Here is a 144,179-nt window from a genome sequence, read left to right on the forward strand (position 1 = left end):
CGGTATTCAGCCAGTTCAGCAGAATCCAAAATAGTGAATTCGGTGCATCCTTATAATTAATCCTTATTGGAGGCAAAACCAGCCTATTTATTTAACGTGAAAAGTGATTTTTTTTCAGTGTAGTGTAGGAAAGACTGGGGTTTTTTTATTCAGAAAACTCCAGGTCCCAAACATTCTGGATAACTGGTCCCATACCTGTATAATCATTTTATGGCATCCTAGGAAATCCGTGTATTAAGCAGCTTGTGTTGAATGGATATTTCTAGTCTATGGAAGGCTTTTGGAGTGGAAGCTAAATAAGCAGGGTCATAAATAAAGCCAAATATATGGGTGAAATTACCCAAAAGGAAATGTATGGAAATGGTAGCAGCATGAGAAATCCCCTCTACTAAACACAATTCAATAGGTAAATATGAGTTAATAGTGACCCCTTTCCTATTACTGTCTCCTCTGTTACTTTACAGAACATACGTGAGCAAAATAAATGCCATTTATTACAGGCAGATTTAATTCTTTCAATAAATGAATTGACAAATGCAAGTATTAAGCACTTTAGTTAGCAAATGTGGCATTATATTAAACCTATCTAGTCTCCTACGTTGCTTTGGATAGTGTGCTAACCTGTTCCAGGGGTACAGTGGCTGACATCCCCTTAGACTCCATTTTGGATCATAAGCATGTTAGCCAGAAAGACTTTGTTGTATCTTACAAAAAACACATGCCAGTACTGTGCATCACGGCATAGACTGTCCCGTGTGCCTTCAGACATAATTTGGAAAAAATTCTCGGTGTGCTTTTGCCTCAGGCCTTTTGTGGCATTAGCCCAAATAATCTTAGCATGGCAGCAGATTCACACCAACTGGTTCATCTTGTCTGCAGTACTATTCAATACTTGTTGCTGCATCTTCCTGTAGAACATATCTATGAGAATGTGCCACTAGAAAGGCAAACTTTTGGTTGGAGTTATTGGGAACCTATTGGGACAAAATGGTTTCCTCCAGTTAAGGTGAAGGCTAATAGAGGTTCTTCCCTCTGCTTGGGAGAACAATGTTTAATTGTAAAAACCAAAAAAAAAAACTGGTGGCAATGGGTCCTATGCCACCCATGTTGGGACATTAAGCTGCAATTGCACATTAGGACACAAACATGTAAATAAGACCCGACTTGTGCATGTATGTGCTGATATGCAACCGTTGTTCTTTTTAGTTGCCCCTGAACAGTACTGTGCATACAGCTGGTCATATATGGACCAATAATATTGTACAAAACAAAGTTTCATATGATTTTTAATACTAGGGTGGTCAGTGCATCAGTCAGGACAGTCAGCTCCTCTTAACTCCCTGCTGGTCTGTCTCTGGGGGTCATATATCAACACTGGGCAAATTTGCCAATCAGATTGCTGCATTCGTTGTTCTACTTGCAGTTGGCTTTAAAAAGCTAATCACTGATTGGTTGCTATAGGTAACTGCCCATGGGCAAATTTGCCCAGTGTTGATAAATGAGTCCCACAGTCGGGCCAAATGAGCAGAACAATAGAAAGGTAGCTTTAACCCTGCGAATGGCCTCTCCTAATCTATTCATCTGTTCCTCCTGATTGGTTGGACGCTGTATGGGATCAGCATGTGTATGGCCATCTTCAATTTGTTATTGTACCCTTTCTTTCACTTTTATTACCCACTTATATTTGCAAACGTTATCAACTACAAGTATAAGGCTTCACTGCTCCTCTTCTGCGCTCCCTGCACCCACGATTATTATCGGGTGCCCTGAGCGAGGTAATAATTTTGGGTGCAGGCAGTGCAGCAGAAGAGGAGCAGCGCATTCTCAGCCTGAGTTTCTCCGTGGGACAACATCCATATGGTGTGGCCTTAGCCTTATAATGTTTGTAAGAGCCAATGGCTAATGTGATGTCCCGTAGATATGCCCATGCACAAATGCCACAGCAAGCCGCATATGTACAAAATAGAACTGAGTGTACCCAGAACACCAAAAGCAGATCATGTGTTCATGCGCCAGTTAACTCCGTGCTGCACCAAAGATGGCATGTGCCCATGTCTGACTTGTGCCGACCCCTGTGTATCAGCTGAACGTTATGTTTCTAGTTTTACAGAAAAGAAATGATTTCATCGCGTGCCAACAGACCCTTAAATAGCTTTTTAGAATTATTGTTTTTTCCTTTTTTTTGTGCCTTTCTGTGGGCGATAAATACCTGCTTGTTCTCTCCTCAGACAGCAATGACATGTAAAATACATTTATATTGTACCATAATGTCTGCAATTGTATTTGTATATATTCCAGCAGAATTGAGAAATGTTTTGCAGAAAGTTTTTTGTTTCTGCTCTAGAATATTGTTTCGTTCATATGTCATGTTTCACCCAAGTGCCTTCAGCTTTGCTAGCAGTGATTGTATTGGAAATTTACCAGTGACAATAAAAAGAATTCTCATGAATAATGCGGTTGTGTGCTTGTTTTTTTTTGCTATGTATCATTGTGGTGGAAATATTGTATACAAGGAAACTGGAATTTATGTTGGCCTTTTGTACAATGCTAGCAAGCAGTTCATATGTATGAACAGAGAGGCAACTTATATGCACCCCCATCTGCCTTCCACATTGTAATGACCCCTAATGTCTCTGACAACTGGAATGTTCCACTACTGCAGAAAAAGGAGTGAATAATAATTACTTCAATTTACATGGGACAGTTTTATGGCGATGGGGAGGATTCTGGTGGTTTTAGGGTCTAAGGCTACTCTAGGCATGTCCAGAGCAGAATTACATCACTTCTGACTAGGGATGCACCGAATCCAGGATTCGGTTCAGGATTCTGCCTTTTTCAGCAGGATTTGGATTCAGCCGAATCCTTCTGTCCGGCTGAACCAAATCCGACTCCTAATTTGTATATGCCAATTAGGGGTGGGGAGGGAAATCGTGTGACTTTTTGTCACACAATAAGGAAGTTAAAAATGTTTTCCCCTTCCCACCCCTAATTTGCATATACAAATTAGGGTTTGTATTCGGCTGAATCTTTCACGAAGGATTCGGGAGTTCGGCCGCATCCAAAATAGTGGATTTGGTGCATCCTTACTTCTGACTGTTGCGGGCCAGGCAGGTACTCCCCTCCACCACCAGATTTAGGCGGAAATTTACTAAACCGCCAGCAACGGCTTCACACCCATCGCTATAATTTACTAAAATGCAGGGCGCTGAACGCTGGCGAATTTTCGCTAGCGTTATTTCGGCAATCACAGCAAAGATGCGCTAGCATTCAATTATGCCTAGAGAAACTTCGTTAGAGGTCTTCACTCAGGCTAATTTGCATACGGCGGTAAATTATAAAGTTGAATGGACGTATATGTTGTAGGAAATACATTACATTACACAAGCCCAGGGAACCTTAATAAAATAAAAGAGTTGTTATATTGCCCTACACATGAGCCCAGTGTATGTTCCATATGTTAGGAAATGTATGGGAAACCCGGTTACCCAAAAAATAAATTAAGGACTTTTGCAGCCTATCACTCTGAAAAAAGGAAGACACCAGTGTTATTTGGGACTTAGAAACTTTTTCCACTAAAGAATATGATGTAAGTAACAGAAGAATGAGGAAGATCAGTGCACTTCACCCTGGTCTGAGGTGGCGAAGGTAAGTCTGGCGAAAGAGGTAACGTTCAGTAAAATCCACATCTTAGTGAATTTGCGGAGTGACGTCCATTCGCCTGGCGATAGAGTCTGTCTCTTTCGCTAGCGAAGTTACGAATCGTTGCCAGCATTAGTCACTTCGCCCTTTAATAAATCTGCCCCTAGGTTAGGAAGAGGGAGGGTTTTTGGGTTTTTTTACCATATAGACACCCGAGGCCTTTCGCTGATATGGCGTGTGTGGAGCAAGTACGTTGGAGGTGTGTGGAATTGGTACAACCGTGTGTCCAATTACATCAATCATCATGGAAATAAACACAAATTAGTAAATTGAAGTATTTTAAAACATTACAATGAAAAAGATTACATTTGCCCATTTCATACAGAGACATGCTGTGCCTCCACCTTTCCTGTATGACCACAAATCCAATACAAAATTGCAGCAGCGGAACACGCGCTTAGATCAGAGAGAGGAAACAAAGCGTTTGTGCAACACAAATACTGCAAAGTAAACAGATACATTAAAGTTTCAGGGCAAAACACGAGGCAGAAGGGCTAGTGAAACAGCAGAGTAAGGATTACAGATCAAGGTTCACTGGAAAAAGAAAAGCAACAGCATAATGAAGAAACAGTTTAGCTGTTAACACTGATATTGTTTTCTCTCCACAACAAGATGTATAGTAGCACCCATAAGATTATAAACTGGCTCGGTTTCTACATCTCATTGTAGTAGGAGTGGCACTATCCAGGAGCATAACATATACGTGTATATGCAGAAACGTCTCTTGTGTATGGGACACACCCAGTCACACAGGAAAGCAAAGGCCCGGTGAGCAGGTTTAATAGCTCCGCACAGTGCAGCACCAGCCTTTTTATTACACTGTTAGCACTTTGTTTAGAATCCTGCTCTTTCTAAATTGTACAGACATTGAGCAAACTGGGAAATATTGCATAATGTGATGTTTATAAACCCAGATATGTGCAAGATATAAAGCCTCGTTTACAACTGCAGTGCTGCATGGAAAGTGCTATTCCCTGATGCAAAGCTCCATGTTTTTTTTCCCATAAACCAGAATTCCAGCTTAATTATGGGCGCGCACCCAGTTGTGTCTACTGTAATTGCACATGATGCATCAATAGAAACCCAGTTGCAATGTGGGAAGAATCATTAGTGTCTGATTTACTGGTACAAGTCTGTGGCTCCTGTTGGTGCAGCCCACTGTAGGAACCCTGGAATTATCAATATTACCAGGGTGGGTGGTAATAAATCCAGAGTTCCCCAGCATCAATAGTTGCACTTGGGTGCTATTCAATAGAAAGGCAGGGTGTACAACTATGTGGAATCTGGGTCAGACACAGGGAAAAAACCCATTGGGCCCCTGTTGGCCCAGGTCTGTTCCCTGATTGGTGGTGGTGGGGGGGGGGGTAGCAAGGGGCCCTGGTGGCTGCCAGAAAGGCTCTATATGATGCAGCCCGTGGGTCACCAATGCTCCAGTCCGAAGCTGTGTGGAAGTGCAAGGAGAATATTTGGACAAAAGGATTTTTAGTGAATAGAATCTACCTGGACACAACCATGCCCTGGCAAGAGGCAAACTGCATCCCTGTTATCACCTGACATAAGACAAGCGGTAAGTACAGGGATTCTTTGGCCTTCCTTAATTTGTGCACCTGAATGACTTGTATGTTATGTGCCTGGAGGGCTCACACACACCTCACCCTGCCTGTCCCTCATGAATACAGTGTTCCTGAAGACATTCTAATGCACAAGCACCTGCATCTGTGAGCACCCAATAGCCAGGGTGCAAAGTAATATAAACATGGCGGCTTGCACCTGCCTTATGAGCGATAAATGATCCCTCTGATCTCTGTCTTTAATCCATACCCACCAACATTCTCTAATTAATAATTGTGACATATGTGACTGATATGCATAGAACTGCACTAGGATTTTGGTAAATCCCTTTCCTTTTGCAACCTAATATTCAGCCCTAAGGCAAGAACAGCGGGACAGCTGGCAGGTGTGCTTTAATCTAGCATTGTCTATCTACTTAATGGACATGCTATTGATATAGCCTGATAACCAGATTAACAAGGGGTGGGAACAGCTACAGCTCAAATGCCTTTTACTAAGGATGCACCAAATCCAGGAGTCAACCGAATCCAATTCACAAATTTGGTGCACCGTGCACAATGTCCGCCCGCACCAAGGGTTCAGATTCGGTTCAGTATTTGGACAGATACAGTGAGAAGGATTCAGGCGTATCCGAAATGAATGAAAGGGTTAGGTGCATCCCTACCTTTTACAATAACAGGAAAAGAACGCGAGACTTGATGGATAATCTGGATAAGTATTCATTTGCCTTTGTGCATATAAATTGAGATTTTGCTGTTGCCAGTTTGCGAGTGTTTATATGCAAGGTGTGTCTGTACTGAACAACTGCACCTTACTATTACCTGCACTGCCCACCCATCTGCCTACACACACTAACATTAGTAAGTAATTAAATATTGGGAGGGTTTCCCTTTCTTATCATAAATTAGCTTATACAGTACATACAGTATCTGAAAAAAATGTTCTATATGAGGTATAAACAATTACACACAGGGATAGCTTATAGTATCATACAAGCAGCCTGGCAGTCCTTCTCTGCCTCGAAGCGATTGTTGTTTCCTTCACAGCCACCGTACCAGAAGCGGGCGCAGGAGTCTGCCAGTTTGTCATAATACCACTTGACGACATAGGAGCGACATGGTCCTGGCATCATATCCTCTAGGCACCTTGCATCTAAGTGGTGACAAAGGCATTGGAAGTTAATAGTGACAGCCATTGCTGTGCTTAAAATGGAATCAGATCTAAAATGACAGTTATATGCCTAATATGGTACATGCTGATCATAATTTTTCCACCAGACTTAAGAAAACATGCTGGGCTTTGTTTTGTCTATAGGCGCCCATGGGCCCATGCCTAGGATAACTTTTAGTATGTTATAGAATGGCTAATTCTCAGCATCTTTTCAATTGGTCTTCATTTTTTATCCTTAAAGTTTAAGGATGCACTGAATCCAGGATTCGGTTCAGGATTCGGCCAGGATTCAGCCTTTTTCAGCAGGATTTCGGATTCGGCCGAATCCTTCTGTCCGGCCAAACGGAATCCAAATCCTAATTTGCATATGCAAATTAGGGGCAGAGATGGAAATCACGTTTTGTCCCAAAACAAGGAAGTAAAAAATGTTTCCCCCTTCCCACCCCTAATTTTCATATGCAAATTAGGATTCCGATTCGGTTCCGTATTCAGCCGAATCCTTTGTGAAGGATTCAGGGGTTCGGCCGAATCCAAAATAGTGGATTCGGTGCATCCCTATTATAGTTATTTGCCATCTTAGTAATAGTTTTCTTTTCATTAACTCTCCTTTTCATGTTCCAGTGTCTTTTTCAAACCACAGCATGATTTTGATGGTAATTTAGACCCTAACAACCAGACAGGAGAGCTGCTGAACATAAAGCTATATAAAAAAACACACAAAAATAAAGACCAATTGTAAATTGTCTCAAATATCGATGTCTACTTTTTGTGTCATAGCTCTGCTCCTCCTGGCCTCACCCCTCTCCCTATACATCATCCTCTAACCCCTTTATCCGCCTGCCGATATTGCCCTGAAGAAAAGGTAACAACCCTAACCTAAGCCTTAGGAAACACTTAACTAAGTATAAGGGCAGATTTATCAAGAGTCGAATAGTAAATTTGAATATGAATTGTAATGTGAATCTCCCTATTTGAATGTACATTAGAATGCGAGATTTATTACAATTTGAGCATTCCTAATTCGAATATTCGCCACCTAAAACCTGCAAAGTTAATTTACAAGTCAATGGTAGAGGTCCGTTGAGCCATTTGGAGATGTTAATAGCCCTCCTGATATTCGAGAAAAACTCGATTCGTACTAGAATTTTCGGGTCTGAACCATTCGATTGAATATTAGACATTCAATTTTTTTCTTAACCTCCCAGTTGAATTGTGAGTATATTCAAATTAAAAAAAATTCACATGACTTGGAAATTCAACCTTTGATAAATGGGCCTCTTAATTTGTTAGAGCAGAATATATGAAGAACACAGTTGATTTTACTGTAGCATAAAGTGCATTTACTCTGAGCCCTCAGTTTTAGCCCTTGAATGATAAAATGCTCATGATAATGGTAAGTGCATAGTCATTCATTCACTACTTTTTGGAACATACACATTTCAATGCCCTAAAAATGTATATTATTTCATCCTCCTTGTTTTTAAAAGCAGTCGTACACTGAAATATTTGTCGTCCCCGTTTTTTTATGCGCAACTGCGGGGACAAATTTTGCAATAATTGAAATCGCTGCCCAATATATTGATAAAATCGCCCAAAGCTGGACATACCGCCAGCGATTTCAATTATTGGCAACGGAGGGGCATTTTTGGGAGCTTTGTCGCCCGCAGCCGCATTAAAAAAAAATCATGGATGACAAATCCACTGCCCCAAGGAAAAATGTACCTTGCTCGTGTCTGATGTCCTGTGCTACTGTTTGGGTGCTAGGTGCGCCAGCAGGTTTCACAACTTCTAAAGCTTCTGGCTTTTGGGTAGGTCTGAACGCTGGAATATTCTGTATGGCTGGTGTTACTTTTCGATCTTTGGCAGGTGGCTGTGTACTCTGTGGGTAATAATTAACATCTTGCTCTCTGTCAATCTGTAGGAGAAGAAATATTTACCATGGTTCCTGGACACAGTACAAAGCATGGAGGTAGAAGTTAAGGTGACTTATTTATAAAGATTATGTTTTAATTGTTGCCAAGTGTTCATTAAGCAGGCAGGTAATATTAGGTGTTCCTCATCTAAAGGAGCCTTCTGTCTCCTCTGATCCCATGTCTGGTCATGTACATGTAAGCTGGTGGATCCAGTTTTTCAGGAACGTACAGAAGTAGCAGGCACAATACAGAATGTGGGATGGGATGATTTTACTTTTAATAAAACACCAATTCTGAAAGTCTGCAGGGATTGTATGGCTAAATCTAGCCTGGCATGGATCACAATAACAAGCAATGTTGACAACAACAATTAAAATGACCCACAACCAACTCTAAAAATAGATAATTAGTATCCTTTCTACCTCTCTAAAGTCCATACCAGTCCATAAGTAATACATAAAAATGGCAGCTGCCAGTTTCATACACCTCATCAGTTGCTCTGCCATTCCTTACGGTGGCTTCTACTGCGCTTCAGGGTAAAATGGAAACTACTGACCCAAGCAGCTGACAGTACAAGCCTTCTGGTAACTCAATCACATACATATTATGCATTAGAAAACAAGAATACTCACCTGATAAAGTTCCGTAACCACAGCAGGTGGAACAGTTGCACCAATATCTATTCTTCGAAAGGTTTCAAGCCATGGGTGACTACCTTTCGTGCAGATTTTTTGGAACAATTTGTTTTCAAGTTCTGAAAGATAAAGATATATATGTGTATATTTGTATACATTTATAGGGCATCTTGAAGGAGAATGAAAGCTTAAGGGGTGCCAAAAATGTTAGGCACCCCCATTGATTATAACGCTTGCCTGAGATGCCAGGCCAGTTCTCCTGCTTGCTCAAAAAATATATTTCTACTCTACTGAGCATGAATGTAGGGCACAAGGCCACAGGGAAGAACAATTACATGGAAGAAGTTGCAACATGGTGCTCCTACATAAGAACCCCCAGGCCTGTGCAGTTTTCAGAGAACAAGAACGCTGGTCCAGGTTAAGAGATTGTAATTACTAGGGGGTGCCTAACTTTTTACATCCCCCAGTGATTATATATGTTCTTCTCCTTAAGGTAAGCCATAAGACTTTGCTAATACAGCATTATTATCTATATTGTGCATTGGGCCAAGAGATTCAACCATGTGGCTCTGGACTAGTATAGTTTATATTTGATAACGGAACTTGGTAATAAGTGATGTCATTCAGCAGCAGAGACAGTTAGCAAGGTAGGATTTTATCATTAAAGTGGCAGCAATTACCCGGGCGAGAGAGTGGTAGTGTCCCTGGATACTGAGAAGGCCTTCGACACTGTTGAGTGGCCCTATTTGTGGCAAATTCTATCCCGTTTTGCCCTTGGGGAGAATTTTATTACATGGGTAAAGGCTCTTTATGATTCCCCTATGGCCAGATTACGGGTAAACTCGGGTCTGTCACAGGAACTGCAGCTGGCGAGGGGTACCCGACAGGGCTGCCCACTATCTCCCCTTCTTTTCGCCCTAGCGATTGAACCGCTAGCCATCAAAATTAGGGGCAACACTCAAATTAAAGGACTACAAATGCGGGGTTGGGAGGAAAAAATTTCCCTGTATGCTGATGACATGCTGGTATACCTGGCAGACCCGAGGGACTCCCTGTCTGAGCTCTTACGGGAGATAGGGCAACTTGGAGAGTTTTCAGGCCTCAGGGTGAATTGGGGGAAATCCCTTGTGTTCCCTATTGACCCGGAAACCCAAAAAGACCCCAGACATGGTCCACTCCTGCAGTGGGTGACTCGTTTCAGATATCTGGGCATAGAAATTCATAGGGATTTGTCACTATATCTTGAATTTAATCTGACTCCAATTGTCAGAACCCTTAAACTTAAGGTGCAGAACTGGGCGACTCTGCCACTCTCTCTCCCGGGGCGTGTTAATCTACTAAAAATGATTTTCTTACCCAAGTTTTTGTATGCGTTTCATAATGCACCTATTATACCCCCCAAAAGGTGGTTTGCAACGGTAGATGGTATAATGCGGGGCTTTATATGGGCAGGACAACGACCAAGGATCAAGTGGCAGACCCTTCAGGCCCCAGTTGCTAGAGGCGGTTTGGCGCTCCCAAACCTTCTACTCTATTTTTATGCCAGTCAGTCTATGCCTGGTGGTGGCTGAACCCTAACCCAAATAATCAGGTGGTGGTCCTCGAGGCAGGAGTAATTTCCTCATTTGAAGCGTTGGCCAATCAGCTGCATAGAGGTCTCTCCTCCATATATTCCCTTACGCCTTGTATGAAAACAGTGTGCACAGTATTCCAGAGGGCAGTGGTGTCCCCATATGGGAAACAGAACAAGTGGTCCAGGTGGTCCCCCTTATGGGGCAATAATGCTCTCCCTCAACTCAGATTGCTACCTGATGTGGCCGCCTGGGCAGCGGCTGGGATCAAAGTCCTTGGAGATATTGTTAGGCCTGGGGAGTTTAAGCAGTTTCCCTTACTGCAGGAGGATTTTGGCTTGCCGAACCGTATGCTCTTTAGTTTCCTCAGACTACGCCATGCACTCCTGACTCAGTTCCCCGACAGGGCTCCAGAGGTGACAGAGTCCTTGCTTGAAAGATATCTGAGACGCACTGGCCTCCAGAAACCGCTTAGTTGGTTTTATACCCTTCTTCTCCAAGATGCCTTTGACCCACTGCAGCACTTTTGCCAGAAATGGCAGCCTGACTTCCCCCAATTGGATGAAGGCTCATGGAAAGATATTCTCAGCCAAATACCCGAGGTAAATATTTCCATCAGAGATAGGTACATTCACACTAAGTTTCTCAACCTTATTTACCTGACACCTCACAGACTGGCCCGGATCTACCCTGGACTTCCAGATGTATGCCCCAAATGTAATATTGATCAGGGAAATTATATGCATATGTTTTGGGACTGTCCTCATATTCAGAGGTTTTGGGCAGAGGTTTTGGCCTATGGTGCACTTAAGCTTGGACTTCCTAATGTTCGCTCCCCTGAGCTCTGTTTGTTGGGTATTACTGAAGGACTATCGCTGACCTCTTATGAACGGATGAGTCTGCTGCAACTGCTACACTTTGCCAAGAAAGCCATTCTGATGACCTGGAAAGCAACTGCACCCCCGACAATAGGCTTCTGGAAAAAGCTTATAAATGATGTCCTCCCTAGCCAAAAACTGACTTACTTAATCAGAGGCTGCCCAGACAAGTTTGGGAAGATATGGGGTGGCTGGCTTGAAAGCGACGTGGATACCTAGTTGCTTATCCCCGTGGGGGGCTGGAGGGCAACGTGACATTATTCCACTATCCGTGCCTATGCCTAGGATGGTACTGACATGCACTTTGCTTGATGTTCTGTATAGGGGAGCCCATTCCCCCCCCTTCTCTTTTCTATCTTCTTCTTTCCTCTTCCTTCCCTATTTTCTATCTCTACCCCCCCCCTTTTCTTAACTCTCTTTCCTAATTGCTATGGTTGTAAAATTTCAATAAAGAAAATCTTGCAAAAAAAAAAAAAAAGTGGCAGCAATTGGCCAATGTCGGGTGTAAAGATAAAGGAATCTCTTGCAGCTTAGGAGTAAATTTACTTACCTCCGAAAATCTGCCAGCACTGGCTTCGCGCACATCTCGCACATCGCAAATTCACCTGTACAACGCTAATTCACAATGATCCAAAGTTGCGCACAGGGTACCGAACGCTTGCAAAGTTGCGCTAGTGATAATACGATCAGCAGTTTGAAGTTATGCTAGCGTTGGCTAATTTGCATACGGCGTGCATTTAAAGTACAATGGATGTAGATGTTGCAGCAAATACATTACACTACACAAGACCTTAATAAAATAAAATAAAGTTGTTATATTGCCCTACACATGAGTCCAGTGTATAGTTTATGTGCCATATGTAAGGAAATGAAGGGGGGAAGCCGGGTACCCTAAAAAAAATTTGCGCACTTTTGCAGGCTATCACCCTAAGAAAAGGAAAAGACGCCAGCGTTTTTTTGGGACAAAATTTCAAGTAAGTCCTATCTACTCTATTGCACTTCACCTGGTCTGAGGTGGCGAAGGCAAGTCTGGCGATAGAGGTAGCGGTCAGTAAAATAAAAAACGTAGTAAATTTGCCTGGCGTTACATTACGAAGTTGCGCCAGAGTCTATCTCCTTCGCTAGTGACCGTTAATAAGTCACCGAAATGATGTTATTTCGCCAGCGTTAGCCACTTCACGCTTTAGTAAATTTCCCCCCAAGAGTGGTATGACTTAAGTGCATAAAACACGTTCTGTGTCGTTGTTAAGCGTGAAAGTTTGCGTGCGTTTTTTGCGCTGAATGCTGTGTCTGCTAATAATATAGGCTTATGATAAATATATATACATCAGACCCATTGAGATGCCTTGATAATAAAATATATTTTGTTCTTAAAATTAGACACTAGTCAGTAAAATGTGCCAAAGTGGATTCAGGGAGCCCCTGCAGATTCTGGAAGTATAAGAAAGACGATATTACTGAGACTTGCATGCAGCCCCGCAACTTACCTGTTCTTCCCCTGAGATTTTTATAGCACCTCCAGTGAGTAGGGTATTGACACATACATCACCAGAGAGATTGGGTCAATCACACACCACCACTATTTCTCCCCATCTCCAAAGACTTTTAATGGGGCTGGTATAGGAGGAAAGAAATGCAAAGCAGGAAAGAAAAGCAGGTCTAGAGAAGAATGAGAATCAATGCAGAAGGAATGAGAGGCTTGAGAGGGACAAAGAGGATTGAGAAACAGAGAATACTTCTCCCAAGGCAGATGCTTTTTTTGTCCATGTCTAGTTCCAGCACTATACACATGGAATTCCCAAAAGGGGCTCATTTTCAGGTGGATAAGCCCTGGTTTGCCAATTGTGTGTGTGTGTGGCCTTTGGGGACCTTAAATTGTCAGGCGGGTGAAGTGTAGGGCCTTGTATAATGTAAAAGAAATTAAATGTTAATTTTCTGTTTCAGACAAGTTTTTTTTAACTCCCTAAAACATCACCTCCGGGTTGCACCATGAATGTATGGAAACCCCCAGTGGGTCAGTTCAGGTAGTAATCTGTGGTAGCAAAAATATGGGTCAGTGGGTCCAGGTCATGCATTAGCCTGCAGGTCTCTACCCTCTGCCAAACAATTAACTAATAGAGTTTCAAGTCCATTATTTTAGACAAAATATTGTTCCATTTAACAATCCTTTCTGCTTTTCAGACCAACAAACGATCTTACCTGAAAGGGTTGAAAAGTCATTGATCTGGAACACGTGATCGGCATCTGGGTCAGAAGCTATCAAGTCCATTTCATTCCGGAAAAGAACATAGTTGGGGTCATGTGTGTCAACCACCCCGATGACATACATTTCCACATTTATAGAATGGGCTTCCTTTACAACAAGGTCCAGTCGCATCGTATCACGGTTATCGGCTTGCCCATCTGTGATCACGATGGCAATTTTTTTCACATCTCTGCTAGATTGCAAAAACAATTCCGTAGATTTTTTGATTGCAGTCGCGGTGTATGTGCCTTCTCCTAAGTAATTCATGCGATTGACGGCTTCCCTGAGGTTCTCCTTTTTGGTCAATTGACCTATGTGAGCAACAACCTCTACTTTATGGCTGAAGTTTATTATTCCCACTTTAGAAGCCGTTTGATCACTTGATATTTTATCGATGAGCTTGTTCACAAATTGTTTAATAATATGAAAGTTTTCTGGTCCCACACTTTCAGAGCTGTCAATAATGAAAACAAGGTCGAGTGGGGTATCTTTGCAGTCTGTTCCACAACCTGTAAAACAAAATGAAATTTGTAGTTTTCTGGATAACGGGTTTCCGTATAACGGATCACATAACCGTTTTAAAACAGTTTACTATTCTATGAATTTTGTACACATTGTAAAACATTTCCTTCAACAGCAGCTCTACAGGTGGTGGTTAATAACATATAATACACAAAAGCCATGAATATCCTGTAAATTATATTCTTATAAACAGTGAGTTCTGATGTCATCAGTTATAAACGGTGAGTTCTGATGTCATTTCTGTCACATGACTTATTGAAACTTGTGTATTATAATAAATAAAGTACCCCCAATTGCAAAATATGAGGATATTAGAAGTTACCTCGGAGTTCCATGACCAATATAAAAACACTCGGCCGATGGTCATGTAACTCCTCGGTAACTTATAATATCCCTATATTTTACAAGAGGGGGTACTTTATTCACTATATATAATCATTACTGTTGCCATTGTTGGAAAGAAGATTGAGGCATTGCAGTCAGACTTCAAATAAATAAACCTTCATAACAAACTAGGGTTGAAAAAAAAAAGGAAAAAAAGGAAAAAAAACGAGACCTTTAGGGGATTATTTATCAACGGTTGAGTTTGTGAGTTTTTTTTATAACTCGAATAAACCCACAACTCAAATGTTTGCTTATTTATGAAAAAACTTGAATGTAAAAAAAATTTAATCAAGGTGAAAAACTCGAATACTCAAATTGATTGAGTTTTCAGTGAAAAAAAAAAACTAGAATTGCTCAAATTTATCAAGTTTTTAAACAAAAACCACTGGAAAAAAATTACAGACGGCTATGAACATCTTCAAATAGTTCAAGGGACCTCTTCCATTGATTTCTATATGACCTTGACAGGTTTTAGCTGGAGTATATTTGGGTTTAAGCATTTTCCAGCTTTAGGGCATAATAAATCTAAAAACAAATTCAAGTTTTTTTTATTTAAACCCGAAAAATTCAAGTTTTAACTGAAAACTACCCTAAAAAACTTGAATTATCCGGGGGTAAAAAACACTCGACCTTTGATAAATAACCCCCAATGGGCAGGTATCATAAGATGATGCACCACAGAATTCCATTGCTTTCCCACTTTCTTGAAGCCTCTGGTGGGACGTGATCTAATCTATAACAGTGTCCACAAAATGGCTCCTGCTTCCTTGCTATAATTATCAATTCCCAGATAGAAGGAAACAAGATTCAAATAATTTATATAGTGTAATTAAAGTTTGTTTTGCTTGACAAATTTGTCGAAAATAGGATTTGGAATAATTTTTTGGGGTGACAGGTCCCCTTTAACATTAGCATTGATATTACCAGCATTCACTGCAATAATCATCTCTCCTTCTCATAGGTGACACAACTGAGATTTAATCATCCCATCAGCTGGACATTCTGGGGCATATTTCAAGGGTCGAATTTCGAACTGAAAAAACTTCGAAATTCGAATTCAAAAAGATTAACCGAAAATAAGTTGAAGGTTTTTTTTGGTTGATTAGGTCAGTTTTCGATTGAAGAGGTAAATGTTCGGCCGAATTCGAATTGTACGAATCGAAGGAATAGCGATTTCGCTCAAATTCGATTCAAAGTTTTTCCCCAAAAAAAACTTTGATATTTTAAAGTCCACCAATTGACTCCAAATAGGTTCTAGGAGGTCCCCCATAGGCTAAAACAGCAATTCGACAGGTTTTAGATGGCGAATGGTCGAAGTCGAATTTTTAAAGAGACAGTACATGATAAATTTCGATATTCGATTTAATTTTTTTCAAATTCGAATCGAATTTGGACTATTCCCTAGTCGAAGTGCACAAAAATAGCTTGAAATTCAATTTCTTTTTTCATTCGAAAATTCACCTCGACCTTTGATAAATCTGCCCCTCTGTGTAACTTGCTTCAGTAGCAGCAATAAAGGCCAAAGCCGCTGCCAAATCAGCGACACTAATGTTACCACCAACATTAGTGTCACTAAGCACCATTTATAAGGATATAATTTACAGGTTATTCATGGCTCTTGTGTATTATATAGTGAATAAAGTACCCCCTCTTGTAAATTATAAGGATATTATAAGTTACCGAGGGGTTTCATGACCATGAAACCGAGTGTTTTTATACAGGTCATGGAACTCCGAGGTAACTTCTAATATCCTCATATTTTGCAACAGGGGGTACTTTATTTATTATAATACACACGTTTTAGTGAGTCATGTGACAGAAATGACATCACTACTCACTGTTTATAACTGATTACATCACTACTCACCGTTTATAACTGATGACATCAGAACTTACTGTTTATAAGGTTATAATTTACAAGATAGTCATAGCTTTTTTGTATTATAAGCGTCTTCTGCACTGGGTGGCAATTACAGAATAGATAAATCCAATTTCCAGTTGCAGTATCAGTTTTTTAGAGGAGCATCTCCTGCATTACAGCACATGTTGACAAGGATGCATTACAGACAATGTTCAAGGTCCTGGTGTGTATATTATATTAACACCAGCTCCTATAGCTCCTATAGCTTACTCTGGCAAAGGGATGGTGAATTAATGCTGTAAATGTGTATTGTCAAATGCCTGAGTGCAACAGTCAATGCTTTATAGACTCTATTAATATAAAACTACTTTAGAATGCTCCCGTGAGAGGGAACAAATGAATAGCAAATACTATGAACCTTTGAGAGACAGCTGCATAACTTGCATTGCCTAACTAATGCTCAGGAGATCAAATATTAGTCCATTACTATGCACAAACATGTTATCCTTTTCCTCCCAATTTCACAGGAGAGGAAATAAAAGGTTTCTTACCACAAATCTCAATTATAAGTCTTATTATGTCTTCTCTCTGGAAAAGAAAATATTGATATCTATATCATATACAATGCTCAAGAAGAGAAGGAATGTTGTACAGGAGTAATGGCCATAACAGCAACAACTCATAACCTGTTAAGACCAATGCCATACATTCTATGTCAACAAGAATAATTCCTAAGAAAATATGACAATATAATGCTATTTAAACCCATAATAAAAAAAGAAAGTCATTTAAAGGATTGCTTCACCTTAAACTATATAAGCATATAGAAATGAGTTTTACTTAAGCACAAAAAACAGGATTTAGGAATATATGGCAGATTCATTTTCAACATAAGTCCTAAGTATTAGTGGGACCTTAACCATATCCCCTATCTCCAATCGTTCCTGTAATCAAGGAAATTTGATAGATAGATGTAGATGAGTTCTGTATAGTGAACTTTTAGTGGCTGTTAGATAATGACAAGTTGACTTAAGAGAGGGGTTGAAGGGCAATTGATGAATTTAATCAGAGGGCTTTGCTGAAAGGAAAGCCTAATATTGGCAGTCTAAAACTGCAAATATCTTAGAAACCTCTAACAACTAATGTTTATTCCAGAAGTACTCAGTGAGTTTTAACCAGTTCATTGTTTGGGTTTAGATCTCCGTCAAGTTTTTCATAGCATGGCCAACCAGGCACAGCATTCGACTGATAGGTCTGCAGGCCACATTAATAGATGCCTTGGTGGCTCATTAGATGGTTAAAGAGATTCTGTCATGAGAAACGATATTTTTTTTCAAAATGCATCAGTTAATAATGCTCATCCAGCAGAATCCTGCATTAAAATCCATTTTTTAAAGAGCAAACAGATTTTTTTTTTTTAATTTAATTTTGAAATCTGACATAGGGCTAAACATTTTGTCAGTTTCCTAGGTGCCCCCAGCCATGTGACCAAAAAACAGTTCTTGACACAAGATAACAGCTCCCTGATACCCGCATAGCTAAAAATGCTCCCATGCCCCACCTAGCGGTAGATATGAGAATGGCACTCAAAAGTAAAAATCCAAGTCCAGCTACCCCAATTAGTAGGAGTAGGAGAAACACTTGCTTATCTGCAAGCAGTTCCATTGTGAAGTTCTGTCTCTTTCTGAAAGCACATGACCAGGCACAATAACCCGAGAAGGCTGCCTACACACCAATATTACTAAACTAACTAAACTGAAAAAAAAATACATTTATTGTTTCAAAAATAAAATTTTAAATGGTAGAATGAATTACTTGCAATATACATGGTGTTAGATAGTATTACAAACTATACCAAAAAAATCATGACAGAATCCCTTCAAGAACCACTTCATATAGCAAAGTGCAGGGCTAAGGCTATTAGGGAGGGGGACCACACACACCGCTCTGCAATGTAACATGATAAATACAGTTATAAGATCAAATTGTATAGGCAGTTATGTACTGATAATAAAATAATGTATTTTGAATCACAGGATTGCTTTATATTCATGAACAGTATATGGACCCACTTTTATTTATTTTTATTATTTTCTTTCTATTAAGGTTTCCAGTTCATATGTATAGCTCTCTCTCTGAATACCACGAGATAATGTAGATTGCAGATTATTACCGTACTCATAAGTTACACAAGTGTGTTCAGTTACAGTAATGTGTCTCATTGATGCTGATTAGTCTCAGACAGTTCCAAGTGATTTAGTCTTCTACATAAAGACAAATAGAGAATGGCCTGCTTTAGACTCACCCCACCACGATGTGTCCCTCCAATCAGCTCCATGAAGCTCCTTCTGCTCAGTCACCAGTGATATAAGTCGAATGAGCAATTAGTTCAGGTGACACTCTGGATAAAATTAGGAGAAGTTTATTGCAACAATGGGGTTAACAACAATGCCTTATGCGTTTCGGGAAACACTCGCTTAATCATAGGCATTATGATTAAGGGAGTGTTTCCCGAAACGCGTAAGGCGATGTTGTTATCCCTATTGTTGCAATAAACTTCTCCTAATTTTATCCAGAGTGCCACCTGATCTAATTGCTCATTGGACTTCTAAATAAAGAGCCACTTGCCTAGTACTCTAACTGGTGCCGTTATGCAGGCGTGTGTAACTCTCCATATTTAGATCTTTTGGAGATGTTATTACTCAACTGCCTTATTTTATATGAAAATGACATTAATGCATACTGACATTCTCATCTTAAAGGGGTGGTTCACCTTTAAGGCAACTTTTAGTTATAGAATGGCCAATGCTAACTTTTCAATTGGTTTTCATTTTTTATAGTTTTATAGTTATTTGCCTTTTTGTTCTGATTCTTTGCAGCTTTCAAATGGGGGTCGCTAACTCCTTTCTAAAAAACAAATGCTCTGTAAGGCTACAAATGTATTGCTATTGCTACTTGGTATTCCTCATCTTTCTATTCAGCTCCTCTCCTATTAATATTCCAGTCTCTTATTTAAATCAGTGCATGTTTCCTAGGGGAATCTGCACCCTAGCAACCAGATTGTTTAAAATGCATGAAGAGCTGCTGAATAGAAAGCAAAATAACTCAAAAACCACAAATAATAAGAAAACAATTGGAAATTGTCTCAGAATATAACTCTCTACATCATACTAAAAGTTATCTCAAATGTAAACCACCACTTTAAGTAGTATATCTAGTAGTGTATCTGTATTCCCTGTTCATACCAAACTCTGATTTAGAAACACAAGAAGTGCCAAATTGCAACCAATCAAGTATTTGATTTGATTTTCTTACTTGTAGTTTACGGTTCTGAATTTATTCCTGAATGGTTGTTGCTGTAATTTAGCACCTATTCCATATTTTTATTGGTTAAAGGGCATGTCAAGTCTAAAATAGAATAAGGCTAAAAATGCTGTATTTTGTATCCTAAATATAAACATGAACTTACTGCACCACAAACCTAATCAAACAAATAATTTATGCTTTCAAAGTTGGCCACAGGGGGTCACCATCTTGTAACTTTGTTAAACATCTTTGCAAGACTAAGACTGTGCACATGGTCAGTGTGGTCTGGGCTGCTTAGGGATCGTCATAAACAAAGCTGCTTGAGTTCTGCATGGCTGGGAAGTTAGGCGGGGGCTCCCCCTGTTGTTCATAAGTATGATTGTTTCCCCGCTCAGCAGTTAGGGACTGTCTGATAATTCCTATCCACAGCAGTAAATGAAGGGAGAATTTCACTGCATACAGTCAGGTTTCTTATAAAAACGGTACTCATTTTTTAATTAAAGTATATTGGAGATAGGTTTCTTTTTCATTAAAGAAAGTAAAAATGGGATTTTATGTTTTTGCCTTTACATGCCCTTTAATAGGTTTAGGAGATTTGTGATGCCAAATGACAACCAGTGGCTCATCCAACCCCTTGGATGTTGCTCACATTTGCCTCAAAGCAGGTGCTTATTTTTGAATTCTAGGCTTGGAAGCTATTTTTAATTGCATAAAAACAGGTGTACGGCCAAACAGAGCCTCCCGTAGGCTGCCAGTCTATTATACAGCCTTTATTTAACAACCCAGGAACGTTTTGGATGCTTGTGTTGCTCCCCAACTCTTTCTACATTTGACTGTGGCTCATGGGTAAAAAAAAGTTGGGGACCCATGGTTTAATACATGAGCTTTCAACATTCAATACATAAATAAATAGGTATTATGATGAACATGTGTTCTGTTTTTTATTTTAACTTAAAAATTAGAAGGATAATTTTGTTTAAAAATAAGTCTGAATAGTATCTTATAAACAAAAGTGGACACAAGTGAGTTACTTACCGTGAGGCCAAGTTCACCTTTTTCACCTTTAAGTCCCTAAGGAAAAAGAAAATATATTCATAAATAGAAAAATACTATTATATAGATCAGTGGTCCCCAACCAGTAGCTTGTGAGCAACATGTTGCTCTCCAACCCCTTGGATGTTGCTCCCAGTGACCTCAAAGCAGATGCTTAATTTTGAATTCCAGGCTTGGAGGCAAATTTTGGTTTAAAAAAAAAATCAGGTGCACTGCCAAACAGAGCCTCAATGTAGGTTGACAATCAACATAGGGGCTACCAAATGGCCAATCACAGCCCTTATTTGGCACTCCAAGAAAACTTTTTCATGATAGTGTTGCTCCCCAACTCCTTTTACTTCTCAATGTTGCTCACGGGTTCAAAAGGTTGGGGATCCCTGATATAGATGCTGAGATGACAATTATTAAACAGTGCCTTGCATAGATATTGATGGATCTGCATCTGAGAAACCATCCATGGGACAACTAGAATCAGAATGCTCTGCAAAGCTGGGTTTAGTGGAAGGATGGCGAGAAGATGGGCACTGTGAGTATCATGTTGTGGTAATGCTTTTCATTGGCAGGCAAAGAAAATTGGTTGGAATTAAGGGTGGAGACAAATTCAGGGCAATTGTAGAGGAGAAAATGTCTCATTCTGCAAGAGTCCTGAGGCTGGGGCAAATCCATGAACCTGCAATGGTCCGAGCCTGATTTACCCCAAAGGATTCTCAGCTTCACTGCAGAGTTTATCTAAAGTTCAATGCTCTCTCCAGGCTTTCTCTCTATATAATTCTCTGTAACCAAATGGTGCATTTGTTTACTAAATAACATGTGCTACTTTTCCCCTTACCTAGCTATTGCCTATTCCTTTTGGTATTCAGTATGCACTAGGTTGCTTTCATGTAATATTTACAGCACAAATGCATTACATGCAACTAAGCTGTGTTACCATAATATTCAAAAAGTCACATTCATATAACTATCAGAAGTAATATGATTATTTTTGTCTTTTACAATGTATATGTTGCTTACCGTTCTTCCAACGTTGCCAGGATTACCTATTTCACCTTTGGTACCTTTCATTCCAGAGTCCCCTTTGATACCTTCATTTCCCTTTAACAACAAGACAATAAAGGGTAAGCTAGTGTTTACAATGGTCTTTGGTTTACGTATATTCATTGTTATAATCAGATGTTCCCCCTTCTCTATCTTCTAATCAGATGGGCCCTTTTTTTATTTTGCTGAATCTTCTGTTTTACAGCCCTATGGTCTTTTCAGCAAATGTTTCTGTGGGTGATTGCCAAGCAATGAAACACGTAGGACGCAAAAAATGTATTTCAGTGACAGAAATAAGTATCATTGTGGGAGTAGGGTATCAGATTGTTTAGAATGTAATGGAGTGTGAAGGAGCGTAAAGGAGAGTTCTTGGTTTATGGACATACTGTATCTACCACATATCTATTTTGAGCTAAAATGTGTACATTTTGGATGAGTTGTTAGAACCCCCTTTAAGCATTTTAAGGTAACTGTCAGGACCTGCCTCACCTTGAAACAGCAACCTGGAGATGACCAGCAACTGCTCCTCATGGTGAAAAAGAAGGCATTGTAAGCTCAGCCTTATAAACAACTACTATAGGCTACTCCTTCCCTCCTGCTCTTTTTGTTGGATCATTACGCTGATTCCATGTTGCGGCCTAAAGTTAAAACACCCATTAATCAAAAATCCCCATCCCCTTCCCTCCATTGGACCCCTTCACTGCTTTCTCCCTCCAAAGTACCTCACTTGAAAAAGTGTCCCTGGCATTAACGTTGGCATATTCATGCAGAGTAGCGTAGCGGAGCTCTTGGGCTCCATCTTCAGTATTTTTGGATCCTTTAATTTGCCTTCAGCAGTCTTTGGAGCTTTCCATAAAATGTGCTGTTGGAACCAGTTTGGTATTCGTGCCTACTGTGCATATGACTGAAAACGATGTGTCGGCACTCACTTCTGTGATAAATCTGAAGATACTGAAGATGGCACCCAAAAGCTCTGCTGTGATACTCTGCATGAATATGTCAACGTTAATGCCAGGGACACTTTTTCAAGTAAGGTACCATGGAGGTAGATAGCCGGGGGGGCAATGGAGGGAAGGGGACGGGGACTTTAACGGGGGTTTAGTTCTCCTTAAATGCCTTCACTCTCTGTCCATTGATTCTTTACATCTTGTGGCCTGTTTCTAGACCGTGTTTTTTTAAATGCCCCTTATCCTAACATCTAGCCTGATATCTAGATTTGTCTTTCAGGCTCCTAGCTATACTTTTTCTTGGCCTTCACCGGGACATTTCTCCCTGACTTCTGACTAATCTGTGGCTGGTATTGTTTGTTACGGTTTGCATGTTGTTAGTCCTGAATCCTGGTTTCATTAATAGCAGTGATCCATGGGCCAGGACTCAAATTGAGTCCTCATGCTGTTAAAATTGATATTTATTTAAAATACAGTGTATATAGTTACTTGAAAACTCATTCCTAATAGTCTAACACCTTCTTTTCCTGACTATAACAACAAACAAGTGCTGTTTATTTACCCATAAGTCTCCCCCCATTTTGTTTATTAGACAGTAACTATTCTGTAAAGATGTTCCATAAATTTATTTTATAACATTCCGCCATTAGTGCCTTCAATTTTATACACATCTTTTTACCTTAGGGCCTGGAACGCCATGTCCTATTGATCCTTTAGCTCCTGGTGATCCCTTATATCCTGGTTCTCCCTGTATAGAAATCATACACAATGACTTTGATAAACAAGAACAATAATGTTTCATGAATTCCAGTTATTATGCACTTGTGTTTTGGCTTCTGATTTTATTTACAGTATACAGAACATTTAATTACAATCGGCAGTTTGATTACATTACCTGTATATCCAAGGACAAGAGGGTTCATGTATTACATACAGGACATATTTTTGAACTTTGGGCCCTGCCCAGCACAAATAAGAATTGCTGCAGGTCTCAGAACTCAAAAAAAGAGTGCAGAGACCTGTGTTCACCTTCGCCCTGTAAATACAGTACTGCTTTGGGCAGTGTTGAATTCATGAGGGGCAGACGGAGGGTTCTTCTCCCATCACCTACCTGTCCCCCAACTTGCGGGTTATTCAGATGCTCAAGTTAGGGAGTGCAGCCTGCAATTGAGGCCTATACTTACAGCCTGCCCTGTGGCCTTGCACCTGCTAACATTGTGCTCCATAAGTTTTTAGGCAGGTGCAGAGCACATTAACCAAAAATTATCAGTGCCCTAAGGCTGGCAAAGAAGTAGAACAAAAAAAAAGGGAAATAATATATAGTTTAGTATTTATGTTTAAACTTAATCACCACTTGTGCTACTTAAAGTGAAGTGTGTCACCAGACTTTTGGGTTTAGTTGCCCTTTAAACACACAGACTATGAACTTTGCTGTATAAGGATTAGTGAAAGTTTTTCACCAATTCATACAGCAGGAGTTTCTACTCACAGACTATTACTTTCTCCCAGTGCCTTTCAAAGATGAGACTTGTTTGCTGTTAACTTCCCTCTCATCCTATCATCTGATAACAAAGTTAAGAGGAGCATCACCCATAGTGTATTTGTATTAAACTAAGCTTGACCAAACTCCCATCCACAATTATATCTTATTTATCAGTAAAATAACTTGAAAAAGGGAAAAAACTCGTTAAAATCTGGTGAAAACCCGAATTGTGTGAATTTTTCCGATTTGATGCCTGAATTCCTCGATTTTTTTGGCTTATCGCCAATTATCAAAAAAACCCAAAGCATAGATCACTATATAATACACAAAAGCCATGAATATCTTGTAAATTATATCCTTATAAACGGCCTCGTGTTTTTATATGGTCATGAAACTCCTCGGTAACTTGTAATATCCTTATATTTTACAAGAGGGGGTACTTTCACTAAATTCACTATATCATCAAATTGTAAAGGGATATCTCTAGTGATGGGTGAATTATTTCCGTTTCACTTAGCCTCGAAATTAGCGAATTTCCCGCATAATTCGCGAAACGAGCGAATTGACAGGCATTAAAGTCAATGGGTGTCAGTTTACTTGTCGGCAAATTCGCAAATTTATTCGCCTGCAGCAAAATGTGAAAATTTGCCGCAAATTCACGGCTGCCGAATAAATTTGCCCATCACTAGACATCTCCCATTGATTTATACATGACCTCGACAGGTTTGAGATGGCGGATTTTTGGATTTGGACTTTTAGAAGCTTCTGATATAATAAATTTTGAAAATTTCAAGTTTTTGCCCGAAAAATCGAGTTTATTAAATAGCCCCTATATATTATTTTCTATTGTTTTTCTTTTTTTGTTTTACTCCTTCTCCAGCCTTTGAGAGAGAGACTGTATCTCTGAGATCGGCAGAAGGAAGAGGACTGAAAGTTTTGAGCAATTCCTACTGCAAACTGCTAATTGTTTATAAAGGTGTACAGCACAGCTAGAGCCTGGACAGAAGTGTTCTTTGCATAATGACCGTGACAGTAGCAAGATTGTAAGGAATGTAACCACATCAACTACTATGGAAAAACACACATTTGTTTAAACATAAGGTAAACTGCATCTGAGTGGCAAAATAAATATGTTTATTATTTATACCATTCATGGTTTTTAGGCTGGCATGCAATAAACAAATTTGTACAAGCTTAAGCATAAGGGCTTAAATAAACAGCTCTTAGGTATTATTTGAGTTAGTTAATTGTAGTGTCTTTAACTGTTACCTTTGCTCCTGGAACACCATACCCAGGGGGCCCAGAGGCTCCTTGTATTCCTTTCTGTCCCACCGTGCCCTATTAAACATTTTGAAGAAATTAAATCAGTTCATATATTTTAAGTCTTTGATTTTTTTTGGGCGTACATTGCCAACATTTACTCATCTTAAATGCACCTTCTTATATCTTCAGACATGAAATGAGATTCAAAGTAGGCCCTGCCATTTTAAGTACACAAACAGCCAACTAAATAGCAGACTCAAAATTGATACTTTTTCAAACTGTTCTAATGTTATTTATGCATTTTACAAAATCCTTAAAACTCATCAGCCTTTCCAAGGGCTTAAATGGTTTCTTTCAATCAAATCATCATTTTTATATATTGTGCCCTCCTTAACTCATGATATAAAGTTTAAAACTGCAACACTACACCAAAGAAGTTAAAGCTAATCAAATGCAATTTAACGATACAATAAATGCCAATTTGTTTGGGCTCCGTTTTATATTGCAATCATTCTATCCACAGATTACATTTTTTTAATGCCTATGTTAAGCTTGTATGGAAGAACTGTATGCAAATAAAATCAATATGAACGTGTACCTTACTTCCAGGTGATCCAACTCCTCTTGGTCCAGGAAATCCATGAGGACCTCTTATCCCTGGCTCACCCTAGAAAATGTTACACACATCTTTTATTATATAGTGCAAATTGTGAAATATTATATCCATACGCAGCCACCATTATCCAAAATTGCAGGTTATCTAAAAAATCTTAAATGCAACTTAGCAAATGACTGAGCCTCTTAACCCTTTTTAATATATATAGCCAATGAAAGTGCATGAGTAATTGATTCCGAGTGCCACACTATGTCCAAAACTTTGTTATATTTAGCTTATGCCTATCATTAGCAGATCATCCTCTTGGCTATTTATATATGGAATACAGGTATGGGATCTGTTATCCAGAATGCTCTGGTTTTTCATATAACAGATTTTCCATAATTTGGATCTCCATGTCTCAAGACTAATAAAAAATAATTTAACAGTTAATTAAATCCAATGAGGATTAATAATATCTTAGTGTGATCTGGTACTGTTTATTATTAAAGAGAAAAATGAAATCATTTTTAAAAGTTTATATTATATTACTAAAAAGGAGTCTATGGCAGATGGCCTTCCTATATTTCAGAGTTTCCATATAAGAAATCCCATACCTGTACAATGAATGCAGAATAAATACTAAACAGATGTTTATACGGATGGATCGGTCTAATTAAATACTTATTGGGTATACAGCAAAAAAGCTTTGCATATGGAGGTGCATTCTGTCCTTTTGATTGGACCTCCTGTTTTGTTTATATTGGCTGAACACCCTGAAACACCAAAGTGCACATAGCATTCCATAATACAATAATACAAGTAATTCATCTGGACTGAAATTTCACACACCGGTCTTATATCCACCAGAAATTAGTAGATGTGGAAAATGGAACCGTAATGAAGACAGACCTATGTTATAGGTTCTCATCTAGATATTTAGATAGAAATTTACCTTTAAAAATATCACTTTGAAGTAATGTACATAAATGGGACTTGTTATACAGAATGCTTGGGACTTGGGGTTTTCCGGAAAAAGGATCTTTCTGTAATTTGGATCTCAATACCTTAAGGTTACTATAAAATAAGTTAAACATTAATTACCCCCTACAGGATTGTTTTGCCTCCAATAAGGATTAATTAAATCTAAGTTGGGATCAAGTAAAGGTACTGTTTTATTATTACAGAGAAAAAGGAAATACTTTTTCAATATTTGAATAATTTTACTATAATGGAGTCTATGGGAGATGGCCTTCCTGTAATTTGGAGCTCTCTGGATAATGGGTTTCCGGATAACAGATCCCATACCGGTACCAAAAATAATGATTTTTCAATTGCTATTTTTTTTTCTGTTTCAACTTTTACCTGTTTCAGTGATCATGTATTTTTATTTTGTATGAGAAAAATCACATGTGGGCTGAGGTCTGTCGTCCAGGAACTTTCCATGTAGCCAGCTGCTGTAGATTTTATTAAAGCTATTGTATGGAAAACACTTGTTACACTGCTAAGATTTACTGCAGAAATACCCAGAGCACAGTCCAGCAACTGGATACGCTCCATATAAATATTGGCATAGTAAAGTTTGTTTCTTCAGCTTTCCCATGGTCAGCCTCTGGATTGGATCCCAGAATTTTCACAACTAGCGTATCAATAAATTATTTCCGAAAAAAAGTCCTCCATTGTTTTATTTCCATAAACAGAAGACAAAATGTGTTTTCCTAAAAATAATAACATCTGTTTCAGTACAGCACATTCCAGGAAGCAGGAGAAGAATGCAGTCCTGCTGAAAAACCATATTTAAAGCCATATAATTGTATTAACTCCCTTAGGATTCCATATAGTGGTGTAAAAACTGTTGTATAAATGAACAAACTTCTGAACACTGGGCATTACTGTGTAAAGTGCAGAGTATTTTGCAAAGCTATGTTTTTATATTTTAGAGTAAAATTCTAGCACACAAAACGTTGTTGAAAAATGCTGCATAAAAAACAATGGGGGTCCTTCTCATCATTCTAATTTTTTTCTATATGTTTATCATTGATTTGAAGAGATTACAACAGGCCTGAAGAGGAGTAATATAATGGCAACAAATTAAAGTGTCCAGTCATCAAAAAAGATGTATGCTTTTCTAAACTACTCAACCAACTCTTTTTAAAGGGGCAGGATTCCCCCTTGTTCAACATAGTGCAATTAATAGGGCTTAGGCTGAACATACTTTTTGCCTATTATTTTGAAAAAAACAGTTTTTTACTATTATTTGAGTTAAACAAGGAAATTAAAGGTACTCCATATTTGGTTGATGCAAGGTAGATGATTAGATTACTAGTGCGCAAATAAGCAGAAATCTGTTATGCAGGGGGATTATACAGTATGTGAAATGGTGAATTATCTACCGTCCAAGGACCAAATATGGAGTACCTACAGTTTCCTAGTTTGCCTTGTTTTGCTCAAAAAGCAACATAAGCCATATATTTTTCTGATTAAAACAAAACAGACAAAACAATGTTCATCAAAAGCCCTATTCATTGTACTCATTTTGAACAAGAAGGTATACAGCCCCTCTAAACAACAAGGAAAGACTGATCCACGGGGGGAGATGCCAATATTTAAGGTACGACCCTTGGCAGTAAGTTTTAAAGGAAAATATATCCACTGGCCTTACTTTGCTTGAGAATCCTGCCTTGTCTAGTAGCCTAGCCTGTCCTGCTCTTCCTTGCCATTGTATTCTTGTATCCTGCTCCAGTTTTACCTCTTCTACATCCGCACCACCATCTTATTTCATTTTCCCAGGTGTCCAAAGCAGCAGACTTGGGTGGGTGGATCACATACAGTACATCCATCAATTATATATCTTACACATGTTAGATTTGAAAGGAAAGCATGTTTTTTCAACATAGTGCTGATCCAGCAGACATATACAGTATGTTGTTAGTTTCCCAGGTGCCCTCAGGTCATGTGACTTGTACTCTGATAAACTTCAGTTACTCTTTACTGCTGTACTGCAAGTTGGAGTGATCTCAACCCAACCCCCCCCCCAACAGCCTATAAAAAGACCAATGGGAGGGTCACTGGATAACAGCTTCCTGACACAAGATAACAGTTCCCTGGTAGATATGAAAATAGCACTCAATAGTAAAAATCCAAGTCCCACTGTAACACCTCTGGTTACATTGAGTTGGAAAAAAAGCCTGTCTGAAAGCAGTTCCATCATGAAGTGCTGGCTTTTTCTGAAAGCACAGATCAGGCAAAATAACCTGAGATGGCTGCCAATATTACAACTAAAAAAATCAGTATAAAAATGTATGTGGTAAAGTGAATTGTTTACAGTGTAAACTGTGTCATTTAGAAATAAAAATGACACCATAAAAATGATGACAGAATCCCTTTAATAAAACATCCCAATATTAACCACAAAATTGCTGAAATGCAAAGTTACACAACCAATGTGGTTTTTCAGTAAGACCTCACCTATTTATTACAGTATATACCCAGGCCAAATGGATCTGTGCATCAATTGCCACGCACTGTTATCTGTTCTGCTGCAAATCAGCTGGGTGTATATTCTTTGCACACAACCAGGGATTCTTACACTGAAAAATGGAGGAAGGGGTTTCTGTGCCATTGTTTTTGTATGTGAATTTGAGTTTGTGTGTGTGAAGCTTATTCTATTAAAGCTTATGGATAATGATAATTCCAGAAATAAATTTCCACCTACAGAAAATCATTCCGTGGAAATGTTGGCGGCAGTATTTTGGATCAGCAAAAGGTACTTATTAAATGGTTTTACAGATACATTTTTCTGTGTATTCAAGATTATACGGATATTCACATCACAATGAAAAACAACAGTAACTTTTGTTTGACTAATGTGTCAAGAGAAAGAAAAATTCCTTAAAGGGGAAGCTGAAGGGCAAGAACTTTTGGTATATTATAAAGAACAAACTATCTTAAACCATATTTTCAGGTGAAATTCAAGTTTAATTGTTGGTTCTTTTTGAACCAGCCTGCAAGTGAAAAGACTAACAGATTGTCAGGGGGTCAGTGCCCCCCCCCATGGACAGTGAGGTTTCAGTTTTATTGTTATTCTTATTTTGTATTTCTGATCTTTCTATCCATGCCGTATCCATTTTTAGTGATGGGTGAATTTGCGACGTTTCGCCGAAAAATTCGTGGAAGGGCGAAAAATTCGCGAAATGGGCGCCAGCGTCAAAAACGAGACGGCGGTGCCGTTTCACGAATTTTTCGCCGTTTGCGAATTCCGCGCGGAATTCGCGAAACGGCAAAAAAATCGCAAAACGGCACCGGTGTCTCGTTTTTGACGCCGGTGCCCGTTTTTGACGCCGGCGTCCGTTTTTCGGAAAAAAACGCCAGCAACTTTTTGCCGCAAATTTTTTCGCGTTTCGCGAATTTATTCGCTGGCGGCGAATCGCACAAATTCGCCGCGAATTCGCGCCTGGCAAATAAATTCGCCCATCACTATCCATTTTCCATTCTGGCTTCCAAACTGCTGCTTGGTTGCAAGGGTAATTAAGTCTTAACAACCAGATAACAGTCTGAGAACTGCAGAATAAAAAATACATCAGGGATGCACCGACTCCAGGATAGGGTTCTGGATTCAGCCAAGATTGGGCTTTTTTCAGCAGGATTTGGCAAAATCCAAGTGCATGGCTGAACCAAATCCAAAAAATTGCATGAGTTTTCATCACACAAACAAGGATATCAAAATTTCAACTTTAATGGAACCCAATAGGGTTGTTTGCCTCCATTAAGGATTAAGTATATCTTAGTTAGGATCAAGTCAAAGGTACAGGTATGGAATCTGTTATCTGGAAACCTGTTATCCAGAAAGCTCGGGAAGGCCATCTCCCAAAGACTCCAAATAATCAAATTTTCTTGTTCCTCCATTGTAATAAAACAGTACCTTGTACTTGTTCCAGACTAAGATATCATTAAACCTTACTGGAGGAAAACCAGCCTATATTTATTGTTTGAATGATTTTTAGTAGACTTAAGATATGGAGATCCAAATTACAGAAATATCTGCTATCTGGAAAACCCCAAGTCCTGAGCATTCTGGATAACAGGTCCCATATCTGTACTGTTTTTTTTTTTGTTACAGAAAAAAGGAAATCACTTTTAAAAATTTTAATATTTTTTTTACAATTGAGTCTACGGGAGATGGCCTTCCTGTAATTCAGAGCTTTCTGAATTATGGGTTTCCAGGTAATGTATCCCATACATGTATATATTTATTTTAGCAAACATTGCAGCAAATAATAAATTAAAACTTAAGTATTAAATAAAAGTTTAAAAAAAAAATTGTAAATGTTTCCAAATTTTAGGAAATAGGACCCCAAGCGAATGAGTGCAGGAATAATCATGTCATTTGCATACTCATATATAAGACAGTACCATACAGAAGTTGCTTTGGGCATTTGGCAGTTCTCCATAATCTTCACTGTCCCTCCCAGGCAGATTTATTAATTTTCATGCTCAGTGTTGGGCTGAGCTACAGGATACCGTGATAAATCCTGGTGGGCCCCGGCACAGACCCGCTCCATACTAGAAACTGCTATCCCTCACTGATTGCTACAAGTACTAAAAGGTACACGCAGGGGCAGGCCCGGACTGGCAATCTGTGGGTTCTGGCAAATGCCAGAGGGGCTGCTGTATAGTTCAATTGAAAGGTACCATATAGTGGGCTGGTAGGGGGCTGTTTAGGCTGGTGGGGGGCTGTTTGGGCCTCTGTGTACTTGGAATGGCAGGGCCTATTTCGACTCCCAGTCCAGGCCTGCGCAGGGGTAAGGAGTACTTAGGATATTGTGCCTTAAGGAGCTGACGACTGGGGGGGGGTAGGGGCCCTTGAGGTGGCAGCCTTGGTGGGCCCAATAACCCTAGTCCGACAGTATTCATTCATGCTATATATAAAAAAACAGTACTTGAATAATCATGTCTAAAAAATTTTTACCACAATGGATTTTCATATTTAAGAAAAATCTCAAATGATTTCATATAAATTGCAGGAAAAAACATAGAGTTGGAGTGTGGATCACAGGCACAATAGGGGCTGCAGACCCTGTATACAGTATAAGTAGCGGTTGTACCTAGACCAAATATTTTTGTCTAGGGTGCCTGGGTAGCTTAGGTTATTGTTATGTTTTGGTAGCCGAGGATGAGTAGAGTATAACAGTGCTTTATTAGCAGGTTCATGCAGTCATTACACAATAGGAAGCAACTCTAACCCACAAGCTCTATAGTAAGTATGCACAGTATAAGTCTTGAGCACAGTGACATCTACAGGCCATTTGTATAAACACCACAGTTATCCTGATCATCATCATCATTTTAACGTTTGCACTTACCTTACATGAAATTTGTCCCCACAACAGCAACTAACAGACCCCCTAACACGCCTGATTTTTTTTTTTTTATTATAGTGATCTACTGTTATCAGTTTTTGTACTAAAGCTTTTTAGGGGCAGAAAATAAGAACTGTGCAAGGCACAACAAGTTATTAAACACACTCCGTCTTGGACATTCATTAAGAGAGTATGGATTAAAAGCTGGAAATTCTGTCTTAAAAGAATTTACTTGGCAACATTGTCTGGCCTGCTCCCATTAAACTGAGTCCCAGAACAGAATATCCTTGTCTACCATGTGAAATTCCTTATAAACAATAACTAAACAATGTCACATACCCATAACTACAGAACAGTTAAGCTCTGTATGTAGCCATTAAAGGGGAAATGTGCACCAGTGTTTAACATGGCCACATAAATAGGACTTGTATATTCTGCTTTTCCGTTTACTTGGAGAAAGCAACTGTTTCCTTATTTTTTCTTTTAAAAATCACTATTAATTGTAGTTTTAATTATTACTGACCCTCTTTCACCAGGGATACGTTCTAATAATTAGCTCTGTATAAATTATCCCATTATTTACTTTAATTACAACCTGTGTCTCAGGTGTACAGATAATTATGGAGAAAGAGATTTGATTAAATCTTTCATCCTACCACTCATTCCCTGAAGAAGCTAGCATGTGGGATCTAGTGCAAATTGCATAACTGCTGGATTATTTTCATTCAAACAATAGGCAGAGTGTATTTGCTGAACAAATACCAATTATTGGGCTCATGTGGATTACAGGTGTGTGTATTACCCTCTTTACTTCTCAAGATCTGTTGGGTGAATCCCTTTCCTTCTAAAATGTACAGACGGAAGCACAGTCCCTTATCATTTAGCACCTAAAAACTTAACAGATTCGACAAAATGTTACCTTTTGCCCAGGGTCTCCAGTACCTTTTCCACCAGGTAATCCCTGTGCACCAGGAATACCACGAGGGCCCTACAATAAAATGTATCAGGATTTATATACTTGACAAAGTTAAAAAAAGACAATTCAAGTTTAACAAATGACTTGTGTTACCTTGTATAACATTATTTATTTAACTTTCTGGCCTTAGCACTTAAAAACAACTATTTCAAGTTTGATGGGAATTTCTCTTTGCAAACACAAGGGACTTAGCTCCAATGAAACCATCATTATGTGCATGTATGTATGTATAACTTTATTTGTAAACTTTTTTTTGTGCTGCAGCTCCTTAAAAGAGAAGGAAAGGCTTTTTGCATTTGGGGGTGCCAAATGTTAGGCACCCCCAAGTGCAAACAAACTTTCCTTCTCCTTTAAGGATCTGCAGCATTATACAATGCATATGGTTAAGGTCACACTGGGAGATTCGGGGGGATTTAGTCGCACGGCGACTAATCACCTCTTCTTTGGGGTGACTAATCTCCGCAAACTGCTTCCCCCCGTCTGTGGCCTGCTAGAATGAAAAATCGCCTGCGACATGGCGCTTTGTTTTCCGAAGTCGCCCGAAGTACAATGTATATAAAAGTATACACTGGGAAGACAAATCATATAATAAATATATACAGAATCATATCAGAACAAATGTGCTATGTGGTAAGAGACACAGTGGGAAGGAGGTCCCTGCCCCATAGAGCTTATAGTCTCCAATATACTGTTGTTTACTATGGGGGACAATTAGGGGGTTATTTATTAAACCGTGGCTTTTTGGGGAAATTTGAATTTTTTGAGGGGAAAAACCTAAAATTTTTTGACATTTATTATACCCCGATGCTGCAAAAAGCCTGAATCCAAAAATACATCATTGCAGACCTGTAGAGGTTCTGTATTAGTAAATGGGAGAGGTACCTATTTCAATTTGAAGATGGTCTTCGTTGGTTTAGGCCAAAAACTTTTTCTGGGGTTTTGGGAAAAAATTCCAAAAAGATTTTTGGGAGGAAAGCCCGAAAAAATCAAATGATTCAGGTTTTTGCACGATTTTTTTAACCAATCTGATTAAATCGAGTTAGTTTATTAATAAATAAGGCAAAATCAGGCATGAGAGTTTGGTCAAGCTTTTTTTGGGACAATGAAATTAATTTGGATTTTAGTATATATACCCTTAGAGTCCCATTTATTAACATATTCATTTTAGTTGTTTCAGAGGTTTTTTAAACAACAAATGAACTAATTTTCTCTAAAACCACATGTAATTCATTAAAAGATCTAAATATAAAAAGTAATGAACAATGTGCTAAAAAATATATAAACCTTTAAAAGTTTTTCAAACAATGACTAGAGAATTTTTTTTTGAAAACCTCTAAAAGTCTGAATGGCTAAAAAAAGTACAATTGGATCAGCACAGCTCCCACTGACTTCTATAGGACCTCAACTGCTTTTTCTTGTCAACGTTTAGTATTAGAGCTTTTCGTGGTTTTTACACTTAATAAATCTCAATTTTTTCTAGAGTTTTAGAAAAAATTAAAAAAAAACACATTTTTAGAGAAAAAAAATATGATTTGTGAAAAAAAAATGTTAATGTTAGTAACTCGGCTCCTTAATGTCAGCATGGCTGAATTTTGGAATATGGATGCATGTACGCATCCAGACATATATGATATATTCACTCCATAATATACTGTACTTACTGGGATTCCTGGATTGCCTTCTCCTTTTGGGCCTGATATCCCTGGTGGTCCAATATAGCCAACATCACCCTGCAGCAATAAGATGTAACATTATACAATACTCAAATGAACCTTAAAGCTATTCTTCATGTGCTCTGTTGTGCTCTGTGACAAAAATACATACATTTGGTACAGGTGTAAAACCATACTGCTAAATATATAATAATAATAATCAGCAGAGATGAATGGTTATTAGCTAGAAATATTCTGCAGGCAGACATTAGAATTTGCTCTAAATGCACAGAAAAAGTGCCTCTTTAAAAATCTTGATTCTTACAAATCTGATATCGTATCAGCCCATTTATATGGAACAGAACTAACATTAAATGCTTTAAGTTTAATAACTTTCTGTTAAAGCAATACATAACTTGGATTCTCCCAGTGCTCTTATAAAATGTACATCTTCATATTCTGTATCATTATATAATCAGACCGTAGCTGCAGAATTTATCCTTTCGTGCTGCATTCTAAGCCCATAGTCCATCAGTCACATCCCAGATATAACTATGTACAGCTCTAGAGCATTGTGAATACTCATGTACAGTATAATGCTAAATTACAATAAACTACAAACAACCTTCAGCTGAACATTGGATATAAGTATCTCTATAAGGAAGCTTTAACTAAAATAAAGTTTTGTTAGAAAATGGTGTTGCTTCCTGGAATAACAACAAACTCTTTGCTAGGATCCCTATCATAACTGAGTGTTTTGACATTGAACCATATGACCATGGACGTGTCTTTCCTTTTCTCCTTTGACTGATAGGCCGGGATCTCCTACTGGTCCCTCCGGTCCAGATGGTCCTATGTCTCCCTTTATAAAATAAAAAGTTGGGTAGCATGAGACAAAGAAAAAAGACCAAAATGTTATACACACACACATCTAATTTGGCAACCTGTCAAACCGGTCAAACCTGTTGGTCATGTAGTCAAATATCTATTGGTCACGAGCAAGCTACAGGCAAGATGTGTTCATAAATGTGTACAGTGCTGGAAATTGGAGATTTTCTGCTCAGATATGCTAAAGCAATGTTACGTATGGTATCCCAAACCCAGAAAAAACCCAAAGGTCCCGCCTCAGCTCACGCTTCTGCCTATAATAGCCGCCTTTCACTTTTGGAGGAGCCCTCCCGTATTTGCATGCCGCCAGGTCTTAAAGTGAGAGGACCAGGGACAGAGTTTGGGCAGGCTAGGGAACCAAATGTTACCAGGAAGAGCGGGGAACAATACATTCATAAAACACCCCTTCCTTAACGTTATATACAGCACATAGTACATATAATCACACTGTGTTAAAAAACAATCCTTTGTCAATAAAATACAAAGGATTGATTGATTAAATATTGAAAAAAAAGTCTGACATATTTCTTAGAATATGTTATTTTACAGATATTTACAGACAATTTCTCCCTTATGTTAAGCTGCCGAGAGGTTAAAAAAGACCTTTTCTGAAATATTTTATTCTAAAAATACATGTCAAGGACCAATGAATTTACCTTTGGTCCACGAGGTCCAACCACAGAGGGTCCAGGCAGACCAATAAATCCATTCATTCCTGGTTCTCCCTTAAAAATAAAATGTAAGAGTTAGACAATTTAGGGATGCACTTACTGTATATAGAAATGAATGTTTGCTGAACTTAGTGTTTAAAGTCTGAACATTTCTTTACTAAAGTGGCTCATTGTGCAAATCATCAATCATCATCAATTTTGTCTCTGTCGCATCTGGTGAGTTGTGTGACAATATGTGCGCTAATTAGTGTGTTTGTGTAAGTGAATTGCCCGAGTGTGGATGATCTCACTTTTCGTGGGTAAATGTGGCTAGAATTAATAATAATGGCAATAGTGCGACGCTCGATTTCTCCTCCCTGCCTTCTATAGGAGATAGCCAGGGAGGAGAAATGGTGCGCCGCATGATGAATGGTCGCCCTGTCGCCTTTTCTGAAGAGGAGCGCAAGCGGATTATCGGTAAGTGATTTCTTAATAAAGACTTTGCGAATTTAAACTTAAATATGGCTTGGTGGGTTTTTTTTCATTATGTACAAACAAATTTTTAAAAAACATTTAATTTTTAAAAAATATGTTACTGGTCCTTTAAGTTTCTTTTTCAGCAGTTGTACAATCAACTTCAGTGTGTTAAAACTTCCTCCAAATTAATATTTTTTAAAGGATACATATTGTGTGAAAAACAAGGATGTGCCAATGATTTATACTATTTAAGCGGTGTTTTGGGTTGCTTTATCGAACATTTCTGCAAAAACCTTACTAATGCCACCCATATATTCCACTTCCTGCTGCCTCCTTTCCCAGGCTAGGCAGGGGAGCTGGCAGCACTCAGTGCACTACATTGTAGGATAGGAACTCAAGTCTATCTTTGCTTGTGTAACTGCAGGGCTGTGACTAGCTGTCCCCTCCTACTGTGCTTCTGGTAGGAACCGTTAGGACAAGCCCACCCCTTATTTAACTTGGACTGTGACTGTAGCAGGTCAATAGCTCCAATAATCGGGCAATTTTTAGAGATAATATTAATATTTAGACCGAAGTAAAACCAGAACCATATATTATTCATTATTCATATGTGTCTCCTTTAATAAGGAATGAGCCTGTCTGTCACCACAGTTCACAGACTGGATTGGACAGCACAATTTAAAAATTACTGCAAAATTAACTTTAAATATCTTTATTGTATTATCACAAACCACAAAAATTAAAGAAATAAATGACCTACCTTTGGACCTGGAGGCCCAGAATTTCCTCTTGTACCTATTAAACCAACAGATCCCTTTTCCCCTTGATCTCCCTGTTATGATAAGGGAAGATAGAACATAGATATGAATATTAAGGGACAAAAACTCCAAAAAATTTTAAAACCCTGATGCTGCAAAAAGTCCAAATCCAAAAATGTGCCATCTCAGACCTGCAGAAGTTATATAATAAGTCAATGGGAGAGGTCCCTATCCTATTTGGAAGTTTCTGTGGTCTGCACTGGAATTACATGCAGCATGAACATCTGATTTTTTTTGGGCTTTTCGGGCTAAAATCTAAAAAGAAATCGAACTATTCAGGAAAAAGCCCAAAAAAATCGAACAATTCGGGGAAAAATCTGCAAAAAAACACATGATTTGAATATTCGCTTGATTTATCAAGTTTTTCCCTGATCCGATTAAATTGTGCTTTTTTAATAATAAATAAGGTCAAATCGTGGATTCTAGTTTGCGAGTCTTTTTTAAATAAAACTATAAGAAAAATTCGGATTTTGAACCCATATATATATATATATATATATATATATATATATATATATATATATATATATATATATATTTCTTTCTTTAGTGTAAGTGTGGAATTGGCTGTTCCATTTTTCTACCAAGTATTTGTGATGGTATATAGTAGATTGGTTATCATTCATGACAATATATAAGCAATAAATTCCCAGCATTTCCTAACATTTAAGGGTGATTTCTCAATGGATACATAATGATTAACTACCCAGAAAACATTGGAAAACTTTCTGAATCAATGTATAGCCATGTAGCAAGTGATTTTGATGTAAGTGCTATAGCAGCACCCCAATTAAGCCCTGACATCTAGTTTTTTCACCTTCTGACCCTCCAGTCCAATTCCAGTAGGACCCACTGGCCCTCGTGGTCCAGGAATCCCTTGTTCTCCCTGAAATAAATAAATGCATTAAACAAATGGTTTCTCATAAAGCTGATCATTGAAATGCCTGAGCTGTACTACGCCTAGACATCCAGAGGTTAATATTGGGAAGAAAATGAAAGGCAACTTATACAGCATTAAAAACAAAATACAATATTTTGTTAAATGTATCACAATGCTAAAGGGCAGATTTATTTAGAACTGAGCAATGAAAACTTTGAAATTGAGCACATTTTCCAGCGGATTTCTTAAGAGGCCCATTTATGATTGGCCAAGCTGTTGTGCTTAGGCAATTTTAAAATCACGCTGGATTTCATGCCCAAAAAAAAGTTCAGCAATTTCCATAAGTTTTTCCGAACAAAAATGAAAAACTTTGGCAGCTTTTAAGTTCTAATTGTTTTTCTTTGTTACAAAATCCCATTTAGGCAAACATAAAAAGATTACAGAGCTTTTTTTTTTTTTTTGGCATAAAACCCCGCGTGAATTGTAGACACACGGTTTGCCTCAGGCAATCATAAATGGGTCTTTTAAAGACAATGTAACATTCTTTATTGTTCACACACAAAGATAAACAAATATTACAAATTCATATATATATACATGTTTACATATATTCTAACAGGAAACACCACTATGGGGCAGATTTATCAAGGGTCGAATTTAGAAGTTAAAAATACTTAGAAATTCAACCATCGAATTGAAATATTTCGACTTCGAATATCGAAGTCGAAGTTTTTTTCATCAAATTTGGGTATCCTGCGGTCGAAGTAAAATCGAAGGATTTCAGCGATCGATCAAAATGATTTTACTTCGACTTCCAAGAACTTTAGAAGGTCCCCATAGGCTAACATAGCACTTTGGCAGGTTTAATGTGGCGAAGTATTGAAATCGAAGTTTTTTTAAAGAGACAGTACTTCGATTATCGAATATTTGAATGCTTTTACTTCAAATCGAATTCGAAGTCGTAATATCCTATTCGATGGTCGAAGTATCCAAAAAATTACTTCAAATTTAGAATTATTTTACTTTGAAAATTCCCTCCAATTCACTTCGACCCTTGATAAATCTGCCCCTATGTGTCAGTCATGGACAACTCACTATATAAAATTATTTATGGCCTAAATACAGTAACCATGAAAAACAAGTATTTAGAACAGGCGAAAGATTTACAGTAAAACAGTATCTAAATTCCTAAATTGAATATGTGATTTATCTTCTAAAATGCCCATGTGGTGAATTCAGACAGCACCTTATACCTAAGGCAGAAGTGCAAAGCAATGCGGATTGGTGCTGCACTTAAAACCTATTGCATGGTCATATTAAAAGCATGTATAATGCCCACAATTAAAGAGAACATTTCTAAAGGGAGCATGATAGTTCCAAATGTTTTTAAGATTTTTCATTTATTTTTCTGTTTGGATGCTTTCATGATAAGTTGATGCTTGTACAAGTACATATATTTAGGGGGTTAATTACTCCGAATTCAAAAATCATGAAAATTTCTTGATTTTTTTTTTTATAAAATCATGAATATTTCGGAATGTATTAAACCCTGAGGATGGAAAAGTCAGAATCTGAAAATCTGGCATCTCAGACCTGTTGAGGTTGCATATCAGTCAATGGGAGAAGTCCCAATGATTTTTGATGTGTGCTCGGTTTCATGCAATACCTGGGAGTTTTCGGGTGAAAAGTTTCGTGAAAATAAATAGTGAAAATCAGATTTTTTTCAGCAAAGCAAATTTTCGGGAAAAAGTAATAATAAACAAGTGTAAAAAACCAGAGCGGATTTGATCGGAGTTTGTAGCAGAAAATATTGAAATATAAATACGGACTTTGATAAATAACCCCCTTAATATACAAAATAACAAAACACCATATACCTTTTTGCCCTCCTTCCCGTCATTTCCTTTTTCTCCTGCTTCTCCTTGATATCCAGGAAGCCCTGGATTCCCCTACAATGAAATATAACATATTAATGTCTCCTCTTGTAGAGAAATATTGCTAGTTAGAGTGGCCAAACATTCATTTTATAACTGTGAGAATACATTTTATAAAAAGAAGAAAACATAGGCTACAAATCCTAAAGGAGTGCACCTGGTATGTTGATGTATATGGAATTGGCAGTCATATTATCTAAGTCAGTTGAACAAGGCAGGTCATAACGTTTAATCCACATTCCACAATTGCTAACTCTTTTACCCATGCACATACAATTTACAGTGTGAATTTAAGTATATGAATGCAAACTTCAATATACCGTTAAATTCTTGACCATTTATTTAAGGTCCAACATCCAGAACCTTGTGCAAACAATATACTCACTACAGGAGTAAATGGGTTGTGTAATTGGTGATTTTAAAGGTTAAAGGTTTTTTGTTTTAGTATTTTTTATTGAAGACATTTTGTATAACAACATTGTATTTGTTTTCCCCCTTATTGCTGTTACTTAGCCCTCGATATGCAACTGTCAAAGTTAAATCCTTCAACTTCGAATATAAAAGTCGAAGGATTTACCGAAATTCGTTTGATCGAATGAAAAATCGTTCGATCGAATGATTAAATCCTTTGAATCGTTCGTTTCGAAGGATTTTAATCCATCGATCGAACGATTTTTTCAACCAAAAAAAGATAGCAAAGCCTATGGGGACCTTCCCCATAGGCTAACATTGACTTCGGTAGGTTTTAGGTGGCAAACTAGGGGGTCGAAGTTTTTTTTAAAAGAAACAGTACTTCGACTATCGAATGGTCGACTATTCGAACGATTTTTAGTTCGGATTGTTCGATTCGAAGTCATAGTCGAAGTAGCCCGTTCGATGGTCGAAGTAGGCAAAAAAATCATTTGAAATTCAAAGTTTTTTTTATTCTATTCCTTCACTCGAGCTAAGTAAATGGGCCCCTTGTTGTTGAACAAACAATTTATTATTTTGTGTCATCATTCAAATCAGCTATGCTTATATTATATCACTATAATTGGGGCGATTGTATGGCATATGTAGTTAAGAAATAACAAATACAACTGGGGTATGGAAAATAAAAAGGGGAGATAAATAACAAAGAAAGAAATAACCACAGATGTTTGCTCTGGGGCAAGGTAAATCTGCTAAAAAAAAAAAAGTTAAGTTTTAACCTAATCATCCTAGGAAGTGCCCTATAAATTCATGTTCTTTCCTTCCTTTCCTGCTGTAAACTTTTTAAAACTGCCATAATTAAGCAGTCTCCCTCTCCACCCATAGTGAAACAAATCAATAAATAAAAAGGGATAGAACTTAAGAAGAATAAGTACAATACTAGAATAGAGTACAACATTATTACAATAACAAAACTCACTTTCTGTCCAGGTAAACCAGGTGCGGACTGTCCTAAAGGGCCTGGGGATCCTTTCTCACCTGCATCACCCTAGAAAATATTTTTTTTTTTTCAAAGCATATTGTAGCAGATACACAGACTGTAGCTTAAATAAAGAGTGAAAGCATGCAATCAATTAAGTACAACTGTACTGGGAAATGGAAATACATTTTACTATCACTTCTAGTGGTTACAGACATATACAAACCAAAAAAAACAAGTTCTTATCCTGAGTCATGATGGGTGCAGGAGGAAATATCCTGACTGGATGAATTTATAGCATTTTTACCAAAATCCTTGTGTTCTATCTTTACCTAACCCAAGCTATGGATCCCTGATCCCTTACCTAAGTGGTATAGGTGACCACTAAATTTACAGATCCCCTCTCTCTTATTATAATTTATAGTAATGAAAGGAAATGTTACCTAATCTTCCAAGATGTTTAATTAATTAAACATTTGCAGTGGTTTTTTAAAGATATTTTTAAATCTGTTTCCCTGCCAATCACAACAACAATGTATAACAATAGCAACAGTAACTTCATTTATGGCACATAAAACTGAACAATTTTTTAAACATAACAGGATATATTGCACATATATTGATATCTTGCACTCAGACCCTTTTAAAGCAAAGTATACACACATTTGATGTGCATATTTCCAGTGGGCTTTTATTATAACATAGACTTTTTTTTAACAATTTACCTTTGGACCAGCTATCGAGGGACCTTGAGGACCCCTTGGACCAGGTAACCCTCTAATTCCTTGTAAGCCCTATAAAAATAAGAACAGTTATGACATAAAATCTGATTAGAGGCAGACTGAAACAGCTCATTAGAGGCAGATACAGAGGTTAATATAAAATAGAATGATACAGTTGCCCATAGCATACAATCAGATGTTTGCTTTTATTTTCTTATAGTATTTTGAACTGGTAGCAGACTTATACTTAGACCCTTATGCAATTTAGCACCTATGTTAGTAAATGAGCCCTGCAGCCACCAGGTGTTAGGAAGGGGAATGCCCCAGGAGAGGCTATATAAATGGAAGTATAGTGAGTACCTTCCTCTTTAGCAGAATAAAATGAATAGTTCATGACCCCAGAGAGTCTGAAGTAGGCCACAGAAAGGTAACTGTTAGAAGTGACTAGGCGAGATGGTGGTAAGACAGATTTGGTTGGAGCTCACTGCAGGTGGTGAGAGTCAGTGGCAGGGTAGAGAGACAAGTAGCTGAGGCTCCATTAATGAGAAAGTGAGGGACCAGTGTCCCGGTGGTACCTGCCCAGTTAGAGACCTACAAGGATAGAAAATATGGTACATAGGGCCTAGTGTACCTGTAACGTGGGCTGACCCCTCTACTGAAAGTCTGCAACAAGGAGCAGCATCACTGACAATGCAAGGAACAGGGATCTAAGCAGGAGGATGGGGCCAAGTGGTCTGGGAAAAATGTAAATGTCAAGAGTGTGTGGCGAGGAGGATGCTTTGTTAATTCACACTGGTGGCTGTTCTTGAGTTCATTGCAAGTGTGTTGTGAACCCCCAGTTAATTTGTTGCTTCAGTGTGGTAAAAGCTTTGCAAACGAAGGGCAGTGGTGTGTGTTACTCAGTTAAGTATCCCTGAGGGAACATGGGACACCACATAACAGCCCCATGCTATATTATCTACAACTTACTATGTCCAGCATAAAGGAGCAAAGGTACCAGCACAGTGTTTTCTGCACTTTAGGCCTGTCCTGTGGTGAGCGTCTTAATATCCAGGTTGCCCTCAAAAATGGAGCATAAATACCTGTGCATTCAGCATTCCCTTTAGTCATGAGGGACAGGTGATGGGATGCACGTGGGCACCCTTCTCTCACCCTCTACCCACCCCCTAATGTGTTCATCATATACAGTAGGCAGCAAGAACAGGACTACCTTATTCCCATCTGCCCTGTGCTCCACACTTCACACATGATATTTGCTACAGCATTTATTTGCCATAGTTCTTGTTTTAGGTGTCTTTACCAGTCACTAGTTTCATGCTCATACCACACTTACAAAGCATTAAATTCATTAATTTATAAATACAGTTTTGCTATCTATGAATCACCTGAGGTCCTGGAGAGCCTGAACCTGGAAGTCCTACTTGACCAGATGTTCCTGGAGGTCCAATGTCACCCTAATGAATAAGCACACAGTTTAGCTATATTAATGTATAATGATCTACACTAGTAATTGGCAAACAGCAGTCCTACCTATGTTGATTAACTAAAATTCCCCTCAACTGACAGCCCTCAGCTGTCTTTGGTATGTTGGATGTTGCAGTCAAAAAACATCACAGGGAAACACATCAAACAGGAGCTACTCATAACTGTTTTATACATTGTAGATATACCTGAAATACATGCATAAATCATCTAATTTAAAGAAACCATCATGAAATACAGAAGATAAAAAAGTTAAATCATTACAGAATCACATGACATCTTGAGAACGGGAATTAATACCTGTACTTATTTATAACTAGACTTATTTATAACTAGGCTTTTGCTTTATTTTTCTGTAATCATTCAGTATATATGTGTTTAATTAATTATTAAAGTTCGAATGCCAAAAACTCAAAAAAATTGCTTTTGTTTTACTATAAAATCCGAATTTTTAGTGGGAAAAAAATTCAAAGCAAAAAAAAACCAGCATCTCAGACCTGCCAAGGTTGTATCTAAGTCAATGGGAGAGGTCCCTATCCTATTTGGAAGTTTCTGTGGTCTGCACTAGAAGTAGCTGAAAAATCCAAAATATTCTGGATTTTTGAAGAAGCCCAAAAAAATCAAGCAATTTGGGAAAAAAACAATCATTGGCTCGATTTTTTCGGGTTTGTCCCCGATCTGGTAAAATCGTGCTTTTTTTATTAATAAATAAGGTCCAATCATGGATTCTAGTTTGGTCTGACTTTTTTGATTAAATAAATAAGGCCCTTAATATTCTGATATGAACACAATGTAATATATCATCAAATGCATCTCGTAGACATGGGAATGCTGGGTAACAGGGTAGGAAATAGGTATGGCATGCATTTAACCTCTTCCCTATCAGGGTAATTTATCAAAAATTGAGATTGCAGATGCAGAAGCAAAGCGAACAAGAATATTTTCTAAAATCTCTGTCAGGCTTAATTAAAGCAAAAAGAAAAATGCAAAAAGTCGGCTAAAAAAAAAACAAAAGCTGGCAAGCTTTTGTAGAAGTCAATAGGAATTAACTCATGCAATTTTATTTATCTATATATTTATTTATTTCCCAGTTCAGGGGTTTGGGTTTTCCACATAAGGGATTTGGATCTCCATACCTTAATCTACTAAAAAAAAAAAAAAAAAATTAAATAACCCCAATAGAATTGTTTTGTCTCTAATAAGGATGATGTGTATCTTAGTTGGGATCAAGTACAAGGTGCTGTTTTATTTTTACAGAGAAATAAAATAATTTAAAAAAAATTGAGTTATTCCATACCTGTAGTAGATATGCATGACTAAAATGTATGCAGATGACAATATTGCGGTGCCATTATGGCTTATTTTACCTTATCGCCTTGAATGGACAATCCTGGTAAGCCAGTATGACCCTGGGGCCCTTCTGATCCTTTTTCTCCCTACCAAGCCAGAAAAAATGAATAGTAATGAAATAATTTTCATTATCTTTTTTATAGTAGACACTCAGTTACAAAGTAAGTTGTCCAATTGGGGACCACTGGCACCTATGGTATGATGATCAAAAGCCAGCTACTTCTAAACACTTCTTCTTGGATCTCCATCATGTTGAACCTGCCTGTACGCTGATAGCATAGCACCTAATATACTTAATAAAGCTCAAACTTTAGCTTCAAAAATTGAACTCATTAAAGGTGGCCATACACAGGCAGATTAAAGATGTTGATTCGTGTCCATCAGACCGATTCGGCATCTTATTTGCCCGTGTATCGTGCATTCCGACAGTTTCCCCAACCGATATCTAGCCAAAAATCAGCCAGATATCGATTAGGCAGGTTTGATTTTCCCCTGCGATTGAGGACCACATTGGCTAGTTGATGTGGTCTTCATCCCGTTGGCGCCTATTCCCATCATTGTAATCCAATTGTTTGGCCCTCAGGCTGAATGATCCGATTAGCCCGATATCACCCTGCCTTTGGTGGGCATATCGGGGACAGATCTGCTGATTTGGCAACCTTGCTAAACGAGTGTATCTTATAGTGTATGGTCACCTTTAGTGTGTGTAACTAAGCTGAACTGTATGTTCTTTCTATTTTAGTTTGCCCAGCACTAGTCTTGCCTAGTGTAGTCTTGACCTTTGTCTGTAGTTGTATTGTAAAATCAAATCCAAGATCTTTGATACTGCACTTTTACTACAAGATATTTGTCAGGAAGGATTTCCATGTTTCTGGAGCAGGCCCACTGAGGGTAACAAATGGAATCATTTATGCTGTGAAAGCATACTGTACATTTGTGTGAAGATGGTAGCCAATGTTTTAGAATAAAGCAAAGTGCATATAGCTGATATAGACCATAGACTGTGGCTCACTTAATATTGGTACCTTCTGTCCAGGAGCTCCCTCTCCAGGCTGACCCCTCTCCCCTGGCATTCCTTCTGTGCCGGGACTTCCCTGTGATTATGGTAAAACAAATGTAAAATGTTATTTCCTAACTTTGGATATCTTTAGATATCAAATATTTATCTTTCACATACATTTTATAAATCCAACTCCATAGCCTAGAATTGCATCTACGGCAAACTCAATTCATAACATTCACATGTACATGTGAAACATGGGGTATGTTTCATTATATTAGAACATATTTAGGGGGTTATTTACTGGTTGAGGTTTTTTGGGCAAAACCCCTAATTTTTAGAGGGAAAATAAACTTGATTTATTATACCCTGAAGCTGCCAAAAGTCTGAATTCGAAAATCTCAAAACCTGCCATCTCAAATCTGCCAAGGTCACGTATAAATCAATGGGAGGTGTCCCTTTTACGATATTGGACAATTATCGTCCGATAATCCAAAAATGTGGGGTTTTCAGGCAATAACATACAATAAACACAATAGGCTGGTTTTGCTTCCAATAAAGATTAATTATTTAGATCTTAGTTTAGATCAAGTTCAAAGTATTTTCATAATTACATTATTTTTAAAAATTTGGATTATTTTTATAAAATGGAGTCTATGGGAGGCATCCTTTCTGTAATTTCGGAACTTTCAGGCTAGCGGGTTTTCAGGTAGCGGATCCCATACCTGTACTATACATAGTAGAGTGACAAGTGGACACTGCCCATACAACAAACATCTAGGAGCCCTTATTGTGGAAATGTTGCTTCACCAGTGATACTTCTAGTAGTTTCATAGCATCAGGATGAAATAGCCCTATGGCTTCCCCAAATACCAGTATTTATTGTAAATTCTGTAATGTAGAATGCAGTGCAGATTATCTTTACACCTCAAAGACAAAAGCAGTATATCAGCTATAAAATTTAAATGACAGTATTCCAAGCAGACCTGAATCTGTTAAGAATAAAACCTCCTTACTGTGTAATATGTATTCATAAGTTCATGGAGGTTTTTTATTTCCCATATTGGAAGAAGACATAATAGAGAACACAGAAAAGAAACATATTGACATATTGAATGCTCACAGGAGAACCAGGTTCCCCAATGCCTGGAGGTCCCGGTGATCCTATTCGTCCTTCTTCTCCCTTTTCTCCCTAAACAGAAACAATATTATAAGACTCTAGCAACAAAAATGTAGTCTTATATTATAAAAATTCTGTAGCAAGACTAGTTACCGAGTCCAATGTTTCTTAATTGGTTACCTTTGCTCCTTGATGCCCAATTCCAGGGATTCCATCAGGACCTCTGGGACCTTCAGGGCCAGGTTCCCCCTTTTTAAAAAGGAAGAAAGAATAGATGTGATCATGTTTTAAGAACAACCATAGGATGATACTACTATCTCTGATATTAAGTTATAAATACAATGTAGTGCACAGTCCAAACTATAGCCCCCCCCCCCAAAAAAAAATAATATACATCATATTGTTCTTGTTTGTCATGTTGTTAGCTGCCCTATGAAAAGTTCAGGCAAATAGACTAATGTCAGGCACATGTTATCAGTCAGTATATTCCTATAGAGCATTTGACCATGATGACCAGTCATTGTCCATCAATGGACGGTGCTTGAACACCTGTCTATCCAACATCTTGTTCCAATGGTGTTGGTCATCTCTTTGCGGCTAAAAAAGCTTTACCTATTAATGTTGCCACAAAGTAGAAAGCATGACTTTGTAAAGAATGTCATTGTATGCTTCAGTGGCACATTTGTCTGCAATTATTGTGTGTTGCTTAAATGGCAATTTCCAATAATTAGAAGTGCTGTCCAGATAAGTTGTCCCATATAGTGTACATAAACCTACAAGTATATAATAGTGATTTCCACTATCATCCATCCTTTTGGAAAAAAAACCCATAAAACTGCTTGCAATGTGCTATCATTTCAACCTTAAGATACATTTATATCTTCAACTGACTACTTTAACATTTTGAATGCAGTATATTATAATCTAAAACTAAAAGTACAGTTAGACAAACTGTAAAAGTAAAACGCCAATAAGCAACAGCAAAAGGGCAGAGACACGCTCAGATTCGGGGAGATTAGTCGCCCCGGTGACAAATCTCCTCTTCTTTGGGGCGACTAATCTCCCCAAACTGCCTTTCCCTGCCTTTCCGCCGGCTAGAATGTAAATCACCGGCGGGATGGCTTTGGAGCGCTTCATTTTCCGAAGTCGCCCGAAGTTTCCTCGTGAGGCGACTTCAGGCGACTTCGGAAAATGAAGTGCTCCAAGTGCCATCCCGCCGGGAAGGCAATTTGGGGAGATTAGTCGCCCCGAAGAAGAGGAGGTTTGTCACTGGGCGACTAATCTCCCCGAATCTGAGCGTGTCTCTGCCATAAGTAGTAGCATTTCAACCTCTAACATCAAACAGGTAGCAGAAATTGTCAGTATCAGCAAATAGACAAGCTGTACCATCACCTTCCCCAACCTGCTGACTAATCATCATACTGCAGCAAGCAATTATTTTAATTGTTAATTGCCCTGGCTTGGGGTTTATGGTTCCAAGGACCCCAACACTGCTATTGCTATCTGTGTAGAGTTGAATTCTACTCAAGTTCAATGCTCTGCCCTTAAAGAAGCATGCAGTGAAAAAAGAATTTTATTTAGGTAATATAAAAACAACAGAAAGATGACTTTTATTCTTGTAAGAACCTTTGGCCTGCTGAGGTTTAGATTAAGATTTTGAGCTTCACCATCTATTTCACTATAGAGGAATCAACAACTTGGTGATAATGCTTTCCTTGTTTCCACAACTAGTTTGCTGTGCACTGGGATAGCGGGGGAGTTTCATGTAGTTGTCAAAGAGACAAGCGAGCACATATAATGGCATCACTGTGGTCCTTAAGCAGAAAAAGAAAACCACCCTTTGCGTGACAAATTTCTGATAATGCGCTATACACAGTTCTGTTACAGATATGCAAGGCAGCATCAATGGAGACAGACCCAGAAATAACTGGTGAATTTCCGAGGAATCCCTGACCCTGAAGTACTTCCATAACTATAGATAAAGTTCTAGTTTAATGCTAAAACATTTGCTAGATGGCTATGGTATTTTTATATGTAGCATTATCCTCTTTGATTATAGATGCCTCTACACCAGGGGTGCCCAAACTTTTTGCAACTAGGGCCAGATTTGGTGAGGTGAAAATGTGTGGGGGCCGACCATTCAGCCCGACATTCTTTGAACCATTAACATTAAATTACAGGAATCGAGTAATCGTAGCAGTAATATTTGGGCACATTAGTGAAATGATCTGCCACTTGGTCTATACTGCTGCCTGTGTGCTGAAGGTGTTAGTAATAGACACGTTCTGGAACGTAGTGACGCCATACTTCTTTAGTTCACTGTACTGGCACATCAGTACGTCTATTGACACCTTCAGCCCTAAAGAAGTATGTGAATATAGCACGTCACTATGTGCCGTTACGTGTCTATTACTAACACCTTCAGCACACAGGCAGCAGTATAGACCAAGTGGCAGATCATTTCACTAATGTGCCTTAATATTACTGCTATGGGATTCCTTTTTGCACTGTGCTGGGGGGCCTCATTATTATTAATTTCATGACGGAGGCTGAGGGCCGGTGTAAATTTGAAAACGGGCCGCAATTGGCCACCGGGCCGCACTTTGGACATGCCTGCCCTACACAGAGATGTTTCACTTACAGTGGTTACATAATGCATTCATTTTTTTACATAGACAGCTCCAAGAAATCCTAATTTCTGAACACCAAATGTAAAATAACATCTTATTAATTATGAATTAAAAAATGATTACCTTGTCTCCTTGGTTTCCTCTTGGACCTGTCTGCCCTGGTGGTCCTGAGATACCCTACAATACAAACACTACACGATTATCAGCTTGCTTATTATGTGCCCTGTTTTCCTCATTATTAACATGTGCAGTCTTTATAAAGCACCAACATATTCCACAGTATTGTACAATAAATGGGTATATACACAAACTTAAATAAAAAAAATAAGCAGTAACCAATAAAAGAGGTTATACTCTAAAAATGTCTGGTTGAAAATCAGCCAGATATCGACAGGTTAAAAAATTCGGTTGGGTTGAGGGCTGAATAAACTTGTAGATTAGATCCTCTCCCAAAAGCTTGCATAGGTGCCTACTGTGATATGATTGTTTGGCTTGAGGACCAAATGATTGGATCAGCCAAATATTGCTCAGCACAAGGAAGCCATATTGGGCAAAGATCTGCTCGTTTGGCAACATATTTATGTTGGCAACCACGGCAAGGCTTGGAACAGTCACTGAGGGCTGCCTGAATGGTGGTTAAATTTTGTTCTGGTCAGAGTTACCCAAATGCAAAACAAAGTGATTGCTTTGCTGCTCTTTATATATTTGTTTTTTTTTCTTGGTACATAGATTGATCCAAGGCTTGTATGTCTACATGCAAAGTGAAAAACATGTACTTTTCTGTGCCAATACTAATTTTGGATAGGTATTGTATGCAGGTTTATTGCTTGTGCTTTCAGTAACCATCCATTCTGTTTTATAAATACTTTCAGTCTGGGAATGCACTATTCCCATGTATCAGTGCCCAGAATTTACAGTAGTTTGGCAACAAACATTGGATGCAGTTTACTACATGTGTTTTAAGGACTTAAGAATCTTTCCAGAGTTCACATGGTTATTGGAAGGGCTATGCTGCACCTTATTATAATAATGTATAATGAACATGTAATATTTTAGCGGGGAAATTATGCACTTTGCCATCTGCAATTTTTTTCAAAAAACTGCGACAAAAACTGCGACAAAAATCCACTGTGAAAAATTTTGTCGCTACAAGAAATTCGCCAAGATAAAATTGTCGCACAGACAAAAAAGTCACCATAAGACAAACTCCCATTGACTTTAATGCATTTGGACAAAAAAGTCGCCCCAAGAAAAAAACACCCATTGAGTTTAATGCATTTGGAGTAAGAAAAAATTGTCATACGTAAAAACTTTTCACTGTTTTGCGTTTTTTTTCTGCAAAACGGGACAGATTCGCTAGATATGAAATAACATTTATATTTTATATTCTTTGATATGAAAAAGCAATTAGCCTGATTCATTTCATGCAGACATTCCAGCACTTGGGGACCTTTGCAGGTATGGCGGCACAAAGAACTAATTTCTGTGCACTGAGCTGACCTGAGGTACAAGGATTCCTTTTGTAGTCTATGCCACATGGGGGTCATTTATTAAGCACAGGGTAGGGTTTTTTTTCTTTGCTCCTGTCCTGCACCTCTGTAAATTTTTATGTATCTATGTGCTCCAAAATGTAGCAGAGAGACGTATTCAGCAGCCCTATATTCATGAGTGATGGGTGGGGGAAGGAAAAATCTTTTCAAATTATTGTGTGTTTGATAGAGCATTAATACACTGAAAACATAAACCATTTGTACCTGACTTCCTCTAGGACCTATCTGTCCAGGTGGAGCTACTGGCCCCTACAAAAAAAAAAAAAACATGATTGTTATTAACAATGGATTATCAGGCAATGGCTACATCAATTCAGTGAGAAAAAGTTCTCTTTATCATGTGAAAACTCATGAAAACACAGATTCAATCGAGGATAAAAAAAAACTTTTCTCCAAATTTAGTTCCACTTTTTTCCAATAGACTTCCAATAGAGTTTTCAAGTAATAAACAGTGAGATAATATTTTCTGAATTGAATTGCATGTTAAATTGAATATCGTTCATGACTTTTCACATAATAAATCTTTTCCTCCCTGAATTGAATCTGGCCAAATGTGAGATAAAATTGTAAACCAAAAATATAGGTACAGTACTAAGAAGTTCTATTCTCCTATACTGTTATACTTTATAATAGTGATAAATATACTCACCCTGTCACCTTTTACTCCAGGTCTCCCGCATTCTCCTCTGTTACCCTTAGTAAAGATACAGTATCATTACTATAATGTGGTTAGGATCAGATAGGTTGTGATCAATTCATATATATATATGTTTTAAAAAATTTTTCAATAAAGTATGTTTTAATCTTTAAGTAATTTGACTTTAAACGTTCCTGGTGTGCACCCATCTACAACGTATTTATATATATATATATATATATATATATATATATATATATATATATATATATATATATATATATATATAAATATATATGTGTAAACAAACAGGTACATTACAAATAATTCACATGATATATAACAATGATAAAATAATCACAGCAATGAAGCGATAAAAGTACTGTTTAAGTTCTAAATTATAGTGATATCATTGCAGCCACTGGTAAAGTTTAATGATTTCCATAGGAAAAATGAAATACAACACATAGGGACAGGTCTAAACAATATACAGGTATGGGTTATCCAGAATGCTCGGGACCTGGGGTTTCCCGGATAAGGGGTCTTTCAATAATTTAGATCTCCATACATTAAGGGGCACATTTACTAAGCTCGAGTGAAGGATTAGAATGAAAAAAACTTCGACCATCGAATTGGCGACTTCGACCTTCGACTACGACTTTGAATCGAATGATTCGAACTAAAAATCGTTCGACTATTCGACCATTCAATAGTCGAAGTACTGTCTCTTTAAAAAAAACTTCGACTACCTACTTTGCCACCTAATACCTACCGAGCACCAATGTTAGCCTATGGGGACCTTCCCCATAAGCTTTCTAAGTAATTTCGGATCGAAGGAAAATTGTACGATCGATGGATTAAAATCCTTCGAACCGTTCGATTCGAAGAATTTAATCGTACGATCGAACAATTTTTCCTTCGATCGTTCGATAGAAGTAAATGCGGTAAATCGTTTGTCTTCGATATTCGAAGTCGAAGGACTTAACTTCGATGGTCGAATATCGAGGGTTAATTAACCCTCGATATTCACCCAAAGTAAATGTGCCCCTAAATCTACTAAAAAATCATGTAAACATTAATTAAACCTAATACGCGGGGTTTGCCTCCAATAAGGATTAATTCTATCTTAGTTGGGGTCAAGTACAAGGTACTATATGCAGGGAAAAAGGGAAAAGTTTTTATTAAATGTGAATTATTTGATTAAAATGGAGTCTATGGGAGATGGCCTTCCTGTATTTCAGAACGTTCTGTATTCCATACCTGTATATAATAGTTGTCATAATTTTTGTTCTTTTGTTGATATATTTCTGAATCTATGCAGCCCTATTCATGAACCATTGAAACCATAACATGTATTTTTATTTCTCTAACTTATTTTATCTAGAAAACTTCAATTTATTGAAAATCTTTCATTTCCAACATGATTTCAATTTCAATTTCAAAGGCCTAGTATACTATATTATATATTTTTATGGCAAAATGAGAGATAAAAAATGTCAATGAATATATCGTACACATCAGTAGTTTTGTCACAGTCACAGTTTGTCATAGGGAAATGCTATCATAGTTATGGGATTACAGTAAAATTGTAATTGCTATAACAATTTACAGTATTCCTTTACGTTTCAATGAAAACTTTATAAATGTACCATTTTACAGTTCCTATTTCAAAAACAGGTAAATTGAAGAAAATTAATGGATTTAGCCCATGTTGCACTACTAGTAAGGCATGGGCACAGGTACTATAATATTTACATAAAATTAGGTACTTGCTTGGGTCACATTGTATAAAACAGGCATTTCCTTACCTTTGGTCCTTCAGCCCCTGGTGGGCCCTAACCATAAAAGAAAGGAAGAAGAAAAAATATTTGATTTATTATGACTGTAATTGCACCCCCTTACTCTGATCTGCGCTGTGGAAGAAAATAGCTCATAAAAACAGATAAATAAACAGAGCATGGTGAAATCATTTTCAATCCATTAGCAAATATGTAATATATGGATAGTAGTTGTCATTGTTTTGAAGTGTATACTATTTAAAAATGAATACTGATCATTTTACACACTAGGTTTACTTGGCGATATCACTGCTATGAAGCCTTTATGACCAGGAATAGCATAGAAGCTTCCATAGGAATACATATAGAAAAATGAGAACTAAAAGTGTCTTTATGGCAAAATAATAGTAATCTTGGTTCTCCTATAACCAATTATCACATTCAATATATAATGTTATCTGCATATTTTTACCATTACTGACATCTGAAATTCCTACAGTAGAGGATTCGATTCAACAGGAAAAGAATGGCCGGTATGAAGAACAGTATAGACCACCACAGAATAAATTGCTTACGATCTACTGCATTTTTATACATTGCAGGCACCATCATATAGAGCCCAGTCTCACAGAATCCAAGAAAGTTATACATGCTGTCAGCAGAGCATCACATCCACTGTCCATGGTCCTGAACAAAATATACTCTAAATTAGTGATCCCCAACCAGTGGCTTGTGAGCAACATGTTTCTCTTCAACCCCTTGAATGTTGCTCCCACTGGCCCCAAAGCAGGTGCTTATTTTTGAATCCCTGGCTTAGAGGCAAGTTTTGGTTGTCTAAAAAAACAGCCAAACAGAGCTTACTATATATGCTGCCAGACCACATAGGGACTTCCAAATATGTGCATCATCCATATATAGCATATTTGTTGCAGAAAAGAAATGTTAAAACCTTTTGTTTGTGCCTATACTGGCAGTGCTGTAATGTTATCATGGAAACTGCTGAATATAATAAAGGCACAAAAGTTGTGTGTGTAACTAGCTTTGGCTAAAAGCTGGATATTCGTTACCATAGTTAAAATTGTTTCTGTGTTTTTGGCTATTGTTTGCTTCCATTTGCCTATGAAAAACAAAAGGAATACATCATTCTTTAAATATGATCTTTATCATCTGACTTAGGTACAACTTGTATTTTAGCAAACTTAGCTATGACTTACAAAATATAGCAATGGAAGTCTAAAGTTAATGGTGCACACTAAGGGGGTTATTTACTAAACTCCGAATGAAAAAAATACAAAAAATTTGTGATTGTTTTTTATAAAATCGGACTTTTAAAAAATCACAAATTTTTTGGAATGTATTAAACCCAGAGGCTGGAAAAGCCTGAATCAGAAATCCAGAATCTCAGAACTGTTGAGGTTGCATATAAGTCAATGGGAGAAGTCCCAATTTTTGTTGATGTGCGCTGGGTTTCGTGCAATACTCCGAAGTTTTTGGGCAAAAATCGGAGTTTTCGGGTGAAAAATAAAAAAAGAACATGAAAATCGGACGAAAAATCCCAAAAAATTGTGAAAATCTGATTTTTTTCCCGCAAAGCAAATTTTCAGGAAAATGTAATAATAAATAAGCGAAAAAAACCCGAGTGTATTTGATCGGAGTTTGTAGCAGAAAATATTGAGATAAATTCGGACTTTGATAAATAACCCCCAAAGAGTTTTGATGACAATGGTCACCCCCTGGCCTTTCCCTACCAGTAACCTCTTCCTATCCAATTCAGTGGGACACCAAACTGACATTAAGTACTTATTAAGACTAATCTTGTCAATACTTTAATAGAATAAAAAATGGTCACCAAGGGATGTTTTTTTTTTTTTATCCCACATGTGTCCCTCTGTGTCATATGGTAGAAGTTGGCTTGTTTTCCCAACAAATATGAGTTAAAACAGTTTACAGAGCAGCCCCAGGGCTTCTTGGATATTCTGGCAACAATAGCAGGCCTATTAATACAAGAGTTAGACTAGCTCATTGCTCAATGTGCTGTTCTGTTTAGTCTAATTAGTTGGTCAGAGTTAAACAGGACAGACTGACAGTATATTAAAGGGCCACAAATATATCATACAGTTCAATTAGAAATGACTCGCTTTGTGTCATCTGTGAAGGAATCACACCATGATCGCTTGGCCAACTCTTTGTACAATGAAATTACAAACAGTTCTGTCAACAAATTGAAATGGTTTTCTGTAAAGAAACCAACCAACTGCACAGCGAGAGATTGAAGTCAAACTCCCTACCTGTTCTCCATTGTTTCCCGGGTCACCCTTAACAGAATCTCCCTAGAAAAGGAGAAATTATAGTTACGTTCATTTACATTTTTTAATCAGATAATTCTCTGAAATCAAAAGTTTTACATCAATTGCGACTGAATAGTAAGGTTAAACAAAGGCATTGTGTAGTGCAAGTTTTATCTCCAGTCTTTGCAACAATCTGCATAGAATTATTTTACCTGAATGCCAGTGTTGTATTTATACAAATACTAATCTTATAAAAGACCTAAATTATTAGAATCCCCTTTTCACAAACCTTATGAGGGATTATCATCTTTATTACCTATGATAAAACTAAGTATTAGTGAGAACCCAAATCAGGCCCTCTACTCTACTTGACTTCAGCAGCCAAGGTTCTTGCTGTCTCTATTCCTACACCCCTACTTAACCCATTTACAATGATGTACAATAATGAAATCAAGCTAAAAATCATATTTATCTTCTTTTTTTTTTGTCACTGCCAAAGGTACAATCTTATATTTCTTGCATCTCTGAGAATGAGTTATGTTCCTGTGGAACACATACTGACCATTAAATTCTTTCTGAAGTATGGGCCACCCTGAGTAGGATGAGTTTTAATTGCAAATACTAATATTCTAATATTATTATTTATAGATGATACGTTTCTATCGTATGTAGTAATTATCGCATTATTGCCCTCCAGCTGTTTAAGAACAACTACTCCCATGCTGGGGATCAAAGCTGGAGTTCCATATATTGCCAAGCCCTGCACTAGATGATCATTTGGACCAGTACTTAGGTTGGAAGAACGTGCTTCACAGTTGCCAATGTGCCTCATGCATCTGCTTTCTTGCATAACCTTGACACTTGTACACAACTGTGCTCATCTGGCCATTAATCCATGAGGGCTTTGGTGCATTCTCATGACGCACTTTTCCCATGAAACAAACTCTGTGCCAACTTTGCATCATTGTTTCATAGAACAGGGTTAATGAACATTTTTGTGTGGGTTACGCCTGAACTTGACATTTATGACCCAAGATTCACAATAGAATTAAAGGACCAGTTACATAAACAATATAAATCTGACTTGACATAGCTGTTTATTTTGATTCTATGTAAGTCTTTGAAGCAGTGGCCCCTTTTTAAGAGCAATGCCCCATTTGGTTCCTTCAGGTTCTTTAACATGCAAGTAGCTGAAAAAACAAGTTGCTAAATTGCTCAAAGCATCAGCTAACACTGAAATTACCTGACAAGGCCTCGTGCCAGCACTTGTCAAGTGAGATGCTTAAAAAAGTGGTTAGTTCAGTCACTTGTCAGTCAGTTTCAGTGTTAGTCTATGGCAGAATGTTTTGGAGCTTTCACTTTAGCAAAGCTTTCTTTTGGGGAGCTTGAAACACAAATAGGTCCATTTGCCATAGGTTGAAGACTACTTGCTGCATGCAAAAGTGCTACTGCTAGTATATATATATCTATATCCAGGGCAGCCATCAGGGGGGGACAGGGGGGAGAGTTGTAGGGGGCCCTGTGGGTTAGGGGGCCCCACCACACTTACTTGATTAGCCGGGCCCCCCATCTTTCTGAGAGCTGCTGACTTCGGGAGGGCATGGACGTTTAAGGGGGGGGGGCCTGGCCACCAATTTTTTTCTCATGTGGGGTCCTAGCCACCAATATGGGGGGCCCCTGGCCACAAATGTTTTTTTATGGGGGGCCCTGACCACCAATATGTGGGGGACCCAGGAAATTTTGTTGTATGGGGCCCTGCGATTTCTGATGGCGGTCCTGTCTATATCTATATATATAGATATATATATATATATATACGTTGGCATTGATAACCATTTCTGTGCCACAGATCATAGATCTACTACAGCCCTGAATCAGAAGTACCAACATCATAGAATTTCCCTTTCTGGCTACAGGTACAGTTATGGGAAAACAGAAGGTTTGGATCATGCCAAAATCTGGCAGCAAGGTGTTACCAGGTATGATGTTTTCGGTGTTTTAAAGGGTTCTTTTCTATCTGCATGCACTTTCCCATCATTTTTATTTGAAGTCCAAATAAATATATATTATTGTAATAATGATATATTGCAATACAGATTCAATTTTAACTTACTGGATCTCCTTTTGGTCCTCTGTCTCCTTTCTCACCTCTGTCTCCACTGGTGCCCTAATTTGTAATAAAAAGAACGATTTATAGTCAATTATGTATCCTTCTATAAATATTTCACTTGAAGTTAGTTAAATTAATTATAGGCAAATTTATCAAGGACTAAGGGGGTTATTTACTAAACTCCGTATGCAAAAATCACAAAAAAAATTGTGATTTTTTTTATAAAATCACGAATTTTTCGGAATTTATTAAACCCCGAGGATGGGAAAAGTCCAAATCTGAAAACCTGTCGAGGCTGCATATAAGTCAATGGGAGAAGTCCCAATGATTTTTTGATATGCGCTGGGTTTTTGGCAATACCCTAAGTTTTCAGAGTTTTCGGGCAAAATTCTGAGTTTTTTGGTGAAAAGGAGAGATAAAGAAATATATTTATTTGCATGAATAATTCATTAATGATTTATAAAACTTACTGGAGGCCCAGGAGGTCCCGATTCTCCCTTTTCACAAGTGCATGTGCTTCTGTCACACTGGATAGGGAGTAAAAGGAAGAGAAGAAAATATATAAAGTATGTTTAATAATAACATAAACCACTGGAACACTTGAAAAGCGATTGCATATTAAAGTCTTACTATTATCAGAATAAGATTTATTTCTGCCTGGAAAAAATGTCCCATGCTGAGCTGGGGTGAAAAATTTATTTCAGCAATGTTTCTCTTTACATGTGGGAGTATGGATCCTCTATCCGGATATAAAAACATCAGTCCTTCCATTTTTATGACTGGTTTTATAAGAGAGCATTAATCAGTAGAGAAGTCTGTTATCTGAGACTGCTGCTTGCAGAAGTTAACAGAGAGGGAAAAATAGCAAAGCTAAGCAAAGACAAAGCAGATAAAACCACTGCATTGAAACTAAATACTGTGAAAATGAAACTGCTTTGGACTATGTAAGCCTATTTAAATAATGGCATTACATTAACAATATTTGATTTAATAAGGATTTAATGGGTTGGTACACCTTTAAGCTAACCTTTGGTATGTTATAGAATGGCCAATTCTAAGCAATTTTCAATTGTTTTTTATTATTTATTTTTTAAAGATTTTGAATTATTTGCCTTCTTCTGACTAGAGCCAGATTTCAAATGGGGGTCACTAACCCCTAGGGTTGCAACCTGTCCAGTTTTGACCCGGACAGCCCAGTATTTTGAAGGGATGCCAGGGTCAAAACATCCTGCCCGGTTTTCCAAATTAGGAAAACTGGGCAGGATTCCCCATGATTAGACATTGCTGGTCAGTGACCTGTTGGATTAAACCACCTTTTTTAATGGAGTGCCGCCTTTTTTGTCCTTTAAGCTATATTCCCCATTATTGATACGGCGATCAACCAATCACAGTGTTATAATCCCACCCCCGATGTCATGGCCTTGCCCCCTGCTCGGTCTCCACCGGGTGAAAAGGTGGCAACCCTTCTAACCCCATCTAAAAAAATGTTCTCTAAGGCTACAGATTTATTGTTATTGTTACTTTTTATTACTTGTCTTTCTATTCAGGTCCTCTTCAACTCATATTCCAGTCTCTTATTCAAATTAACGCATGGTTGTTAGGGTAATTTGGACCTTAGCCACCAGATTGCTGAAATTGCTGTTAATTATAAAGGTATAAAGCTGTTTTTAAGTTATGTCTCTATTAAACAGCAAACCAAACTGTGAACGCTATGGCAAAAATCAGTGTTTATGCATTTGAAGAAAAACTTACCTGTGCATTTGCAATGCTGGCCTGGAAAAAGAAAGCAAATATTTTAATACACTGTATTGTTTAAAATCAAATCAACATTAAATACACTGGCCATATGCAAGGACAGAGATGTGTTGACTTTTTTTCTGAGACCAATGAATAATGTTAAATTTGTTGCCCAAATATTAAGACTGGCACTATGATCATATGTTTCTATTGCATTAACACTTGATAAAGGACTTACAATTGTATTATTGTGATTCAGATGGCACAGAGTTAATACTTGAAACGTATCTGGTTAAGGGATAAAACCCAATAATCTTTCTGAGGAATTCCTAGTCCACAAAAATGTTAGACCATTAATACTTTGTATTTTAAATATTAATTATACTCCTACATCGTTTATGTCCCAACCATTATGAAGCACAAGTTTTCCCAGGCTGAGTTCTTGCTTACAACAGCTATCTGACCTTGAAAACACAACCTTCAAAACATCACCCTCCTCTGAGATAGGGAGACCATTGTGCAGGACATCATGTACCACAGCTGTATTTGTTATTTGACAAGACCTAAAGTACAAAATGGAAAACTTTACTTTTTTAAGGTCTACAATTATTTGGCAGTTCATAGCCCCCTTTCTGCTTTCCTCAACCTCGTGACAGTTAACCATATATTATCTCCGTGAAACAGAAATACTTTTCCCAGAACATGCCTTATGTGGGTGCTGAGTGTGTAGATACTGATTATGTTTGCAGTAACCTCCCTCCAGGGGCCCAAATTACTAGACCACACCTCTTTTGATAATGCTCCTTTCACGTATGACCATGCCCCTAATCCACCATAACAACTTCCCAGTTATATTAATACTCCACACCTGGCCCATAATCCACCCAAATCCCACCCACTGCTGTACAAACCCCATCACCTTTTGTGATCCACGATTTACGGTTCTCCAGCTTCTGCCATGGCTCCTGACTGCAGTACCCCGTGAACCCCTTTGATGCTCACCCAACTGACAGAACAGGGGAACTTAACTCTTACAGTCATCTGAAGGCATGAGATAATACATCTGAAAGATGCCATTCTTTTTCTTTTAGATCATCGATTTTATACATATGAACCTGCATCTGTTTTTAAAGTAAAAATCTAAGGACCTCAATGTTTGCATTGGTTACTTTAGCAATGTTGGGATTTTAAATTCAACAATCTCTAGAAAGCCACAGGTTGAAGATTACCATAACAAATGACCATCAAAGACAGGATAATCAATGTAAAGTTGCATCAGGTCTAGAAATCCTTAGGAAATAATGAAATGCTTCCTTATCAACAACCAACAAGTTAAAGGAACAGTAACACCAAAAAATTAAAGTGTTGCAAAGGAATGATAATAATAATGTATTGGTGCCCTGCACTAGCAAAACTGGTGTGTTTGCTTCAGAAAAACAACTATAGTTTATATAAACAAGCTGCTGTGTAGCCATGGGGGCAGCCATTCAAGCACAGGATACACAGTAGATTGATACGTTCTGAAGACTCCCATTGTATACAACAGATCTTATCTGTTATCTGCCCAGTATCCTGTGCCTTGTCTCCTTTTTTAGCTTTGAATGTCTGAATGTTTTTGTTTTTTTTTTTTGCTTTATTTATTTTACTGAAGGGTTTTCACACAAACATTCAAATATACAACTGAATTCTATTAAAGATAAAGAAGACAGTACATTAATATGCATGGATACAACAAAGACTTGTCTCAAATATGAGGAAATATTCAAAAGTTCCCATAGCAAATGTATAAGAACAAAACAAAGCCATAGTTTGTTAATTAAATATCTCTATCTCTCACTGTTTGTAGCCAAGTCTTTATTAGTGGAAGTTAAATGAATAGCTGAGGATTAGCATAATAAAAGTGCTAAAATTCAACCTAAATACTGGTATTATTCATACATTTCTGAATTAAAATTCTATTTTTGTCTGATAAATAATTCAAATTTCTGAATTTAAATTCTATCTTTGTCTGATCAATTATTCAGATAAATAGAAAATATTTTCTTATTTTTAGATCTTCATGTCTAAAGCTTATAGCTTCCTGGAGGAAAAGAGATCTCACATGAAACAAAACATCTTTCAGAACAGGGGATTCTTCTTTATTCCAGACCAAAAAAATTGATTTACGGGCCACATCATATAAAACAATTATCATATTGGTTAACACATTAGCAGTTTTTAATAAGCTGCAAATTAGCTTGGAAAATCACTTTGAGCAATTGCACATTAATTTGTTTTGAAGGTCTATATTTGGTTTGATTGTTCAAAATGAAACACCTCTAATGCATGTTGTACTCGTTTGACACTTCAGATACTACTATTATTATACCCGATACCACTTTTTGGATAGACTTACCAATTTTTCTAGTATTTTTTGCGGTAGATTTGGATCACCCAGAATCAGAACAGGATCACTGAGTGGATCCCCCGATATCTTGAAAAGGATTGTTTTATTTGCCTTTTGAGTAGAGAGGCCAATAGAAATGAAGTTTATTCCAGCAGCTCTGGCAATATCCGAAGCCTGTCTTGCATCAGGACTTTTTGGATGGTCGATGCCATCTGTCATTAGTATGGCCACTTTTACATTGCCCGGACTTTTATGAGCTTTGAATATATTAGTGGCATTCATGATAGCATAATAAGTATAAGTGCCTTGCCCAATGTACGTCATAGAGTTGACAATTTTCCTAAAATTCTCCAAGTCTGTCCAATCGTTGAATGATTGCTCTATCCTGACTGAGCTGCTGAACTGAATGATTGCCATCTTTGTCTTGGTTTTCCATGGTTTGGTCAGTTTTAGATGGAAAATCTGATCAGTGAAATTCATAACAAAATCCTTCTGTTGTTGAAAAAGATGTCCTTTTGTACTCTCTGAACCATCAACAATAAACATGACATCGAGAAAGCATTCTTGGTCTGTAACATACCAACAACAACACATTTTAGCAGTTTTAAAAATACAATGACTCTAAATTCAGGTTTCAAATAATCAAACTTACTTGACAGCGGCTTGTTGTTTGCCATATGCTTTCAGCGTAATTACATGTAACGTTGTAAATTCTATGACTGTTTATACTATACACCTGGAGCAGATTTCTCATTGATCCCCAAGTGTATCTATGGGAGGTATCAGCTTGCAGAAAACGTGTTTGAGGGGAGTTCTGAGGCTGGAAAGTAAAGTACCATTCTATAATGTAGAATGCATACAGGTGGCAGTTCATAAAGAGCTACTTCTCTCCGATGACCTCTTCACATAAACAGTTGAATGTTCTCCCTAATAATGTGTGAAGAGTGTAGCCCCTGTATCACCCCACCAATTATTCAGCATCAGCACGTCCTTTAATTGTGGCATTATAAACCATGGTCTGCCAGATTTCCTCTTTATATTATCTTCAAATAGGTTCTCCCCTGATGATGTTAAACATGATGCTGGGAATCTTTTGGCTATAACTCTTGGTATGGACCAAGATTTGTTTCCCAATTCAGTTTTTTATATTGCTTGGCTTAGCAACACCAGCATATGCACTGCTGTTCTTTTAGGGAAAAAATCCTTACACTGGCTTTTAATATACCTTCATCATAACTTCCTCCAGATCTCACAAATGTACCCTCAGAACTCATACATGAGATCCTTTAAATCAGTGTGGTCGGTTTCTTATGATTCTCATAATTTTGAAGCAGTTTGTATGAAATCCAAAGTCATTTAAAAAGCTGGTACTCATTAGATGAAGCTGATTACTGTCAACATGTGTGTGCTCAGGCCAAGTCATTTTGAAGGAGCTGAATTGCTGTTTACTTGTTTTAAATACCAGTTACAGTGGTGGCTTTATGCCACTGAAATATTATTGTAGTTTCTACGCAACTCTGAAAATGTAAACAAATGCTAGCTAAAAGTATAGACTGTAAGTTCTCTTAATAGCAGAGGCCACCGTAGTGAATGAGAAAGGACATCTGGAGACGTTTAGGCTCCCATCAGCCATGTTAAGAATAAGTGTCAATGACTGTTAATTAGCGTCACCATTTTTCTTAAATTTTATGAAGGGCCTCCCCAGAGGGTCAGTATATCCAGCATAAGAAGGCTGAAGGATGGGTTAGTTAAGTATTAACAGACCGTACTATAGTGAATTATGTAATATAATAACCATATGCTCCCAGCAGTGTTCTTATGTGCTAAACATTTAACCAGGTGATTTGGCAATAGGCCTCTTGTTTGAGAATAATGTATAATTTTGGTCTGAAAAACGAGGGGTTTGCCATTCTGCATATAAGGCTACTATGTTGTGTTAAAGGGTTTTAAGTGCATTCCATTAATCCAGTATTAATAAGACTCCTCAATTAGCAATAAATACCAGTATCTGTATAATTTTACTGTCAAACATCTGGTAAAATAGATTTTTCAAGTAGATTTCCAGTAGTAACAACAAATCAATTCAGTTTTAGTCCCAGCAGAAAACTCCCAGCACATCCTCTTAATGTTTTCCAAATGTCTGGCAAGTTAATGTGGACAGAAATGTTCTTACCTTCAGCTGAAACAGCTTTATCTGCATTCTTTTTTCTGCTCTGTCCATTGCATCTGCTTATACAGGCAAACAACAGTAGGAGGCACAGAGCACAATTCAATTTCCACAAGCCTTTTTGATCAAAGGATACATAACAGCTTATTTAGTAGCAAATACATTTATAAACAGTGCAACAGAATCCAAAACTGTATTTTAAAAAAATTTTTAATATATATATATAATGCTGATTACATATATAACCTCAATGCCCTGCAAATTGTCCACCATTTTGAGGTTATTTCCTGGTTCTATGATGTTGATGTCTCTCTCTTTAGCTCTATAGTTAGTATAGGTATGGGTATATAGAATTTAATTAAAAGTAGGGGTGTATGTATGGATGCTGGGTTTTCATTTGGAGGGGTTGAACTTGATGGACTTTGTCTTTTTTCAACACAATTTAACTATGTAACTATATCACTCCAACTTGCAATACAGCAGTAAAGAGTGACTGAAGTTCAAGTAACATGACTGGGGCAGCTGGGAAACTAGCAATATGTCTAGCCCCATGTCAGATTTCAACATTAAATATAAAAAAATATTTTTGCTCTTTTGAGAAACGATTAGAATTCTGCTGGATCAGCACTATTAACTGATGCGTTTTGAAAAAAATATGTTTGCCCATTACAGTATCCCTTTAAGAAAAGGTCCTGATGAGAAAATTCCAGGTCACGAAAGAGCACAAAGCCAATCTTACTCTGCGATTTGAACCTGCACCATTACCAGTTTACAGTGTGCAGCCATATTTTTCTGATTTAAACCCAAAATGACCACACCCATGAAGTTATTAAAAATAAGGCAAGCGATGTACAAAAAAGTTAAATGCTAAGGGGTGAAGGTTCACTTTCAAAGTCTTGCTCAACCTATTACAAAGGCTGTTAAAGGGGGCATCACAAAGAATTTTATGGTGGAAATGATGACTAGTGTATGCCATAATTTGCCATGGAAATTATATTTCAATTTTAGAAGCAGTCCACTATCCCATATCAGATAGACTTCAGTTACTGAATGACAGTGAGGTCACTAAGGGGCAGGTCGAATTGAAAATTCAAATTTTGTTTTATGGTCAAAACTGTCAAATTCGACTAGGGAATTATCCAAACTCGATTTGAGTTTGTTTACAAATTCAAATTCGATTTTTGAGATTTATCATACACTGGACCTTTAAAAATTCTAATTCAACTATTTGCCACCAAAAACCTGCCAAATTACTGTATAAGACAATGGGAGAGGTGCAGTGACCAATTTGGAGTTGTTTTTAGCCTTCCTGACATTCAAGTTTTTTTCAGAGAAAAAACTCGAATCGAGTTTGATCGAATTCGATTAGAGTTTTCGAGTTGGTAAAATTGTCAGAGTTTTACATATTCGATTTTTTTAAAATAAATAATCGAATATTTGCGTTTCGAGTTAAATCAAATTCATGTGAGTTTAGAAAAACTCACATGAATTCAAAATTTGACCCTTAATAAATGTGCCTCAAAATGTTACTAGGCCCCACGGCAAATTCAGCTTCAGGCCCCCAAACATATGTAAGTTGAGCTATTCCACCAAGATATATTAAAATTGAGAATGAATTCGGGCCTTACTAGGTCCTCTACACTCCTCAGTCCCCCTGCAGCTGCGGGGTCTTCTTCCTCTGCAGTTTACATTGTTAGGGGGCGTAGAGGTATTCTTTCCTGCAGTTTGTAACCAGCTGAAATATTGCCCCTGGTACCTTATTGATAAAAATGTGTTTTCCAGCTTAGATCTGGTAAATTTTGTTATGCCCTATAAAATAAAGAAGACATTCTTTTGGCAAAAGGAGAGTCAAATTCATTGAAATGCTTTTTAATTGTCTGGTATTTACGTAATGTTATTGCCTTACTACCATTTCACTATCCCTCATAAAGGAACAGTAGAGTCATAACTAGAGGGTTTTGAATCCTAGTGCAAAATTTGCACCAAGGCCCCACCTTTGTACTGGACCCGCCTGCCATACCAGAAACATACCAACTTGTTGTATCACTGCATGCTTCACAACAGGACCTACCAGGGGGAGGACCCCAGTGCAATAAGACAAAAAGAAGAGGTTCTAAACCACATTGTTCTGGTATCTATGGTCCGACTGGTTTGGTGGGATACCGGAAAAAAACTTATGGGCCCGCCAGCCCAGACCCACTCTTTGTGGAAGCTGCCAGAGCTCCCCCCCCCCAATTTACAGCAGCCTGTCTGCAGCAGTTAAAGGAGAATTCAACCCTTTAGCAAAAAAACCCTACCGCCCACCCCACATAGACCACATCCCTCCTCCCCCTAGCCTACCTGCCCCCCAGGGGGAAATGGCCCTAACTTTTTACTTACCCCCTAGCTGCAGATTCAGGCATCGGAGTTCACCGCAGACATCTTCCGGGTCTTTGTGTTTTCTTCCAGCGATTCGCCAATTTCCGTCCATTAAGGCACATACGCAGTAGTCTCAAACCGGTAAATTGCTCCACCTGCGCATGCACCGATTCACCGGTCTCTGTCTCTGCTTACTGAATACCCGGAAGATGGCTGCGTGGAACTCCGATGCTTCAAGCTGCGTCGAGGGGTAAGTAAAAAGTTAGGGGAATTTCCCTGGGGGGCAGTTAGGCTGGGGGAGGTGGGAGGGAGTAGGGTTTTTTTTTGCTAAAGTGTTGAATTCTCGTTTAAGGAGCAGAAAGTAGGTATAAGGTATGCATCCCTAAACAGGCAGAAGAGGGGGATCTAAAAGGGGGGCTTAAGATCGCAGCCCTGGTGTGCCCAGGAGACCCAAGTCCGACGCTGCTGATATCTGTTCACCAAACTTTATGTCCAATTATGAAGTAATTATGAATAAATTCAATAAGTTGTTATGAAACAGATGCTCTAATGTAGAAGAGAAACTGAGCTGCTAAACTCTTTAATTAACACAACATATTTCAAGCTGTGGTTAAAAAGTAACACTTGAAAAAGAGCCACAGCTCGAAACATGTCATGTAAATTAAAGAATTTAGCAACTGTTTCTGCATCAGAGTATCTATTTCTCAACACCCAGTTGAACCAGTGCAATAGCACCCCCTGTTCCCCCAGTAGATATGCCTCTGTAAACACACAGTTCCTACTATGATGGAAACCACTTTTGTCTAAATAGTAAACATCGTCACATCGATCACTTAATACAAAATACAGAATCAAATCTCCGCTTAGAAAACCCTAAGCAGACTTTGAATCATACAAACATCAAAATAAAATCATAAAGGGAAACCACATCCCACATACAATGAAAGGAAATGTAATTCTAAGCAACTTAACATATACATTTCTTTTAAAGTTATATGTAAATGTAACTGCATATAAAAGCAGTAAAGAATACCCTGTATTGCCTGAACACCAGGTACAAATGATAAGAAATATGCCCCTTAAAGTTCACATGGAGAAGTCCTTACATAACTCTTGTGAATCTTCAACTTCTGCTGTTTTATTCACAAGTAAATATTAGAAATAATTACAGATAAAACCCTAATTAACAAACCTTTATTATTATTACCACTTTATGATTTTGCCTGTGTTCCTCAACATCCTATATTTAAACTTAAATGATTTTTAGTAGCCTCAAATGTCAGTCAGTATGTTATAATCCAAAAATATAAAATACCCTGTACTGATATTTTACGATTCCCAAATACAAAATATATGCAATAAAATGATTTCTCACTATTATTAGAATTCACAATTTAAAAGGTCAAGAAGAGCGTGAGAAGGAGAGGTTTATGGTTTCATTCCTTTGTTCCAAGATTCTTTCAAACTATTTTAAGCTGGAAGACATAGGCTGGGGGCCAGATAGTATTACAATAAAGTCTTACCTTGATGGAAATTCAAATTCCCCATTTGTTTATTATATTGAATGGCATGAAAGGATCAGTCCTGGTCATTCAGCGGCTCAAAATGCTCAGTGCTTCTGATATGAACAATTGTGTTGTCTTCTTATACAGAACATCTGAACATTCTGCTATACTTTATCCAGTGGTTGAGTGGAAAACACTTTGGTAGTCAGCCAAAACAGGCAATAAACAACACCCACATTTTCCCCACAATGACTCTTAAAGGAACAGTAACACCAAAAAATTAAAGTGTTTTAAAGTAATAAAAATATCATGTAGTGTTGCCCTGCATTGATAAAACTGATGTGTTTGCTTCAGAAACACTACTATAGTTCATATAAACAAGCTGCTGTGTAGCAATGGTGGAAATTGAAAAAAGGCTATATGGCACAGTTTAAATCAGTGGTCAACCTTTTTTACCCGTGAGCCACATTTAAATGTAAAAAAAAAAGTTGGAGAGCAACATAAGCATGCAAAATTGACTATTGGTAGCCCCTATGTGGACTTGCAGTGCACATGGTTTTAATGCAACTAAAGTTTTCCTTTAAATCAGGAATTAAAAAATAAGCACCTGCTTTGGGGCCACTGGGAGCCATATCCAAGGGGTTGGGGAGCAACATGTTGCTCATGAGACAATGGATGGGGATCAATGGTTTAAATAGTGGATAACAGATAACACCATTATGTTCGACAGAGCTTATCCGCTATGTAACGTGAGCTTTTTCTCCTTTGAATGGCTGCCCCCATTGCTACAAAGAAGCACAAAATAAGCAGTGACCTTCTATAACTAAATAATTCTACTTACAATTAGGATTTATTTATCCTTAACATTTATTAACATGGTTGTATTTTGAAGACTTCGCTTTTCTCAATAAGTTGCATTTGCCTAATAGTCATAGGTGCAAATTCACTAACTTGCGGAGTTGCGCTAGCGCAGGATTCGCCACACTTCGCCGCACTTCGCCAGGCGAAGTTTCGCCAGGGCACCACTAATTCACTAAAATCCGAAGTTGCGCTCAGGGAGGCAAAAGGTAGCGAAGTTGCGCTAGCATTAATTCGTCAAGGAAAGCGCAGTTACACTAACGATGCCTAATTTGCATACAGCGTGCAGTTAAAGTACAATGGACGTATATGTAGCAGCAAATACATTACACTACACAAGCCTGGGAAAACTTCATAAAATAAAATAGAGTTGTTATATTGCCCTATACATGTGCCCACTGTATAGTTTAGGTGCCATATGTTAGGAAATGTAGGGGGGAAGGAGGGTAGCCCAAAAAAATGAATGATCTTTTTCAGCCTATCACCCTTATAAAAGGAAAAAACGCCAGCGTTTTTTGGGACTTAAAAAAAATTTCAACTTTTTTGAAGCAATCCCTAACTACTCTATTGCAATTCGCCTGGTCTGAGGTGGCGAAGGCAAGTCTGCCGCAAGAGGTAAAGTTCAGTAAAATGCGCAAGTTAGTGAATTAGCGTAGTTACTTCCCTTCGTCATAGTGCAACTTCGCCTGGCGTCAGGGTGCGAAGTAGTGCTAGAGTAGGTCCACTTTGCTAGCGAATTTACGCCAGCACCCGTTAGTAAATCGGCAAAGTAACGACATGACGTCACGCTGGCGAATTTGCGCTAGCGTTAGGCGCTTCGCACTTTAGTGAATTTGCCCCATGGTCTTCAGGGACTGATTTATTAAATATGTTATGGATTGAACAATTCTGATCAATCCATGCTGATTTTAAATTTAAAATAATTTATTGTGCTGAAGTGATCTAATGGTGATTGGTCTGCAAGACAACTCAATTTTATAAATATTAATATTGATATTTATAGACTGTTTATAGGGGACATATTGGGTAAAAAAACAAGAATGTGCCATTGCATTATACGCTATTATAATTATATTTAGAGAGAGAGAGAGAGAGAGTTTAATTGCCAAAGTCACAGATGATGAGGGTGGTTCATATAGTGACCTACGCAAAAAGGTCTCATTTATTGTGGTAAGACAGTAAGACAGCAAAGTAATTCAATGTAGCCATAAAATCATTATAAATGAAATACTTCATATATTAACATTAAAAATCATTTGTTTCAAACTGTAACATTAAAATGACACTACTTAATCAATTTAAAAAGGATCAAAAAGCCAATTAAAGCATTTCATTAAAACCCTTGGGAATTTGGACTGTAACCTATAAATCCAAAACTGTTCTCTCTGAACAATCCAAGTAATCCTATAGTATTCTTTCTCATCCGCTAACACACTCAGCCTTTCCTTTGGGAATTTGCTTTGGCTGTTGGCTACTGAGCATGCTCAGTTCGTCTCAACTCAGAGAGGGTCGAATTGAAAATTCAAATTATAAATTTGAATTTTAGAATTTTTTTAAGGTCAAAACTGTCAAATTCGACTAGGAAGTTATTCAAATTCGATAGTTTTTTTTAAAAAAATTCAATTTTAGAGATTTATCATACTGGAGGGGTTCAGGGATCAATTTGGAGTTGTTTGCAGCCTCCTTTCGGAGAAAAAACTTGAATCGAGTTTTTTAAATTTTAAAAAAATTTGATTGGTCCAATTTTGAATTTATGGGACTTTAGGGGAGTTTTTAAAAAATCACATGAATTCGAAACTTGGCATTTGATAAATATGCCTCCCCGTTTCTGTTCTAATTTTTCATTTTCATTGCATGAACTTCACAGCACGCATGTGTTCTTTGCAGATGTAAATGTCACTGATGATGTGTTAGAGGGAAAATGACCGCTGGCTGAAAGCTGCTATTTGTTTAAGAAAAATGTAATGGTACTGGCAAATGGAGGGGATATATGCAGTACAAAGGATGTGGTTCTGGTGTGGGAAGATGTGCCCAGCTTATATACATGGTAGGAAATGTAGGGTTTACATATACTATATACATGTTCTAAAATCCTACGTTTAAAGAGCCTGTTTGTTTTCCAAAAGTTCTGATAATCATGGCACCAGATGGCCACATCAATAACATTCACAGTATTACAGGTATTATCAATTCCTAATTTTCACCACTTCAATGCTTGCATACGAACCACCACAACACCCTCACATAAATATTTACATGCTTTACATTAATTACAGCATCTGTTTTCTTTTATTCATTCAGAAACTAATTCAGTTGTTCTACTTCTAAAACATGGGGCCGCTATCTTTTTTTAATTGTAGGGTCTCAGGATATTCTGGGTTATTCTGCAATACTTGACTCAACACAGGATTTTCTCATAGACGTCATTAAGCATCTTATTTTTCAAGCCCTTTTGTTGAAATACGTTTTTATCTACAGTGACTGTGTTAATAGATCTCCTTCTTTGCTGAAAATTTTCTTTAAACGTTAAAATGTCCTATCTGTATGTTATTTATACAATGTATTGGGAGCATATTTATGTGATGTTAATAAAAATTTACGTTTATAGATTTAAAATGAGCCCTATCTCTTGCTACAAGAATCTCTAGGTCCAAAAAAGTTATTGAATCAATCAAGTGGAAGTAAAAATTAAAAATTAAACAAGTTTGAACGGCTGCCCCTATGGCTACACAGCACCTTGTTTATATAAAATATAGTAGTCTTTCTGAAGCAAACACACCAGTTATACCAGTTCCCTGCACTGGTATAACTGGTGTGTTTGCTTCAGAAAGACTACTATACTTTATATAAACAAGGTGCTGTGTAGCCATGGGGGCAGCCGTTCAAACTTGTTTAATTTCAGTGCAGAATTCTGCTGGAGCAGCACTATTAACTGATTAATTTTGAAAAAAAATGTTTTTATCCCCTTAAGGGGGTTATTTAATAAGCTCCGAATACGTCATCTCAAACCTGTCGAAGTTGCATAGAAGTCAATGGGAATAGTCCCATTGATTTTTGGTTGTCGGGGGTTTCGGGCAATTTCACTATGTTTCTGGGAAAATTCCCGAAAAAGTTTTGAAAATCAGAGCTTTTCCCACAAATCAAATTTTCGGGAAAATGTAATAATAAATAAGCATTAAAAACCCGGGTTAGATCGGAGTTTGTAGCAGCCGATATTGAGATAAATTCGGACCTTGATAAATAACCCCCCATATTTTAATTTCTTTAAATTCTTTTTTTGTTGTTACTGTTCCTTTACTGTTTGAATTGGCTTCTTTTTTAATGATCTGTTTTTAATTAATCTAGTAACATGTTATTTTAATGTTACAGTACGAAACAAATGTTTTTTTTTCTTTCAAAACTTTATTGAGCATACATACAGTATTGGGTTCTTATTGCCATACACTTTTCCTTTGTTTTGGCTTTTCAGATGAATGCCCACCTACGCACCTATTGTGTTTACAATATTTACAATATTTTACGATCATACTGTATATTCAAAGAATACTTGTACAATGGAACCAAATGGTTTTTAACGAAGCAGGTAGTTTATAATGATTTTATTGTATACAAAGGGTTAATCCGTGGTTCATAAATGGTTAATTATGCTTTAAATAGAGAATAGGTTATGACTAGCTCACTCCTCCTGATGAAGAGAATGAATAAAGCAAGCAACTGCACTTGGGGCACAACCATTTCTTGTTTACATTATCAGCCCAGAGTGAAATCAGGAACATAATTACTCACCATTGCCTACAAGATAAGAAGGGTTATGATTTATGCTATAAGTCCACTTTGAGAAATACTTATGTATTTGACCCTAGCCTTCAATGGGACTCACCAACCCAGACAAATTATTTTTTTGACTTTTCTGTGATAACAAATCCTGACGTCTAAGACACTTGTAAATAGCCATATTTTACATAACTCAATGAAACTTGGTTAAAACAAAAGTAACCCTTGTAAAATATCCATATATAAGCCCTCAGCCTGTGGCCATGAGCCTTTATATAGTCATGGAACTTTTTGGTGACTTCTAATATCCTTATATTTAACAGTAGGGGACACATTATTTATTATTACACCCATCTATTGTACAGAGTTGTGGAATAGGTTGGCACTTTATAAACATGTTAATAATCATTATTGTTATTATTATCAACCTATAATGTCACCTTTACCACATGACTCATTAAAACTCATCTATTATAAGAAATAAAGTACAAAAAAGTTCCAAGTCTTGGATGAACACAATCAGCCTTTGGGGCCATTATAATGCAATAAAATGTATTTAAACAAATGAAAGATATTTATGGGATAATACGATAACAGATGCAAAGCGTTCTCCACTTCTGGATACCAAAAACAACCATAGAGTAGATAGCATTACTTGGTCTGTTTGGAATTCGATATTTTGCTAAGGCTTACTCAATATGGGTCTAACTTTGCAGTCATTATTACTTTACCCACTAGTTTTGTTTGAGAATTTCTCAACGAAACATTAGTTTTCCTTCTGCAAACAACTTGAAAAAAAGGCCCGGAGGGGCCCTGAAACGCTACCCTTTTGCGGATACACATGGGCTTACTAAAACACTGATTTCACTAATCAATCTATTGGTGTGATTCTGGATTTATCACTATTCTGCAAACAACTCAGTCATGCCGTCACTCCTCAGTCTTACCAGCTGAATTGCTGAAGCGCATGTGTTGTTCGCAGCAGGAGAAATATATTAGGATGAAAGACAAAAAAAAACAATAAAACCTATTTTGAAATAGATGTATTAAGTATTCACTACCCTTTTGGGTGCATTTTATACAATTATGACAGCTCCTCTTAATTGTTTTATTAAGCCACACGATTTACTTCATTTACGTTATAGGGAGATATTTAGTGGGAAATGTAATAAAATTGCAAAAAGCAAAACTTTGCGAATAAAAATGAATTGCACATTGTGAACCTTCAACACTTGCTCTGGAGTTTCATTAAATATTTTGTTGCAAAAAACAGTTCGCGATTGCGAAATTTTATGCCATACACTGTGAACGTTCACAAATTTGATCACAAACTTTGAGAGGAAGTCGTTACGATCTTTAATACATTAAAAATGGTGCAAACATGGTCGCTAAGGTTCGCAAGCGTCTTTGCAAAATTTTTTGCGATAACAAAGTAAATTACATTCCCCCATTAGTGATTCTGAGCAAGGCAAAACTATAGAGCCAAAACACCACTAAGAATTAAGTGAGGCATTTTTCTTATTTTTTTTTAATTCAACTAAATTTGTAATAGCAAAGTACAGAGAAATTCGTCCAATCCCATATTTCTTTACAGTGAGAGCAGGCTGGAGAGTTTATATTAAGAATACAACTGTTAAATTCCTTTCCTGCACTACTTGTTATCTAAGGAACTTCCAAGAAACTCACGTAGGAGAGATCCCAAGGACACTGCATAACAGTCTATTTCAACTGCATATTGTGGCAACTAACATGAAATGAATGGAGAGGGAATAGTACAATTATTGATTGAAGTACAGCACCACAAAAAAAATTTCTTATAGATAAAAATGCCTTTATTGGAACACTGGCAGGACCTGGATAAGCGACGTTTCAGGCTACACAGAGCCTTTTTTTCAAGCTTACCAGACACTTCAACAACACAGCTTTTTATAGAAAAACTTATTGCGCCATCTACTGGCTTCTTGTTACAAATTAGTTACAATTTTCAACAGGTTTGCTACAATGTCACAAGTAGATATCCAGTTAACTCTTAAATGGATGAATCATCACAAGTTTGCCCAAGTTTTAAATATCTGTAAGACACAAATTTTAAAAAACACATTTTTAAGAACAATTACACCCAGAAAATAGCTTGTAGATCATATTCCCTGTTAATCCCTGGGGTGTGAGGGTTTCTAATCTCCGAATCCACATGGCTTCTTTCTTAAGAAGCCTTTTGGTCCGGTCCCCCCCTCGTCACATTTTAGGTACATGATCAATAACCTGATATTTTAGCTGCTGCACTCCATGACCCTTCTCTATAAAGTGTGAAGCCACTGCCTGCTCCACTTTCTTAGTGCGTATAGCTGACTTACGTTCCCTAATGCGTTCCCTCACTGTGCGGCTAGTCTGCCCTACATACATAAGTCCGCATGTGCATTTTATTACATAAATAGCAAACGTGGTTTCACAAGTATAATATCCACGGATTTTTATGGGGGTGCCCATGCGTGGATGGTAGATTGTATCACCTTTCTGGCAATTCCAGCAGCAATTGCAGCTCAAACACGGTAAAAAGTACCTTTTTGTTGCTGTATTGATTGTGATGTTTGTTACTCCATATGTTCTATATATGTAATTCATGTGATGTAGTTGTATAATCACATTTACTTTTCAGTGCTACGCAATATGTTGGCGCTATATAAATACATGTTAATAATAATAATACCACATTTAACCGGACCCAAAAATCTCTGTTTCGGCTTTCCTTCTCCCAAATCCGACTTGGTTAACATAGTTCCACTTGTCCTATTCCTTTTATATGACATCATTGGTGGCAGCTCAAACCAAGTTACCCCAAGGATGCCATCCCTCAAAACACCCCAATGTCTCCTTATGATGTTGGCCACCTGGTGGCTTAGTACATTATATTTTGAGACAAAGGGAATACGATCAGTGTGTCCCTGCTGTCGGCCTTTCCTTGCATTATTTCTCTCTAAATGCTCTATCTCCTCCCGTTGCTTTAGTAAAAGGTTACTAGGGTAACCGCTCTCCCTGAACTTTTCCTGCATTTCGTCCAATCTATCCCCCAGCAGTTTTTCATCACTCACAATACGTTTAACTCTACTAAATTGAGATTTAGGTAGCGATTTTTTAACCTGCAATGGGTGGAAAGAATCGAAATGCAGTAAAGTGTTTCTGTCTGTGGGTTTCACATACAGATCAGTTAACAGCACCTTGCCACGTTTTGAAACCGTGGTATCCAGAAAGGAGATATCTTCCTGACTATCATGTGCCGTAAATTTTATACAAGCCTATGAGGAGTTCATGTCATGTACAAACTCCTCAAGGGTCCAACGTGGCCCCGTCCACAAGGCGAACACGTCATCGATGAAATGGAACCATCTTAAGCAATATTGCATAAACCACCTGTTACATACTGTTCCTCATTGCTCATTGGCTTGTATAAAATGTACGTGTAATTATCTCTATTTCCTCTCTTTATGGCAGAAATTCCAGCTATGAACTCTGTACCAGAACTACTGTACCACAGACAACACAAAGAACGGTCAATTACCCAATATCTGAAATGTTCAGTAGCTTTTAGGAAAATAATTTATGGCTCTTAAAACAGTTGATCGTGTTTGTGTTTGTGAGTTGGCCAGAAGGCAAAAAGCACTCCAGCTTATGTCATCTCAAATTTGCTTCAATGAGTGAAAAATCCTTCGTATGACTTGGAAGTGAATAATAAAATATTTTGAAGGGAAGCAGTATTTACCCTTACTAGTGAGTTCAGAAGCATAGTCATGTTACTGGCTGATCGGACTTAAAGACTACTTTTGCTCTTCTTGGAGCTTCCTATTCAAATGTTCTACATGCTTTACATAATCAAAGTAGAGAGTATACATTCTGTTTTAACTTTTTTTTTTTTGCATAATTTATTCAATCCCTAAGATTAATGTACTTTAAGCGGTGGTTAACGTCTAATTTCATTCTTAGTATGTTACAGAATTGCTAATTCTAAGCAACTTTTCAATTAGTCTTCATTTTTTCTTTCATATCGGTTTTAAATGATTTGCCTTCTTCGTCTGACTTTTCCAGCTTCCAAATGGGGTCACTGACCTGTCTGAAAACAAATGCACTGTATGGCTACACATTTTGTGTTATTGCTACTTTTTATTACTCATCTTTCTATTGAGACCCTCTCCTATTCAAATTCCAGTCTCTTATTTAAATCAGTGCCCTAGCAACCAGATTGCTGAAAGTGCAAACTGGAGAGCTGCCTTGTTTGAAATTGTTCATAAACTTGAACGTTTTTAAAGTGTGCCATTGCATGTTCACATCAGACAAAAATGTGCAGAAAATGTTCAAGTTGTCATTTTCTGCATTCACCATTCAACTAACATCTGTGCATTATTTTTTAGTCGGTCCGCTGCATCTGTTGATTTAGGCCACTGTTGGAACCCTCAAAAAGATGCCCTTGCTGCTGAATAAAAAGCAAAATAACTCAAAAACCACAAATAATAAAAAATTAAAACCAATTGCAAATTGTCTCGGGATATAATTTTTTACACCATACTACCCAAATAAATTTTAAGGTGAACGAACCCTTTAATGGGACTACATTAGATTTGCTTCTTATTAGCTTATCAAAATCGTATGCACTACAGTGGAGCACACATATAGTCACCAGAGGGACCTTGCCATAGACAGTGCCAGCTTTTACACATGGAACCCTACAGCGAGTGGCTGGTCTTCTGTGAATTGACTTGAGAATACATTTGCAGTCCATCTGGAGACTCCATACAGCTGCTGACACAAACTATGTTGTCACACTGCAGCTAGCAAGTCAGCAGCTGGTTGGGAGCACAGCCTCACTAGTTTCATGCCTAACTTCCCATCTTGCTCAATTTATTGGAAAGGAATTAAATCCCAAAGCTCATACAGTGTAAAGATGCTGAGGTTAACCCTTACAACACATAGCATAAATGGCACAGTGTTAAGAAGTCAGCATTCAGACAATACAAAGGGTAATTTATAATGGAAAATGCAGTTGTGGTCACGCAAATTTTGATGCAATTTTTATTAAAGGTTCTTGCATCCAGACTTGCTTCTGCATAGTTGTGCTCAACCCTGCTCCCTTCATTCCACCTTCAGTTACGAATGTTTAAGCAAGTGCTTAATCTATTTGAGGGTTCCAACAGTGGCCTACATCAACACATGCAGCGGAACGCCTAAAAAATAATGCACAGATGTTAGTAGAACAGAAAATGACAACATTTTGAACATTTTCTGCACATTTTTGTCTGATTCATATTGAAGTGCACATGCAATGGCACACTTTATTTTAAAAAACGTTCTTGTTTATGAACAATTTCAAACAAGGCAGTGCAGGTGTGGGATCCGTTATCCAGAAACTCGTTATCTAGAAAGCTCTGAATTACGGACAAGCTGTCTCCCATAGACTCCATTTTATCCAAATAATTCCAATTTTTAAAAATTATTTCCATTTTCTCTGTAATAATTGAACAGAACCTTGTAATTGATTCCAACTAAGATATAATTATTCCTTATTGGCAGCAAAACCAGCGTATTGGGTTTATTTAATGTTTACATGATTTTCTAGTAGACTTGAGGTATGAAGAGCTAAATTAAAGGGATCATGAAACATGTTTTTTTTCAAAATGCATCAGTTAATAGTGCTACTCCAGCAGAATTCTGCACTGAAATCCATTTCTCAAAAGAGCAAACAGATTTTTTTATATTCAATTTTGAAATCTGACATGGGGCTAGACATTTTGTCAATTTCCCAGCTGCCCCTGGTCATGTGATTTGTGCCTGCACTTTAGGAGAGAAATGGTTTCTGGCAGGCTGCTGTTTTTCCTTCTCAATGTAACTGAATGTGTCTCAGTGAGACATGGGTTTTTACTATTGAGTGTTGTTCTTAGATCTACCAGGCAGCTGTTATCTTGTGTTAGGGGGCTGCTATCTGGTTACCTTCCCATTGTTCTTTTGTTTGGCTGCTGGGGGGGGGAAGGGAGGGGGTGATATCACACCAACTTGCAGTACAGCAGTAAAGAGTGATTAAAGTTTATCAGAGCACAAGTCACATGACTTGGGGCAGCTGGAAGATTGACAATATGTCTAGCCCCATGTCAGATTTCAAAATTGAATATAAAAAAATCTGTTTGCTCTTTTGAGAAATGGATTTCAGTGCAGAATTCTGCTGGAGCTGCACTAACTGATTGATTTTTAAAAATATCTTTTTCCCATGACAGTATCCCTTTAAAGAAAGACCCATTATCCAGAAAACTCCAGGTCCTGTTCTGGATAAGCTCCAAATTACTGGAAGGCCATCTTCTATAGACTCCATTTTAACCAAATAATTAACAAATGCATACGTCATTTTATCCTTCCCCTCTCCTTCCACATTGATTAATGGGATTTGAGCTGCCCCTCTGTCTATATAAGGACATAAATGTATGGTTTGTTAATTTTAATGTTTAATATTAATTTCATATTATCTGTTGGTGGTAAGATTTATTAATAGATTTATTATTAGCCTGTGTAAGTAAGTTAGTAGCAATATATATAAACTACAGATAGTACTTTTTGGTTAAACAGCAATATAGTATGGTAGTAGATACCATTACCAATCAAACAGAGGCTTGGAGGCTGTTAGCAGCACAAATTGTACTGTGAAAAGTTAGCCATGCCTTGAATATTACAACTAAACTGCAGGGTGCCAAAAGGCCTACATTTTTCTTTAAATTTACTGTTATGTACTTTATCTCATCCTGTAACATGGTATGTGCCTTCTTTCTTCTCTGCATGTGCAAGCATATATTGCTCTCCTGTAATAAGCAGCAGCCTGACCTTGCTTTTCTCTTTTCTTGACCTCCAACCAGGAGCTTCTTGGACCTGATTCATAGCCAACAGCCTTGAGCTTAGACTGCTTCATTACTCTTATTGCCACATCCATTGGCATTTGGTTTATTAACCTCCTACAACTCTCAGTGTACTTACTTCCTTCTTCCATCTATGGCTGAGATCTGAATCAGCAGTAATGAAAGGAGTCTCATTCTCATCCAGCACATGATGCTTTATAAATGTTCATTGAAATAGTCAATTTTACATTCTCATGGTGACCAGATATAGACATATAATATAAATGTGCATATGGCCGATACGACTCATAGTTTTATTAATACTTCTATTCCACATGAAAGCAAAGATATGATTGGTTGCTGTGGGCTCAGACCGCAGTCCCCATTTTCTTACTGAAATGTCCCGCATTTCTCTTTGATCTCCTGCACAGACGCTAGAAAAAGATACGTTTCTGAAACTTAATTAAATAATAGACTTTTGGCAGAGAGCCCAGAATACTCATTACCTGCATTTAGATGCATTTGCAACTAATAAGATAAGCAGGTCTCTTGGAAGAACTGAGTCTTGCAGCTTAAAGGGCAATTTCACCTTCATTAGCAAAACTGTAATAACACAAAAAAACAGCCCTAAAACCCCCCAGAAACTTTCTATAACCTGCCATATTTTGTAAACTGGACATGGTATTTAGGGGATGTGGCCACACAATGGGCGTGATCAAACAGGTACTGTTTGTCTCTAATTCCATCTTTCAAATGTTGGGATGTGTGGGGTTAGTACCCTATGATGACCAGACAGCTAGTACAGGGAGCCAAGTGATTCAGTTTTAGGGATATTATGAGTGAGATTCCTGGAGCATAAAACCATGGTGGGACCAAACTACACTGGGGGTTGGCACTAAGGTGGCACTGCTATCTCCAGAAAGGACAGACCAAGTGTGAGCCCAGTTGTGAAACTACATGGTAACTCTGAGAGAATTCTTATGCTGTGTTTATGTGCTATTCGTTTATGAGCTAATTTCTGACATCAGTAGTGATGGGTAAATCTGTCCCGTTTAGATGCGCTGAAAAAAATTGCGAAAACTTGCAGACAACTTGAAGACATGTGGGGGCACATTTGCCTAGTTCGAGTGAAGGAATAGAATAAAAAAAACTTCGAATTTCAAATGATTTTTTTTGCTACTTCGACCATCGAATTAGCTACTTCGACCTTCGACTTCGAATCGAACAATTCGAACTAAAAATCGTTCGACTATTCGACCATTCGATAGTACTGTCTCTTTAAAAAAAACTTCGATCTCCTACTTCGCCACCTAAAACATACCGAACCTCAATGTCAGCCTATGAGGAAGTACCCAATAGGCTTTGTAAGCTTTTTTTGGTAGTAGAAAAATCGTTTGATTCGAAGGATTTAATCGTTCGATCGAACGATTTTTCGTTTTGATCGTTCAATCGAACTAATTACGGTAAATCCTTCGACTTCGATATTTGAAGTCAAAGGATTTACCTTCAGCAGTCGAATATCGAGGGTTAATTAACCCTCGATATTCGACCCTATGTAAATCTGCCCCGTGGTGTCAAAATAATTTTGATGCGTGACAATTTTGACACGAGCGGCAATTTCTATACGCTCTACCGTTTTGTCCAAATGCATTAATGTCAATGGGCGTCCGAATTATTTTAACGCTCGACAATTGTGCGTGCGAATTTTGATGAATTTTCCATGGCAAACTTTTGCCACAGTTTTGCAAAAAACATTTGCAGGCGACGAAATGTGGAAATTCGCTGCAAATTCATGCCTGGCGAATAAATTGATAAAGAAGTTTATTGGGTTTAAAGAGATCTTTATGGGGGAATGTAATATGTTTCGTTAGCGCAAAAAATGTTCGCAAAGACGATTGTGAATGTTAGCGACCGTGTTTGCGTCCTTTTTTACCGATTAGAGACAACAAAGTTTGCAACTATATTTTTTTTGCAAACATTCTCAGTGTATGTAATAAGATTTCACAATCGCAAAGCGTAGGTGACACACATTGCTGGGAGTTGTCTCGTAACAACTGGGCTCAAAAGGCACACTGCAAGCTACACACATTTTCCCACACTTCTATAGTACACTCACGGGTGTGCTACACTGATGCAACAGTTCTCAATGGAGACAGTTAAAAATTCTCAAAGAATCCCCTGGACCACAGCCATATACAGAGGAAAAGCTCATCTTTCTATACAAGCCTTTCCTATTCATATTCCAGTCCCTTATTCAATCAGTGCATAGTTGCTAGGGTCATTTGGACCCTAACAACCAAATTGCTAAAATGGCAAACTGGAGAGCTGCTGAATAAAAAGCTAAATAACTCAAAAAACACAAATAATAAAACATTTATCCCAGTTGCAAATTGTCTCAGAATATCAGGCTCAACATTATATTTAAAGATCATTTAAAAGTGAACAACCCCTTTAAATATAATTTTGGAGGTTCCTGTATGTCTTAGACTGTTTGGAAATGTGGTAAAGCCCAAGTGGAATCCTTCTTCCCCATACATATTTGTGCAGCATTTACTATTGCTCTTTTCTTCTTGTTTTACAATCAGAGCATTTTAAGAAAAATGCAACTCAATTCACATAGGCTTTCCATTGACACGAGCAGGAATCAAAATTAAAATGTGGCACGCAGCACAGCTGCTGAATGGATCGTTTGTAAATTTTAATACAGGCTGCGAGAGATTAGGCACCGTAGGGGTGGAAATTGGAAGCAGTCGCCAGTTCAGTGAATATTTCTGAAATTCCATCATTCTTTATGAGTACATTCTTTCACTGAGGGAAAAAGATGCAGCCTTTGGAATGAGGCTGATCAATTGTTACAGACAAATGGGGTTTTACAATTATTTATTAAAATATAAAACATGTATATAACACAGCGCTGCGAAATATGTTGGCGCTATATAAACACATGTTAAATACTATATATATATATATATATATATATACAGTATATATATATATATATATATATATTTATATATATATATATATATATATATATATATATATATATATATATATATATATATATATATTATGACAAAATATTATAAAAAATATTCAAATGATGAACCTCAACCTGTACAACCTAAATTTATCACTAGAATCAACTGGTGATGTAGGCAATGCTGAATAATATATAGTACCTCCTTTTAATCTGGGTTAAAAAGTATTATTGTCTTTTAAGATTTTATTCATTGGAGCTTCTCACAGGTACATGTCTGTATGACAAATCAGCGGTGGACATGTCTTAACAATCCTGCCCAAGAAGCACAGCAGGTATAGTTATCCAATCACAGCTCTGCATTCACACAGGGAAGATACACTGCAGTTCTCTCCGAGGTCCACCTAGCTGATTATATCTAGCATCCTACAATGCATAGTGCTGAGAGATACAGGTTCCCCTGCATTGCTTGGAAGAAGGTGAAACTACTTGAATAGTTACTACCAATGGCTGGTCTCTTCTTGTCAAGGGAAAGTGTACAGGGAAGGCCTTTATTGTGCAACATGGACATCTCACACCTCAATGTGATAAACCAGGCAGACTTATATAAGTGAGATGTACATGTTGCGCAGTAAAGGCCTTCCCTGTACACTTGCCCTAAGCCCCGTGGCAAGTTTGAAGTCCTGGATCATTGCTGCTATTGAGAAGCTGAAACTTAAGGCTGGTGCAATAAGTTCAGTATATAAAATATGGCATATTTAGTCATATTCATTTTTAGGGTTTAGTTCTCCTTTAAAGTGGTCCCTTCTCCCTTTTGTGTTATTCCCCCCTGTCATGTCTACATACAGTGCACAAGTTTCTCCCAGCTCTCATTTCAGCCTGTAGGTTTTCTACTAAACTATACCTGAGCACTCTGTCCCTACATGGCGTACAATTAGGGGCAGATGTATCAAGGGTCGAATATCGAGGGTTAATTAACCCTCGATATTCGACTGCCGAATTAAAATCCTTCGACTTCGAATATCAAAGTCAGATTTTGCGCAATTCGATCGAAGGAATAATCATTCGATCGAATGATTAAATCCTTCGAATCGAACGATTCTAAGGATTTTAATCCATCGATCGAACGATTTTCCTTCGATCAAAAAAAAGCTAGGAAAGCCTATGGGGACCTTTCCCATAGGCTAACATTGGCCTCGGTAGGTTTTAGGTGGCAAACTAGGGGGTCGAAGAAAAAGAGACAGTACTTCGATTATCGAATGGTGGAATATTCGAACGATTTTTAGTTCGAATTGTTCGATTCGAAGGTCGTAGTCGAAGGTCGAAGTAGCCAATTCGATGGTCGAAGTAGCCAAAAAAAACATTCGAAATTCGAACTATTTTTCCTCTATTCCTTCACTCGAACTTAGTGAATGGGCCCCTTAGGGTTGACACCTTTTCTGGAAAAAAAAATCCGGCCTTCCTATATATTTATCTTTTCTCCCTATTAATAACATTGGGATCAACCATCATTTTTATCGGCCAGGCCAGTAAAATACCGGCCAGGTGGCAACCTTATGTACAATTGCCTGATTGCTGCCTCCAGGGCCCAAAACAACACTTGTTATCTACAGCTATCTAATCACCTCTGATGTAATTCTCTTTTCTTAGGTACAGTCCTACTGGCTCCTGAAAGGATATTTCCTCCAGGCCAACCTTAAGGGTTGGCGCCATCTGCTGGCTGAACTGTAACATTGCCAAAACGAATTACATTTAAAATTTATCTATTTCACCTCTTTACATGCTAGCTGGTGCTAGCAAATATTTTTAGGGTAAATGTTACTAAATTAGTATAAAAAAGCAAGTTATAAATGCAATGGTCTTTGAATGTTCAAATCTGTATAATTCATTAAACGTTAGAGGATGTTTATTGACTCTATTTTTTTTCCTTACAGATGAAGTTCATATACTTAATGATTCATTTTTTTCCAGTTGTAACCAATACACTCATGCTGTGATTCACTTATGAGAATGGAAGAATGAACAGCATCCCTAAACATTTTGGCTCAGCTTCATTTTTGTTTTGAATGAAATGAGCTGGCCATTGTGCTGCATCAAACTTTTCGGTCACATTTTTTGGGTAGCCTGATGCAGAGGGCTGTTGTAGAGCCAGAACTATGTGCAAGAAGAAGAGGCATGTGCCTAGGATGCAATTCATTTATTTATAAGTAAACTAGTCTATTGACTGTACCATTACGTCCTATGAAAATCATTTGCACGCACAAATGAAAGCAGTGTTTTTCTGACCCACAAGTGCACTTATGAATGAAGGTCAGTGCCATAAGGAGCAATATGAATAAAGTGAAATTCTAATTCTACTAAACAGACTATTGCTTGGGTGAAAAAGCACCCTGAGGACCCTATGTGCCATTGACCTCTCTAATTCAAACAAAACTAATAAAATATTTTTTGTTTGCCCTATCCATTGGGTTCACTGGCTCTTCAACTGCCAAGATCCTCTGGTATCTAATAAAGCATTGCTGGAGCTACCATACAGCCAATCATATGCTGTGTGGGGACAGGGCTAAGGGATCTGTTATTCAAAACAAAGCAATAAATAAAGAGTGTATAAAATGATTGATATCAAAATGAGGGATATCAAGATGTGGGTGTCCTTGCCTGTGGGTGCAGCCATAGACTGGACAACCAATGGGATAATGCACGGAGAACCCATCACAGACCCTATACTGCCCTTTTCAACCCCCCCCTCCATAAAACCTTGCTCTGCTGTTCACAGTCTCTGCCATTCTCATCCGTCATCTGACTGAAGGACCCAGCAACTCAAACAGCTCCCCAGATAGATAGATTAGATAGACGTGCAGAATGTTAACGCTGCGGCCTCCACTTATTCCTAGACCATAATATTACGGGAGCTGCCGAACAGCCAAAGACAGTCTGTGAGGTGGCGGGGGAGAGGACCTTTGATAAAATCACAGCAATAAATAGATTAATATATAAATAGCTAATTAAAATGCAGATTGTTTTACTTGGCCAACTTGAGTAGCTGCAACTGCCTCAAGAAGAATTAGGCTGTACTAAAAGCACAATGCCCCTGCATGCATGGCCTTGCCCCTTCTCTGTCCAAGTCATACCCTCTATGCCAAAACCCAGAGCATCATCCGCAAAAGCCTCACTAACTCACTGGATGCCTCTTACAAATAAAAACCCACTAATCACTGAGGCAGTGAGCACACTAAGGCATCACAAAGTAGCAGCTACTGGTCCTGTAAGTACATTTATATACATTTTTAAATTGTATTTATACATTCCACTCCTGCTCTGTGGATTGTTTTCTAATTTACACTTGTTTTAGGCTTATGGACTATTTAAATTATTCCATCTCTAGATGGCAGTAGAGAGTAGGTTTGAGAAAAGACTCATTAGGACAATTCTATCTATAAGCAGCTAGACTGTAGTGGAGAGCAGATTCTGAGCCTGCTAAAGAAAGTGTACCAAGTACATCATCATCATTTATCATCATTTTTATATATAGCGCTGACAAGATACGCAGTACTTTAAGTTCATACAGTAAAACACACGCAGCTTACCAATGTGTAAATCACATATGGTTTTGTTAGTTTGAAATAAACACATTGTTTAATTTGGAATTAATTTTGGGCTGTGTGCGAATGTTGACCCAGTGACCAGTGACACACAGACCAGACGAACAGCATGGATTGCAACTATGTGCCTGATGTTTTTGGACTTCTTGTGAGTAGTTGTAAGTGGGGGGAAGGAAAGGGTGACATTCTATTTATTAAATCATAATCAGTTTGTTTTTATCTTTGGCAAACAACAGCATTGAGACCAGCATTCAGAATTATAATGGCGTCGGGGTGGAGCTAGCCACAAACCAGAGTAGACGTGCCTGAAGGCCCTCTCTAACCAATGTTAAGACTTGGCACCTTTTCAAAAACTCGAGGAGATAGCTTTAACATTTCAGAGCGCAGGATTCATTTCAAGGTGGACAAGGGGTTACCTTGAGGCAGGTTCACAGCATTATCGAATGCAAATGGATGTGTCACCTTTGAGGCCTACGCCGCACCACGGCACCCACGGTTTGAAACATTGATTAGCTATTAGCTCCTGGAAATATTGCTGGCCCATTAACCTGCCAACATCAATCCGGTACTGTGATTTTAATTTTAAATCATAAACTCTTCCAACAATAGACAGCACAGCACAAGGGACTAGAGATGTCGCGAACTGTTCGCCGGCGAACTTGTTCGCGCGAACATCGGGTGTTCGCGCTCGCCGGAAGTTCGCGAACGTCGCGCGACGTTCGCCATTTTGGGTTCGCCATTGTTGGCGCTTTTTTTTGCCCTCTCACCCCAGACCAGCAGGTACATGGCAGCCAATCAGGAAGCTCTCCCCTGGACCACTCCCCTTCCCTATAAAAACCGAAGCCCTGCAGCGTTTTTTCACTCTGCCTGTGTGTGCTGAAGAGATAGTGTAGGGAGAGAGCTGCTGCCTGTTAGTGATTTCAGGGACAGTTGAAAGTTTGCTGGCTAGTAATCGTTTTGATACTGCTCTGTTATTGGAGGGACAGAAGTCTGCAGGGGTTTGAGGGACATTTAAGCTTAGGTAGCTTTGCTGGCTAGTAATCTACCTTCTACTGCAGTGCTCTGTATGTAGCTGCAGTGGGCAGCTGTCCTGCTTCTGATCTCATCTGCTGACTGCTGCAATAACAGTAGTCCTTGTAAGGACTGCTTTTATTTATTTTTTTGTTGTTTTACTACTACTACTACTACTACTACTATAAGAGCCCAGTGCTATTAGTCTAGCAGTGTTGGGGAGTGGGACTGGTGTGCTAATCTGCTGCTCCTAGTAGTTCAGCAGCACCAACTTTAATTTTTTTTTTTAATATTCATTTTTTTTTATTTTACTTTTTTTTATTTTACTACCGCTGTAGTAGTGTATAAGTTGACCTTTTAGGCATTATTTGCCCTGTAGGCATTATTTGCACACTGTTTTCTTCAACCCGCCATCGAGCTGTGTGACCTTGTTCACATTCTGTCTAAATATCCATAATATTACCGTCTCCAGAAAAAACACCGGAGTCACTTTTTTCAAGCAGCCATAATATATTTTACGTAATCCGTATCCACCGCTGTAGTAGTGTATACGTTGGCCTTGTAGGCATTATTTGCACACTGTTTTCTTCAACCCGCCATCGAGCTGTGTGACCTTGTTCACATTCTGTCTAAATATCCATAATATTACCGTCTCCAGAAAAAACACCGGAGTCACTTTTTTCAAGCAGCCATAATATATTTTACGTAATCCGTATCCACCGCTGTAGTAGTGTATACGTTGGCCTTGTAGGCATTATTTGCACACTGTTTTCTTCAACCCGCCATCGAGCTGTGTGACCTTGTTCCCATTCTGTCTAAATATCCATAATATTACCGTCTCCAGAAAAAACACCGGAGTCACTTTTTTCAAGCAGCATTCATATATTTTACGTAATCCGTATCCACCGCTGTAGTAGTGTATACGTTGGCCTTGTAGGCATTATTTGCACACTGTTTTCTTCAACCCGCCATCGAGCTGTGTGAGCTTGTTCACATTTTGTCTAAATATTGATAATATTATCGTCTCTAGAAAAACCACTTGAGTTACTTTTTTTCAAGCAGCATTCATATATTTTACGTAATCCGTATCCACCGCTGTAGTAGTGTATACGTTGACCTTGTAGGCATTATTTGCACACTGTTTTCTTCAACCCGCCATCGAGCTGTGTGAGCTTGTTCACATTTTGTCTAAATATTGATAATATTATCGTCTCTAGAAAAACCACTTGAGTTACTTTTTTTCAAGCAGCATTCATATATTTTACGTAATCCGTATCCACCGCTGTAGTAGTGTATACGTTGACCTTGTAGGCATTATTTGCACAGTGTTTTCTTCAACCCGCCATCGAGCTGTGTGAGCTTGTTCACATTTTGTCTAAATATTGATAATATTATCGTCTCTAGAAAAACCACTTGAGTTACTTTTTTTCAAGCAGCATTCATATATTTTACGTAATCCGTATCCACCGCTGTAGTAGTGTATACGTTGACCTTGTAGGCATTATTTGCACACTGTTTTCTTCAACCCGCCATCGAGCTGTGTGACCTTGTTCACATTTTGTCTAAATATTGATAATATTATCGTCTCTAGAAAAACCACTTGAGTTACTTTTTTTCAAGCAGCATTCATATATTTTACGTAATCCGTATCCACCGCTGTAGTAGTGTATACGTTGACCTTGTAGGCATTGTTTGCCCAGTTTTTTTGGCCACAGCCACTGAAGCACAGAGGCCAGAAAAAATATGCCATATAAATGCTGAAAATAGTCATTTTTTGCCATACGTTGACTCAACGTATATGGCAAAAAATGACTATTTTCAGCATTTATGTGGCATATTTTTCTGGCAACTGTGCTTCAGTGGCTGCAACCAAAAAAACTGGGCAAACAATGTCTACAAGGTCAACGTATGGCGAAAAATTACTATTTTCAGCATTTATATGGCATATTTTTTCTGGCAACTGTGCTTCAGTGGCTGCGTCCAAAAAAACTGGGCAAACAATGTCTACAAGGTCAACGTATGGCGAAAAATGACTATTTTCAGCATTTATATGGCATATTTTTTCTGGCAACTGTGCTTCAGTGGCTGCGTCCAAAAAAACTGGGCAAACAATGCCTACAAGGTCAACGTATGGCAGTTGTTTAAAGAGAACAGTAGATTACTAGCCAGCAAAGCTACCTAAGCTAAAATGTCCCTCAAATCCCTGCAGACTTCTGTCCCTCCAATACAGAGCAGTATCAAGCAGATTACTAGCCAGCAAACTTACTATCATCTGTCCCTGAAATCACTAACAGCTCTCCCCCTACACTATCTCTTCCAAGCACACACAGGCAGATTTTTCAGATACATTTTTGCCCTTGATCCCCCTCTGGCATGCCACTGTCCAGGTCGTTGCACCCTTTAAACAACTTTAAAATCATTTTTCTGGCCAGAAATGTCTTTTCTAGATGTTAAAGTTCGCCTTCCCATTGAAGTCTATGGGGTTCGCGAACCGTTCGCGAACCGCTCGCATTTTTGCGCAAGTTCGCGAATATGTTCGCGAACTTTTTTTCCGACGTTCGCTACATCCCTACAAGGGACACATGGCTGTGTAGTACGCTTGCAAACTCCGCGAGGACCTTACAGACCAAGCACCCTCTCAGGAAAATACTCCTATTTTACAAATAGGAGACACATCCTTAATAGATACGCTTAAAACAATGCTTCATATAGAAAAAAGAAATAAGGAAGGTTGGCAAAAGAACAGAAGCTCTTGAACGTAGCATTTTTTTTAGCAACCAATCCGCAACCCGCATTCTAACCCGCTTGGACCCGCTACCCGACCCGTAAGTGTCTTAAAGCAACCCTGACCCACTGACCACAATCAGGGAGTGCTGTCATTGTAATCCAGAAGTGACATCATCAGAAGTAGGTGTGATCAGAAAAAGGAGTAAAAATCGCTATTGAGAAGACCCACGGCCTGCAAACCCGCAGAACCGCCGACCCGTGTCTATACCCCCACCCAGAACTTCTACCCGCAACCCACAGGGTACCGCAGGTTTTTGCAGGTAACCCGCGGGTACCTGACCCGCTGCAGGACTCTATACTACCAATTACAGGAACTGCAGGGTAAAGTAAAGGATATAGAGAATCGGTTATCAGAGTCCGTGGTTTGCCTGAACCTTAAAAAAATTTGGAGGGTGAGATGACTAATCTTTCAAGTAAGCTAGTGCAGCATCTTCTTTCATCCAAACTCGAATTTGATAGCGTCCATCAAGCATTGGCGTGGTCTCCGCATGAATCATAGAGATGTTATCACTAAACTACATTATTATGCCAATCATGCATAAGATGCAATAATGCAAGCAGCGAGTCTACCAAATTGGATCATGATGGACATCTGTTGCAAATATTTGCAGATATTGCTCCAGCCACAATTGCTAGGTTACAATCATTCAAACCAAGCACAACATAAAATATAGATGGGCTTTCCCTTTTCGCTAATATTTTACACATTGGTAAACAGATTGAAAGTAGCGACAATTGAAGCAAGATACAGCTTCAGCCTCACCTACAATGGATGCAGATTAATCTGTATCCTCGGTTCACCATGGAATGAATACACTGACTGGTAACATCTCTGGTGAGATCTTTTCTCCCAATTGTCAACAGTAAAGGTTATTTGAGTAATATTGAGATGTATATTGAGACGTTGAGTTGTTTATTGTATATTGTACTGATTAAGTCTGGCCCTAGGGAGGTGACCTGTTGCCTCAGCTATAGCAGGTTTAAAACATGACAAGCCATGCAGATAGATTATGCATGGCCCAATTTGTTTTAGTTAAACTGTTAAGATTGCATAGTTACTTGTTTACAGTAATTGTTGACAGAATTGGTTGCCCACAGATATGTCTTCTCCGATCACAAATTGGCTATATTCCTTGTAATAGGATGGTTAACATGCAGGGTCCTATAGCTAACATCATATCTCAAATGCATCAGATATATTTCAGTCAAGAAGGGATATGTTTACAATTGAAACTATGACCACTCTAAAAATAATTTCCCATAATTTACAGATAGTAAAACTCCCCTCAAAAACTCTCTAAAGGTTTTAGATATTATCGCTCCAACCATATTGATATCTTATTTTTGCAAGAAACCCATTTTTCTATAAATTCAGCCCCTTCCTTTTTATCTCCTTATTTTCCAATATATTATCTGACCCTGATAAAAAAAATTGAGCGGAGCTTTGTTTTCATAAGGGATTGCAATTTAATCTCCAGACTATAAAGAAAGAACCTTCTGGGCAATATCTTCTATTTGTGTCAGAAGGCCTATCGGCTCTCAGCGGGGGAAGTCCGGACCAAGGAGGAAGCTTTGGGTAAAAGTCCAAGTTCGAGGTACAAACATGGGTTCAGGAATAAGCATAGTCAAATCCAGGCAATAGTTCAATAGGCAGGCAGATAATCGCAAAGTCAAGGTACATGCAGGGTCAAAATTCCAGGAATCAGCAATAAACGGAATTTAGGAAAAACCCAGGAATGCACCAAACAAATCCTATACTCGGGCATTGAACCAGCGCCCTGGGCAACCATAGGCGCCTCCATTTATAAGGTACAAGGAGGCCAATAAATCATGCAAAGAAGCTATAAGGCAAGCTAAAATTGCTATAGAAAAGGATATTGCAGCAAGCAGTAAAAAAAATCCAAAATTATTTTTTAAATATGTTAATAGTAAAAAAATGAAGCAGGAAGGGGTGGGACCCTTACTATCAGAGGGGGGTCAGCTGGTTGATGAAAACAAAATAAAAGCGCAGATTCTGAACTCATATTTTTCATCTGTCTACACAAATGAGGAACCAGTAAGTGAAGGTTTCCTTCTTAACAGTCCCAATTCTAGTAATACAACTAATGATGCATGGTTCACACATGATGAAATTCAAAAGAGACTTGAACATGTTAAGATTAACAAAGGTCCAGGGCCAGATGGTATTCATCCCAGGGTAATTAACGAGCTTAGCTCTGTGATTGCCAAACCTCTACTTAATTTTTCAGGATTCATTGAGATCTGGCATAGTGCCGAGAGACTGGCGAATTGCTAATGTGGTGCCTCTATTCAAAAAAGGATCCCGTTCTCAGCCTCAAAACTATAGGCCAGTTAGTCTGACGTCAGTGGTAGGAAAGCTTTTCGAAGGGTTAATAAAGGATAAGATACTGGACTTCATAGCCAATCATAATACTATGAGTTTGTGCCAGCATGGTTTTATGCGTAATAGATCTTGCCAGACTAACTTAATTTCTTTTTACGAGAATGTAAGTAGAGACCTCGATTCTGGGATGGCAGTGGATGTGATTTACTTAGACTTTGCTAAAGCATTTGATACAGTGCCACACAAAAGGTTACTGGTTAAATTAAGGAATGTTGGCCTGGAACATAGTATTTGTACCTGGATAGCGAACTGGCTAAAAGATAGACTACAAAGAGTGGTGGTAAATGGAACATTTTCTAATTGGACCAGTGTTGTTAGTGGAGTACCGCAGGGCTCTGTACTAGGTCCCTTGCTTTTCAACTTGTTTATTAATGACCTGGAGGTGGGCATTGAAAGTACTGTTTCTATTTTTGCAGATGATACTAAATTGTGCAGAACTATAGGTTCCATGCAGGATGCTGCCACTTTGCAAAGTGATTTGTCTAAACTGGAAAACTGGGCAGCAAACTGGAAAATGAGGTTCAATGTTGATAAATGCAAGGTTATGCACTTTGGCAAAAATAATTTAAAAATACAAGTTATACACTAAATGGCAATGTGTTGGGAGTTTCCTTAAATGAAAAGGATCTAGGGGTCTTTGTAGATAACACGTTGTCTAATTCTGGGCAGTGTCATTCTGTGGCTACTAAAGCAAATAAAGTTCTGTCTTGCATAAAAAAGGGCATTAACTCAAGGGATGAAAACATAATTATGCCTCTTTATAGGTCCCTGGTAAGGCCTCATCTGGAGTATGCAGTTCAGTTTTGGACTCCAGTCCTTAAGAGGGATATAAATGAGCTGGAGAGAGTGCAGAGACTAAGTGCAACTAAATTGGTTAGAGGGACGGAAGACTTAAATTATGAGGGTAGACTGTCAAGGTTGGGGTTGTTTTCTCTGGAAAAAAGGCGCTTGCGAGGGGACATGATTACACTTTACAAGTACATTAGAGGACATTATAGACAAATGGCAGGGGACCTTTTTACCCATAAAGAGGATCACCGTACCAGAGGCCACCCCTTTAGACTAGAAGAAAAGAACTTTCATTTGAAGCAACGTAGGGGGTTCTTCACAGTCAGGACAGTGAGGTTGTGGAATGCACTGCCGGGTGATGTTGTGATGGCTGATTCAGTTAATGCCTTTAAGAATGGCTTGGATGATTTTTTGGACAGACATAATATCAAAGGCTATTGTGATACTAAACTCTCTAGTTAGTATAGGTATGGGTAAATAGAATTTTCGCCTTGAGAAAGCTATTAAGCGAAACGCGTTGGCGAGTCGCTCAAATCCTATAATTTAATTATCGAATCTTGGTGCTTTTACTGGGGTTGGATCTAATCCTTATTGCTACGGTTTTCCTTTATCTTAAACAATCTTCCTTCCATTCTAAGGGGCCGGTGATTTGTGGCTTATTAGGGTTAACTTAGTCTTTAACTTAGTCTTAGTCAGGGCAAGTTAATATACCAAGGCCACAGTCTCGGTTACCCTGTCCTGCCTTCCTCTTTGTGGTGTCCCAGACTTAGAAAACAACAGGCAGTTAGTTTTGGGACAACTCCACCTTCTTATATTTCATTATATCCTCTCTCTTTTCTGCTGACCGTAGCATTGGTATTATTTCTACCCAATTGTGGTAATTTTTTAATCTAATGGGATCCTTTCAATTAATTTAATTTCCAGCACTTTTTATATAAATAATAGCACTTGATTAATTTAATATACCTTTTTATGTGTTTTTAATAATCCTCACTTAATTCTAGCCTTTTTTCCCAGTTATTTGCACTCCTTTGATGAACTTTGTCATTTTTATCCTTTTAGCTTTTTTTGATTGATCTCAACCATGAATTGTTATTTATTGGAGAATGATAATTAATTAAACTACTTAATGGGTATTATGCACTAATTGGCACTTTATAGTATTTATGAATTATTCTAAAATCAAGTAGTTGATCAATTAATTCATTAATTGATTGGGCACTTCTTTCACCTTAACTTACTTATTTAATTAATTAATTTAAATCCTAAGAGATTTAACGTATGCTGGATACTGATTAGGTTGTTACCTACGGGGTACTTTTTTCTTTATAATTTTGAACATATATAGAATTTTAATTAAAAGTAGGGAGGGGTGTGTGTATGGATGCTGGGTTTTCATTTGGAGGGGTTGAACTTGATGGACTTTGTCTTTTTTCAACCCAATTTAACTATGTAACTATGTAACTAACTATCTTGGATTTGCCGTGGCTAGGAACAGGAGCATTGCAGAGCGCTCCTGACAATTTGTCAGTGAAATTCAGGATACAGTAGTGACTCTTTTAAGCTATTATGCCCCAAATGCTGACCAGGACCAATTTTCTGAGAAGTTGGAAAGGGTTATACAAACAAATTTAGTAGGATCATTAATAATGGTGGGTGATTCAAATGTTTGTCTGAATGCCTCCCTCGATAAAACCTATAAGGTTGACTATCCCCTAGTAGCAGAAAAAGCTAAAATCCCCTATAACATTATGGGAAGCACATAAATTAAACTTCTAGAACTCGAACGACAAAATAAAAATAAATTCAGCCCTAAGATACAGACAGCTATTTTCTGATACCAAGAGGGAACTAGATATATACTATTCCTTACCCTATAGACCACTTTTTCAGAAACTGTGGAGAGAGGGTCACTACTAGACATTATGTAGAGAAGCTACAAGATTATGGTCTAGAATTTATACTTTAATGGATACAATCATGAGGGGTCTAACTCTGAAAAGACCCCTCCTGAAATCAAGAAACAGGAAGGTGGATAGATAAGATTTAATTTGTAATTTTTATAGTTTCAGGTTTTTTTTAAATTTAGTTTTGTTATTTTTTTTATTTGAAAATACCATATTTACTATATATATACATCACTGATGGCTATAACATAAGCGTTCCACTCTGTATAGGAGAGCATTAGGATGCTACTTGAGAAAAAATTCTGTTTATCTGATATTGTGTGCAGATATTCAATAAAAATATTTTAAAAGAGACCTGATGAGGGTCTTTCCATACAAAGATCTGTTAACACACTTGTACATCAAACCTGTCCATTGTTTTGACATAGTCCATACAGTATATTAATCCAGCAAACATACAAGTTATTTTAAATTCCGTAGTGCTTACATAAATAATGTGCAGCGCATATATTGATTCAAGACAAGCATTTAAAAGGGATTGTTCACCTTTAAATGAACTTTTCGTATGATGTAGGAATAGAAAAATGAGTAATAAAAAGCAGCAATAACAATAAATCTGTAGTCTTACAGAGCATTTGTTTTTAGATGGGGTCAGTGACCTCCATTTGAAAACTGTGAACAGTCAGAAAAAGGCAAACAATTTAAAAACTATAAAAAAAATGACAACCTATTGAAATGTTGATTAGATTTAGCAATTCTATAACATACTAAAATGTAACCTAAAGATGAACCACCCCTTTCATTCAACCCCAGTATTCTTCCCAGTATGAGCAAGGCCATATTCCCATCAGATACCAGCCCAGCATCTCCCTCTATATAAGACAGCGGAACAATTGCACCCCAATAGCAGGGTTGCTAGGTTGGTGGTTTTCAAGCCAAATTGGGCTATTAATTTAAAGCCCAGGTGAGTTTTGAAAGTACAAACTAGCCAAGGTACGGATTTGTGCTACTTTTTGGGCCTTTGGCTGGTTTATACTTTGGAAACCAGCCAAAGTTTTTTCTTGCCCTAATGTGCCAAGCCTGTCTCCAAATTAGGGTTGCCACCTTTTCTTCAAAAAAATACCGGCCTTCCTACATTTTTATGCATTTCCACTATCAATAACATTGGGATCAAGCTTAATTTTTACCGGCCAAGCCGGTAAAATACTGGGCAGGTGGAAACCCTACTCCCAATGCATGTAGGGTAATGTAGTTTTTGTTTAACAATTTGCCGAGTTTAAAGGAGACATATAGGATAAATGAAAAAACACTAATTATGTAGGCAATTATGAGTAATATATGGTGTTGCTTTTACATGGTGCTAAAAATTAATATTATCTTTAAAAATAGCCCCTTTATTGTAGCTCCCTATAGATGTTCTCTGGTCCCTGTTTGTGTTTCAAATGAGGGGTGTGCACAATTCTTCTATATCTATATGAGTATAACGCACTGGTACATTCTTATTTTTTACACAAAATGTCTCCTTTAATGTAAGACTGCAATACCCAACATACAATGGGACTACCTTGTGTAGAAGTCGGGAGTTACCAGATTTTGGGCTCTTTACCCCAGTCTCCAGTCCCATTCTCGCATTTTCCAGTGACTTTTTGGGTCAAAAATCTGCTGGCCACCAAAATATCTAGAGGCTGACCTGTTATACCAATATTTATTGAAATTGTATCTGTATTAGGGTCTCATACCTCCCAACTGTCCCTTTTTCGGAGGGACAGTCCCTCTTTTGACAGCTCAACCCGCAGTCCCTCATTTGTACTGGAAAGTCCCTCTTTTCTATGCACTGAACAGCCAGAAAAAGAAACAAAGTTTCTCACTTAATTGGCTTTTAGCAGAGAGCCCAGAACAGCTAACAGGTGCAAATAAGATACTTTGTAACAATTTTGAGACACAAAAACACAGTTTAGATAAGGAGAAATATTTTCAAACTTTCATAACCTGCCAAATTTTGTAAAACAAACATGGTAATTAGGGGGTGTGTCCACAGAAAGGGGTGTGGTCAAAAAAATTGCTGCGCTACTTGCGGAAAAAAAATTTTTGTCCCTCTTTTTACTTCCAAAATGTTGGGAGGTATGGGGTCTTATGGGACCCTTATACCTCCTGGGCCCCGTTCTGTAGTTACGTCCCTGGTGACGGGTGAACATTTTGCTTCATGGGAAAATGTGTGAATCAGTGAAAAAGTGTATTTTAAGTTAACATAAATTCATTTATTGATTTTAGAATTTTTTTCAACAAATTGTGCTATTTTTGGGCTACTGTTGAAGTGCCTCTTAGCTGGTTTTGAAAATGAGACCGGCCAACCCTGCCCACGAGGCACAGTTCCAGTAAGCGAGAGCTGCTGCTACGTACAGCCCCGTTATAAATCAATTCGTAGTGCCACTAATAAGGACCTTTATCATATCTCATGCAGGTTTGCACGGTGCGGAACGTTGCACATACACAAAGCCAGCGCTTGTTCCTTGACGGAAAGCCGTCGGCTAATTGTATCTGCACATGGCAATGACGTAACTACCGGTCACGCGGGCCCGAAGCAGAGATCGGAACTGCGCATGTGCGCTCAGAAAGGGTGTCTGAATATGGCAGAGACGTCTTGGTGCACAAGAAACGAAGCGACCAATTCTCTCCTCACCCCAATCTCTGCAATACAGCCTGTAGCAGCAACGTATATCCCAGGTAATGAGCCACTGTCACTTGATAGAAAGGGAGTTGCTGACCCTTCAGTGACTTGGTGTCCAGCTGTTTGCACTTCCCTCTGCTCAGAATTTATATCTAAACAAACCAACGTGCGCTTTGTACATGTGTAAAGAATCACATTCAAATCACGTTGCAATAGTTCATTCTGGATGAATTAGGGTTTTAGTTTGTGTGCTGCAGGGCTCAATATCCACTCACTTTTATTCAGGGCAATTTCCTTGTCATTGGCCTGAATGGTCTATCTCCTAGTCCCTGTCAGTGTACAATGGGCAAGCCTGACTGGTGTATTCGATCAGTTTAAGAAAGGGTTGGCTGAGTAGAAGAGGTCTGAGCTTCTTCACCAGTCACCCTAGGGTTAAATCACGGACGCAGGTTTCTCAGGAGATCGTGGGATCTGAGTATCATTCAGAGATGCTGCCTGGATCAGTGATTTAAAGGAACAGTTCAGTGTAAAAAAAAAAAATAGATAGGTTGTGCAAAATAAAAAATGTTTCTAATATAGTCAGTTAGCCAAAAAATTAATGTATAAAGACTGGAGTGACTGGATGTCTAACATAATAGCCAGAACACTACTTCCTGCTTTGCAGCTCTCTGACTCTGAGTTAGTCAGCAACTTGAAGGGGGGCCACATGGTACATTTCTGTTCAGTGAGTTTGCAATTGATCCTTAGCATTCAACTCAGATTCAAAAGCAAACAGTTATGGTCCATGTGCCCCCCCCCCTCAAGTCACTGCCTGGTAACCAATCAGTGGAAACCAAGAGAGCTGAAAAGCAGGAAGTAGAGTTCTGGCTACTATGTTAGACATCCAGTCACTCCAGCCTTTATACATTACATTTTTGCCTAACTAACAATATTAGAAACATTTTTTATTTTGCACAGCCTATCCATTTATCCAGTTTTTTTATTTTTATACTAATCAGTATACCCCCTGCTTTTTTAACTTGAGCTTAATGAATATGGCTTGATTGCCTATTGTTTTAGTACATTATGTTTTAAGCTTCTGTACCAGCCCCAGGCAACCGGAGCCCTTTAGCAGGAAAGATCTGTGTCTCCAAAGATGCCCCAGTAGCTCCCCATCTTCTTTTCTGCTGATTCACTGCACATGCTCCATGGTGATGTCAGTTACTGAGCTTAGGGACTGACTGAAAATATACAGTACACATAGAATATAAATGTCACAGTATAAGGCCGATTAGTAATAAGTATGGATAATTAATACATGGCAGCACAGAAACCAGTGCAATTAGCATCAGAATGTAATAATCAGCCCTGTGGCATCGGCTTTTGTCACAGACCAACCTAATTTCCTGCTGGATAATTAGTGACGACCCCTAAGCTTATCTTCTCAACAGCTGCTCAGAGTCCACTGAGCATGTGAGTGTCAGACACTTTCCAAGTTGGTGACCCCCTGTGACAAGTTTGAAGTCCTGGATCATTGCTGCTATTGACAAGCTGAAATATTAGGCTAGTGCAGTACATAAAACATGGCATTTTAAGCCCTATTCATTTTTAAGGGTTTATTTCTCCTTTAAAGGAAAAAAAGGAACACAGTATCACTTTATCACTTTCTGGTTTAGGCTAACGGAAGAGAAGCTGGTACAACTAATTACCAGCCCACTAATAAGCCCTCTGATAATGAGCTGCTCAAAGGCTGGAACTTAGGAAAGGAACTGATTCGTTTGTTCAAAGGCAGACAAGGAAGTCTAAAAAAAATTGCCCTGTTTTTAATGGGATAGAATGTTCAGGAAAAAAGAAAACAATTTGAACCAGTGTTTTATAATGGCATAAAAGGAAACTATGCATTTTTAATATTAAAATAATACACAGAATGCATTTTTCTGTTTGCTGTGTTCTTTTCTTTATTTATTATTTTTTGTCTGGAGGGGGGCAAAGGTGTTATAGGTGTACACTGTCCTTTTAATCCTCTAGCCACGACCAGAACAGCAGCTTATAGCTGCTCTAGACAAAAGCATAATATTAGCAGTGTGCAAATGCTATAAGACATAAAGTGGTTTATAAAAAAAACATTTCAGTACACCCACAATGTAATGAAATATAATCCATAGTGAATCCATTTACCACGGTTTTCCTGGGATTTATTTCTTTATTTTTTATAGAGCTGATGGTTTAAAGAATTCAAGGTGATTTGGGATTCCTGATCTTCAGAAATGAGTGGCTCCAAGCCTGACATCCTCTGGGCGCCTCACCATGTGGACAGATTTGTAGTAGGTGATTCTGAACTCAGCCTTTACCACATAGAATCTGCAGCAAGCCCTGGCTCGGAATTAAAAGCCGGATCCTTACGGCTGTCTGAAGAGACCATTGCCACTTTACTAGCTATAAATTCTGATACACCCTACATGAAATGTGTAGCTTGGTATCCCAAGTATGACCCAGAATGTCTTTTGGCTGTCGGTCAGGCCAATGGAAGAGTTGTGCTTACAAGTCTGGGCCAGGACCACAATTCTAAATGTAAAGACTTGATAGGAAAGGAGTTTGTCCCTAAGCATGCACGTCAGTGTAACACGTTGGCATGGAACCCCCTTGACAGCAACTGGCTTGCGGCTGGGTTAGATAAACATCGGGCTGACTTTTCAGTATTAATCTGGGACATCAGCAGCAAGTATACTCCAGAGGTCGCAGTTCCCACAGAGAAAGTTCGCCTTGCGCCTGGTGATAGTGAAACGTGTTCGGTGGTTACCAAACCACTTTATGAACTAGGACAGAACGATGCTTGCCTCTCACTTTGCTGGCTTCCGAGAGACCAGAAACTGCTTTTGGCTGGAATGCATCGTAACTTGGCAATATTTGATTTGAGGAACACAAATCAGAAAATTTTTGTAAATACTAAAGCTGTCCAAGGAGTGACCGTGGACCCACATTTCCACGACAGAGTAGCCTCATTTTTCGAAGGTCAAGTCGCCATTTGGGATCTTCGAAAATTTGAAAAACCAGTCTTAACATTAACAGAGCAACCAAAACCTCTAACCAAAGTAGCCTGGTGCCCAACTAGAACTGGACTACTGGCCACGCTAACTAGAGACAGTAATATAATCAGACTGTATGACATGCAGCATACGCCCACACCCATTGGGGATGAAACAGAGCCTACGATCATTGAAAGGAGTGTCCAGCCTTGTGATAACTACATTGCATCTTTTGCTTGGCACCCTACAAGCCAGAACAGAATGGTCGTTGTTACTCCTAACAGGTCAATGTCGGATTTCACTGTGTTTGAGAGGATCTCTTTGGCCTGGAGCCCCACAACTTCACTGATGTGGGCTTGCAGCAGGCAGTTGTATGAATGCACAGAGGAAGGAAAAGGCAGCTCTTCATTAGACCAAGATATTGCCACTAAAATGAGACTCCGAGCTTTATCCCGATATGGACTCGACACTGAGCAGGTCTGGAGAAACCATATGTTGGCAGGAAATGATGATCCTCAGTTGAAATCCTTGTGGTACACTTTACACTATATCCTTTTTCACTAATTTACTATTAATCGCTAGTTGTCATCTTGACTTTTATAGTGAGTATTGTACTCAATATCTAGTTTGTAGGCCCAAAGGAATCGTGTGAAGACTAGTAAGACTCATCAGCAGTAGAATTTTTAGTACAAGTTGGCTTATTGATGCTCTAAATAGCCAGCTAGCATGGGAATGTTTTGTTCTAGATATCCTAAAGGAGAACTAAACCCCTCCCCCAAAAAACCAGTCCCCTTCACTGGCCCTCCTGCCTACCCACACAGTATATTCCATATTCCACAGTATATTCCATTAAGAAGTGTTCACAGGTGCCATCTTCTGCCTGTTTGGATCCTCTTTTGGAAGTTGCTGACATGGAATCTGCAGGAGCATAACACAATTGACGGGAGCAGCTTCAACCGCGCATGTTCATGCAGTCACTGTGTAAGTAGAATGAATGAAGAGGATCCGAACAAGGAGTAGCAGGGAGGGGGTCCAGTGAAGGCCAGTTGAGTTTTCCTTTAAATAATCTGCACAGTATTTAAATCAGTTATTGCTTTCAAAGACTAGGTTACAATTCCTATATACGTCAACACTTATGAAGCAGTATGCAGAAGATATTGACCAAAAATCTTCAGGCAACAAAGGGTCATTGGTGTATGCTGGAATCAAAGCAATCACAAAGTCATCTGTGGGTAAGGCCCATGGTTTTGTTTTTACTACTGTTTGTCTGTTGCTTGTTATAAAGTATGTGGCATGTACCTGAACTGAAGTTTCCCAGGTGACTTTAGCTTCCAGTGAAACTGTTGCAGTGCCTTCCCAAGAGTTCTGCAAACGTATGATGGTGGCTAATAGGTCTGCAACTTCATGACATCAATTGTTGTGCTTTAATTTGATAGCCTTAAAATACACTGAGCAAAATATTGTATTCCATACCTGCTTCACAACTTATACAAAATGTTTATAATATCTAAACTGCTATAAGGTCAAGACCTTCTCTGCCAAATCTGCCATTGAAGTTAAAACTCTCCATTGACACTTTGAAAAAGTTGACACAGGGCTGCAAGTGTTAGAAAATAATTCATACAGGATTTTGATTGGCGAATCCTGTTTGCATATTAAAGTCAAATGCTTCAACCAGAGGTTAATGGGATGGGTGGAATAAGGCACATTCAGATTGCAGGTAAGAAAAATATGTCTAAACTTTTTTCTTCCTTTTTAAAACTTAAAAGGGGTTGTTCACCTTTAAATTAACTTTTAGTATGATATAGCGAGTGATATTCTGAGACAATTTGTAATTGGTTTTCATTGCTTATTTTTTGAATAGCAGCTCTCTAGTTTGCAGTTTCAGCAACTAGGGTCCAAAATACCATATCAACCAAGATTTGAATAAGAGACTGGAATATGAATAGGAGAGGGTCTAAATAGAAAGAGGAGTAATAAAAAGTAGCAATAACAATACATTAGTAGCCTTGAAGAGATTTTGTTTTTTAGCTGGAGTCAGTGACCCCATTTGAAAGCTGAATAAGAAAATGACAATGAATTAAAAAACTATATAAAAAATAATAATAATGAGGACCAATTGAAAAGTTGCTTAGAATTGGCCATGATAAACAACTAAAAGTTAATTTAAAGGTGAACCGCCCCTTTAACAAGTTGTATTTGTAAGGGCTGGGAATGTAAAGGAAATACAAACTTGGTGGGGGCATGTAAAAAGTAATGCCGCTGCATTGACTAATGTTCTGCTTATTTGTTCAGTACGTTCCATTTTGAAGTTTTTCTTGTGCCCAAGGTGTTATAAGTAATTTAGAAAGAGAGACATTGGGGTATATTTATCAAAGAGTGAAGTTAGAGACTGCCACAGTCCTCTAGAGTGAAATCTAGAGTGAAATTCCGCCACTATCCATTTATTTATATGGCATTTTGAAAGGGGTTTATCAAAGGATGAACTTTCACCCATTGATAAATGCTGGAGGAAAGGCTGGAGACACTTGGGGTGCAAACGTTAGGCACCCCTAAGTGATTGTAGGGACTTACCAAAAACCCAGGGCTGGTGCTCTTATCAGGAGAAATCTGCCCTGGCCCCGGGTTATAGGAGCGAGCACCACGGAGAGATCTACTTCCGTCTTCGCGCAGCTGAGCATTTCCCCGGACTGACGCATGCACATTTGAACGAAAAAGCCGACTTTAAAGTTAAAGTTCGGCTTTTCATTCTAATGCGCATGCGCAGCTGCGCGAAGTCGGATAGTAGATATCTACGTGGTGCAAATTTCTCATGATAGGAGCACCGGCCCTGGGTTTTTGGTATGTCGCTACAATCAGTTGGGGTTGCCTAACGTTTGGGACCCCCAAGTGTCTCCAGCCTTTCCTTCTACTTTAAAAATCCCATAGAAATGAATGGAGAGAGGCAGAATTTCACTCTAGAGGACTGTCGATTTCTAACTTCACTCTTTGATAACCCCAATGTTCCAAAATCAAGCAAGGGGGAGGTGTCTCTACATTTTGCTGTTTTATTAACCAGATATGTGTTTTATAAAGGGACAACTGAAAGTTTCAGGCACAGCTGGACCTGCTCTGATAGACAAGCAGATATTGTGCACTATTCCAGTGAGGAGAGATGGCTCGCTCTACAGCTCTGTGGCTGGAGGACAAAGGGTGCGGATGCTGACATGGGGCCTTTTCTGAACTCGTTAGAGCAGGAAGGAGAGTGGGAGCGAGCAGCTGCTATAGCCCTGTTCAATCGAGACATTCGGCGGGCCATACAGATCCTAAATAAGGGAGCATCCACTGGGAAAGGTATAAGGCTGTATGCTAATCCTTATGGCTAAGGCATGATTGTATATTTCATCCATCTACATAATTGAAAAGGGCCATTAGTCAGTATACAGGTATGGGATCCATTATCCAGAAAGCTCTGAAATTTTGCAATGCCGGTCTCCCGTAGACCCCATTTTATCCAAATAATACAAATTTTTAAAAATGTTTTTAAAAAAGATTTCCTTTTTCTCTGTAATAATAAAACAGAACCTTGTACTTGATCCAAACTAAGATATAATTAATCCTTAATGGAAGCAAAACCAGCCTATTGGTTTATTTAATGTTTATATGATTTTCTCGTTGTTCACCTTTAAATTAACTTTTAGTATGATGTAGAGAGTGATATTCTGAGTCAATTTGCAATTTGTTTTCATTTTTTATTATTGAAGGTTTTTGAGTTATTTAGCTTTTTATTCAGCAGCTCTTCAATTTGCATCTTAACCAATCTGGTAACTAGGGTCCAAATTACCCTAGCAACCATGCATTGATTTGAATAAGAGACTGGAATATGAATAGGAGAGGCCTGAATAGAACATTTGCTTTTTAAGGGAGTCAGCGACGCCCATTTGAAAGCTTAGTTGCTTAGAATTGGCTGCTCTATAACATAATAAAAGTTACCTTAAAGGTGAACCACCCCTTTAAGTTATGAAGATCCAAATTACGGAAAGATTCTTTATCCGGGAACTCCCAGGTCCCAAGCATTCTTGATAACAGGTCCCATACCTGTACATGATCATTTTTGGCCAAAAATACAGGAAGTTATACACTATGAATATCGCACATTTCTATTTCCGCTACAATATTTTGCCTCTTTTTAAAGGGTTTTAAAGTACAGTTAAGGGACCTGTTATCCAGAATGCTCGGGATCTGGGGGTTTCCAGATAATGGATCTTTCCGTAATTTGGATCTTCATACCTTGTCTACTAGAAAGTAATGTAAATATTAAATAAACCCAATAGGCTGGTTTTGCTTCCAATAAAGGATTAATTATATCTTAGTTTGGATCAAGTATAAGGTATTGTTTTATTATTACAGAGGAAAAGGAAATCATTTTTGAAAATTTGGATTATTTGGATAAAATGGAATATGGGCTTTCTATAATTCGGAGCTTTCTGGATAATGGATTTCTGGATAACAGATCCCATACCTGTATAGCATTTTGCATAATGAAAGTATAATTGTAAACAACTTTTCAGCTGGGCTTTAGATGTAGTGTAAGTTAAGGCTTTGCTTTCAAAACAGAATAAATGAATGAAAGTAGCCAGGAAGACACGTTCAGCCAGTTCCTTTTAAGGTGATATATACCCAGTGATATGCCAACGTTTTAAAGCAGTAGAGATGGGAACATTTTTAATCGAAGCAGAGAAAGATTGGATGGATGACAGTCACTTTTAACTGACATTTTAGCATTAATGTGACATATTTGTAAATTACAGGTAATCTAAACTTAAACGTCGTAGCGATGGCACTGTCAGGTTATACCGATGAGAAGAATTCCTTGTGGAGAGAAATGTGCAGCACTTTAAGGCTACAGCTTAACAACCCATATCTTTGCGTTATGTTTGCTTTTCTAACAAGTGAACCTGGGTTATATGATGGTGTTCTGGTAAGTGAACTGCAGTCAGTCACCTGATATGTTCTTGTCTGTTCCTTTTATACAACACTTCTCTTTTTCATAGTATAGTATGTCCCATCGTTCCAGAGTATGAACATTCACCCATTTTATTTACACGTGCAAGTATCTAGCACTGCAAAGTAAAACAGAAAAAGATCAGATTTGCTTTGGAAAGAGCTACTGTAGTTTTAGATTTTAGCCCTGCTAACTGTCCTAGACCAAACTACACACACCAGGCCACTTAATCAGTGGCAGAACTACCAGGGGAGCAGGGGTGATTGTGATTGGACCAGGGCCCGTCCCCCTGGCAGATTGCACACAGCTGCAGCCACTAAGAAAATCGATACAGAGGGGGCACGACTGCACGCCCCACCTAGTTACATTACTGCATTTAATTGCTTCCCCTGTTGTAAGGGCACTCTAATATTGCATATATTTATCCATTTAAATGTGTATCATTATAGTCTATAGAGCCTGTTGTATTCATCTTCATCTTACAATTATGGGTTACTGACCAATCCTTTTTCTAGCAAGTCCTATCCAGATTTGGTATCTAATCTGTTTATTTCATAGGGCACTATACACTGGCCAATCCTATACTGTACGGTATACAGGTATGAGACCTGTTATGATCGGGACCGGGGATTTTCCAGATAATGGATCTTTCTGTAATTTGGATCTTTGTCTACTAGAAAATCATGTAAATATTAAATAAACCCCCAATAAGGATTAATATCTTAGTTTGGATCAAGTACAAGGTACTGTTTTATTATTATTATTATTATTATTATTATTATTATAGAGAAAAGGGAAACCATTTTTAAAAATGTGGATTTATTTGGATAAAATGGAGGCCTTTCCTTAATTCGGAGGTTTCTGGATAACCGGTTTCCAAATAACAAATCCCATACCTGTACAGCCAATCAAAGATATTTCCTGTGAAAAAGCAGTAGTTCTTTGTGTTGTCCTGTCAGTATTTTCTGCTCCGTATAAGCTGCACCTTTTTTTAGGGGGACTTTAGTTGTTCAATGGGATTGACATGATAATGTATCATTTGACCACATTCATGGATGGCTGAGTTGGACAGATACAAGTTGCCTGAGGGGGCTTTCAGAATAAAGGGCCTTTGAATTTTTGTCAAACTTTTTATTAGATTTTTTTTTAACATTTTTACAGTATGAGAACAGCATGGCAGTGAGGGATCGTGTGGCGTTTGCATGTTTGTTCCTTAATGATTCTCAGGTAAGTTATTTAAATATATCTATTTTTGTGCTGCCTATGAGTACAAAACTATATAGAAACATATCAGAAGTACTTTTTCAGACATATTTTACAGTGATGAATTTGGATCATTATGTTGTATTCAGTTACACGCACATGAGCTAATATGGCGGAGGCCGAGATAAGCTTATTGCCTTTGCCTTGTGCACAGCCTAAAGGTCGCCATACACGGGCCAATAAAAGCTGCCGACAGACTTTTGACAGAGTTGGTAGCTTATTGGCCCGTTTGTAGGGCGCTCTGACGGGCTTTCCCGATCAATATCTGGCCGATAGTCGGCTAGATGTCGATTGGGCAGGGTTAAATTAGTTGATGTGGTCCCATCATTTGTATTGGCTACATTATAATCAGATTGTTGAGCACCAGGGCCCATGATCGGATCAGCCCGATATCGCCCACCTCAATGTGGGCATATCTGCGAGAGATCCGCTAGTTTTTGGCGAAATCGGCAAACGAGCGGATCTCTACGTCTATGGCCACCTTTAGTCGTTAATTTGCTCTGTGTGTAGGTTACTCTTATTTAAGTATAGGATTCGAAATTATGCCTTTAGTTGTGCCATGGATTATAGGGCTTCAATTACAGAGCCTGTTATTCTTCCCCCGATGGGTGTTTTCTGTCTCTGTAATTGCTGCCTTTCTGGTTTGTACAGTAGATCCCCCATTTTGAATTTTTTAAATGGACCAAAAAAAAAGATGTAAAATCAGATAAATTCATTGCACATTATATATCGGTGGGACTACAAAAAAACTGTAAAATGAGGGAAAACCTAAAATTAGGGGATGTAAAATTGAGGTTTTACTGTATAAGTAAGGAACCTGTTATCCAGAATGCTCAGGACCTGGGGTTTTCTGGATAATGGATCTTTCCGTAATTTGGATCTTCATACGTCTATTAGAACACCATGTAAACATCAAATAAACCCAAAAAGCTGGTTTTGCTTCCAATAAGGATTAGTTATATCTTAGTTTGGATCAAGTACAAGGTACTGTTTTATTACTACAGAGAATAACGAAATCATTTTTAAAAACTTGGATTATCTGATTATAATGGAGTCTATGGGAGACAGCCATTCTGTAATTCAGAGCTTTCTGGATAACGGGTTTCCAGATAACGCATACCTTTACATATTTTGTCTGGTTTTAAATAAACAGGAGCATTAAGTCACCAAGGTGACCATATAAAGGAGTAAGGCTGCAAGTTGAGTGCTTTTATACAAACTTGACACCAGCGAGTAGAACTTTTTAATTTATATTTTTAAGTACTACTTATATTACTAATACTGTTTTGTCAGTTAAGCAGATACATTGACAAGCTTACTAATGAAATGAAGGAAGCTGGGAACCTAGAAGGGATTTTACTTACTGGACTGACAAAGGATGGGGTTGACTTAATAGAAAGTTATGTTGATCGAACTGGAGATGTTCAGACAGCAAGCTACTGTATGCTGCAGGTAACTTCTTTTTGTTACATTCTTTTCCATGCAGTAATACAGGTTTATAAGAATGTGTGGTCTCTTCTATCTAAGTGGTGACTGCAAGTAAAGCTGCTTGTTCATTTAAAGGGATCCCCATCTGATGTCCTGAAAGATGAAAGAGTTCAGTACTGGATAGAGAGCTATAGGAATCTGCTCGATGCATGGAGATTTTGGCACAAGCGAGCCGAGTTTGATATTCATCGGAGTAAGCTTGACCCAAGCTCCAAGCCATTAGCACAGGTCAGATTTGTTTAGTATTGTTTTTTTTGTATTTTAAAGTGTTATTGGCACTTGCCAAAGGGAGTAGCAGTTGGAGGTGGAAATGCTTTATAAATCAGATAGATACATCTATTAAAGTGGGGGGGGGGGTAATAAGGTGCAAAATGCACCAAGCTTTTATGGATAGTGTTCTGCAAATTTCATCACAATACCCAATATCAATATTAATTAGGGATGCACCGAATCCAGGATTCGTTTCAGGATTCTGCCTTTTTCAGCAGGATTCGGCCGAATCCTTCTTCCTGGCCGAATCCGAATTTGCATATGCAAATTAGGGGCAGGGAGGGAAATCGTGTCACAAAACAAGAAAGTAAAAAATGTTTACCCCTTCCCACCCCTAATTTGCATATGCAAATTAGGATTTGGTTCAGTATTCAAAATAGTGGATTCAGTGCATACCTAATATTAATCCAAACTGAATGTTTGCAAGCATAGATGCGATTAATGCTGCAAAGTTAGAAATAATTTCTGTTAGCACAATGGTACCGTTAACTGATCATGTTCTGTTGTACAGAAATCTTTCTCTCTTCTTCTTTAAGCACGTGATGTTACTGTGGAAAGGGCATGCAATCATATAACATTGTGACACTGTTTCTAAAGCCATGTATTGATGCTGCTTTTATTCTGATGTTAGGTGTTTGTAAGCTGTAATTTCTGCGGTAAGTCCATCTCCTACAGTTGTTCGTCTGTACCTCACCAAGGCCGTGGATTCAGTCAGTATGGCGTCAGTGGGTCACCAACTAAGTCTAAATTCACCAGCTGTCCTGGGTGTCGCAAGCCTCTTCCCCGATGCGCTCTTTGTCTCATAAATATGGGAAATCCGGTCTCCAGTAGCCCAGGTAATTTTCCGAAGACTATTGCCATTTGTTCCAACTCTTAAGTATATTGTGGTACTGATTAACTTAAAGGGAAACGGTCATGGGGAAAAACATTTTATTTCAAAACACATCAGTTAATAGTGCTGCTCCAGCAGAATTTTGCACTGAAATCCGTTTCTCAAAAGAGCAAACAGATTTTTTATATTTAATTTTGAAATCTGATATGGGGCTAGACATATTGTCAGTTTCCAAGCTGCCCCAAGTCATGTGATTTGTGCTCTGATAAACTTCAGTCACTCTTTACCGCATGTTGGAGTGATATTACCCCCTCCCTTTCCTCCACAGCAGCCTAACGAGATGCAAAACAAGGTACTCCAGCACACGTAATCTGCTAAAGGGTTAATACCCCCCTAAATGTTGTAACCTTTTGGCTTGACATTAAACACGGGTAGTAACCCTTTAGCAGATTACGCGTGCTGGAGTACCTTGTTTTGCATTACTTGTTGGAGGTGCCGTCCTCCTATGCCCCACGCACCATGTACGTTACAGAGGGACCAGGTGTGCACCTGCATTTCGTTGGCTGATTTGCCTAACAAGAGAACAATGGGAAGGTAACCAGATAGCAGCTCCCTAACACAAGATAACAGCTGCCTGATAGATATAAGAACAGCTCTCCGTAGTAAAATCCAGGTCCCATTGCGACACATTCAGTTACATTGAGTAGAAAAAACAACAGCCTGCCAGAAAGCAGTTCCATCGTAAAGTGCTGGCTCTTTCTGAAAGCACATGACCAGGCAGAATGGCCTACACACCAATATTACAACTAAAAAAAGTACACTTGCTGGTTCAGGAATTAAATTTTATATGGTAGACTGAATTACTTGCAGTGTAAACAGTGTTATTTAGAAATAAAAACTACATAATCATGACAGAAATAATGACAGAATCCCTTTAAGATGAACCATACAGTTTAAAAAATTGCTTACTTACATGGTAGTCCATGTAGATGGCATGCAGCCCATGCTGGTGTTACTAGACATGTCCTTGGGATCATAGTTGGGTCTTTACAAATCCCAAATTGCACACCAATAAACATATGCTTTTATGATCTAAGCATCAGTGATCATTCACAGCACAGAAAGCCTCTGTGTATTTATGGCCTTAGCAGAACGTATTGACCCCATTGCTTGACTGATGAAACTGTTCTTTGGAAAAGGAGCATCAAAGTCTGATGAGAAGGTGGACCTGAGCAAGGAAAAGAAGGTGGCAAAGTTTAACAACTGGTTCACATGGTGTCACAACTGCAGACATGGTGGCCATGCGGGACATATGCTAAGCTGGTTCAAGTGAGTATACAAAGTTCTATTACCTTCCTGGTATCACATATTAAAAAAATAAATGCCTCAAACAGTCTGATATAAGGATTACATCAAAGAATAACTTTTGATAGTGACTAGTGATCATTTTGAAAGAAACAAACTAAAGCTAAGGCTATGGGCACACAGACTGAAGGCTCCAGCTGCTCTCAACTTGCCAAAATACACAGGCTGAGAGCAGCTGGAGCCTTCAGCTAGTGTTATAGTCTTCAGCGGAACTTTATAAGACCCGAATCCGCAGCCGCAGACATGTAGCGCAACCCGCATATTTACCCACTTTGACCTGCTACCCGACCCACAACTGCCTTATCCGCAAACCCGCCGACCACCATTAAACAGGAAGTGCAAACTACACTCGACATCCTCAAAAGTGGCCGGGACAGATAAAAGTTTTTAAAATTTTAAAAGGAGAAAAATACAGACAATATAACATAAGATAATACATTTAGATGAGACTCGCAGACCCCCGACCCGCATCTATACCCGCACCTGAAAATCCTACCGTCATCCCACAGGGTACCTGCTTTTTGTGGGTAACCCACGGGTACCTGACCCTCTGCAGGTCTCGAGTCTGTGTGCCAATAACCTAATAGAATACTGTCACTACATTCCTAAAAAGTCCTTATAATCTTCATACCGAGAATGTTATGTTCTTGTATCTCAGGCCAGTACATAAAACTAGAGGGATGCTATTGTCGAAAATAGTTGCATATTTGTACCCAAAAACCCTTTTTAATATTGTAAAATCCATGTTTTTAATAATTCATCGACTTACCTGATTAAATTTACTATTGAAACAACATAGCAAGAGACAGCAGTGCTTCAACCAAAACTTCCAAAAAACTTCATTGGGGTGTAGTACTCTTCCTGTGAACGCCGTTGGAAAAGTAGAATACAGTTAAATATATAAGAGCAGTTTAAAGTGGACCTGTCACCCAGACACAAAAATCTGTATAATAAAAGTCATTTTTAAATTAAACATGATATCCAATTTCTATTTTTTACTAAAGCGTTCATAGCTGTAAGTGCATTTAAAAATCTCAGCGGTCAATCATATTGTCTGCCCCTCCTCTATGCCTTAGGCAGACAATTACTTTCACTTTCCATTCAGCACTTCCTAGATGTCACTGCTCATCCCACATTCCCCGTTCTCTTTACTATTTAATTGTGTAGCCAGAGCATGGGGATGGACATCAGGTCCCCCATTCTGGTGCACAAATAAGATTCTGAGATGATGCAAGGCTTGCTTTAATAACAGTGTCCACAAAATGGCTCCTGCCTGCTTACTTTAATTATGAGTTCCCAGACTGATGGAAACAAGATTCAAATAATGTATATACTGTAATTAAAGTTCATTTTGCTTGACTAATGTGATAAAATAGGATTTTGAATCATTATTTTGGATGACGGGTCCCCTTTAATGTTTTGTAATATGATTCTAGTCGTTTAGACTTCTTTAACAGTAGTGTGATAAAAAAAAAAAAAGACTATATCTGTATAGTAATAGTTTCATGCTCTGTAAAGCAGTTTGACACCTGGCATTTTATAATACAGAAAGAAAATTATAAACTAAATATAGACTTTAAGGTGTTCAAGGGGGGCTTCTCCTTTAAGTTAACTTAAGTTATAATATAACCTAAGTTATAGAATGGCTCATTCTAAAAAACATCTTTTGGCCTTCATTTTTTTCCTGTAGTTCTTGAATTATTTGCTTTATTCTTCTGTCTCTTTCCAGCTTTCAAATGGGGGTCACTGACCCCGTCTAAAAACAAATGCTCTGAAAGGCTTCACATTTGTTATTGCTACTTTATATTACTCCTTTTTCTATTGAAACCCTCTCCTATTCATATTCCAGTCTCTTATTCAAATCAGTGCATGGTTGCTAGGGTCATTAATCCTAGCATGTAGCGCTGACTGTTCCACAAGGAAGACGTTGGATAATATCAAGTCGGCTTTATTAAATCACACAGTGTGAAAACATTATACAGTGGGTGTGCAGCTATGGGAAAACTAGTCTAGGTTTAAGAACTTAGAAATTGATTATAGAATGAACAATACTAGCACTTGCACTTTAATAATGAAAATGTTTGTAGTTATCACATGAATTTTTATAGATTTTAATGGAAATTTTTAAGATGTATTTTTTTGCACACAGTTTCTTTAAAAACGAGATTGATTTGTACCCTAACCTTATCTAAACACTATGACACGTGATGCTTATTTAACCCGACTATACAGGCACGAAACGCTTAGGTTTTTCCCCATAGCTGCACACCGACTGTATAATGTTTTCACACGGTGTGATTTAATAAAGCCGACTTGATATTATCCAGCGTCTTCCTTGTGGAACAGTCAGCGCTACAAGCGAGTATCATAATGCGCAATTTCACAGTATTCGGGAGGAGGAACCGAACTCTCGCGACAGCTGCGACTGACAGAGGAACGCCGCACAAGTTTGAGCTCTGCCTTACCGACATCCCAAATGTTTGCTGTATCATTAATCCTAGCAATCAGATTGGTGAAATTGAAAACTGGAGAGCTGCTGAATAAAAAGCTAAAGAACTCAAAAAACACAAATATTAAAAAAAAAAAAACAATTACAAATTCTCAGAATATCATTCTACAGCATGCTAAAGGTTAATTTAAGGTGAACAGCCCATTTAAGAGGCCTTGCATGTACTTCTTAATTGACTGCCATTGCAGTTACACTATGAAAGGGCCATCTAGAATTGATTTTTTTTTTCTGAAAGCTATACTGGCTGGGACTGTTGTATTCAGAATCCTTCTGTTTCTTTTTCTTGCAAATCTTTTTATTGGTTGCAAAAACAGCATATACTTTTCTCATAACAAAGTTTTTTTTTTTTTTTTTATGCATTCGTAGATATAGAAAATGTGTATCCCTTCTGTTTCTTTTTATAGAGATCACAGCGAGTGTCCAGTATCTGCGTGCTCGTGTAAGTGCATGCAGTTGGACACAACTGGAAACCTTGTCCCAGCAGAGAATGTTCAGCCTTAACATTTGTGTCTCAATTGTGTGGCTTCTACAGCTGGATGGGCCCCATCACTTCAGGGCACTTCCTCGTGGTAATGTGAAGAATGTATCTGGATTTACTGTGGGAGATTCAGATGTTTTAGGGTAGGGACACACTGGGCGATTTGGGGAGATTTAGTCGCCTGGCGACTAATCGCCGCGACTTTCCACGACCAATCTTCCCCGAATGCCTCCCCTCACTCTGCGCCTGGATAAAATGAAAAATCGCCTGCGCTAATCACACGCGGCGATTTGTTTTCCGAAGTCGCCCGAAGTTTCCTCATGAGGCAACTTCGGGCGATTTCGGAAAACGAATCGCCGCGTGTGATTAGCGCCGGCGACTTTTCATTTTATCCAGGCGCAGAGTGAGGGGAGGCATTCGGGGAGAAAAGTCGCTGCGATTAGTCGCCAGGCGACTAAATCTCCCCAAATCGCCCAGTGTGTCCCTACCCTTAAGGGGAACTCTTGCACTCTTTATTATTCTTAAAACCTTCTAAGCTCGGTGTGTTTACTGGATTTATAATGAGATAAGTAAAACAATCTGTGAATGTTATGGTGCAGAGACATGTTACATTCATTTTCAGTGTTGATTGAACTGATTATATAACTTTTGTAACGGGTAATTTTATTACTAACCACCCCCAACTTCTATTACTTAGAGAAAATAAATGGCTGCCCCCAGTCAGAACCACAGCTACTGCATTACTGCAAAGTATTACTTTAGTCCTTTGCAGTAATAAATGAACAATTCTATCAGTGGTAATAAACCTGTGCTGTTCCCTACGTTATTTATTTTAAATACTGTACATGAAAATTTTGCTTTCATAATATACCTACAAAGTATCTGTATTGTTACAATATAAGCACTCACAAACAATAAATAATTTTGACTGGTTATGGTTATTGCCTTGTAAATATTTTATTTTACTACACATTCAAGAGGTTCTGGACAGTCACGGGCGATCCCTGGGAAATTATATAAGATAGTTGTGCGACACTCACAGAAAAAGAACATTTTTTGCAGCAATGGGCATCCCATCAAACAGCTCTAATACACTTATTTTTCATCCGGCTCATATAACTGCTCAGGTCATTAATCTGTATGTGCATTTACTGACCAACAATGCTTTTTTGTAATAAGCCTTGCTTATATGGTTGTGCCAGATTTAGAGGCACATTTATCAAAGGTCGAATTTCGAACTCATGAGTTTTTAAAAGCTACACTAAACTCCCATAAATTCTAATTTCAACCAATTGAAATTTATTAAACATATAATTTTTTTTAAACTCGGATGAAAAACTTTTTCTCTGGAAAAAACTGTCAAGAAGGTGGCAAAGAGCTCACATTTAATCCCTGGAACTATCAGATTGATTTAGGGCTCTTACAGACGGGCATTTTTAGCTGTGCTCCGGTTTCATGCGTTCAGCCGCAGGAGTAGACACATTCTTTTCAATGGGGCTGTACTCACACAGACGCATGTAAGCACCGAACGCAGGAAAAATACAACATGCCACATCCCAACCTTCGTTCTGCGCTTACATGCGTCTGTGTGAATACAGCTCCATTGAAAAGAACTCATCTGTAAGAGCCCTTAATCAGCAATTCTGCAGGTTTTAAGTAGTGAACAATCAAATTTGAGTTCGTAAAGGGCCAGAGTATGATAAATCTCGAAAATCAAATACATTTTTTTTTAATCAAATTTGAATAACTCCCTAGTCGAATTTGATACGTTTTAAATTGGGCCCTTAGTTTAAACAAAGTAATCAAGATTCTATGACATGCAAATGAACCAAACAAAAATGTTCTATTGGCTAGCAAACATGCCCTAATACAATTTCTCTCATGTAAGAGTGAAAGGGTTAACCCCCTTTCAAATTGGAAGCCTCGATTGCCCAGAGGTTAGAATCACAGCGTGGCACTTATTAGAACAGGTTTACCAGAAAACTTTAAAATCCAGCCAAAAATGCTGCAATGATTGCAGTTTAATGTTAAATGCACCATTGCAGTCCTGCAATATACATTTATTACATGTGTCCCAGGATTTTCAAGTGACCTGGACACTTTAGTTTTTTCAGCAAAGAGGAGAGCTGGCCCAGGGTTTGAGTAAGCAATTATCACTTCGGGGGTGTTTAACAAAATGCCACCCTCACCAATTAAAATCTAGTATGTGTGTGGGAAGGTGGGGGTTGTAACATATACAAAAAAAAAAATCAAACTTTCTTAGTTTGAAATAGTTAGTCTTTAGCATGGAGCTGTGTTTACAACCCTACTGAGTGCCTGGCTGCTTTTAGTGCCAAAAATGTTCCTAGCAGCTGTCAAGACAGAGTCTGTTCCACTCAGTTACTCACTGGTCATGGGAAATGGGTTATTTGTATGGCAGATTCCTTGGATGCAAATTCTGCATGACCCAGCATTGCTTCTGCTCTGAACACATATCAGTCCATATATTTATTGAATTGGGTTTGATAACCCATAGCTATAGTGAGAACGGGTCAAGGTAACTAGCATGCAATAGTCCCATACACATTAAAAGCCATGTGGTTGTGTTTTCATAATGCAGAGATAGGACTTTCAGGCAAAATTCTACTAATTAATGTAATATGGTGTGCAAGGCAAAAATCCACAACAAAACTTAACTCAAGATAGAAAAGAACATGTTCTCCATTAGTTCTTGCGCTTGCCATATCAGATCATAATGGAGGTCATTAGGAGTAGACACATTAATCAGTCTTCAACCCAGTGGTATTTAAAGGAGAACTAAAGTTTAATTAGTAGCTAGAAATGTTGTACATTGTGTTTTGTGCTTTTGTACTAGCCCAAGGCAACCACAGGCCTTTAGCAGTAAAGATATGTGTCTCCAAAGATGCCCCAGTAGCTCCCCATCTTCTTTTCTGCTGATTCACTGCACATGCTCTGTGCTGCTTTTACTTACTCAGCTTAGGGACCAACTCACAATATACAGTACACAATAGAAATGTCACAATAGAAGGCAGATTAGTAATTAATACAGATAATTACTACATGGCAGCACAGAAACCAGTGCAATTAGCATCAGAATTTAATAATCCGTCCTGTAGCATCATCTTATTACAGACCAACCTCGTTTTCTGATGGATAATTAGTAAGACCCCTAAGCTTAGCTTCTCAACAGCTGCTCAGAGCCCACTGAGCATGTGAGTGTCACAGACACTTTCCAAGATGGTGACCCCCTGTGACAAGTTTGAAGTCCTGGATCATTGCTGCTATTGACATGCTAAAACTTTAAGCTGGTGCAATAAGTTCAGTATATAAAATATGACATTTCTAATCATTAATTTAGGCTTTAGTTCTCCTTTAAACTGCTGAATTGGGCTGAAAGCACATTCCCAGGGTACAGAATAATTGATGCATATGTGCATTGCTAAGTACCAGCTTTTGAAGATTTGCTGGGGAAGGCCACCCTGGAAGATCACAGAACTGAAATTCTGGAGCCTTAAGACCATTAACATGTGGCCTTGTTTGATTAGGGCTTTAGTTGTCCTGGAATAAAAACCAAATCAAGCATTTGTCTTTAAGTCCAGATGAATGCCCCCCTATTTTCAAGAACCAGACCCCAACTATAAAAATATTTGCTCAAGGAGCCATATTTATTAAAAAAAAAAAAAAAAAAAAAAACTTTCCAAGAAAATACAATATGTACAATTCCCACTGGAGTAAGAAACTATTACCAAAACCTTATGGTGTTGGGCTATGAAAACATCATCAAAGATATCAGAATTGAGATGGGTAGTAACTGATCTCAAGTAGACTTTTTCAGGGATCTGACATTTGAAGCTCCTCAAAGTAACCATTTCTTGACTACACCAAAACCAGCATTTATGCAAGGTTACAATTAAGGGGGTAAAATTACTTAAGCTACTAAAACACTAAAGTTTACAAAGGTCAAGTTTCATTTTCATAGGATGTGTTGAAGTTGTGATCATCTAGAAACCTGCACCTGAGCTTCTTGAGAAAGAAAAGTCTTTTTAATCAGTCTTGTATTTGACTAATGATTTTGTCTTTAATTCCGCTTCATTCGCTTGAACTGTGCCCAATGGGATAGTACTGAGGAAATTCATGGATTATTTTTAATGCTTCATCATAGAGGGCCATATCTGAAAGAAATGCAGATTACAAGTCAGAAAAAGTGCAACACTAATGCATTTTGAATATCACAGAACGGCATTTTAAAAGGCTGTGTTCTCACACCCACCTATAAACTGTATACTTTTTACTTACAAATCATTCTTTCTAGTCTCCAACTACTCGTCATCCATCACCCCAAGCGTTTGTACAAGAATTCCCACCATTTGCCCTGTTAGCTGAAGAGGCCACTGATTATACGTGCCTGCCACTGGCTGTATTATTGTTTAAACCCTTTAAGTGCTGTCCATCATAGAACAGGCAATGGTGAAATAAAACATACCACTGTAGTACATTATGGGTTTCTGGACTGTGGGTATTTGCAAACACTCTGCACAACCCTGCTGGCTTCTGTAGAATTTTCTACTAGCACAAGCAAGTTACAGGTGGGAGAGGAAGGGGCAGCTGCAAAAAGAAAGTGCCAGACAATGTGACTGGTGAATTAAATGGCTATATTCTCTCCCACACTTGTGCTCAGTTTCAGAAAGACCATCCCAGAGGTCTTTCTATAGCAGAAAGACTTACCTGTCCTTCCCAGGAAATCCTACCGTAGACTAGAAAGGTAAGATGATAGCACAGCCATGTTATAGAAAGACAACCCCCAAGAGTTTTCTTTAATAGACTGCTACAAACAGCTTGCACTCACCAAAAGTGCTTACATCTTCCCGAAATGGAACATAAGATACTCCCATGATTGTTGCCTTTGGTGTAACTTTGCCAATCACTTCTATAATTCCAGAAATTTCCTCCTCCAGCTGCAATATAATGAAAAACACAGTTCCATAAACTTAATTTCAACAAAAGACATGTTACAAATGAATAATACTAGGGTCATTGTCTGATTTACCAGACATATGCTCAGCAAATTAAAAAAAAAATGTTTCTTATCACTGATTTGAAGAAAACACATTAACCCTATCCACCCCAATATAACCTAGAAAACTCTTCTGTTTTTCATTTCAAAATCTGAGGATTGTCCATCTAGAGACCCTGGGTGTCAGTGTTTATTTTCAGGAACAATGACCAAACTTTTTTTTTTTTTAACCATAAGCAACATTAACATGGAAAGAGAGTTGGGGAGCAACACAAACATGAAAATGTTCCTAGGTGGTGCAAAATAAGGGCTGTGATTGGTAGACCTTATGGCAGCCTACAGAAGGCTGTGTTTTTTACACCTCTTTTTCACACACCCAAAATTTTTCTCCAAACAAGGAATTCAAAAATAAGCACCTGCTTTGAGGCCACTGGAAACAACATCCAAGGGTTTAATGAACAACATGTTCCCTGCGAGCCACAGGTTGGTGTTCACCCATCTAGCATGTAAAGGGTGAATGAGTTATTTGCTTACAAGATGCCCTCATACACTCACAGTGCTATACATACCGGTTCATTAAGCTCAACTGTTGCATTTTTGCCTGCACCGTCTGAAAGAACAATGGATGTCCCAGTTGGGTGAACCTGTGTAAATATCAAGCACGTTAATACAGAATGGTCATCATCAAAACAGGACTACTTAATAACTGGCCCAGTCCCCACAGCAGCTCCCCTGTTGTTTTTTTTTTTCTTTTTAATTAACAATGCAGTTCCTAGCCACCCTAGTGGTCCAAAACAATTATGTTCCATTTACTGTCAGTATGTCATTCAAATATTGCTCGGTTCTTCTATCCTAGCAACCAGACATCAGTTTCAATGCCAAGTTGGTTAGAAGTTCTAAAACAGTTAAATAAAAGGACATCTCCTTAAAGGGATTAGTTCACCTTTCAGTCTGTTATAGAATGTCATTTATATAAAGTTTTTTTTTTTATTATATAGTTTGAGTGATTTGCTTTCCTCTTCTGCCTCTTTCCCCAGCAGCCACAAAAACACTTGGGGTCAGGGCACACAACTCAGATTCAGGGAGATTAGTCGCCCGAGTGACAAATCTCCTCTTCTTCGGGGCGACTAATCTCGCCGAACTGACTCCCGCCACCTAGAATGTAAATCGCCGGCGGAATGGAACTCTGAGCGCTTTGTTTTCCAAAGTTTCCTTTTGTGGCAACTTCATAAAACGGAGCGCTCCAAGTGCCACCCCCCCGGCGATTTACCTTCTAGGTGGCGGGAGTCAGTTCGGGAAGATTAGTCGCCCCGAAGAAGAGGAGATTTGTCGCCGGGCGACTAATCTCCCCGAATCTGAGCGTGTGCCCTGACCCTTAACTGTGAACAGGCCCGGACTGATAATCTGTCTACTCGGGCATTTGCCCGAGGGGCTGCTCTGTTGTGTGTTTTAGTGGGCCGCTCGCTGTCTGACAAGATGCGGGGGCGCACTGCTTCACTATGCTATTAATCAAAGCCGCCAGCGTCAGTACCTGATCTGTCCAGCGCGGCCACCTAATTAGTTTACTAATCCGTGAGCAGCGTCTGCTTCATGTAATCATCCCTCTGCTCTGTCTCCGTGTTCCTCCCCCACTCTCTGGAATGGCAGCAAGACGCTCAAGTTTGCAGCCTCCTCCCACCTCCATATAGCAGTGTAATGTAACAGAGCAGAGAGAGAGAGGGAGGAGGACTGCAGAAACTTTGAATTAGTGGACAGGACACCTGTGTGATGTCACGACAGGCTGCTTTCTTTACAAACAAACAGGAGAGCTGAATTATTCTTCTGGGAAGCTGGTGAGAGGTATTTATTTCTGGGGCAAAGCAGAGCTGGTGCTGAAAGTGGGCCTGTGGATTGGAGAGTGGGCCAGCAGTGTCTCAGCAGTCTGAAAAAACAGCAGCAAAGTCTCTCAAGTGACCAGTATTTCAAATTATTTGGTGGGTAGGGGGTGCATTGAATTATACTGTTCACTTGTGTTGTGGCCACAGCTTTTGCCATACAGACAAAGCTTGATTTTTCATTTTCCAGTGGAACAGAAAAAAGCAAAAAAAGAAAATGTAAAGCAGATATGTAAAATTATGGTTTGACTGTAATTTAGACGGAGAGGTTGGGAGCTCGGTTTTATTATCAGGAAGAAGCTGTGATAAACATGATATTAGCCTAATGTTGTAGTCATAAGTGTGACATGGAGGCTGCACAGTTTTGGTGGAGTGTGTTATAGAATGTCCTATTTATAGCAACTTTGCAATTGGTCTTCATGTTTTATTTTTAATTATTTGCTACCTATTTCTGCATTCAAATGGTGGTCACTTACTATTGCTCTGAAAGGCTACAAATGAATTGTTATTAAGTAACTCATGTATTGCTATTCATAGGGGTATATTTATCAAAGAGTGAAGTTAGAGATCACCACAGTCCACTAGTGTGAAATTCCGCCTCTCTCGATTCATTTCTATGGGATTCGTAAGTTCACCCTTTGATAAATATGCCTTTAAAAATCCTATAGCAACTTTCAAGCCACTGCCTGGTTTCTAGGGTAAATAAGACCCTAGCAACCAGCTGCTGAACAAAAAAATATATAACTGAAAAACCACAAATAATGAATAATGACCAGTTGATTTTTTAATGAATTATTCTGTATGATTACTCATGAATTATTCTCTATGGAATTATGGACATACTGTACCTTATTGTTGGAATTGTCTTTGGCATCTTGCCTTTAATAAATAAACTGTGGGTGATTTACTAAATAATGCTAAATTGCTCCGGAGCAGTTCCCCATAACAGCCACTTAGACCTTCACTTTAATTTTCAAACTGTTGACTGATTTTTATAAGCAACTGCACTGATCCATTTTAGCACATACATTAATATGTAAGTACTGCTGTTTTTATTATTCTGAGTGCCCTTTTGGATGCTGAGAATATGTACTTAACTACTACAGTGTACCATATAGAAACACAGGGCTACAGGCTGAGTTATACAGGGAACTCTGAGTATCACTCATGTATTATAAGGGATAATGTACCCCCTACTGTAAATGATAAGGATATTAGAAGTCACTGAGGGTTCTGTGACCATATAAAGGCACAAGGCTGCAGGCTGAGTTATACAGGGAACTCTGAGTATCACTCATGTATTATAAGGGATAATGTACCCCCTACTGTAAATGATAAGGATATTAGAAGTCACTGAGGGGTTGTTCTGTGACCATATAAAGGCACAAGGCTGCAGGCTGTGTTATACAGGGAACTCTGAGTATCGCTGATGCATTATAAGGGATAATGTACCCCCTACTGTAAATGATAAGGATATTAGAAGTCACTGAGGGGTTGTTCTGTGACCATATAAAGGCACAAGGCTGCAGGCTGCGTTATACAGGGAACTCTGAGTATCGCTGATGTATTATAAGGGATAATGTACCCCCTACAGTAAATGATAAGGATATTAGAAGTCACTGAGGGGTTTCCGTGACCATATAAAGGCTCAAGGCTGTAGAATCTTTAACATACTTTACATTAATTACACTTAATTAAACTTAAGTGTGTGAGAAAGGCAGCTCTTTATGCACATAATTTTTTGCAGTTTTACCCCAATATATGAGTGGATGAGTACAAGACCAATGCATGTTTACATGTGGGCTGCTTTGATTTTTTTGCCCGGGCTGCTTTTTAATCCCAGTCCGGCCCTGACTGTGAAGCTACCACTGTTATTGTTACTTTATTACTTATCTTTCTGTTCAAGCCCTCTTCTATTCGTCTTCCAGTCTCTCATTCACATCACTATGGTAAGTTGGACCCTAGCAACCAGATAGTTGCTGAAATTCCAGACAGAAGTGTGGCTGAACATAAAGCTAAATAATTAAAAACACATACACAAAGTATATATATATATATATATATATATATATATATATATATATATATATATATATATATATATATATATATATAGCATTATAAAAGCTAAACTACTGCAGGACTGCTCCCAATACAATATAAGAGCTATTGTGGCATATGTTACGTATTGTGGAGAGAGCACCATTATGTATAGATAAGACGCTCATCAGCATCTCGGATCAGAGAACTCTTTCTTACCTTTTCCACCCGGCCAACGAAGCATACAGGCTTGCCCACATTCTGAGACAGCATGCTGGTGTTGATGCGGACCTTAGGAACATCGAAGAGATCCGCCATCGTAAACAGAACCTGTGACAGCGATAAGAACTCCAGGCGTTGGACGCACTTGGCGGGAAACTTCTTCCGGAAGTACCAGTGACTGAAAAACAGGGCGCCGGGAAGCTGACCAATCAGCAGTGTGTATTGATTACATATTCCCGCCCAGAGAAATCCGATGAGAGAAGAGCCATTATTGTATGTGGCAGATGCCCTCAGTCAGGCTTACTTCAAAGCTCTATTTCTAGCACAGACTTGCCAGCAAGGCAGTAACAACAAAACACGTATAACACCACAAATTAAAAAGGCTTTCTGGCTGTGTAAATATAACGTGTTCCTACTCTATTCTTGATACATGAATTCAGCTGTGGCCACGGGTGTAACCACATAGGAAGCAGACCCTGCAGATGCAGGGGGGCCAAGCAAGGAGCGATAGGGGCCCCATGATTCCCTAATTTATATACAACAGTTTCAATTAATATTGGTAAAACAGGTTTAAAGGGGTTGTTCAACTTTGAGATAACTTTTAGTATGATGTAGAGAGTGAGATTCTGAGACAATTTGCTATTGGTTTTCATTTTTTTTTACTATTTGTGGTTTTTAAGTTATTTAGCTTTTTATTCAGCAGCTCTTCAATTTGCATCTTAATCAATCTGGTAACTAGGGTCCAAATTACCCTAGCAACCATGCATTGATTTGAATAAGAGACTGGAATATGAATAGGAGTAGGCCTGAATAGAAGGGTCAGTAATACAAAGTAACAATACATTTGTAGCCTTACTGATAGGGCTGCTATCTGGCCAGTATTTCCCGGGCTGGCCGGTAAAAATGATAACTGATCCCAATGTGATTATTAGGGAAAATTGATAAACATTTAGGAAGGCCGGTATTTTTTCCCAGAAAAGGTGGCAACCCTACTTACAGAGCATTTGTTTTTTAGAAGGTAGTCAGCGATGCCCATTTGAAAGCTGCAAAGAGTTAGAAGAAAAATGCAAATAACTATAGAACTATTAAAAAAATAAATAATGAAAACCAGTTGAAAAGTTAGAATTGGCCGCTCTATAACAAAAAAGTTACCTTAAAGGTGAACCATCCCTTTAACTTTAAATATTTTGGGGGCCTGAAAAATTTTTGCTGTGGGCCCAGTAATATCTAGTTATGCCACATGCCGTGGCCAACTGTTGCCATGCCATTCAAGGCACAGTAACACATTTTCTTGAAGAAATGTTAAATGGATAATAGTTTATTTGTTATAGAAAGTAGCATCTGTCTCTCCCTAGCCACAGCACTGCTGGTTCTGTGTATTGAAACGATGCAGCAAAAGTCAGCTGACCTGCTGCATTTTTTCATGAGACAGATCCAGCAACAAATACTGTTGCTTCCAATTGCAATTACATTTACAGAAAACCTTTGCCAATGCCATTATGTAATCAATATATGTTGAATGCCACTTTCTTTAATTATGCAAAATGTTGCTTCTCTTTTTCCAAGCAGAGCCTGGTCGTCTGCGACTGTGAGATTTCGGGTGAACATTGATTTGCTGCCCGATATATATATTCTATATATAATGCAGTGTTTCGATATATCTGCACCTTAGTATAGGCTAAGATGGGGCTCCTGATTCATATTAGATTTCCAAAATAATGTGAAAGCCTCTGCTCAAAGGGGTGAATTACCTTTAAGTTAACTTTTATTATGTTATAGAATGGCCAATTCTAAGCAACTATATGTATGAGGGCCCTTAAGTAATTTTGCTGTGGTGCCCAGTAGCTTCTAGTTACATGATTACTCAATTTGAATAATGATAAGCCAGTGAGCATACCTCCCAGCTGTCCTGCTTTTTAGTGTGACAGTCGCCACTACCTCCCAACTATTCACCTTTTTGTGGTGCAATCCAATACCTCCTATGTTGTTTTTTTCACAGGACAGTCCCATTATCCCACACCTCTCAACTGTTCAGCTTTTCATGTGACAATTCTAATGTAAATGTTGTTTCCCCATAATTATACTGGCACGTCTAGTGTTAATATTCTGTTATTTATTTAATTTTATGATTATACCGGCACATCTGGGGTTAATATGGGGTTATGTCTTTTCTATAATAGTTATACTGGCATGCCTTGGGGTATGTTTTGGTAAAATAGAGGCGGCATTTAGGGGTGTGATCACAAAGTGAGCGTGAGCAACAATTGCCACTCACAGATCTTTTTTGGATCTTATCATCTTAGTATTTTACAAATGTTTGGCATATGGACTGAGGTATACACCTCCAGTAGAAGGAACCTGTGTTCACTTTCCTTATGTTTTTACAAAGGTGATTTGTTTACATTATACAAGTATTGAGTACAGTACCACATATTGAGCCAATAATGGCCATAAAAAACCCAATAAGTATTCTCTGTTCCTGTATTCATTACAATCTGCACAGATAGACAAGCTGCTTATAAGGTTTATAAAATTTAGTACAGCACATTTAATTTGGTTTCCCAGCAGTGGTTCCCCTTGTTACACATTCCCAGTGTTTTGACACTTTTTCTGCTGCCACTTTCTGTGATGCCTCTGCAGTAGGCTTAGCCCCGCCCCTTCCTACGGCCGCTGTGAAATCCAGCCACTCCCATCCCCGTGACTCAGAGGAGGGTCCTTTCCGGCACTGAATAGTCAGCGTCTCCTGGGAGCCTTATCTGCAACAAGGTATATTCGTTCTCTTCATTACGTGTCTGGTCGCTGGTGCTTATTCAGCGTAACCTTATATAGACAGTCAGTGGCGATTAGTATATATACAGTCACAATAATGCCATTATTCCTCTCTACTGTCGGCGCTGAACTACAATTCCCATCTCTCCAGGGCAGCCTGTGATGTGCAGTAACTGCCTGAATGCTCATTGGCCTATCAGGTTATTTACATATTGCACTTACCCACTGAGGGATTGACATTCACTGATTAACATCACTACAAGGTTGGGTAAATGTTTTGCCCATGGCAACTATTGCTCAGATGTTATTACTTGACCACTCTGATTATTATACCATCAGTTATTTGGGGCCCTGGGTGGTGGGCCCTACAATCACATAACATGGGGCTGCAATAGGGTTGCCATCTTTGCTGATGGCTAAACCCGAACATGGGGGTTAGGCAGTGATGTAGGAACAGGCGTGATGACATCAGAGTTGGGCACAATGATGTCGGTGGAGTTATGACACCAGGGCAAGATTATTGCATCACTTAGATGCAACTGTCTGGATTTCTATCCATTTTTTTTAAATGTTGATGCCCAGTTTAAAATCACACAGATGGCAACCCTATCTCTAGCTATTTCTACTTGATGATTAAGCCCAATCCCGGTATGAGATCTATTATACAGAAATCAGTTATCCGGAAAGCTCTGAAATGCAGCAATGCTAAATTAGAAAAAAAACATTCTTATTTTTGATTGATTTGCTTTTCAGCTCTATAACTCTGAGTTAGTCAGTAACTAGAAGGGGAGCTACATGGCACATTTCTGTTCAGTGAGTTTGCAATTGATCCTCAGCATTAAGCTCAGATTAAGAAGCAACAGTTATGACTCATGTGCCCCCCCCCCCTCAAGTCTCTGATTGGTTACTGCCTGGTAACCAATCAGTGGAAACCAAGAGAGCTGCAAAGCAGGAAGTAGTGTTCTGACTATTATGTTACACATTTAGTCACTCCAGCCTTTATACATTACATTTTTAACTAACTATATTAGAAACATGTTTTATTTTGCACAGTTTTTATTTTTACACTGAACAATTCCTTTAAATGCAGAGGCAATGCTGCCCAGGGAGCCTTATTTTTTTATATGCTTTTATTTTTTTTTAACATTTACAATATGTGTAGGTGCTGCCATACTGCCTCTCTCCTGAGTAATCTGAAATACATACCTTATTAATTAAAAAAAGAAAGCTGTATAATGCTTCCATTTTCCACATAACACATTGCCTCTTGGTGGAATAACTAGGGTGCCATTGGAGGGAATAGGGAGTTACTCTAATCAAGGCTACATGGCAGTTTGGGCCAACAGACATTAAAATTCCATTCTAGGGTCATGATTTTGGTTAAGTGTGAGTGGGGTATTTGGCATAATGAGTCATGGCTGGGACATCATTATGATCGATTTCACATATTAGCCAAGGCTGGACTCATAATACTTATCTAACAAAGCTGTTCTCTGGGCTGCCATCAGTAATCATGGGACTCCATACTACTCAACAGCACCCTCCTCTCAGGGGACACCTATCATTAGTGCATGATTCACACCTTTGGGAGATGGGCACTGCCAAAAAGTAGAATAGGGTGCCAATGAAAAGAAAACCGCCAATACACGGCAACATCTCTAAAAAAAGGAATTAATAAAAAAATAAGGCTCCCTAGGCATCATTGCTGTGGCCTTAGGTTTCAGAGGGGGGTACTGCAGTTAGGGGCCCTTTGGCATAAGGGGCCACGATGAAATGACACGGTTCACAAGTCACAAAAAGAGCAGGTGGGCAGAGTATATACTTACAGCATTCATTAAAAAATAATAAAAAACAAAAAAACCTTTCTTGTGCACTTTTTTTGTTGGTTCATCATGCTTTCAAGGGAGATCCGCTTTACCCCAGCAACTAGGCAGTGGTTTGAATAAGAGACAGGAATCTGAATAGGAGAAGCCTGGATAGAAAGATGAGTAATACAAGGTAGCAATAAAATTGTAGCCTTACAGAGCAATAGTTTTGTGGCTGCTGGGGTCAGTGACTCCCCATTTGAAAGCTGGTAAGAGGCATAAGAGGAAAGGAAATAATTAAAAAACAATAACAATTCAGATCAATTACACATTTGCAATACTTGTATAACAAATAAACAGAACATAAATAAAGGTGAAATATCCCTTTTAAAGGGGTGGTTCAGTTGATTTTTAGTATGTTATAGAATGTTTAATTCTAAGCAACTTTTCAATTGGCCTTTTATTTATTTTTTTTGAATTACTTACTTTCTTCTCACTTTTCAGCTTTCAGATAGTCACTGACAATCTAAAAAAAAAAGGCTCCAAATGTTCCACAATCCATATGATTTATGCACTCCTTTCATTTTATGCACTCCCCCCTTGTAACCCAGCATTTATTTAACTACCACTTAGCTTTTAATAAAATACATAAAATCTTTATTTGCAAGTGAAGATCGCTGTGTGGCTACTCTCTAGAGTAGACCTTTAAAAATGCTAGACTGGCAATATGGCCCTGCGTGCCATAAGTCTGGTGTAATTAACTTTTGGGTGCACTACCTTTATCTGCTAGCTGTTCTAGTTTGACAGGGGTTTCCAGTCTTTTATACCCTTGAGCAAGGGAAGTATAAAATAAGGGCTGTGATTGGCCATTTGATAGCCCCTATGTGGACTTGCAGCCCACAGGAGACTCTGTTTGTCAGTACACATGGTTTTTATGCAACCAAAACTTGTCCCCAAGCCTGGAATTCAAAAATGAGCACCTGCTTTGAGGCCACTGGGCCAACATCCAACGGGTTGGTGAGCAGCATGGAACTTCTACTGGTTGGGGATCACTGTACTTTGACTTCCTGCCTGTTCCTTTATCTTATCACTTACATCCTAACATGCCATGTGGCCACAAACTGATCCTCACACAATCAATTGCCGGTGGCACCCAAATAGAGGATCTACCAACATCATGGCACTTCCTCAAGACAACCAGCCAGAAGTGCGAGCTGAGACTGGGTTCATTGTGTAGATGCTGAGACTTTTACATTTTTAACTACAGTACTTGTACACTTGGGGGCACATTTACTAAGGGTTGAATATCGAGGTTTAATTAACCCTCGATATTCGACCATCAAAGTAAAATCCTTCGACTGCGAATATCGAAGTCGAAGGATTTACCACAAAAACTTCGATCGAAGGAAAAATTTGACGGTTTTTTTACTTTCGAATCGTTCACTCGAGCTTTGTAAATGTGCCCCTTGGTGCAGCATCTACCCAGTACATAGTCCTATTTAAGCATACCATATCATTTCAGAACATTATTGAAAATTAACCTTTTCTCTAAATGATTTATCGTAGATCAGTAACCGAAGGGCAGATTTGCAACATGCTGAGTTTTTTTAGAAAAAGTCAAGATCCAAAGAAAAGTACAGCCCAAGACAAGGAGAGTGATGGTTTTGTTTTCCTGGGTACGTATGAGTACAAGTATACTCCCTTAGGGAGTCACAGAATTGTGCAGAGAATTGAGTAGGAAACTTAACGTCCACCAAAAATGATGGTAAACTTTCTTAGAATTTATTTTGCTTTCTCCCCAGCAGCACTTAGCTGCTATGCTGGCCAACTAGCTAGCTGCCAAAATGTTAAAGGACACTGGTCCTTCTTTTTGTTTCTATTAGCCCGCACCTAAGTGCTGCTGGGGAGACAGCAAAATAAATTCTAAGCAGGTTTACTTTCACTTTTGGGAGATGTTAAGTTTTGCAAAACATACATTTTTGGACCTTGTCATCAAGGTACATTAGGTTATTGCTAAGCATTTCCTTTTCCAGCAGTGCTATGTAAGTAAAGGTTTAGCAATTGCTGTCTATATCTATGTCTGATCTATATCTATCAGGTATCTTGTGGCTTGTAGCTTCTTTTCCTCTGAAATGAAATGCTGATATATGAACCTTTAATATGCTGACGGCTCTGTTTAGAAGTTATCTGGATAATTAAAATCACGATGAGCGTATTTTCAAAATGTTCAATATTCTGAATATTTTTTTAAGGCTTAATAGCTAAATTTAGATTTATCTGAACATAGTGTGTGTGTGTGTGTGTGCACGCTTATCCTTTTTTTGATCTTAATAGGAAGAATCAGCAAAACTTGTTAATACACCCATAAATAAGGAGATCTGTAATGAAGCACACACAGTTACAGAGTAGTCAGATATCATTCACTTCATTGTGTGAGTAGTCATAGATGTGGATGCTTAGAGTTTTAAGGACAGGTGATGTGTCACCAAGGCAAATGAAGAAAGGAGGAGGATATCCGAGCAAAAGCTTGTACGCATGTCGCTTTTAAGCCTCCTAATGACCATGAAGGATGCAATTTCAGCCATCTATTTTAGACTGTACACTGAATGGTTGGATGTAATACAAGAAGCCTTCAGTTAGAAGGACTCCAAACACATTCCAGAAGCTATAGTTAATCCTTGTTAGCTTTGCAGGGTATTTTCATTTTAGCAGTATGTCTCGGATAGGATGGGCAATCTTGTGAGTTTGCGAATTACACATGCAAATCTGTTGAGTTTCTGCTTCTTCTACATAGAGCTGAATGTCTGTCTAGAGTTAGTACTCTATATTTACAAGGGAAAGTTGTGCTCACCACAAATTTTTCAGTTAAGTTTTTTCAATACCTGTACTCAAAAATATGGTGGCTTCTTTAGTTGAAGCCACTAGGTGGTAATAGATGACATTTTTGTTTTCTGTAGTCTTGTGCATATAAAAGTCATATGCATATTTCCAGTGAAAATTAATTTGTGATGCTTTTTCTTAGCATGTTAATGAAATGATTAACCACATGCAAACAAACCACTTACAGGTATAGCCTGTAGCTTTATTTAAGTGGAACAACAGGCTTCAGTTATGTTTAGATTTAGTATACTGGTATTAGATACTTTTTCATAAAATCTACAACATGAAGCTGGTAGAGATCTGCATTGCTCAAAGATCATGAAGAAAGTATAGCAATCTGGATCTGTATTTTATGCTACTCATAGCTTGTATATCATGCTGTGGATTCAGGCTATCCCATAACATCTGGTTCTATTGGTGAAGGAACAGAGAAATCAGTAAGGGGAAGTACTTTTTTTTATTAATGGGGATGCTGCTATTCATTCTGCTAATGACATCTGGGGACTTGTAAAGCAGACATTCCCAAACTGTCGGGGTTCTGGGTGAATATTATGCAGTGTACATTTTGGGGCTTTATATGAATGGTTGATACACTAACAATTTCCTAAATTTCTAACCCTGTTTTAACAAATTAACAAGAGCCATGAACAGAGATTGGTCCTCCAAGGGAGTCTTGAACCAGCAATGTAGGGGAACCACTGCTGTGTACAGACAAGTCCAGTGTTTAGTGTATGGCAGTCCTCAACTTTGTATGGACTGTCCCTTGAACCAACTAAACCAAAGCCAAATTGAATATTGTCTGTTCATAGGTTTGACGTAAAGAAAGCTGTGTGAGAGGTGTCTCTGTGGCCTGTAATCTAGAAATACTTCTATTTGTGTATATCCTCAGTTAGACAACCTGCACTGGACAGGAACGCACACAGGTACAACCTGAATTCCCTGGCGTATTCCCATTCAGTAAAGTAATTGTATTTGTGAACTGCATAGATTTTAAAGCGGAACTATCGCAAAAATGACAATTTAATATAAGCTTCAGCATACTGAAATAAGAAACTTTCTAAATATAAATACAAGCAATTAAAAATTCTGTACCGTTCCTGAAATAATCAAGTTTATCTTCACGTTTTCTCTCTCAGCATCAGTTCTCTTCATTCTCTCTTTATGCAGGAGTTTTCAGATACAAAATAACTGCCTTTTGCAAAACTTCTGCATGTAGAAAGATAGGATTTCTGGTGATTTTAATAGAGTGAGCTGTAAAACATCTTCTAGGCAAAAGGAACCCCCCTATAGGATCTAACTGCCAATGAATATCTGAAACCCAACTGTTGCAGGAAGACAGAATGAAGAGAAACAGATGCTGAGAGAGGCATAGTGAACATAAACTTGATTATTTCAGAAACAATGCAGAATATTTAATTGATTGTATTTAGACAGTTTCTTATTTCAGTATGATTAAGCTTATATTACATAAATTTTCGCGATAGTCCCCCTTTAAAGATTGTATCCCTTACTTGGTGGGATATACCTTCACCTTTCCATTATGTTGTATTGTCATTTTCTACTGCTGTAGTTTTAGTCATGTGGGTATTGAGTATGTCCAAAAACCTAACCGAAACTCCATGGGTAATGAGCAGTGATGTTGAATTCATTTTCATTGAGGAGGGTCTTTCTGGTTGCATGTGGATGTGAAGGACACAGATTCCAGAACCAACCTGGTTTCATAGCAGATAAGTGAAGCTTATAGCAGTTATATATTTATCTATGGCACTCAAAAGTAGAAACGAAGCACATGAAGAAACTCCGCAGCTAAAACTTAACACCATATGTTATCCAGATGGTTGTTTAAAATGGAAAAATCCTCTTTTACCTTTTAATAAGTCTAGGAAATGCTGCAGCGTGTCCATTGCAGATTGGGTCAGACAGTAAAACTAATAGCATATTGCAAATGATGCATAAGTTGTCATTTACATGCATTGTTTATGATTATATATCTACTTCATTGGTGGTGCAACCTGCTTAAAATGATTGTTGGGACAAGCAATTTCCCTATGTGTTTCTCCACAGAGTTTTCTATGCTTTCTGCCTACTATACACTGCTGTTCACATATTGCAGCACATTGTTGGCACAGACAGGGATAGAAGATCAGCCACAAGATGGAAGCACATAGGCACAGTACAAGCACACAATCATCTTCAGGCTCATTGAAAGCACTGCACGCATGTTTTTATGTCTATTGCATCGATGCTTACTGTTGTTAGGGAGCTTCAAGCTGCTAATGTTAAAGAACTTTACAAGCATTTTGGAGCAACAACGCATCTAGCTCAGTAACTTTCCAGTCTAGCAATTGCCTGGCTTATTTGTTTATTACAAAGATTTGTTTATAGGGTTTGGTTTTATGGGCCTATGTTGCAACTTGAAGCTGCATGTAGATTAATATTATACCTACTTGACATCTACCACCAAATTTGGACTCCTATAAAATATGCTGACTTTTTTAAATGGATACTGGCATGGGAAAACATGTTTTGTTTCAAAAAGCATTAGTTATTAGTGCTGCTCCAGCAGACTTTTGCACTGAAATGCGTTTTTTAAAAGAGCAAGCTGATTTTTTTTTTTTATATTTAATTTTGAAATCTGGCATGGGGCTAGACATATTGTCAGTTTCCCAGGTGCTCCCATTCATGTGACTTGTGCTCTGATAAACTTCAGTCACTCTTTACTGCTGCACTGCAAGTTGGAGCGATATCACCATCCTCCTTCCCTCTCCCCAGCAGCCCATCAGCAGAACAATGAGAAGGTCACCAGATACCAGCTCCTGGTAGATATAAGAACAGCACTCCATAGTAGAAATCCATGTCCCACTGCAACTCCTTTAGTTACATTGAGTAGGAGAAATAGCCTGTCAGAAAGCAGTTCTGTTGTGCAGCACTGGCTCTTTCTGAAAGCACATGACCAGGCAAAATCACGTGAGATGGCACCTACACACCAATATTACAACTAAAAAAATACACTTGTTGGGTTAGGAATGAAATTTTATATGGTAGAGTAAATTATTTGCAGTGTAAACAGTGTCATTTAGGAATAAAAACTACACCATAAAATTCATGACAGAATCCCTTAAACCAGAATTACATTTAAAAAACTTCTGCCCACATTTTTCCTGATCTACCAGATGCATTTTTTATGCAGCTCTTCAAATTAAACCTGCAGTTGACTAGTTATAAGGTGTAGGTCATGAAAGTTAATATAGCAAATACATTCATGTCTTATTGCAGATTATCCCCTTATCTTTATGACATCTCCAGTAAAGCCCTGGAATATCCCTTTTGTTGCCCTAGAACTGCTTAAACCCAATAACGGTTTCCATTTGCTAGCAATTGGTAGTCATAATTATCAGTGTTTGTTTGGGGTTTTTTTGCCTTTCCATAGCAACTGTTTGTCACGACTGCACAATAAATCAAGTCTTTGCAGCAGAGAGATATGTATGTCATTACAGTAGAACTGACAGACTGTACCAGTGTGTTGGGAATGACTGAGTGCAATAGGAAGTACTCTGTCACTGATTAGCAGAAAATGCCACATAGGTCATAGGAAACCGCAAATTTTATTTTTTTATTGGCAAAGTATTTCAAAGTATTTTTCATTCTAATCCTTCACTCGAGCTAAGTAAATGTGCCCCTAGGTGGTCCAAATAGCTGGCTAGCATTAAAATTAAGGATGCACCGAATCCAGGAATCCGTTTGGGATTCAGCCAAAATTCTGCCTTTTTCAGCAGGGTTTAAATTCGGCCAAATCCTAATGCCTGGCTGAACTGAATCCTATTTGCATATGCAAATTAGGAATGGAAAGGGAAATCACATACATTTTTTCCCGTCCCTTATCTTTATATGCAAATTAAGATTCGGTTCGGTATTCAGAGGAATCTTTCATGAAGGATTCTGGGATTCACCGAATCCCAAATAGTGAATTTGGTGCATTTCTAAATATAATAGAACTAAAGTGAAATTTACATTTTACATCTTACTACTTGCTAAATCCGACAGCTACTACACACATTTTGCTAAAAAAAAAAAGAAAAGTCCTTTTTAATAGATTGTTTTCATCCTCGTGTATAGGTGGCCATGAGTTTTATTTATACAAACCTTACTAAGTATAATTTATGCCCTTCAATAGCAGTTAATTATTATGGTGTAGGTATGGGACCTATTATCCAGAATGCTCAGGACCTTTGGGTTTTCAGATAAGGAATCACCTTATCTCCCGCAACTTTTTTCTCTCATTTTCTTCTTATTTAAGAAAAAACGCGGCAAAACTTTACTCTGGTGCAATAAATTCAGTCTATAAAATATGCAATTTTTAGCCATATTCATTTTTAGGGTTTCGTTCTCCATTAAGCGTTGAAAAGAGCAGAGAATTGCCTAATTGTATGTGGAAACCACAGAGGATAGATCTGATCTGTCAGATAGGATAGACAAGAGTTGTAATAGAAGGGTTGCAAAAGGCCCATACCACGAGGCCTCTTAAAGAAGGAGGTAAACTACAGAGGCAGTTTATGGCCAATAGATTAACCAAAATAGTGCAAACTATTTATTCAGCAGAATGCTTTACAGAAGTAAACGGCCTTTGAACACTCTCTCTTGATAGCAGCTGCCATATTATCTTGGTGTGATATAACTTCCTGCCTGAGTCTCTCTCCGCTCACTCATAGCTCTGGGCTCAGATTACAACAGGTAGGGGAAGCGGAAAAGGGGAGGGAGAGAGGAGCAAACTGAGCATGCTCAAGCCCTGGAGGTTAAGCTGAAAACAGGAAGTCTGATAAAGAAGCCCATGTACACATAATAGGAGGACAGAAATGCAGCAGAGCAGCATTATTTTGAGGGTTTACTGGTGTATTTATATAGGCCTTTCTGATAAAGCTTACTTAGTTTTAACCTTTTCTTCTCATTTAAGCTTGTTTGAGAGGTGATAAAAATAGATACAAAGGCACATTCCACACAATGCTTCTGCAAAAACCGAAAACTACTTTCTCTTTTATTGGGGACAAGCCCCTTCATCAAGTGCTACTAGTGAAGGGGCTTGTCCCCGAAAAGTTTGCTGTGATCTCACTTTATTATTTTTGAGTCTATGGTAAAAAAAGGCCTTTGGTTTGCAGCAGGGCCTGCATTGAGCACCTCCCAATGGGAAACAAACACTAAAGAGAGCAAGAAAGAAGTGAATTGTTTGAGAGGTGGTATGTTTATCTGTTTCATTGCTTATATATGGTTGAATTGCAGCTGATACAAAACTATAGCACTGGAAACATTTTGCTTCATTTTGCACCTGCCCCTTGGGGTATAGGTAATAAAAGGTGCATCTTCCCAACCATCAATGTGATTTGCCATCATTTAGTTTTAGCACTGACATTATAATGACTGTTATAAGTGACTAAATACAGTACAGGTATAGGATCGATTACCCAGAATGCTTGGGACCTGGGGTTTTCCAGATAAGGGATATTTCTATCATTTAAATTACAAACCCAACAGGAGTGTTTTGCCGCCAATATGGGTTTTTGTAGTTTACCATCAAGTACAAGCTACTGTTTTTTATTACAGAGAAAAAGAAAATTGGAACTATTTGCTTAAAATGGACTCTATGTGAGATGATTTTTCTTTAATTTTAAGGTTTCTGGATAATGGGTATATAGGCAAGGGTTCCCGTGCCTGTATTATTTAAAGAAAAACTAACGTTAAAATAATTGTTGGGAATTCAAATGTTTGTAAGATTAGTCTCTTACCTTATACCCTGAGCCAGTGCTCCTGTTTGATAATTGCGCCGACCCAGAAGATATTTGTCGCCATCTTCTTTGGCTTTTTCTGTCGTCTTTTCATTCGGGTCTGGGGTAAACTGCAGAAAAAAACCCGGGCCAGTACAGTTTTCTGCTAACAGAAGCACCGGCCCAGAGTATCATAACACGCTGTGTTTAAATGATCAATCATTGTCGTCTTTGAAATGTTGTTATAAAGAAGCAGACAAATTAATATTTACAGTAGACCTATAATCTGCACCGCATCAAGGAAACTATATCATGGTGCTGGGTTGGAGTTTCCAGAAAAACTGCATTTCTTTTATTAAAGGCAGTATATTGTGTCATACATTAAATAATGGTTTTGTTAGTGTTCATTCACTTAACAAAAAGGTTGTGTCAGTCATAGCAGATGACGCACAGAAAATGTTCCAGTCGTTCTGAAATCTGCACTGATTGCTGGTTGCCTATTTGGAATGTAATACTATACCATATGTATTTGGTTACATTCTGTTCCATAATAAATAGAGAAATGGCGTTAAATATAAGTGAAACCAAACAACTTCTTGCAACGTTTGCACTTGTATTCAGTACTGGTATGATTGTCTTGTGGCCATTGCACTAGCTAATATTTCAAGTGAGGATTTTGCTTGGCTTTCCTGGGTGTTATAAAGATGTGATCAGTTTGTGTTCTACCTATATTTATTTCCGTGGGATTCTTCAAACACAACAGAATTGCTGTAACCACTGGCACTTGGCATGTTGAGTAATGAAAGCTTAAGTATATAACATGTCATTTATATAGTGACTGAACTACTCTCTATTGTAAAATATAAGGATATTATAAGTCACCGTGGAGTTCCACGACCGTATAAAAGCACAAAGCCTAAGGCCGAACCTAACAACTTTATGGGGGTACGTTGAATGCCCTCATATTTTACAAAAGGAGTACTTTATTTAGAATAATACACAATTTTAAGCAAGTCATGTGACAGAAATGACATCACAAAGCCCCAGTTATAACTGATGACATCACTAAGAAACATTTATAAAGATGCAATTTACAGGATACTTATTAGGCATGCACCAAATCCAGGATTCTACCTTTTTCAGCAGGATTCGGCCGAATCCTTCTGCCCAGCCGAACCGAATACGAATCCTAATTTGTATTTACATAACGTGACTTTTTGTCATAAAACAAGGAAGTAAAAAAATGTTTTTCCCTTCCCAGCCCTAATTTGCATATGCAAATTAGGATTTGGTTTGGTATTCGGCTGAATCTTTCACAAAAGATTTGTGGGTTCGGGCCGAATCCAAAATAGTAGATTCGGTGCATCCCTAATATTTATGGCTCTTATGTATTATAGAGATATCAGTATGGGTCATGGGAAATGCCTGTATTATAGGTTTAATAATTTACAATATTGCTCTCTTTGGTTCATATTGTTCCTTCTTTTAAAGGGTTGGTTCACTATTAACTTTTGGTATGTTATAGAATGGCCATATCTCAGCTACTTTTCAATTGGGCTTCATGATTTCTTTTTTTTTTTGTTTTGAAACTAATTGCTTTCTTCTTCTGACTCTTTCCAGCTTTCAAATGAGGGGTCGCTGATCCCATCTTAAAAACAAATTCTCAGTAAGGCTACAAATATATTGTTATTGCTACTTGTTATTACTCGGCTTTCTATTCGGGCCCTCTCCTATTCAAATTCCAGACTCTTATTCAAATAAATGCATGGTTGCTAGGTTAATTTGGATCCTAACAAACAGACTGCTGAAATTGCAAACTGGAGAACTGCTGAATAAAAAGTTAATAACTCAAAAACCATAAATAATAAAAAATGAAAACCAATCGCAAATTATCTCAGAATACCACTCCCTACAACATACTAAATGTTAAACAACCCCTTTAATAAACCTTTGTCCAAAATACATTAAAGGGGGATATGTACAACATCATCAGCTGAAGAAGCCATATAGGTTCTGTTATAGGCCAGTTGTGGAAATGAGCAAGGCTGGACGTGTGCAGTCTTTAGTTAAACACAAGCCAGCCTGCACTCTGATATAGGCTTGTGGGTTTGACAGCTTACACTAATCACACTATGAGGATGCTAGGAATGGCAATAGATTTGTGTTGTTTTTTGCACTTGCTGGAAGGTGCAGTGGGTCATGACGAACATAAGGCTCTCATGAGAAGTCTTTCCTGTTGAGTCTGGCTGCCTTTCTTTGTCATACAACATGTCTCAGCAGTTCTGTACTTGCATGAGTGCTTTGCACTTCATCAGCCCCCATCTCTTTTCCAACTTGAAATGGAAAGCTGAATCACAGACACCTTTGCAATTTTATAATGCTCACGTTTGTAATCCATACCTCGCAACTGTCCCGTTTTTAGAAGGACAGTCCCTCTTTTGACAGCTCAACCCCTGTAGTCCCTCATTTGTACTGGAAAGTCCAGTTTTTCTCTGCATTGAACAGCCAGAAAAAGAAACAAAGTTTCTAACTTAATTGGCTTTTGGCAGAGAGCCCAGAACAGCCACAGCAGAATATAAGATACTTTTGTAACAATTTCAAGATAAGCAAATACGTAACAATTTAAAATAACGGGTCCCTTGGGAAAAGTTAGACTTCGCTTAAAGGGCAATTCACCTTCATTAGCAAAACTGTAATAACAGGAAAAAAAACACAGAAATATGTTCAAACTTTCATAACCTGCCAAATTTTGTAAAATGAACATGGTAATTAGGGGGTGTGGCCACAAAACAGGTGTGGCACAGTGCGGCAACATTTTTGTCCCATTTTTTATTTCCAAAATGTTGGGAGGTATGCTAATAGATGAGCATTTTATACTTTTTGCTTAAAGGAGAATTCAACTGTAAAGTTAAAAAACCCTTACCCTACATAGACCCTCCCCAGCCTCGCTGCTACCCCGGGCAAATGCCCCTAAGTCTATACTTACCCCTCGGTGCAGATTCTGTCCAGTGGCGTTCACTTCTGTAATCTTCGGAAAGTAAGTGCTGTTTCGGCGCATGCGCAGTTGGAGCAATTTTCTGTTTCGCAACAACTGCACATGCGCCAAAAGTCACTGAAATTCCTGAAGTGCTGGTCTCATTCCGAAGATTACGAAGAGCCAGAAGATGGCGCCCGTGAACTCCGCTGGACAGAATCTGCACGGAGGGGTAAGTAAAGTCTTGGGGGCATTTGCACCGGGGTAGCAGTTAGGTTGGGGGGGGGAGGGAGGGGGGTCTATGTAGGGTAGGGGGGGTAGGGTTTTTTCCCTATAGGGTTGAATTCTCCTCTAATCAGTTACTGGCATAATAAAGTTGTATGCTATATTTGTATACTGGCGGACACTGAGAGATATATTTGCCTGTATTTTTATCTGTATATATCTATATATATTTCAATATATATTGCCTAGGGTGCCAAACTACCTTGTGCCTGTCATGGCAGGGATGTCACTCATATGTGAAAAAAAGTTAAGTCATATTAAGACATACCCATTAATCCATATGCCTCCTCCTCCCCTGTGTATAATACAGTACCCCAGCATATGATTAAACACCTTAGGGGCCACTAACAATAATTTGCAAATGCTAACAAACCCCCAGAACAAATACCAAAGTATGACACACACACAGGAGCATAGGGCAGACAGAACAGAGCAGGAGACCGGTATCAGGACCAGTCTAAAATGTACTACATACAGTGACACAGTGCTGGTGCCTCATTAGCATTTTGTATAAAGTGTGAACAGGAGAACAATGTGGGCAGTTTCAGTCTGGGTCTCAGGTGTGAACAGTACAGGGCTTTAGGGGAGTGAACAATAGAGGTGTCACAAGTGTGAACAATATAGTGGGGGTCACAGGTGTGAACAATACAGGTGATTAGTCTGAATTTGAGGTTTAAACAATGCAGGGGCCAGTTAATCTCTGTAGTGATACCTTTTCAATTTTACACATGGTAAACAGACACAGCAGGCAGACTGATGTGGAGGGCCACATAAGGGGGGGTCATGGGCAGTCCAGTTGGACAGCCCTGGTATAGAGATATACAGAGATACGTTCATGCATGGTCAGGTGAATAAAAGTGGCTTTCAAATACTTTTTTTAAATATCGTTCATGAGGTAGACCGTATCAGGGTTCTCTGATAATAATGAAGCTTTAACTGAGATTAATCTCTCCTAAGTAGTGCATAGTACAAAGGTGATAATGCTATACATGTTGTGTCATATTCTTGTGCGTGTATAAAGTGTGGGATGCCTTAACTGTACACCACCCCAAGTACACACACCACATAAGTTCTATTTGCAACCAACCTCTTTCTTTCCTTCTTCAGCATTGTTATTTTCCACTCATCCCTCCAAGACTTTTCTTTACCCTTCTCCTGGAATTCCCTTCCTTATTATACAATTAAATGGGGCAGTGCTTTACTGATATAAATGGCTGCAGGGATCAGATCTCTGAGAACTGCTGCAGTTCATTTATTATAAATTGTTTTACATTTACCTATACCAGATTTTCCAAATTTAGAATTTTTTGGGAAAAACCATGATCAAATTACTTTTATGTGCTTGTGTCCCCTTTTCTTATTAATGTGCTGAAAGACACAGTGGCACATTGTGCTTGGACTAGCCCATTGGCACCTGTGGGCCCATCCCTAAGTCGGATACTTGCCACTAAAAGTGGCAGTGGATCTGAGGGGGGAGTATTTGTGTTCCCAGCAATCGCCACATGTCCAGGACAGAAGGGCCATCTGCGCAATTTGCCAACTGTGGGAGTCCAGTGCCTAGGGCAGAACCAAACCTAGTCCCATATTTGGGGCATGGCCAGAAAGGCCAGCACAGTTTTAGGGCAGGACTCCACAGACGATTCCGACGCGATCCTACCCTCAACCCGCGCATCGACACACCGGGGACACGTGGTTTTAAAATAGACACGGTAGCCTGGTAAGGCTCCCTATCAATGCGGCAAGTATGTGGCATTCCACCCCTAAGGGCAGGACTCCACGGATGATTCCGACGCAATCCGACGTGTTGCGCAAAAACGCAGGCGCCACGCCGGATGCAACGGAAATAAGGTAAGCAATTCTACTGCATGATGCGTCTGCATCCAACAGTTGTGTCGCATCAAAAATGTGTGCAGTAGAAATCTGTTAGCATTAGAAACTTTAACTGACAGGCTGAGATGGGACAGCCAGGTTTAGGAACATCAACTAAAAATTATTTACAAAAACAGACCGCTTAGCAAAAACGATCAACATGACCTATAGGTAACTTTTAATGCACATTCATATTTTAAAAGGTAGTTTTTTTGCGTCAGTATTAAATACGAATAATGTTTTTTATCCTCTGCCTTTTTTATGGAAGAGCGAAAATGCTGCTTTAAAGGCCTACATTTTTCTCATGTATCTAGCTGCACACAAGTGGCTCTACTTCATGTCAATTTATCTGCATAAACCACAGAATGATTCATTAGAAGCAAAGGGAGGCACAGCACTGGAGTGATCTGAACAGAACATTTTTCTTGTTTTTGATCTCCACTGTGGTTGCACTATTGCAGAATAGGGTGGAGGCCCCTTTTTTATGCCAGTCTCTTCTGTTGATTTCTCTTTTCTTTTGCAGTCCTCTACCTGCAGTACATATACATGTAATGGAAATGCTAGGTGTTACTTAAAGGAGACATATAGGATAGATCAGAAAAAACAAATTTTGTAGGCAATTATGTATACTATATGGTTCTGGTTTTACTTTTGGTTGTACATTAATATTGTCTTCAAAATTAGCCTTTTTATTTGAGCTCCTCATACAGCAGTTCCTGTTTCAAATGATGGGTGGGCGTGTCCTAACAATCACAGCCCTGCAGTTACACAAGAACAGACTTTGGCTTCGGTTCCCTATCAGGTCAGCCTAGCTGCTGATTGGTTCCTATCCTAAAGTGCAGTGTGCTGAGTGCCGCAGCTCCCCTGAACAGCCTGGGAAAGGAGGCAACAGGAAGTGGAACAGATGGGCGGGACTAGTAAGGTTTTTGCAGAAATGTTCAATAAATCAAGCCTGAAACACCACTTTTTAAAGCACATTCCTTCTATATTGAAAAGCGTAAAATGCATCGGTACATTCTTGTTTTCTACATAATATGTACCCTTTAAAAAATATTAGCCCTCAATTGACAAAAATTGCTTAAGCTTCTAATCCGAATGTACTATTCGTCTGACAAACCCTTATACTGGGAGTCATTTGTCAAAATATCAGAGGCAAGTTTTTCAACTTTACATTTTTCATGTTTTAGTCTACACGGCAATGCAGAGAACATAAAGGGTCTGACATATAATGCTTTCAACTGCAATTACATGTACACTTAACTTTAAAGGACTGGTTCATCTTTAAACTAACTTGTATTATGATGCTGATGTTCATTTTATAATACTGTTTGCAAATGGTTTTCATTTTTTATGGTTTTCTAAATATACATAGCTTTGTATGTATCAACCCATTTTTGAGTTTCACCAGCTATTTGGTTGCTGGTCCATTTCACCCTAGCAACCAGGAAGTGATGTTAAAGAGAGACTGGAAAATGAGTAGGAGAAGGGCTGAATGGAAATAGAAGTAATTCTATAACATGCTAAAATTTAACTTAAAGGAACAGTAACACCAAAAAATAAAAGCATTTTAAAGTAATTAAAATATCCTGAACTGTTGCCCTGCTTTGGTAGAAGTTATGTGTTTGCTTCAGAAAGACTAATATTTTTATAAGAATAAGCTGCTGTGTAGTCATGGGGGCAGCCTTTCAAGCTGAAAAGGAGAAAAGGCACAGATTAGTGGATAACCGATAAGGTCTGTAATAGAATACAATGGCATTCTACATTGTGTATCTGTTGTGTAACCTGTGCTTTGAATGGCTGCCCCCATAACTACACAGCAGCTTGTTTATATAAACTATAGTAATGTTTCTGAAGCAAACACACCAACTGTACTAG

The 144,179-nt window shown here is 38.4% G+C and overlaps 4 protein-coding genes and 1 long non-coding RNA gene across 6 annotated transcripts in view; 3 read left to right on the forward strand and 2 right to left on the reverse strand.

Moving 5' to 3' along the window:
• Positions 1-3,964: 3,964 nt before the first annotated feature.
• On the reverse strand, positions 3,965-69,137 carry LOC108718482 (collagen alpha-1(XXVIII) chain). The gene is made up of 35 exons (XM_041565910.1): positions 68,995-69,137; positions 65,120-65,230; positions 62,956-63,515; positions 60,576-60,596; positions 59,294-59,350; positions 58,827-58,880; positions 56,714-56,755; positions 54,456-54,482; positions 52,660-52,704; positions 52,215-52,259; positions 50,584-50,637; positions 48,011-48,079; positions 47,834-47,902; positions 46,736-46,804; positions 45,728-45,796; positions 44,264-44,332; positions 42,882-42,950; positions 42,157-42,225; positions 40,710-40,781; positions 38,770-38,838; positions 37,895-37,966; positions 36,664-36,732; positions 35,913-35,981; positions 35,129-35,197; positions 33,411-33,479; positions 26,136-26,204; positions 25,544-25,612; positions 23,471-23,539; positions 21,821-21,901; positions 20,792-20,827; positions 17,002-17,038; positions 13,638-14,192; positions 8,987-9,108; positions 8,164-8,356; positions 3,965-6,423 (listed from the first exon to the last, which is right to left on the reverse strand). Exons 1-35 carry the CDS (start codon positions 69,017-69,019, stop codon positions 6,251-6,253), a joined length of 3,417 nt encoding a protein of 1,138 aa, XP_041421844.1. The 5' UTR covers positions 69,020-69,137; the 3' UTR covers positions 3,965-6,250.
• Positions 5,136-13,732, forward strand: LOC121394542. The gene is made up of 3 exons (XR_005961760.1): positions 5,136-5,266; positions 8,363-8,422; positions 13,620-13,732. It is a non-coding gene; the product is annotated as an uncharacterized LOC121394542 (long non-coding RNA).
• A 29,356-nt stretch (positions 69,138-98,493) lies between the features above and the next one.
• mios.L (missing oocyte, meiosis regulator, homolog L homeolog) lies at positions 98,494-115,749 on the forward strand. 2 transcript variants are annotated; one of them, XR_005961715.1, is made up of 12 exons: positions 98,494-98,678; positions 100,818-102,174; positions 102,761-102,859; positions 104,703-104,960; positions 106,418-106,587; positions 107,773-107,838; positions 109,168-109,326; positions 109,438-109,590; positions 110,264-110,468; positions 111,664-111,793; positions 114,743-114,959; positions 115,312-115,749. XR_005961715.1 is itself a non-coding variant. In NM_001097974.1 (11 exon segments), coding segments are annotated over 10 exon segments (2,643 nt in total). In that variant the 5' UTR covers positions 98,618-98,678; positions 100,818-100,868; the 3' UTR covers positions 114,840-115,087.
• A 2,711-nt stretch (positions 115,750-118,460) lies between these two features.
• Positions 118,461-124,104, reverse strand: rpa3.L (replication protein A3 L homeolog). The gene is given in 4 exon segments (NM_001095060.1): positions 118,461-118,988; positions 119,663-119,771; positions 120,400-120,474; positions 123,964-124,104. Coding segments are annotated over 4 exon segments (366 nt in total). The 5' UTR covers positions 124,063-124,104; the 3' UTR covers positions 118,461-118,905.
• A 2,484-nt stretch (positions 124,105-126,588) lies between these two features.
• The window catches only part of umad1.L (UBAP1-MVB12-associated (UMA) domain containing 1 L homeolog), a 26,392-nt gene continuing 8,801 nt past the window's right edge, over positions 126,589-144,179 (forward strand). The window contains exons 1-2 of the mRNA XM_018267331.2: positions 126,589-126,732; positions 130,107-130,216. Of these exons, the coding sequence (XP_018122820.1) occupies positions 130,135-130,216 (82 nt within the window). The 5' untranslated portion in view covers positions 126,589-126,732; positions 130,107-130,134. The remainder of the gene's footprint in view (positions 126,733-130,106; positions 130,217-144,179) is intronic.

The sequence above is a fragment of the Xenopus laevis genome, chromosome 6L (genome assembly GCF_017654675.1).
Source record: "Xenopus laevis strain J_2021 chromosome 6L, Xenopus_laevis_v10.1, whole genome shotgun sequence".
Taxonomy (NCBI): domain Eukaryota; kingdom Metazoa; phylum Chordata; class Amphibia; order Anura; family Pipidae; genus Xenopus; species Xenopus laevis.

Coding starts and splice junctions, on each gene's coding strand:
- LOC108718482 (XM_041565910.1), bottom strand. CDS start 69,019: ATGGGGAATTTGAATTTCCATCAAG. Junction 42,951..44,263: donor CAGGCTCTCCAGGACCTCAG/GTGATTCATAGA, acceptor TTATTTTTATAG/GGCTTACAAGGAATTAGAGG. Junction 35,198..35,912: donor TATCAGTCAAAGGAGAAAAG/GAAAGACACGTC, acceptor TTATTGCTGCAG/GGTGATGTTGGCTATATTGG.